The following is a 144,179-nucleotide window of genomic DNA, read 5'->3' as shown; positions in this document are numbered from 1 at the left end:
ATAATACCAAGAAATCACTGAGTAAGAGAAAAATTCAAGGATGAACAGTAGCCAAAACAATTGGGTGGTTTCAAAAAGGGACAGGATATTAATAAAATAAACATGATGTTTAAACAAGGAGGAATTAAAAAAAAACTTTTATTTTTTTAATAAGACAAAACACACACACTCCTTTGTCTCATCTTTTTGTTTGAGAATGTAAATATGTTGAATGCAGAATTTGTCGCCGTTTTCAAATAACTATAGCTTGTAAGACTATAGTTTTTTCAGCTACCATTGCCCCCATCGTGGTTAAAAGTAAGGCTATATGAACATTAAGAACAGTCATTATGATACTAAAATGAAATTCCAACTATGGCTTTGACTAGCTCAGATCCCAAGTATTGCCTTTTCTTACGCCCAATTGTTTTATTTTGTTGTTTCGCTACATATGATTATTCCCAACTTTAAGATTCGTTCTAAAATACAGAGGCCTTCTGAAAATGAAATGGCAGCCTTTTCAGTTTCGCAGACCAGTCAGTGAGGTGGGATATTGATCCATCTTTTCCTGGAACCCCAGTGCGCCAGAAGGTGATACAGTAGAAAGTCCTTGCAAGTCTTCCGGGCCTTCTGTCTAATTTGGCAGAAAAAAACAATGTAGGGCAACAAAAGAATGATCTTATAGCGTAAGAAATCTCCATCCCGCCCTTCTCCTCCTCCTCCCTTGGTTACAAAAAAAAAAGAGGCTTAATTTTTTTTCAGCTCCAGACAATGATTTGATGCTCACTCTTGCATTGAAACAGTTGCTGTCGTAACAGGCAGGAAACAATTTTCTTTTAATTGCTGAAATGATTCGGAAGTGCTTCGTGTGCTGCTTCTGTGCAGCAGATGCTGTGCATTAATTGGCCTGTGCAGAACTGACCCAGGCTTCCTTATAGCAGGCCCAATACTAGGCGCAGAGTTTAAATAGCTTATTTATTATTTTGGGGAAGCTGGCAAACATGGTGTATGTTCTTGTATGTGCTGTATTTCATGGTCTGCTGTTCCAATGTCAGGAGAGTTTCCAGCCCTGGTAATGTATTAGCAGCAGGTCAGCTCTAAATAGCATCCATCAGAAGCCTTCCCCCCCCCCCCCTTAAGCCCCCGGTCCAGATATACCAATGACTGATGAACCTGTCTTTTGTATGAATGTTTAGCACAGTAGAAAGCCATATGCCACTGGCACAGTTTCCTGTTCAGGCTTTCCAGTGGCTAGAGAGTAACAGGGTGGGGTGTGGGGGGGGGAGTCTCTTGCTTTTGCATCCTGTCATTTATAAGCAGTTCGCGTTTTGGAAAACAGCTCCAGATTTTGCGAGCGTGTGCATCTCATTGAAGCTGCAAAACGTAAGATTTGAGGTTACCTAAAGGCAATTTGACTCCCCCCCCATTGTGTTCTTTAGGCAGGATATTAGGGCTTGTCCTTAATAGGAAATCTTGTTTTGTAACTCCCCGTCTGTTCTAAGCAGACCTCACCCCATTAGAAGGTCCTCCCTTGTGTGGGAGGACCACAGCTGTTACCGTAAATCTCATCCAGTAACTGTATAACCCCCCATTTTGTGGTTCTGAAGGATGAAATTGAGAAATGGAATACGGTGCACTCATCCTTTACCTCTCCAATTTTAGACCCGTGCACATCATTTTCATGCTTTTATTCCAAATCAAACTACATTAGTGAGCAACACCACTCTCGGCTCAATGGGTAGCATCAAAGACCCCCTTTTTTACATTGCTGATATTTTATTTTATTTCTTTCCTAAAGGGCGGATGACTTAGTCGTCTCAAAAAATCTGGGCTGCTTCTTCAAGATTTTGTAGCTGATTCAAAAGAGAGAAAAAGATGAAGTATTTTAAAATGGAATTTCCCCAAAGCAAACAAAGCTACCACTTAAATGTTACAAAAGGAAAATAGAAAGCTTGCAGTCTGACTTAAGAGGTTTCCATTTCTTTAAACCTTTGTGAAAGAAGTGGATCTATCTCGTTATGATGGAATATGGGGGCTTTAATAGAAATAAATGGATGAAATCATTAGCACAACAAAGCAAATGATAAGCTTGAAGATAAAAGTCTCTGGGGAAAGAGTTCTCTGAAAATAAATAGGACTTGATAGATTTCCATATCATTTATAACTTCCCTTAATTACACTTGGAAGACTTGCCAGTAAAACTGGAAAATTGGCAGCCTATATCCATTATAGCAATTTTGCCAACCATGGCAAGCAGCTGGCTTTACTGGATTTTATTTCCCATCACTCACAATTAATCATCAGCTGAAACTCTTCAAAACATAGCAATACTGTGTGACATTTGGGGCTCCTTAAAATGCTAAAATCTGCTGAGTAAATGGGCCGAGGTTTCTATCCTTCAAGCTAGCTCCTTTTGGTGCGAGGCAGACCGCTGCTTAATGAATGCCACTTTGATAATCAGAGGCGAATGTGAACCTTGACCTGGTGTCAGAGGAGAGGATGCAGCAAGCTGGGCGAAAGATACGAGAGTCAGATCTCCAAACTTTACACCAATTAGACAGAGTGGAGAAATACATCAGGGCCGATTGGTTTTATCAAAAAGACTTGCAAGGCTTGTGACTGTTTTGTAAGCCTAACATTGAAGATACCCTGTCACAATAATTAAGTCTTGATGACTCACAGAAGTATTAGGGAAGTGGGCTAGGTTCACAAAAATCGGTCTGAGACCTCATTGTACCTCTAAATGTCCATAGAAAAACCATTAGCAATCTTTTGTTATTATTTTTTTATGCGCCAGTTTCGATAAACTATTTATTCAAGAAGCCCTGACATATTTTAATTTTCTTTGCATAAGCTTCAAGGCTGTACAAATCCTCAGTTTAAGCCCACATTTTGGTTTCAGTTGCTATAATGAACAGCTATAATTTAAAAATGGAATTTGAAGAATTGAGGCAAGACACCATTGAATCTGATGTTATACTTCATTTTAGAATGAAATGTTAAATATTATTTTTCACATTTATCTTTAATCCCAGAACTTTTGATTCTGTTTCTTCCAAATGAAAAAATATATTTGAAACATAATTTGCATTTTTTTTTCCTTTTTAGAAATCAGAGAGTTTAAAACTGAAATTGGTATTGGTGAATAAATTTTTTGGGTTGTACTTGATAAATCCCTTTCCCCATTTCAAACCTTCATTAAAACCACTGATATATAAAAACACATTTTAATCACAATTGGAATTAATTAATACAAATTATACCATTCGATATGATTTGTATATATGTGTACTTTTATGCTAGCTCAATCTCTTTGGAAAAGTTACTGGGTTTTAAAAGCTGAACTTAATCCTTAAATGATGAAAGAGGATATTTTAAAGATCTCTTAAGATATTCATTTTCCGGCTTAAATAATACAGGCAGGCAAAAAGATACACACAATTATGCAGTGAAAGAAACTGAACAAAGCCCTAGAGAATGAATGAAGTAGGAAATTGTGAGATATTGGGGACTAATTTTAGGATTTGCTGTTTTGCAACACAGTAGGAAGAAAAGACTATAAAGGATTGACATAAAGAATAATTATTAAATGTGGTTGCTTTAAGTGACACTTTCCACTAAAGCCATTTTAGACAAATTAACTATTATTAGAAGTAAAGCCACAGTGTTTAAATATTGGGTATCTATGGAAATACAGTTTTTTCCTCCCTTAAGGTAAAAAGTTGAATAGGTGAGTTTATCTCCAAAGGCTTCCAACTATTATTTGCTTTTTTTCCAAATACAGATTTCTTTTAAAATTCTTCTTTATTTGAGAACTCCACCACAAAATTAAGAAGAGCTCAGTTTTAAAGGACAACCATGATTTGATACACAAAAATAGGACTGCCTTCAAATATATTGTAAAAGGAACAGATTTGTTCTTATTTTTACCCACAACATAATTCTCTCATGGAATAGAGGGTGTTAATTCAGTAGGAAGATCTGTATTGTCCTGCCCATATATTTATGTAATTCACACAGACCCTTTCAACCTTAAAGAAGAAAAGCATGCCTGTATTTATTTCCAGGGGAGATGGCTTATAGTGTAATATTCTGGCTTGGAAAACACATTGATTGGTCCTATTCAGAGGTCAATTTCACATATAACCAATTTTCTATTGGGATATCATGCTCATGTTGACCATTGTATGTAGCACCAATATGAGGTCAGTATTTACCTCGTAGTAAATAAACAGTTTATAGTTTATAAGCATTTGATAAAAAGTTATATGGTTTTCTAGTCATGTATATAGTGAAATCTGTGTGTGAACATACAGTTCATGTATGATAGTGTAGATGAAAAGATAGATAGCAAGGAAATAGATGGGAGGACCATGACCTGTTGTGTATAAAGCCTTGTAGCTCATGTATTACACTCCAGAGACTCAGCAAACTTCCAGGTGGAATTTATAGGGGGGGGGGGGGTTGTAAGTAAAACAAACAATGGGAAAATCCTAAATATTAACCTGTGCCCATGTTGAACTATTTTAATACAGCATCTTCTCAACTGATAGATAATAGCTAGAGCCTTTTAAGAATGATTTTTCTTGCAAACTTGTTGGGAAGTCACAGAAGTAAAATGACTGAATACCCATGCCATTGTGTAAACAAAGCATCATTCTAGATTAGAAAATGATAGGTTTTTTTTTAAAAAAAACCCTTTACAAAGAGATGAATATTCAATGTGTGTACCATAAATTGATTTTAAGTATGACAGGAATATTATTTGTTAATATATTTCATTTTTTCCCCTTTAGGATGAGAATCTAAAAGAATCAGAACTGTAAATTTTAAACACAATTGAAAAATATAGTATCATAGCAGGACAACTGCAGATTATAAATATTAAATGTGTAAAAGGAAAGAAGGTACAAAAATAGTAAAAAACCTTCTTGAAAAATATAAACAATTTTGAGAAGTTTCTCTAAATTTTCCCTGTTTTAGACTGCTACATGCAGGAGAAACATTAAGCAGTATAAGCCCATACATGCCCATAAGTATAATTTGATATAGTGTAGCTCTGAATTTGATTTTCTGACTTTGTATAATATCTAGAATAATATCAGTATTGATTGCCTTATAGTCAGAGCTTATATTAAAGTTATTTCTTTATAATGTACAATTTTGTAATAGGAATTTTATCTAAGGCTATAGATGGTAGTTCTTCTGTACCATTTGTTTACTGTATATATGCATTAGGTGAAACTGATTATATTTCAATTTCTACTTATTTAAATAAGAATTTGGTCATGATTTGTTTATTAATTTCAATGAATTTTCCTGAAACATTATTAAACACAATAAGCATTAAATATTGGAAGGGAGGCTGTTTTCTTTTATTACCCTAACCCTATTAATTCACCTGGTATTTGAGATCATTTTATGGAAGAACATTAAACCATTGCTGACAGTGTTTTGGAAGCAATGTTACAAAATCTCCAAGACAAACGGGAATGCTCTTTTGCTTTATATTCTCTCTTTCTGTTCCACATCCTCCATCCCCTTCAGAATTTTGTTGGTCCAGAGTGGATGGCCTGGTCCATGCTGTCTTCTTCAGAAGCAGTCGCTTTTGAAGAGAATATTAGAGAAAAATATTCTCATATTTCAGTCATGATATTTAATTGTTCTAAGGCAGGGGTCTCCAACCTTGGCAACTTGTGGACTTCAACTCCCAGACAGCTTTGCTGCCTGCTTTCCTCTACTAGCAGGGTCCAAACAGAATCGCTTTATTAATTTTCTGAAAGAATGAAACAGCTTGATGGCATTTTTTTTTAACATCAGTGCTATCTATTGTTTTTATCAGGTTGCAGAAGGTCAAGAAATTTGCGTGATCGAAGCTATGAAAATGCAGAACAGTTTGGTTGCTTCTAAAACTGGCAAGGTATGTCTTAGTTACACTCCAGCGTCTTATAATACTTGGCAGGTTGAACATAACACTATTTAAAGAAAGCAAAATCTGGCATTACAGGGTCTTATACTCAGACTGTAGTGATATACCAGGACTTGGATTACCAAAATGTTTAATGTCACAATTTAATAGCGAAAGCATCGTTCCTGGAATGTTCCAGCTGGGTGACCTTGGGCCACTCATTCAGTCTCACTGCACGGAGTTGTTGTTGTGGGGAAAACGGGAGTAGGAAACTGAGTTGGAAATGTTCACTGCCTTGAGTTATTTGTAAAAATAATAAAGGTGGGATATAAATAAACAAATAAAATAATAAAAATAAAATAAAAACCACTATGGTTAGACCTTGATTTATGTCCATAACTGAGGCCAAAATTTCTGTCGCCAAGCAAAGCAATCGTTAAGTGAATTTTGCCCCATGTTACGGTCTTTTTCCCGCAGTTGTTAAGTGAACCATGTGGTCATTAAGCAAATCTGGCTTCCTCCATTGACTTTGCTTATCGAAAGATGGCTGGGAAGGTTACAAATGGTGATCACATGATCCCGGGACACTGCAACTTTCATAAATACATCCCAAATGCCCAACTTTGATCAAGTGACCATGGAGATGCTACCACAATCGTTAGCGAGCAAAATGGTCATAAGTCCCTTTTTTTCAGTGCCGTTGCAACTTTGAACTGTCACTAAACAAAGGGTTGGAAGTCGAGGACTCCCTGCATTACATGCGAGATCCCAGATGAGCTTTTCCCAACTTTCATTTTGGACGTGTCCCATTAGGTCTCACTTTTGCATAGCCACCTTTTATGTATTACGCACATGGGCAAATGTGCATTTATAGAACTGGAATAAGGCCATTCCTTGCTTGCTACAACTGGACTAGCATATTTTGTTTGTAGTAGATTTATGCCCTGACTTTTCTTCACAACCTTAAACCATTTGTCTGTTCATTCAGAACATTAAAATGAATGTTTAAGCTTGTAAGAGGGACAACGGTGTAAATTGATCTAATTAATAAATAATATAGCAGCATTATGTAATCTCGGGTACTGCTGTGAGTTTAGAAAAACCACAAACGAAACAAAGAAAAGATGGAAAAGGCCATATGGACTATCCCATATAGCTTCTTGCATCCTGCTTTCTACAAGATGATTGAACTGATCAGAAAAATATATAGTGTTAAAGAACAAACATTCATTTATTGAGGCAGTATTTGAGTAGAAATGGAAACATGCAAAATGTACGTAACTTGTACATTTTGAGATCTTCCAAAAGACACTTTTTTTTAGGTATCAGTAATTTCATCTGTTTACAATCTTGATACGAATTGACTATGTATGAGCTTAGGAACGTGTAGCCCATTTGCAAAGGACTTCGTGCAGGGCAATGCCACGAGTGATGTAACCTCCAAATCTGTTCCTTGAGAAACTGAGGCTGTTGCTTCTTCAAAAATGAAGAAAACCACTTCAAGGGCTTCATACACACATAAATACATCCCCCCCCCCTCCGGACACTTATATACAAAATACACTTTGCCTAGTCAAAGTAATTAGGCAAAGCCACTCCAATCATTGGCAGAGTCTAATTCTCTAGGTATAACTAACTACAATTTAGAAATAAAAATGTGTTTAGAACCCATGTATTTTATTTTTATTTTTTTTGTGCTGCAGGTGAAAGCGGTACACTGCAAAATCGGCGATACTGTTGGGGAAGGAGATGAACTTGTGGAATTGGAATAAATCATTTCTTTCTAAATTTACCACAGTCAGAGTAGCCTATTTTATGGTCAACCAGAAATTAAAATGAATGTTTATGAATGCAAAGGAGTTATGGAAACTCAACTATTGCTACACTTTTTTTTTTAATATTACAAAAAAACAAAAACAAAGTAAAAATGGAGTGAGTTGATTTAGGTGAGCTTTTACAATTTAAATTAACATTTCCCTGAAACTCACACTTCACTACATTATAAATATTTGTACATATGAGATTTGTAATTCTTTTCATTAGATCTATTTACATGAACAAAATTAATAAAATCAAATTTTGGTTTATAAACTATGTGTGATGTTTAAAGCTTTTAAGATAAACTATTTTAAGATGTTTAAACTTTTTAAGTGTATATAATGCGATTGGCAATATTTTCTGACAATTTGTCAGTAAAAGTATATTAAAAATAATTAAGGTTTTCCTACACAATCTGAACTTTTGTGTACTGTGCTTGACTATATGTTGGTGTTATGAGACTAGCTGACAAGACTTCTATCCAACAAAGGACAAAATAGAGCTATTTTGATGCCTTTCAGATGTTACTAGATTCATACACTCAGATGAAGGATACAGATGAAATTTTTGATGGAGTAACTTATCAGAGACCAATTAAGATAGCAGATGTAAGGTACAAAGACTCAAATTGCTGTTAATCAGATTTATTGCTAATGCATATACACAGGAGTCTAGTCAATTAACTAACAATCAGCACTAAATTGGCAGTAGATAAGAATTAAGGGAATTCAAGAGAGGCTGGACTTGGACTGCTTATGGGTATGTAGACTCCAGGTTAATTCCTCTCTTGACTCTGCTCCCAGGCTCTGCTTTTCCTTCCCTTACAGCAGATGAAGAAGCAATGTACTATTGTCCTCCGTTCTCAGTATATACTGCCACATTTTAAGAAAGTCTAGATTTATTTCAAATGGAAGAGACTACCTGTTTCAGGTCCTATAACTCTAGAACAGTGTCATTTTTAAAAATATCAAAATCCATGATTTCTGCAAATTTTGAACAAGTTATCTTATTTGAAACCAGTAGTAATATAAGAATTTTGTCAAATTTTAATTCACCACTATACAATTAACAATTTTAATTCATATTTATTTATTTATTTATTTATTTTTAAATTTGTATATCGCCCTTCTCCCTGAGGACTCAGGGCGGTGAACAGCCAAGTAAAAACATAAACTACAAACATTAAAATACAATTAAAAAATATATATAAATTTGGCCCCATGATTAAAAACAATAACAAACAATTAAAAACATTTTAAAAAGTGTTAGGCCAGCCCGGCTTGCTGGAAAAAGAAGGTTTTAAGGGCCCGGCGGAAGGCACCGAGGTCTTGGATTCTCCTTATCTCTGGTGGCAGCTGATTCCAGAGGGTAGAATTATGATATTATGAAGAAAAGCAGCATGTATGAAAATTATATACAGTATTGCAAGAAGTCAATGGCAAAAAAGAAATAGGTACAATCACTGATATAAAAGCTTATGCACTGATGATAAAAATGCAAGAATACTGATGGTTCAGAACTTTCAACCAAAAATAAGCGATGCAGTTTTTAAATAGCTGAAGAAGATATTAGGAGGCAATTTAGATATACTAAAATCAATAGCTGAGTAGAAATATTCATTAACCAGAAATGGGCTGTAAGGAATGAAAAAATAAGGCACAACAGTATCACTTTTGCCTCCTCTTCCATTCATGTCCTCCCCCCATTTATTCATTTCACAATTTGGGAAGTGATAGGACTATCTGAATATTTGATAGCATTCTAACATAATTTAAATATTTAAATTACCCTGTTTAACCTTAGCAAGACAAATGCTTCATCTCATGAGTTCTGGCATTCGGATCATTCTTTCATCATCTTATTCACTTGGACGTTCACTTAATAACATAAGTTAATTCAATTATATTCTAAAGAGCCAAATTAGGTCTGCATTTAAGCATAAAATAGTAGATTTTCTTCAGCACCTGGGTAGGTGTTCATAGCTAAAAATATTGTTTGATTTTCCACTTCTATTCCCTGCTTTCTCGCAAGACGTACGAAAGATTATGCTTCCCAAAAGAATCGTAGTTATCATAGTAAGGGAGATGCATCCATTCTGGCTGATAGGTAGTAGTGCTATACACATAACATTCCAGGATGTCTTTAATTGCTGATGCTCCTTCAGACGTGCTATTTTTATTTTCCCAGTCGAGTACCTCAACTCTCACTGGAGTACGTTGATACATGTTTGGACATCCTTCAAATTCATCAAGGAATTGCAACATCTGATCATCAACAAAATATATTTCTCCGGTAACACGGTGCCCTTTTCCTGGATTATTCAGCAAATAAGGGATATTATATTTGCCTGCAATCACCAGTGGGTATTTCTCCACTGTAAGTCCTCTGCCCTGGAATTGGGATGTCCCATGGGCCCCATTTATCATGTGTGGGTAGTTTGGCTGGCCTTTCTTTAGTGTCCCGTAGACAAAGACGCGGAGCATTCTTCCAACTGAAGGGACTGAAAGAAAGCAAGAAAGCATTAATTTTTGCATTTTGCATTAGCAGGCTTTTCACATGTCTCTCTTGTCAGCAACAAATACACTTGTTTAAAACAAGACAACAGTATAAACTGCTGTTTCTCACATTTATATTAACATTTGCAAAAATGTATCACTACAGAGAACGTAATGAATAGTTGATTATTGTTATGCATATTAGACAACTTCCTCGTAATAAGTTAGTTTCTTTATAAAGTTTTATTGTTTTTCCAATAAAGTTTTTCCGCAACTGCGCAAAAAAGTGATTCCAGTGCTTTCTGCACCTACAATTTGAGCTAATAAAGACCACTTCTCTTTAAATTTCTAATCTCTATAAATGTTCAGTAAAAGAATATTGACAACTCAGCAAAGATCAAGACAGTTTCAAGAACCTATGTCTGCAGAATCGTAACTTTGCTTTTAAATAATTAAAAAGAACAAAGGAAAAAAAAACAGAAGAAATTAAAAGGAAAAAAGCAAAATAACAAAAACAAATTGGATATAAGGGCTTTTCATACCTTTTTTTAAATAAAGTTCTACTTAACAGTTAAAATAAAGAATGAGCCAGTTTGGTCTAATAGGCACCAGGCTAGAAAGCAGGAGACTGTGAGTTCAATTCCTACCTTAGGCATGAAAGCCAATTAGGTGACTTTGGGCCAGTTAGTCTCTCTCACCCCAATTCACATTAACTCTGAATAACAGAATTAGAAGGGACCTTGGAGGTCTTCTAGTCCAACCACCTGCTCAGGCAGGAGACCCTATCTACCATTTCAGACAAATGATTGTCCAATCTCTTCATTGGCCTGAAGCTTAGTAAGGCATCCATTGTCTTTTTAGAAGTCAAGTGACTTCACAATAGGCACATGAACAGGAGGGTCCATTAAGCAGTGAATAAAAAAACAGAATTTACAAGCTTCCCAGTTGGCATTTAACAAGCAAAACAGTAAAGGTTTACAGGGAATTACAGGTAATGTGTATTTCTTGTGGGGAAAATAGGCGGAGGAAGGAATAGTATGTACGTTTGCCATCTTATTTACAAAAAATAATTTAATTTAATTTAATATTTGAATTTACATACCGCCCTTCTCCCTAAGGACTCGGGGCGGTGAACAGCCAGAAGTAAAAAACATCAAATATAACATTTAAAAATAAATTAAACATTTTGGCCTGACAGTTAAAATCTCCCATTAAAAATCCAAATTAAAATACACAATTGTAGAGATTAGGCCAGCCTGACTTGATGAAATAAAAAGGTTTTGAGGGCCCGACGGAAAGTACGTAAGTCCGGAATCGTCCGTATCTCCGGGGGGAGCTCGTTCCAGAGGGCAGGTGCTCCCACAGAGAAAGCTCTCCCCCCTGGGGGCCACCAGTCGGCATTGTTCATATCTTAAAAAGTAGATTATCTGATTGTAATCTCCAGACATAATTTATGTCTGTGAACAGTTTGCTCAGAGGTTGCAAGTCATATCAGATCTTCAGTCCACTGACCCTTTGAGACCATGAGCTGCTGTGGCGCAGTGGTTAGAGTGCAGTACTGCAGGCTACTTTTACTGACTGCAATTTGCCAGTTCAAATCTCACCAGGCTCAAGATTGACTCAGCCTTCCATCCTTCTGAGGTGGGTAAAATGAGGAGCCAAATTGTTGGGGGCAATATGCTGACTGTGTAAACAGCTTAGAGAGGGTTGTAAAGCACTGTAAAGCAGTATATAAGTCTAAGTGCTATTGCTATTTCTCTTTTCAGTATTGAAGGATGAAGGGGCAGATAGACACATAGCTAGCTGTCTTTCTCTACACCTGAAAATACATGGAATAACAGGGCTCCATATACTTTTCACACACAAGTTTAAGGGATGTAACATCTGGTGGCCTCGAGGTGCATTTTCATCCTTAAGTGAAACAAGTTCTCATATTTCTAATACTTCTAAGCATGGAGAGCACTATCAAGTCGCCAAGAGTCAGAACAACAACAGTTCTAATAAAGAATGCAAAATGTGTTTTGAGTAATGCTGAATCTAGTTCAGCCCCTGAGATTATTTGTCAGTGAATTTAATAAGCCATATTGTTTTTAACAGAGAAGAAAATCCCACTAACAAAAATAAGGGTTGAGTTTCATCTTCTCTGTGTGTATATTATATCCCATGTTTAAAGTAGCTTTTCTAGCACAAAGGGGAAAAAGCCTTTATATTTATTTAAGTCACAAGATCCAGTAACACCCCCTTTTCTCCCCAATGGTTTTATTTAATGAAAGCTCAATATACCTGATGCTTTCAGGATTTTCCTCTGACAAAAACTGCCCAGGAAAGACTAGATCTGTTTTTCTAACACAACAATGTAATCTCTAATTATCAGGTGCAGCGTAGCCTTTCTCAGGCTGGTGTCCTCTAAATATGTTAGACTATAACCCTCCCCATCACCACAGATGGAGGTGATCACTGTAATGACTATATTCAACCATCTGGAAGCTAGTAGGTCAGGAAAAGGTAATGGAGATTCTCTGAAATAGGGGTGCCCAACCTTGGCAACTTTAAGACTTGTGGATTTCAACTTCCAGAATTCCCCAGCCAGCATGGTTAAGTCTGGCTGGCTGGGAATTCTGGAAGTTGAAGTTCACAGGAATTCAAAATTGCCAAGGTTGGACACCCCTGTTCTAAAGGGTGGACAACGCACCTGAACCTGAGCTTAATTATACATAAACTTAATCTTCTTCCAAATCCTTTTTCTTTTTTCTCCATTCGTTAGAACATGTGTTGTGCATTGTAATTGTCTGAATTAAAATTGGCCTTCTAACAGTCCAAAATGCTTGTAAGTGGCAAATGAAACAAATGAACCAAGCAAAATGAACAAATCACCAAACCCACAAAAATATTTCTAGAAAAAAATCTAGCCTGAGTCTCTGGAGTTACATCTTTCCTCCTAATGAAAAACTTAGTTTGTACCTGTGTGCACGTATATGTCGGTTCACGGCATGGGGAAAGTTATGCATATCTTGGGACATTGTTTGTATACTTATGGCAGTTTATGACTATTTACCTGTGAGAGCTTATTTTTTGTATCTATGCATGTTGATAAGACATGGAGTTTACCTTAGTTCTTGATGTACTGGTACTCTTAGGCTAAAACTTAACAATTTTTTGGCCGTGTTTAATGAATTCTTATGCTTTCGAGCTATAATTTCCAGAAATCTTCAGGAAATCATGTGAAAATCCATGCTATGTAAGACTTTAGAATACACTGGTTATTAATGTAGGCCCAAGTTGACAATGACAAAGCCAGAGTAGCAAACAGGATAGAACACCAGACTACGGCAACTTCTCTTCTTTCTCTCATGAAATAGTGTTGTATTCTTTCAGAAAGACAAGAATGTAATGATTGTTGGTCTGGCTCCCTTTTGAAATACAAATATCATTATTTTCCAGATTGTGATTTCAGTTAAGATTGCGATTTGAGTAAGAAATGCAGACCTTCAGGAAGAAGGATTGAAAAAGAGTCAGAGTTAAATGTGCAGTTAATTCCCATTGGGGGACTTGAGCTCACTTTGAATTCTAAATGGAGAATTGTAAAACAAATTGTTCACAATCAAGAGGTCACTTGCCAGAGTTAGTAAGTATAAAAAAAATGAAACGAAAATGTGCATTAAAATCTTCATATCCATCTGCAAAAGATATACTTTATTTACATTATGCAATTTTTTCATTGGGAACATAGATCTATGTTTTAACAAAAGAGAATTATTTTCCTCGCACAAAAAAAGAAGAAAGCTTCTTCATCTTCATGTATCATGGAGAAATGAACCTCTGGTTATTCTCTTACAGCAGGGGTGTCAAACTCAAGGGAGGCGGGCTGGATCCGGCCCATGGGGTGCTTAAATTTGGCCCACGGGGCAGGCCTAGAAATCCCAAAGGACCAGCCCGCAGTGCCTCTGCCAGCCAAAACAGGCCACGGGGGCCCATTTTTATTAGTTGAATAATAAAAATACAATAGTATAAATAGCTTTTCTGCCTGGAAAAGCAATTTACTATCAAACAATGGGATATAAATTTAGAACTAAAAAGGTTAGTGGAGTATGAAGAATAAGTAATAAATCTTTGCCAGTAATATCTGTTAGAAGAGACTGGAAAATGGTTATAGTAAACAACTGTGGAAAGAAAGAAGGGAAATCTTGAGCCTATGTCAAATGCCCCCTGTGACCATGCCCACCCTGGCCACACCCATCATGACCACACCCACACCTGGCCACACACCCGGCCCTCCGAGGTCAAACACAATCCTGATGCGACCCTCAATGAAATCAAACTTGGCACCCCTGTGTTACAGAATTGATTCCATGAGACAAAAAAACTCTCCAAGGCTTTGTTTAAAATATAGGAATATAGATTTCCTTTTAGATCCTGGTTATTGGCAGTCTATTTCACAGAAGTAAATAGCTAGTCAGGAAATTAAAGCTTAAAATAAGACCAATGTTTGTAGCAGAAACCTTTCGGCTGCCTGCTCAGCCTTCACATTCCCTAGTTGTTCTGAATTCCGAGACCAAGCATACAAGATGAATAATCCTGGGTTCTACACGTAACCACAATCTTCAACAGCTTTTACCTTTCCATTCTTGAGATGTTCATAATCAGACCAGTGTCCTGGGATAGCAGAAGCAGGACACCACAAAGTGTGTGATAGCAGCAAGAACAGGGGTAAAGGTAGAACTGTCAACTGGCAACTGTCACTTCTCCTCCACTAGCCTCAGCCACTGTGTGAGGGCTTGGTGGATAAAGGAGAAGCCAACCGTAAGAATTAACTGCCATTTGACTCAGTTGAAAATGGCAGCACTATAAATAGCTTCAGGATCTCTCCATCTGAGCCGCCTGTAAGCGCTGAGTGTAATGCGCTTTAAATCGCCGCTTTAATTCTTAACTGTAAAGTATCCTCCTGTCTCAAGAGTATGTCGGCAAGGCAGGAACTCACAAGCCGCTGCTGTAATAAGGGCTACTCGATTGAGGGTGGTTCTACTGGCGTACCGGATAACCAGCTCCTCGATCGCGACAATCAGCTGTAAGGGGGAAACACCGTTTCCTTAAAGGTGCTAATTCAAACTGTTAAAAGCCACGGCCAGCGTCCCAGCCGGGAAACGCCTGTTCGCGCCTCTGTCAATTAAAGCACAGATCGTAGCCCTCAGCCTACCACTCCTTAAAATTAACAATTTTAACTAAATAGTCGCTAAATTACACAAGACACAAGGCACTCAAGTCTAGTCACCAGCGACTGAGTGAAAAGACTGACCATGCGCAGGAGGAGGAGGCGGAACTAAGCTGTGGAGGAAAATTTGATTGGCACTCAGTCTGGCTAATGGCGAAGAGGAAATCCCAATGAGTGGAGTGTCGGAACAACGAGGAGGAAAACAGGGTATCTGTTACACCATCCCTTTTAACCACTGACATAATTTGTGAAATATGCCAATGGTTAAGAGAAAAGGGATGGAGGTGTGACAGATAACTTATTCCTGCTGCTGTCTCAGTGATGCATCAAAAGAGAGATGAAGTGACCAGGAAATATCTAACTGTAAGAAGCTAGAAGGCTCAGTATGGGTACGTCTTCAGGTTGCTCATGAGTTCTGATGAGTGCCAGGCAGCGTTTTTGGAAATGGTTTGCCCATAGCTGAGATAATGGGATGGGCCAAGGTCACCCAGCTGGCTTTGTGGCTAAATCAGCTCCTGGTTTTTAGTCTGGTGCCTTAATGCTACACCAAGCTAGCTCTCAGAGGGGTTTACGATTGCTGTTTTGTGGTGGGTTTTTTTTTGTGTGTGTGTATGCTGTTTTTCTTGTTAGAGTTTAAAGTGGGAATCATTTAACTCTAATCAGTTAAATTATCATGATTTAAATAACTGGAATTTCACTGTCAAATGCTGGGCAAGCACTGATTTAAGTGACTTCACAGAATATTGGTTTCTCTCATGGATATGATTTCACACCAGAATTCTGATTTGGATTTTATGCCAGACACTGATTTTGTTGCCCTCCACAAATCAAAAAACAAAAATATTAAACTGGAAGTCTACTGTAAATATCTATTTCCGAAATGATACACCAGAATGGGAAATCAAGTGCTGAAACACGTCACATTTTACTTGCACTGTTAGATCGGGGTGTGTGTGTGTGTCAAACTCTGTTTCATTGAGGGCCTCATCAGGGTTGTGTTTGACTTCGGGGGGCTGGGGTGGGCGGGCCAGCTCAATGTCACTCGTGTCAGGGGCGCCTGTGATGTCCTGAGCGCTTTGCCAGCAAATACAGGCTCCCGAGCTCCGTTTTAGCTGCCATGGCCTTCTGCAACCCTCTGCCAGCAAAAACGGAGTTTGGGAGAGCCACATGTGGCCCTCGCAAGCTGTTTTTGCTGGCAGAGGCACCACAGGCCTATCCTTCGCTGTTTCCAGGGCGACCCCCTGGGCCAGATCTAAGTACCCCGTGAGCTGGATCTGGCCCCTGAGTTTGACACCCCTGGTTTAGGTGTTCAGGCAGCATCTTCCAGGTGGCATTTAATTAATGGGGAATTACATTCAAGGAACACCCCGTAGCCTTAAGTGTACATGACTTTGGTTACGTCAGGACCAGCTCTGGTCCCCTTTGGTGGTTTAGCTTTGGTTTGTATGCAGAAAGAGTGACAATCATCTTCTCTTTTCCTTTCAATGGAAAACCAACCAGCTCGTTTTTTCCCACGGTTTTTGCCGCTTCTGTGGTGGTAGAGGAGGGAAGAAGTGTGACAGCTGAAACTTCTGCCTTTTTTCTCTTTTGCATGGAACAGAGCAAGGGATCCTCCTGGTGGTTCCCATCCCAAGCAACTTTCTGCATCCTTCGACTAATCTGCAGGCATTGTTTAAAACAGATTTCTCCCCCAGTCTTTGCTGTACCCTGCAGTCAGGATTCCAGCTATTAGGGGGGAAAATCCAGGTTGCAAAATTACTTGCAATTGAGTCATTTTGTGCAAAAGGATACCATGTTGTTGTTTTTAACCAGATGTATGTACACAAATGTGGATGCTAACTTTTCTATTGCTCCAGGACTTGAAGGTGTTTTTTTTTAATGCTTATTGTTTTAATTGTTTTATAGTTTTAGAACCACCTAGAGTTACTTGGCTGAGAAGGACAGTTATAGAAATTGAATAAACAAAATTGAATAAACAAAATTGAATAAACAAAATTGAATAAACAAGCCACTTCACCTCTATTGAAAGGCTAATTAGCCATCTTATGGCAAGAGGAAATAATAGCTGGTGCTTAATTTTATACAATGACAATAAAAAAATAAACAACTGGGCAGTATAAATAAAACATATAACAGTAGAGATAGATGTACTTCAGTTGGTATTCCAAAGGAAAGTTGGCAACTACAGTATTTAACTAGTTCTGACTAGTCAGAAATTAGGCCTCACAATATCCTTCAGGACCAAAACAACTTATTGAAAAAATCCTGTCATGAAATATTCATACTGCAGTCATTAAAGTTTAATATCCTGGGAAAATGAGTGAAATCTGTATGTCATTTTTAAAAGCAATTTCTTTTAACTATAACTGACAGCCTACCCGATTGCTGGTAAGGCTTATTTGCTATTACCTAAGGAAGGAAAAGTAACAGTGTTAAAAAAAAAAGAAAATGAAGCATACGGCGTACGTTGGGGTGGAGGGGAGAACAAATTAAAATAACTGGAAAACCTTAACTAGGATCATTCATTCAGACCTGTTAGGATGCTTTTGTTTTCAAACCTACTAATTCAGTAATTCCTTGTAAGAGCATTAGAAGCATATTAATAGCAGCTGTTACTAGTCCTGGTGTCAGCAAGCAGAGCATGGTTTTTGTTTGTTTTTTTAAATTAAAACTTCTATTAAAAATTGCAGCCAATTTACTTATACTAGTTCCCCACTAATAGTGTATTTATAATCTCCCTGAACCATCACTGAAGTGATGGAAAGCTTCTTGTTTTGGTGCCAAAGCTAGACTCTAAGAGATGCTATAAGGTACTTAAAAGGGAAATGAGCTCTCACTGAATCCCGCCAGAGACACTGAAGGACAAGCTGTCCACTCATTGTTTGGCTTCTCCTGGATTTGTTTCTTGTTCGGCAAAAATGTAGGAAATGCCCGTATTTAGCAAAATAGCGGTTACTATGATGGAAGGAGCAGCAGATGAATCGCTGCGGTGTTACATTTTCCACATTTGTCTGCCATTATTTGGAATCAAGCGGAGTGAATTAACTTAAATCCAAAGGACTTAAGAGACTGATATAAGTCTACATTTATTCATCCCCAGAAGAAACCTCAGATTTAAACTTGATCTGTCAATCAGGCTAGTGTACTGTATATATTTATTTAATAATGGTGCAAACATAAAAATGATAATTTACAATATAATTCAATAATAATAATAATAATAATAATAATAATAATAATAATAATAATAATATATTATATAATTATAATTATAATTATATATATATAATAAAACAAGCCCTAGCCACAAACTGTATGAAGGCAAAAATTCAACATGTTACCACCAACAGCAAATGCCGCCTCTGCAATGAAAAAGAGGAGACAGTTGACCACCTGATCAGTGGGTGCAGCAAAATTTCACAAACTGACTACCTACAACGCCATGACCGTGTTGCTAAAATCATTCACTGGAAATTGTGCCAGAAGTTTGGATTTGAGTACAGCAAAAACCACTGGGAACATCAGGTTGAGAAAGTTTTAGAGAATGAGAAACTCAAGATCTTGTGGGACTTTAGGATTCAGACTGACAGGCACTTGGTCCACAACACACCTGACATAACAATAGTTGAAAAGAAAAAAGTATGGTTCATTGACATTGCAATACCTGGTGATGCACGAATTGAAGATAAGCAGCAAGAAAAAATCACAAAGTACTGGGACTTACAAATTGAAGTTGAGCGACTGTGGAAAAAGAAATCGTGTGTTGTCCCGATTGTAATTGGAGCCCTTGGAGCAATACCCAAAGGGCTACCCCGCTATTTAGAAATTCTAAATTTGCCGGACTTGAACATTTTGACTCTACAAAAAACCACCTTACTCGGAACAGCTTACATCCTCCGACGATACCTTGACAGTTCCTAGGTCCTTGGTTAGGACTCGAGCTGCTGAGCTATTAACCAGCCTCAAAGGCTGTGAATCTCACTAAAGATTAACCAATAAATAATAATAATAATTTTATTTCTATACCGCCCTTCTCCCAAAGGACTCAGGGCGGTGTACAGCCTATTTAAAAACACAAGACAAAACAACGATTAAAAATTTAAAATGATTAAATAGATTTGGCTCAATTTAAAACCCCAGAAATTTAAAATACCCCAATTTAAAATTATTATGTTGATAGCCCGGCCTGGCGGAACAACAGGGTCTTCAGTGCGCAGCGAAACACCCGGAGGTTGGAGATCTTATGTCTTTCCGGGGGCAGTTCATTCCACAGGGCTGGGGCTCCCACAGAGAAGGCCCTCCCCCTGGGTGTCGCCAGCCGACATAACTTGGCCGATGGCACCCTGAGGAGACCCTCTCTGTGGGAGCGGACTGGCCGGTGGGAGGCTATTGATGGCAGAAGACGGTCTCGAAGGTACTGGGTCCTATGCCATGGAGCGCTTTAAAGGTGGTAACCAACACCTTGAATCGCACCCGGAAGACCACTGGGAGCCAGTGCAGCTCGTGCAGGAGGGGTGTCATGTGGGCACAACGAGTTGCGCCCATAACCACCCGCGCGCCGGAATTTTGGACCAGTTCGAGCCTCCGAGTGCTCTTCAAGGGGAGCCCCATGTAGAGAGCATTACAATAGTCCAACCTGGAGGTAACAAGGGCGTGAGTGACCGTGCGCAGGGCGTCCCGGTCCAGAAAGGGCTGCAACTGGCGAATCAGACGAACCTGATAAAAGGCCCCCCTGGCCATGGCCGTCATATGCTCTTCTAAAGACAAATTCAAGACTTTCTAGCAAGAATACTAGCACAATATTTTGGATTCTAGTTTTTAAAGTTTTGCTTATAACTGCTGAATGAAGAGCAGTATAAGAGTAAAAAGTTATCTCTCAAGATTCTTTGTTCTCTGCCTCTATTTCCCCACTCGGCCAAACCTAACACACCGCACCAAAGTTTTGTTCTCTAGGTAAATCTGGCAAAAGTAAAACAAAACAAAATAAAAGCTTCAATAACCAAGAGCTAGGAATTTGATATGATAAAAGCCATTTTCATAAGATAAAAGCTGAAATGGACATACTTTACACATGATTTTCTGTGATTCAATTTTCTAAAAGAAAATTTAGAAAAAACGTATTACAGGTAGTCCTTGACTTATGACCACAATTGAGCCCAAAATTTCTGTTGCTAAGTGAAACATTTGTTAAGTGAATTTTCTCCCATTTTAAGACTTTTCTTGCCACAGTTGTCAAGTGAATCATTGCAGTTGTTAAGGTAGTAATGGTTGTTAAGTGAATATAGTTTCCTCATTGACTTTGCTTGTAAAAAGGTCGCAAAAGGTGACACTGCAACTGTCGTATATATGAATCAGTTACCAACCATCCAAATTTTGATCACATGACCATGGGGATGCTGCAATGGTGGTGTGAAAAATGGTCGTAAGTCACATTTTTCAGGGCTGTTGTAACTTTGAACAGTCATTAAATGAACTGTCGTAAGATGAGGACTACTTGTATTTATTTTCATTAAAAGCCTCTGACTGAAATTATTAAAATTTTAATTTAATCGTTTACTTTTCTGCCATTTAGAGGAGAGGGAGCACCCCTGGCATGGCGACATAACTATCCGTCTCCTCGCTTTTCCCTTTCTTGAGTAAACTGTAACGGCAACCTGGTTTAGGGGAAGAGAAACAAACCAATTTCTAAAGCTCAAAACCCCAAGATCCAAAGCAAGTTAGGTTAGAATATTCCAGGGATTGGCTGGTTGCTTAAATGGCAGTCTTGGCATGAGTGCTTTATAGCTCATAAAGGACATATGCCCTGCCAACCCCACCACCACATTTCTGGAACTTGGCAATAGCTCGCCTTTATGACCAGTTGTATTGGTCATGTGAGCATGACTGTGATTTGTGATTTTTTTTAAAAAAAAGAAATACCTGTATATGTGTTCTGCAGTTGCAGCCTGACAAAGCAGAAACACCAGCATCTCTGTCCTATTTTTCTTTTTCTTACACCAAGTAATCAAAGGGAAATCATTTAAATTTTAAATTATTAAAACAGTTTCCGTATGAGAGACATAGGAAACCTCCAGATCCTTTGGGCAGAAGATGAAGTATGGATGGCTCTATAAAGATCCTAACGCACCTATTTTTACTTTTATTGCAACACAGCATCCTATTTTTCTTATCTTTTTACTTCAATAACTTTACTTTCTCTGGAAGAAGGAAAAAAAAAAAAAAAACCAACCCTCACTGTTGGCTCAGTGACCAGATATAGTTACATATTAATTCTTTAGAAGTTCCTGAAAACTGTAGGAAGCAGGTGAAAAAACAAAATGCCTTGAACTTTAAACCTGAGCGCAGTCTGTTTGAATAAAGCGAGTTTTAAGGTCACTCTTCACTCAGTGCTAACTTTCAAGAAGGACCCACATGCCAGAAGAGACTCCTGGGACTGCATCCTGTTGGTTCTTTGATGCTTTCATTTTGTAACTCGCTATTTTCTTTAGAGGCAGACCATGGGCTTCCTGCTTGGGCCAGCCGCTGTCCAACCTTACCAAATATCTCAGAAGCGTTTATGGCAAAACACCTTTCTTACATTAGCCAGGGAGGCACCAGTGGAAACCACAGCGCCTTTGAAATCAAAAGGTTAGAGCCTTCTCTCAGCAGTTGTCCGCTCCGAAACTATGAAATCCTGGTTTGTGAAAACAAACAGCATTGCGACCATGGAACAATACCTGTGAGAATGCTTTGTATTTTGCTTCACAGACAGATTAAGTATTCGGTGATTTGAATTTCATTTGAAACAGGACCGCTGTTTACTTGCAGCTGTCTTTTAAAGGTCAAGAAGTCCCCAAAGAAATGAAGGAAGGTATGAAATCATTTTTAAACATACATATCTGAAAGGTACATAAAGCATGCCGCATGTCACAAAATTCTAGACTCAAAACTGCATCCTCTTCCTCTCTAAATTCCCAAATCACTGGTGAGCTGTAGCATTCCCGTGATACGTTTATAGTCTTCCCCGAACCAAAGTACTCCAATACCTGTTTCTAAGAATGGGTGCAAACTCCTGTTTGAAACATGAGTCAGGCATAGCACTGTATACATGGCATTCCTTCCACACTGAAGTTTATTTATTTATTTATTTATTGGTTTGATTTATATGCCGCCCTTTTCCAGAGACTCAGGGCGTCTTACAATGCGTTAGGCAATAGCCTTCATACTTTTGTATATACCTACTTAGTAGGGCTTTCGGGGGGCCCCTAAGCGGTGTTCCTTTTTATATAAAGTCAGCTTATTGCCCCCACAATCCGGGCCCTCATTTTACCTATCTTGAAAGGATGGAAGGTTGAGTCAACTTTGAGCCTGGTGAGATTTGAACTTGCAGTAATTGCAGGCAGCTGGTGTTACTTAACAGTGCTTTAATCTGCTGCGCCACCAAGGCTCTTGCAAGCAGAATGTTCCACTTCAGCACTGGGCTAACATATAGGCATGAAATGAAACCCAGCGAGTAATCTTGACTTAACAGAGAATGTGCTTCACAATACTTCACACATAGTTGTGAAGATTAGTTGGAAATTCTAAGCAGAATTGACTGCTTCACTGTAAAAAATGACTGTGATAAATATAAAATTTATTATTAAATTTATCCAGACTGACGCTAAGCAGCAATCATTAATATTTTATTGAGACCAGTCCAGAGACTCTAGACTGCCCTTTGCCTGCTAATAGATAACCGTAAGATGAAGTAATATAACAGGTACGGTATTTCTTCACAATTATTAATCCAACAACAGAAATGTTTAAACATTAAAAAAAGATAAGATTACCAACTGTTATCTACATGGTAGTTAGTACCCATGTGTGCGTTCTTTTATAGGTGGTGCTGGAAATTAGTAATCTCTGAATTATACTCAAAACCCAAACAAGTGCAGCTCATAGAGTGGTGGTGTCACATAAACATACAATTTATGACTATAATTGAGCCCGGAATTATGGTTTTAAGTTGTGCTGGTCATTAAGGGGCTGACCCGATTTTATGACATTTGTTTGCAGTGGTCGTTAAGCACTCATTATTTGCATTTGGCATTTTTGGCTGGAAATTGAAAATAAGCGCGTTTCCAGCAAAAACCTCCTCCCCTCCCCCATAAATCATAGTCACATGACTACAGTTACCAGAATTTTGAATCTGAGTCATAAGTACCTTTTTTGAGCTCGACATAACTTTGCATGGTTGATAAGAAACCGGTCATAATGTGAGGACTATCTGTATTGCAGCAGGCTTATTACTTAGCCCATGCTTACAAACCAGCTGAAGCTTCTGAGTGAACTTTAAAGAGCAGCTCCACTGCCTAGGACATTAGTGACCATCTGGAGAGCCTTCTGATTCAGGAATGGGTACAACTGGCACATGAGATGAATCACTGCAGAGGCCCTTTCTCCATTGGCCACAGCTGCCATCTGCTTCTCATGCAAAAGCCACGAGTCCAAAATTATTCCTCAATTGTGCACCAGTCTTGAATAGGAAAGTGCAGCTGAATCCAAGGCTAAAGATGGAGACTCCCAGCTGGGATTGAGCCTAGGTCTGTTCCTTCCCATCCAAATCCACACAGCCTCTAGGAACTGGGACAGGACATCAATAATATCACTTGCATGGTCTGAGGCCAAGTTATATAATTGGACATTATAATGATACTCAACCCAACCGATGATCTCATCCAGCAGTTTCATGGCGATGTGGAACAGCAGGAGGAGTATCAAACTCTGCAGCACTCACAAGTAAGGGCTGTAGTCACAATCTCTCTCCTCTTGTCAACATCAACTGAAACCAGCTACAGAGAATATAGGCAACCACTATAGTATGGTGTTCCAAATGCCCAATCCCCATAGCCTGTCTAGAAGAATACCATGATTAATGGTATTGAAAGCCACTGGGAGATCAAGGAGCATGATGGACACACCCACCTCAGCTCCACAAGAGTGATCTGTACAGTCTCTGCAATGAACATGCCTAACTAAAACCATGGTTTGGTCACAAGTCATCAGAAAGCACAATCGGTCCAGTCTCTGTACTAAACGTTGACATGAAACAAGTCCAAATCATCTGCTTCCTTCAAGTTCTCTAGAGCTGAAATCTGACCTCCTCTATAAAAGGAAATGCTGAATGATAATTGTCCAGGACTGTTGGGTCTAGCGCCTCCTTAAGGAGAAGCTCTTTCAAGGCTTAAGGGACTATATCTTCCTTCCTTAAAGAATTTAAGTGGCGTTCCCCTTAAGACATTGTATGAACCTAATTACAGGTCATCTCCTGGGTGGCTTTCACCACTCAGTAGGGACCTGGTTCTAACGAACAGGTGACTGAGCTAACAGACCAGAGAACCCTTCCTCAGGAAACACAGGACTGAACTCACTCCAGACAACTCCATAAGGCCTTGCCCATCAGAGTCCAACTCTGAGTGATTATGAACAACTCTTATCTGCCAAATATGAGAATATTCCTCAGTGGCCCTGCAGCTCATCCTTTCCCAGTAGGACCAGATTGCCTGAAATCAGGGGCTGGATGATGGGCAATTGCATATGCAATTAAGGCTGAGAAATAAGGATGTTTCACTCTATTGTCAGCAAAATGTAACCCTAAATATGGGTTCTTACTCACACTCAATCCGATTTACTGTTCATCCTTCTTCAACAGCATTTCAAGACTCTTCTACATTTTTTTTGTAGCGATTGTCATGCTGATTGATAGAATTCTTATAAATCTTTGTTATACAGCTCTACTATAAATACTTTGAACTGGAGGGAATATTAGGCTACAATTCCTAAAAAAATAAGTTTTGAACTTGACTTGAAAACTTTATTTAACAGTTAGTGAATTAAAATAGAACTCTGTTTTCAGTTAAGGCAAAAAATTAACAATTCAGAACTAACATTTTCAAAACCAAGATTTATTTTAACGTTCTATTTATTTTGAAAAGGACACTTCTCTGCAGGTAAATATTACATTACAATTCAGTAATTCCTTTTCCGTGTTTTATTTTTATCCTCCTTGGTATTAATATCACAAAATGACTGACTGCACTTGTAAAGTTTTATAGAATTTTTAATATATTTATAGCATTATTATAGGGCAAAGTGTACAAAAAATGTATCTTTTCCAAGTCACTCTGATTCTTTTATATGACTTACTATTTCAAACTAAAGGGATTTGGCTGAGCATTTTTCATGAATATATATGGCATTTTGAGCCCTGTAATCCCCCATAGATAAATAATAGATAGGTGCTACGTGATAGCCAACAATTTTCTCTGATTTGCTCAAAACAGGCTAAAAGGAGACTTTATTATTACAATTCTAAACATGCATTCAGTGGTTCATATTCCTAGGAACACCCTGCATTTAAAAAAAGAATCATCAATTTATTCCAGAGTATAATCCTCAAGGGCAAAAAATTCCTTAGTATGGTTTGTCTTTCCAGGAAGCAAGGAAGAGAACAAAAATAGGTATGTTACACTTTACAGACATTTTATATGATAAATGATAGCATAAATATATGTAGCCTAAAGCATGCTTTGTTAGATTCTCTGGTAAACTGAACTCATGCCTGTATAAATTCATTCTGCACTGCAAGTTATTTGGAATAATAGAAAGCACTTCATCTTAGGGTTCATCTAATATACAGCAAAACCAATAATTATTAGGACAAGCCACAAAATATTTCAGACTGAACCACTTCCCTTCCACTTTCACACAGTTGTGAAAAGGAGCTTAGAGCTATTATTCTGTTTTAAGTTAGCAAAACAGGCAACTCCCACTTACGGTAATCATCCCATTTAGTTATTTAATTTGTTTGCTACCCTTCTCTCGATTCTGGACAGCTTAGAAACATTAAAAACCAATAAAACCATGAACAATAAATATTCCTAATAGCAGTAATAAAGTACAGTTAAAAAGATGGGGAGGAAAAAAGCAGAATGCACACGGGAAGGGAAGTGGGGTTGTCTCTTAATCTGTCAACCGCCTCCAGTATAATACTCCCCCATTGGAACAGTGGTTCCACAGTGGTAACAGGGGCCACCCTGATCAGTGGAAAGAAATCAGATTTAAATTAGTTTATCACAGAGTATTCCTCCCGCAAAGAAAATGCTCACGGATCAGCAACAGATGATCTTAATATTTATGTGTACCTTAAATGAATGCAACATACTTTTGTAAAAAACATAATAAAGTCACTAATATAGTGGTCAGCAGAAGACTCATTGCACATCCTAGATGTGGGGAGATACTAGCTATGGTTTAGTAAACCCCAAATGGCTGGGTTAACCGAACCAATATATTATAGGTCACAATAGCTTGTTTCCCAAAACATAGCAAGTAAAACCCCCCACAACCAGGGGTGGGTTCTAAATTTTTTTACTACCGGTTCTGTGGGCGTGGCTTATTTTGTGGATGTGGCTTGGAGGTCATGTGACTAGGTGGGTGTGGCTAGCTGGTCAGAGTCATTTCTGGAAGGTCCTCGCACTTATGACCAGTCCTCGCACTTATGACCCGACTCATTTGTTTGCTTTTAACACTGATCAGCTGTAGGACGGCCCTTTGAAGCCCCGCGGCAAGAGTTTAAACAGTTTTTTTCCCTCTAGTCATCAGCTGGGACTCAGAAGGCAGCAATAGATTGGGGGTGGGACCAAATAAAAGGTAAGAATAACGTGGGGGGTGGGTGGGAGGACCGGTTCGGTGACGTCATATCATCATCGCTACCGGCTCGGCCAAACCGGACCGAACCGGGAGGAACCCACCACTGCCCACAACCATCACAATTATAACATGAACCTCACCATAAACAAAATAGAACCTCAACATCTATTTATGTGTATAAAAAGGGTAAATATATATATTGTTCTGATACTGTCCAGAAAAAGCCCATTTTAAAGACCCTGGAGAAATCCCTTCTCTGTTGCATGGCATATAAAATGATCAGGTTCTCACAGCTGAAATTCGGAATATGGTTTTGAACTGTATTACAAGGGTTAGGGGCTGCCACAAAGAAGAGGGCTAACGTTTTCCAAAGCACCTGAGGGCAGGACAAGAAGCAATGGATGGAAACTAATCAAGGAGAGAAACAACCTGGAATTAAGGAAAATTTTCCTGTCAGAACAATTAACCAGTGGAAGAGCTTGCCTTCCGAAGTTGTAGGTGCTTCATCACTGGAGGCTTTTTAGAAGAGACTGGACAAGTCACCTGTCCGAAATGATATAGCGTCTCCTGTTTGAGCAGGGGGTTGGACTAGAAGACCTCCAAGGTCCCTTCTAACTCTATTCTGATTAGATGATGAGAAATATTAAATTATCTGATTCCAACTCTCAAAGCTATTCAACGGGGTGACTTTTCTGCGGCTGCTTTTTGAAAGTCGCACGTCCAAATCAACCATTACACCTGAGGCCTGATTGCTTCAGCTCAAAGGAGTCCAGCCTCTGGAGGAAGCTATTCCCCCGAAAATACCGATAGAGCCATGAAATGGTTACCCCGGCCCTTGATTGAGGGCAAAGGCTTTTCTGTGCCTGCACACCAGACCGGGTAAACAGTGCAATCCCGGACGGGACGTTTTGGTCAGCACATTCTTACTCTCTTCTCCCACTATAAATAGTTAATCTTTATGACTCCGCTCAAGGGGGAGAAAATTAATTCCCTCCAGCCAAAGAGACCTTGGGCTTTGCTCTACGCCGAGACCGCCCGTCGCCCCTGACAACCATGAAAGCTCCTTCCATATATCTCCATCGAGGGTCTCAAAACCTCAGTCGACCAATACAATCGCTTGCCTCCCTTCACATGACCTCGCGAGGGGCACGCGCCGCTCCGTTTGAAAACCCATTCAACGCCAATGTTCGATATTTCTCTCACTCTAAGCCCTCCCCGCTTCCCAGACTCTCCACGAATTTCACATGACGCCTTGTTGGAAGATATGATTCACTCTTCTCCTAGGAAAAGGAAAAGAAACTCAAAAAATATTAAAAGAGCAGGAAAATTCCCCTAAAAGAAAATAAGCAGAAACGCAGGCAGAAGTTTCCATAACAAAAGAAGGACAAAATTACAGGGGCCTGCAACATCCAAACAGGTATGGGACACAGAAAAAAGCAAACACCCAAAAAGGAAAAGAAATCAAGCCAAAGTAATTAGAATTTTAAACACATGAGAAAAGAAGATATTCACTACAACACAGTAATAGCAAATTGATTAATTATAGGGAACGAACAACTACAAAGGGCTAGGAAAAATAGAGATTGGACTATAAAACAATTACTTCTTTGCCAGATCCAGGACGGAAGAACCCAATAAAAAAAAAGCAGGATTTAAACATCAGAAAACAATCACACACACAAATCAAAGGATTCACATTTCAAATCAAAAGAATTTCAAAAGACTTTAAAGCAGGGGTGGGCAAATGTGGCCCTTTTACAACCTGTGGACTACAACTCCCAGAATTCCTGAGATAGCCAAGCTGTCTCAGGAATTCTGGGAGTTGAAGTCCACAGGTTATAAAAGGACCACATTTGCCCACCCCTGCTTTAAAGGGTCACATAGAAAATCAAAAGATGTTTTAGGATATAAAAAAGGGTTATTCTTACAGTTCAAACAGGCTAGCCTCGGAAGGCTGTGCTTGTATTTGTTTCTTGCCTGCCTTCCTATAAACAATAAACTAATTCTGCTCTCAAGCAGCTGACCTCCAATCATTTCGAAGTTATCTCCCGGCCGGGAGTTTTGAATTCAAGAAGGGAAAGCTCTGCCTTCCAATAATCCTTAAAGGGGAAGGCTTCTTTTTCCTTCCAACAATTAGCCTCCCGGCCAACCCAGCCGCCGGACAGAGCCCAGAGATCAAAACCTAGCCGGCACGGACCTTCTTTGTCCGGGGAAAATATTTATGGACCCTGCCCGGGAGGCATCAGGTAGTAAAGGGAGTCCTTGAGCTTTGCACTCAACAGCTGCTTGAAAGCAGGTGAGTACCACTTTTAAATTTAGAACTCTGGAACTCTGTGGGGAGTGGAAGCGAGAGAGGAAAGGTGTGTGTGTGGGGGGGGGGGGTTTACCTGTGAAAAACAGCTGGATTCCACCTCCTCCGTTGATCTCTAGCCGCCCCCCACCCGGCTGCTAGTTCGAAAGAGCAGTGACCGGCAGGATTGGGAAAGCAAGGGGGAGGTGTCACGGAGTGTGGGACCTTCTGAAGAACGCAAGGAAAAACTGAACGGGCTATGAAGCGAGAAGAGGTTAATAAAAGAAAGGGAAAAAAAAACACAAAACAAATAAAGGGAACTCCAGTGTATCCCAGAGCAAACCCCAGGATTTTTAAGACATTGTGAAGTTAGTTAATTAGATAGCTAGGTAATTGTGAAGTTGTGAAGTTGTAGAAGGGGCCCGTACTCATCTGCGTTGGGGGCAGCAAGTCCTCCCAGATTCCCGTTTTTTAGAGGGGTCTGAAAAACAGTGGCGGAGAATTCACTAACAAGAAGAGGTACGCATACGCCGTAAGGGAACCAGCATCCTCTCCAGGCCTTCTGAACCAAAGTGTGAAACCCCACATCGGAAGGGGAAACATGGGAAGTTGCAGCTCGAGGGTGGTAGATACCCCTTTAGAAAATTTGCTTGAGGCATGGCACGAAAAGCAGGTGCCAGTCCTGGCTGGTATGAAAAAGAGGAAAGCGAAGAAGATATGTAAAAAATGGGCTTTGCTAAGGGATGACACTGGAAGACAAATTTGGCCTGACAGTGGTACTTTTGACTTTAAAATTTTAACAGCGCTTAGACCCCAAATTAAGCCCAGCCAAGTACCCTACTGGTATTGCTGGGCTGAACTAGCCAGAACCAAAGACCTAACTATAGGGAAAGATCAAGCTAAAGCAGAAACCCATTTTCTAGAAGGGAAAACTGAGGCAGAAAAAACTGAGGCAAAAATAATGGCTCCCCTGCTGAGCAAACCAGTATCAGGAAGAGCAAGAGGTGAATACAATTACATTCTGACACATACGCCCTTCTCTGCCTCAGACCTTGTTATTTGGAAAAAAGACACTCCAACATTCAGGGCAGACCCTCAGGCAGTAATCCGAACCCTGAAATCAATAATAGAAAGCCACAATCCATCCTGGGAAGACATGAATGCCAGGTTTTCCTAACTCAGGATGAACTATTACAACTATCTGAGAAGCTAGCACAAATAGCCAACCAACCACCTATTCCAGGACAGGCTGCCGGGACAAGGGTTGCAGGCCAGCACCCTGATTGGGATTACAATGATGCCAATCACTGGAGGGATTATAAAAGGGCAAAAGGCAATCTAACGGATGCCCTAAAAGAAATAGGAAAAAAGCCTCTCAACTGGTCAGAATTTCAAAAGACAATCCAAAGGGAAAAAGAAAATCCTGACCCTTTTGGGTTCGTCTCTCAGAGGCAGCTGTGACATATGCCCACCTAGACCCAAGCTGCCAAAAGGACCAGAGAATTTTAGCCTCAGCCTTTGTGGACCAGGCTAGTAGTGACATCAGGGAACATTTCCACCGTATTGTATCTAACTGGCCTGCCTTGGAAATAGCGGAGTTGTGCAGGGTTTCAATCTTCGTCTATGACCAAAGGGATAAATTAAAAGAGGAAGAAAAAGATAGAAAGAGGAAGATGGAGAGATATGAAGAGCTAAAAGTTTTTGCTGCCATGCATCATAATGCCAGACAAGTTTGACGCAGGACTGCCGGTATCAGGCAGGGGTGCTGGAAATGTAGACAGGAAGGATGGCCCCAAGATGGGTGCCGACATTGTTATAAATGTGGGAAAGCAGGGCATTTTGGCCAATACTGTAAACAGACTTCATTTCGTGGCCAGCCCCAAGATTCACCTAGAGGCCCCATGCCAAGCAATAATTCACATCACCAAGCCAAGCAGAGATATAACCAACATCGCGAGCCGCCTACAGCCCCTTTCCCCCAAAACGATACATAGATCTCGATGGGGGCAGGGAAGGGGAAGGGAGGCACAATTTTCCTGACTAGAACATGAAAATGAATTCACTGAATACACGGCTACCTTCACTGGGCTCGCAATTCCCTTAAGGAATGGCCTTGAAGGGGAAACCATTATTTCCCTGATCATAGGGGGAAAGAAATATGACTGCCTGGTTGACACTGGAGCTACCTCATCATTAATTACAGAGGCCCCATATAAAGACTCATTGATTCCAGGAGCTCGAGACAATATAATGGGAGTTGGAGAAAAAATCATTCCTGTGGAATCCACTCATTAAAAAAAGTAGAATTGGGACCGTTCTGTTTAAAACACTCTTTTACAGTCTGTTCCCAATCCCCACTCTCCCTCTTGGGAAGGGACCTCTTATGCAGAATGGAAGCCACCATAAAGTGTGGAAAGGGGGGGTCTTACGTTTGGGGTCTTACGTTAGACATTCCAGGAAAAGGCGCCCATATGCTGGCCACAAACAACACAGGGCTTCACGTGGATCTAAAGATCTTGCCATCCTCTCTGTGGGGCTGGGATGCAGCAGAGGTGGGACTATTAAAAGGGGCAACCCCAGTCACCATTCAGGTAAAGAAAGGACCGTGTGTTCCCCAATACAAAATTCCAGCTGAGGCAATTCAACCTATAAGGAAACTGATAAAAGGCTTATCTGGAACAGGGAGTCCTTAAGAAATGTACATCTCCCTGCAACACCCCAATCTTTCCAGTTAAAAAGGGAAAGTTAGATAATGAAGGAAACCTCATCTTCAGATTTGTACATTATTTGCGTCTCGTGAACAACCATGTGATGCCACGTGCCCCTATAGTACCAAACTCTGCAACTATAATAACCAAAGTTCCAGCTTCGGCTATGTATTTTACAGTTATAGACTTGTGCTCAGCCTTTTTCAGCATCCCGGTAGACCAGGCATCCCAATATCTTTTTGCTTTTATCCTATTCTCTGGTATGTGTTTTGGGAGCCCTTATGTGTTGCTTCTGTCAATGCATTCCCCCTTGTCTCAGTTGCTTAAGAGCTTGTAGTCCTGCCCCCCCCCAAATCAAGCACCTCAGGAAAGCAGGCAGCTTTCATGATGATCCAAATTGACCAGGAATACCAGGTATATCCGGATACCACTCTAGATGACAGGAATAACGAGTAAAAGCTCACAGAATTTTTTTTTTTTAAAGAGAGATTGTTGGAAGATATGATTCACTCTTCTCCTAGAAAAAGGAAAAGAAACTCAAAAAATATTAAAAGAGCAGGAAAATTCCCCTAAAAGAAAATAAGCAGAAACTCAGGTAGAAGTTTCAGCCCCCACCTTTGTAAATGGGCCATTAAGAAGCTGAAATCACCCTATTTTCCATAACAAAAGAAGGACAAAATTACAGGGGCCTGCAACATCCAAACAGGTATGGGACACAGAAAAAAAGCAAACGCCCCAAAAGGAAAAGAAATCAAGCCAAAGTAATTAGAAATTTTAAACACATGAGAAAAGGAGATATTCACTAAAACACAGTAATAGCAAACTGATTAATTATAGGGAACGAACAACTACAAAGGGCTAGGAAAAACAGAGATTGGACTATAAAACAATTACTTCTTTGCCAGATCCAGGACGGAAGAACCCAATTACAAAAAAGCAGGATTTAAACACCATGAAACAATCACACACACACAAATCAAAGGATTCACATGCCAAATCAAAAGAATTTCAAAAGACTTTAAAGGGTCACCTAGAAAATCAAAAGAGTGCCTTGGGAATTGGGGGGCATAGAAATATGATTAAATTAAATTGATTAATTAAATTTTAGGATATAAAAAAAGGGTTATTCTTACAGTTCAAACAGGCTAGCCTCGGAAAGCTGTGCTTCTATTTGTTTCTTGCCTGCCTTCCTATAAACAATAAACGAATTCTGCTCTCAAGCAGCTGACCTCCAATCATTTCGAAGTTATCTCCCAGCCGGGAGTTTTGAATTCAAGAAGGGAAAGCTCTGCCTTCCAACAACCCTTAAAGGGGAAGGCTTCTTTTTCCTTCCAACAGCCTCTTAGCCAATCACCTTCGAAAACACTGGCACCAATCTCCGGACGGTGAGGGGGGGGGGAGTTCTACGGCAGGCTGGACTCTCCCATCCCTTTAAAAAGCTCACCTGCCAGGTTGAACGGCCCGTCGAGCCCACCTCCACCGACTTGCTAGACTATAAAATTCACGGACCTTTTCACCTCAGTCGTTTCCGGGTTGTGGCCCTTTAAAAGCCGATGATTGGACGGAGCCGCCTGCCGTCACAATAGGGCTGGACTAGAAAGAGACTTTCAGTTATGTGGACCTCTATAACCTTTGCCTTTGCTGGCTGAGGAATTCTGGGAGTTGAAGTCCGCCAGGCTTAAAGTTACCAAGGTTGGAAATCCCTGATGTAGACGATGGGGAGGTTGTTTGCAAGAAGGTGTGACATTTTTCCCCCACCAAATGTTGCAAATGTTTATTCATGTTCCTTTATATATATGTGTGTGACAAACATGTATGTGTGCACATCTCATATATATGATTCTGGGTGACTTACAAACAAAACAAACATAAAAATAACAGAAAAGAACAATACAGGTAGTCCTCGATTTACGACCACAATTGAGCCCAAAATTTCTGTTGTTAAGTGAGACATTTGTTAAGTAGGTTTCCCCCCATTTTATGACTTTTCTTGTCACGGTTAAGTGATTTGTTGCAGTTGATTAGTTAATGACCTGGCTGTTAAGTAAATCTGGCTTCTTCATTGACTTTGCTGGTCAGAAGATTGGAAAAAGGTGATCACGTGAGCTTGGGACCCAGCAACTGTCATAAGTATGAACCAGTTGCCAAGCATCTGAATTTTGACCACGTGATCATGGGGATGCTGCAAAGGTCATAACTATGAAAAACAGTCATAAGTCACGTTTTTCAATGCCGTTGTAACTTTGAATGGTCACTAAACAAACTGTTGTAAATTGAGGACTACCTGTACAACAAATTACGAACAAGAAAAAAAATAGGAAAACATATAAAACAATAAAATACATAAAATTCACAACCAGGAAACCCATTCATCAAAACAACCAGGACTGTACAGCTGCAGCAGGGACTCTGCCACACTCCCAGATCTCCAGCCTGTAGGCAAAACAGCATTTTCAGGACCCTGTGAAAAGCCAGCAAGATCTGGCCTAATGTGATCTTCAAAGGCATGATGTTCTACACTGGTGATGGCAACAGTTTGGTCAGTGTGTGTCAAAAATTTGGAAATGCCTAACTTGACTGCTGGTGTATCATCTCGCTCCACATGAAAGAAAAACTTCCCTATCTCCCTCCATCTAGGTCACGATGAATGGTGGCACTCAATAGCAGTGCCTCATGTTTTCAGCCCTAGGACCAGAGGTGGGTTTCAGCAGGTTCTGACCAGTTCTGGAGAACCGGTAGCGGAAATTTTGAGTAGTTCGGAGAACTGGTAGTAAAAATTCTGACTGGCCCCCACCCCCATCTATTCTCTGCCTCCCAGCTGATCAGGAAATGGGGATTTTGCAGTAACCTTCCCCTGGAGTGGGGTGGGAATGGAGATTTTACAGTATCCTTCCCCCTGCCACGCCCACCAAGCCATGCCCACCAAGCCACACCACACCACGCCCACCAAGCCACACCCACAGAACTGGTAGTAAAAAAATTTTGAAACCCACCACGGCCTAGGGCCACAGCTGCCACTTAAAATGTCCGTCTTCTGACATTTCTCAAACATACACCTTTCTCGTGTGGCCTCTACAGACTCCAAAAATCATATTAGAAGGCACATATGAAGAATAGTTGTGGTGTGTTGGTGAATGCTGGAAATATTGTGGCGTGTCACCTTTGATGTGTGTCATAGGTTCGCCATCATTGTTCTATATGAAGGAGCCTGGTGGCGCAGCAGACTAAAGCACTGTTATTAACTGTTATTAACATCAAGCTGTCTGCAATTACTGTAAATTCAAATCTCACCAGGCTCAAGGTTGACTCAGCCTTCCATCCTTTCTAAGGTAGGTAAAATGAGGTCCCAGATTGTGGGGGCAATAAGCTGACTTTGTATATACAAAAGTATGAAGGCTATTGCTTAACACATTGTAAGCCGCCCTGAGTCTCCGGAGAAGGGCGGCATATAAATCAAAAATATTTTTTTTTAAAAAGGAAGGGTTCTCTTCCCATGTATACATTTTTGTATATGTTCTTAGAAGGTGAAGGAAATACTTACAGTATTTTTGAAAGGGGATCCCTGAATTAGGTATTGGAGGTAGGACTGAATTTGATTGCAGTGTAATTATTGCAACCTTTCCAACGAGAGGGTTGAATTTACACTGTCATGCTAACAGAGCCACTGTTTTACTGATAAGCCCAATTACTTAAATTCACACTGACACATGGTGCTGGCTATAGAAGGTAATGATTTAGGAGAATAAAGGGGAGTTGGGAGGGATTCTTAGGCGTGGCGTGCATTGTGTAGGAGTATAAAATGTGTAGTTTGAAAACTGCTTTTTGCACTCTTTGAACTCAATCCATTTGGGAAGGGTGTAAGAGGCCGCACTTGCAACCGCTTTTTATTTTTCTTCATTTTATCTCCAATAAACCTTTGATTTTGTGAACCAGACTTGTTTATGAATTGTGAGGATTAAAATATTTGGGTCTTATATCTCACACCATGTAGTGCCACCCTTGGCAACAAGAATAAGTGCTTTGCCATCAACTCAATCTGTGGTGTCCCCCTCCCTTCTTTATAGCCAAGTGATTATCTAAGGTGCTGCATCCACGTACCAAGCACATTTGGCCTTCGTTAGCATTTTTTGAATCGCCAAAGGTAAGTGTTGCCCTTTATTTAATTCTTCAATGCTTCTTGTGGTAATTGGAATATGTCTGACCAGTGGTTGGCTTGGATACCCAAAAGTGAGGAACTATGCATTCTTGTTCTCTTTGCAGCCAAAATGGTTAACCAGCCTTACTTATGTGTACTGAATTTAGAAGTATTTTAGAATAACAGAGTTGGAAGGGACCTTGGAGGTCTTCTAGTCCAACCCTCTGCCCAAGCAGGAAACCCTACACCACTTCAGACAAATGGTTATCCAACATCTTCTTAAAAACTTCCAGTGTTGGAGCATTCGCAACTTCTGGAGGCAAGTTGTTCCACTGATTAATTGTTCTAACTGTCAGGAAATTTCTTATTAGTTCTAAGTTGCTTCTCTCTTTGATTAGTTTCTACCCATTGCTTCTTGTCCTGCCCTCAGGTGCTTTGGAGAATAGCTTGACTCCCTCTTCTTTGTGGCAGCCCCTGAGATATTGGAACACTGCTATCATGTCTCCCCTAGTCCTTCTTTTCATTAAACTAGACATACCCAGTTCCTGCAACCGTTCTTCATATTTAACCTTATCTTCAACCGTTCTTCAATTTAAAGCAGGCATTCCCATGATATTAGACACGATTCCTCACCAATGAAAATTATAACTCAAACTGCTAAAGAGCTGGGATGCAAAACTCCATACAAAAACAAAATGGCAGATATACAGAAAGTTACACCCTAGTTCTGGTATCTACAGAAGTGCATGTCTCAGCTGACAGGGCCAGCAAAAATACAGAGGGCTAATTGGGAGGAAACTTTCAAGCTTGTGTGAGGTGCTGGGAGAATACCCTCCATTTTGCCCTGCATCTCTCTTAACTTACATGTGACCTTAGTTAAGCATCTGTAAGAACTTGACAATGGAGCAGACAATGGGCAGAACCCAGATGTCTTTCAGACATTTGCATCACAGAACTAACAGGCACTTGCTAGTTCTGTTTGTTAATTGCAGACCTGGCACTGGTTCAAAAAAAAAAAAAAGCTCTACATTCATACAGTATTTAAGCAGACATAAAATTCTTCAGAAGGGAAAGTCTCTGTATATAAAGAAGCTGTGTAATGCTTGACTGATGCTATTCAGAATGCTGGATGGGCACATGCAGACGCATAGTGCAAGCCAGGTTTTGATCTTTGCAATCCAAGCAAAAATGCTCATGGAGAGCAGTGTCAGGCAACTGAAGCGGTGTGTGTGTGCGCCACATCAGGAGGTCCATAGAAGCTGGGGAGATCCTAGCCCTGACAGCAGCCTCAATTCCATGGTTGATGAAGCTTTTTTGAAAGTGTGTTGGGAGAAGAGGGAAAACTCTTTTTAAAAACTGGAACAGCTGAACACAATTGTAAGCTGTGTCTACAGGTTACCACAAAGAAGAGGGGGGGGGGTCAGCCTATTCTTCAAAGCACCTGAAGGCAGAATAAGAAGCAATGGATGGAAACTAATTAAGGAGGGAACCAACCTAGAACTAAGGAGAGATGTCCTGACAGAATGATTAATGAGTGGAACGACTTGCCTCCAGAAGTTGTGGGTGCTCCAATACAGGAAGTTTTTAAAGAAGACATTGAATAACCATTTGTCTGAAATGGTAGAGGGCAGTGATGGCTAACCTTTTTGCCGTCACGTGCCAAAACTGGGGGGAGCGTGGAGGGTTGCGTGTGCGTGTGCCCACATCCATAATTCAATGTGCCCCACCCTCCTGTGCATGCGCATGTGACCCCCCCACACTCCCCCCTGCTTTTGGCACGTGATGGCACGGTGGGCCTGGTAGGCCTGTTTTTCGCCCTACCCAGGCTCCAGAGGCTTTCTAGGAGCCTGGGGAAGGCAAAAACAGCCTTCCCCATCCCCCTGGAGGCCCTCCAGAGGCCGGAAACAGCCAGTTTCCCGACTTCCGGTGGGACCAGAAGGCCTGAAAATCAGTTAGCCGGTGTGCGCATGTGCGCTGGAGCTGAGCTAGGGCAACACTCGCGTGCCCACCAATATGGCTCACCATCACAGGTATAGGGTTTCCTTCCTGAGCAGGGGGTTGGATTAGAAGACCTCCAAGGTCCCTTCCAACTCAGTTATTCTGTTATACTGTGGGCTGGGAATAAAAGAAATATAAGGACCTGTCATTTAAAAATGTTAGTAGGGCAACTTCATGCTGCAGCTAGAGGGGTGGAAGAATGTGCCTTCTAGCTATCCAACTTGATGGGACTGTACGAGTTCTATGCCCATAGATTTGTTGGATGTCAGAGAGAAAGAAGGGCAAGGGAGGAGATTGCTGTTGCCAAGACAACCAGTGGTTTTCCCTTTATACCTTAGGATGGGTTAAGCAATAAGGTTAATATGCATGAATCCATGTCATTTGTGATGAAAACTGTGTTGCCTCTGTGTGTGTGTGGCACTATTTGTAAATTTATTCCAAATATTTTTTGCTAGCCATTTTTGGGGGAAGTAATTCTGCACCTCCAGGCAAACAAATTGTTGCTGCAAATGCATATTGTTTGACATTTTAATATCAGCTCATTGATGAATGAGATGTAACAGGGCAACCTCATTGCCAGGGACAGTGAGGACAGCTATTGTCTAAGGGTGACAAAGACTGAAGAGAAATATTTTTTTTATGGCTATGCTGGCGAGATCTATTCCCCTTGTGTCACTGCAATTGATACAACTGCTGACGCTTTCACCAGCAACCGTGATCCTTTCATGAATAAATTTAAGAATTGACAATTTAAACTGCATTGGGGCTTCCTAGTTCTTTCAAACACATAACAATGAAAGAGTAATACTCCAGCTGTAGAGAAACTGTGCAGACATAGGAACATTTTCATAAAGTGTCCTGTAGTGCTAACACTGGATATGGAAATAGGAAACTGGCAAACTAGCTTTAAAAAAAGATTCTGCTATCAAATTTATTTGTAGGAATGCCGTGGTCTCACCGAGATGATAGAAAACATGTTGGGAGGCTGGTTTAGCTTTTGATAAATACTAGCCAAGCTCACTGTAGCAGCCATTTTATGAACGGGTTTCTCTCTTATGGTGGCCACGGTATGTCTCTGCCTTCTGTTGACTTAATACATTCACATGACAGCAATCATTGCTTTCACCCTAAAGGGAAAGATGCACTCACAGTGTAGAGAGGCTTTGTTGAACACACTTTGTTAAGTATTTGAATTTCATACAAGTGTATCTGGGAGCTAGGAAAAAATCCTGCCTGAAATCCAGGATGCAGTTGTAATCCATAGTGACACCATTGAGCTGGGAAGCCACTGCTTCTCTAAATAAGGTAGTCCTATTTATTTATTTGTTCGATTTATTTATTTATTTATTTGTTTGTTTGTTCGATTTATATGCCGCCCTTCTCCGGAGACTCAGGGCGGCTTACAATGCATTAAGCAATAGCCTTCATATTTCATATACCTTAGTAGGGCTTTTTGCCCCCCCCCCCAAGCGGTGTTCTATTTTATACAAAGTCAGCTTATTGCCCCCACAAACCTGGTCCCCATTTTACCTACCTCGGAAGGATGGAAGGCTGAGTCAACCTTGAGCCTGGTGAGAATTGAACTCACAGTAATTGCAGGCAGCTGGCAGCTAAGTGCTACTTTAACAGCAGTTTAGTCCACTGCACCACCAAGGCTTTTCTTACAGAAGCCATTTGTTTGCAGAAATAATATTCATAGAAATGTTGAACTTTGTCTAGATATTCTTGATCCAGGAACTGGTCTATTGGTACGAACTAGCACTAGGAAGATTTAGTTCAGCTACGGAAGCTCTCTAGGTGATAGTGTAAAGTCCCCAACTAGTGGGCCATGAGGGGTTTGCAACTGGGCCATGGAAACAGTTGGCAAGTGCGCACGCATGCGCATCCTCACTTTTGCAAGTAGCGGGGGAGTGTGTATGCTCCATTTGTATGGGTGGCAGGCGCACGCACACGCTGCTCAGGCAAACGGAGCTGCAAGCGTGCTTGCCAGCCGCTTAGGTTTAACTTGCTTAAATTAAATTAATTAAATAATTAAATTAAATTAAATTAAATTAAATTAATTAAATTAAATTAGGCTTAACTTGCCAGTTCGCTTAGGCGAATGATCCCTTCCCTCCAGTCCCTCCGCCAGTCCACAAAGCCCGAAACATTGAAATCTGCTCTATAGAAAGTTTGTAAACGTGTACATTGGGAAGCTTGCACACTGTAAAGGAATACAATGTGCATGCTTTGAGTTCCTGGATGAAACTACAGGATACAAGTAGTCCTTGACTTACAACAGTAATGGAGCCTGTCCATTACACTTGTAAGCTGTGACAGTCATAAAGTGGGTGACCCATGTGACCAATTCAATTTTATTACCTTTTCTTGTGGCAGTCACAAGAGCGGTGTGGTGGCCTAGCGGTGAAGCTAATTGCCTCCCGTTTGGAAGGTTGAGAATTCAATCCTAGGTAGTGGCAGATATTTCTCTTTCCCCGGGCACAAAGAAAAAAATATCTCAGCGAACTCCATGTGGCATCAGGAAGGGCATCCGGCCAGTAAACACTCAGCTTCATCCAGTCATCCTGACTTTACCCCGAATTATTTAAGAGATGAGGGTCATAAAAGGGGAGTTCTTGTGGCAAATCATTCAGCAAATCACTGTGGTCTTTAAGCAAAACTGTCAGAACTTCAGAACCATGTGTGGTAAGTACCTTTTGGGGGGGAGGATCTGTCATAACTTTGAATGGTTCGTTAAGTAAGTGATTGTAAGTGAAAAACAACCCGTATACAGCTAGGAATTCATTATCTACACATTTGGGCAGAAGTCTGTTTCACATTGTGGGAGATACTGATTTGAAATTTAAGACTTGCTCAGATGCAAACCTGCAAAATCACATGCGGCACCAATATTGTAATTATTAGCACTGAAGGACTTCCATTAAGACATCCATCAATCCATCCAAGTAAGACACTACTTTTAGAGGCTTCTTGCATTGTATTACTAATTTTTTATTACAGTTTAACAAGTCCTCCCTGAATAAACTTGCAATGTATCATAGACAAACAAACATTGAACGTATCACCAAATTAACCGTAGATAATTCTATGTGTTCTAATACACACAGAAATCCTATGAATTCTCCTATGCAAAATCCATACTTACAAAATTGTTAATATTTACAGCAAACAGCTACAATTCTTACAATCCAATTTAATACAGTCATATCTTGGTACTTGGCTGCTTTAAAACTCATAAAATTTGGTACTCAATATGTTTTGAAGTGAAAATTTTGTCTTGGTGCTTGTTTTTTTCCTGGTAATCAATGCGAAATGACTTGCTAGTGTCGGCTGCCTCATGACTTGCTACTTCTGGCCGAAATAAAGAATCATAGAATAGGTCACGTGGTTTACTCAGTACTTGTTTTTAGTACTCATTGTTCCTCTTGATCAGTTCAAGTTCAGACGCTTGGCAACTGACTCAAATGAATAAGGCATTACTTTGAGTGCCTTACTATACGGAATATAGAAGTCTGAAGGAAGGTTTGAAAGAGGCTTATTAATTGCCTTCTAAATCATCAGGTTGATTTGTTAATTTGCCAATCAAAGCGGCTTGACATATGGACAGTTTTTGTGCAGGAAGATAACTGATTAAATGTTCCTATCCTCCCTATTGCCTTCTCTCCATCAATCATCCCCTTTTAAGATTTTTTTAAACATTTAGTGCATAATATGTACTTCTTTCTACTCTAAATCCCACTGATATTGCCAGGCAATAATTAAAAAACAAGGTGTAAATCTCTCACAAATTTGACACCAGATCAGTGGTGGGTTGCCCCCGGTTCGCACCGGTTCTATAGAACCAGTAGTAAAACCGGTGGGAGGCTCCACCAACCGACCTGAATGTCGGTTGGTGGACATCGCTTCTGCGCTTGCGCAGAAGAGCACGCGTGCATGCTTGCTTCACACGCACAAGCAGCCCCGCTGCAAACCAGTAGTAAAGGAAAGTAGAACCCACCCCTGCACCAGATCACTTACAAAATGTTCTATGCTGCCATGGGCAAAGACATAAACAAGTAGTCTGGCACAATTTCATATCTGTCCCAGAAAAGTTAATAAGCACTCACTAACAAGTATGTCAAAATTAATGTTTTGCACCCGGAAGTAACCACCTCTAAGAAGATAAACTGTATAGAAAAACAGAGCTGTCTCTAGGGGAAAGGCGTATCGGTAGGTCAAGAGGATAGGTGTCACACATGCAACCTCCAACCAAAAAAGACAGGGTTTCAGCCAGGCAGAGACTATCTTGATTTTTTTTTAAAAAAAATCCTTTCTGCTGATGTTTCTGTAGACCAAGTCGGAAAGATTCGGGTTCCTCGTATCTGCTGGAATTTTTACCACACAGCCACAAGACTCTTGGGTGTGTTATCAGAAGCAAATAATGACACATGAATATTCCATTGTGGAACGATGTGCCCAACACCTGTGATAATCATGAACTATTAGTGAATAACCTGGGCAAGTCATCCAAATGCTTTTCTTGCTATACTAGGTTTAGGAAACTTAAGGAGAAAACCTAACCTTTAATCTTAACCCATCATGTAGATCTTATGAGGTGTAATGTATTTTTATAGTGTTTTAAAATGCTATTCAAATAGCTTCAAAATAAATTATTAGTTTTAGTACTTATCATTTTCAAAAGGAAAATAATTTACATCTCATCTAAAAACCCATATGTACACATGCAAACTAACAAGTACATATTAAAAATGTCACTCTGAGTACCCAATATGTTTGTAACCACATGCATTTTACAACTACATTAGAAAGGGAATTAACCGCTGATCCAGCTCCCTGCTGGTTTATTCTTGATCTGAGTTGTATCACATGTAATGCTGGTTAACTGAATCATGGTTTGGATTAACCCAACTGCCTCGTCTCACATAACACATGGAACCAATTTTATCCTATTGTGCTGGTTGAAATTAGATTCTGCAAAGACCTATAATTTCAAACATACCGAATTCAAGATTTTTATGTATGTAAACTTCTACAAGGAACTTCTAAAAGGATTTACAAGAATTCTAAATGATTTGGGACAGTAATTTAACTAATTGGGTGATTTTTTTAAAAAAGAAAAAAAATATTTTTGTTAATATAAACAAAGAGTAAAATATAAAAAAAAATTAAAACCCACAAATTTAAAATAAACTTCACATTATAATGTCTTGATTTTCTAATTCAGAAGACATAATGGAAAACAATGATGCATGATCAGTAATTAGGGTTGTGCAAAATGTCTCAGATTAGAAATAATTTTAAGTTTGGAATTCTCTGCTTTGTGTTTAAAATATTTGTTCTGACTTTGACATGGGCTGTCTGGACCCTATAGGAAAGTATTTCAAATTTGGGCCAGATATTTTGAGCTTCAAATGGGACTTAAAAAATTTCTAACAAAGTTGGAACAGCTTGTGTGAATTCAAAACAACTGCTTCCACCTTGAAGGTAGGAAGGTATTTTGAGGCCATTTCTACTCAAACTGGAAATATTTTGTCCAATTCAATCAGTAATAGCCAGCGTAATATACAATTATTATTGATATGATAAATATAGTACTAGCTTATTTGGTTTCAGTTCAAAAAGCTAATAAAGGGTTCAGTGTGAAATCCAAATTTTTTTACTACCGGTTCTGTGGCCATGGCTTGGTGGGCGTGTCAGGGGAAAGATATTGCAAAATCTCCATTGCCACCCTACTCCAGGAGAAGGATACTGCAAAATCTCCATTCCCACCCCACTCCAGGGGAAGGATACTGCAAAATCCCCATTCCCTCCTCATTCCTGGGGGAAGGATATTGCAAAATATCCATTTCCACCCCACTCTGGGGCCAGCCAGAGGTGGTATTTGCCGGTTCTCCCAACTACTCAAAATTTCCGCTACTGGTTCTCTGAACTACTCAAATTTTCCGCTACCGGTTCTCCAGACCTGGCTGGATTTCACCCCTGAAAGGGTTAGATTTATGTATGCTGAAAGAATGTGAAGAGAAGACATTACAGAGGAGAAAGAGACAGTTAGAAAGAGGAGAAATTAAAAGGAAATAACCATTATATAGAAAAAACAGATAGCTTTCATGACAATTGTTCTATAATGATTCCTATGGTTCTCTTGATTTATTCTTTTAAAGAGCATGATCGTATATCTATATTATCTGTATAAATATTATCGCCAAAGTCAAGTTTATTCATAATCAAGTGATCCTCTAAACGTATAATGGTATGTGGGAAAGACCTCGGAAGAAATGATCAAGAAATGCTGCTTTAGGAATAATCAGATAAGAGACAGCATCGTTCACAGCTGAAAAGTGAGCAGGGAAGATGTTCAGACGATACCTTAATTTTTTGGGTTGTAAAGGAGATGCTGGGAGAATGGTACTTTGAGACTTGCAAGATTCTGTTAATGTAGCTTTATATAAGAGTAGAATTTCTTTCTCATTTTGGAGCGTGGTTATAAAATCTTGAAACGTGCCTCTGGGTTCCCTTAATAAAATAAATTATGCTACTTATGATCAAACAAACTCAATTTTGCCATAAATTATTGCTAGGAGTATTTTAAAATCTAGAAGAGTTTGTAATTGAAGCCTTATTAAAACGATGTAGGTCAGGAAAAACTCACTAGCCAAATGGGTTTTTTGAATATCGTAAACCTTTTACAGCCTCTGACATTGATTTCTATTATTCAATCAGATATTTTTTCTGAGAAGATTGATATCTACATCATTCTTTTAAAAATAAAATAAAATAAAACAATAGACTTTTGAATGCCAAGAGACCCTTAGTACTTGTACATAAATAGATAAACTGAATTGTATATGGGAACATAATTTGAACAAACACAGTTGTCACTTAACATATGCAAGTACTTCAGAAATGATTATATCTGTATCTTGAATCTGTTCATATAAGGTAAAATAAACGAGAGGACCTGAACATATTTAAAGCTGAAAAAACAAAATTACAATATTATAGTACCCTCAAAATTGCATCAAGCTAGATGCATTGCCAAATACAGAGGTTTCTATTCCCAGAGAATTACTCTTATTATTGAATGAGCATGAATCTGATGTAACAACTGTCTGGAGATATACATATCAGCAGGAAGAAAGGCAGCATGGAAAATGAAAAATAAATATGGAACACATTTACTTTGTTCCGGAATCTTAGCTCCCAATTCCTATTACTTTATAATGAAATGAATATGGCAGGTGGACTTTCTAGATATTTAAAATATTCTCTATAACAGTGGCCCCAGAACCTTTCAGGTGCCAAGGACCGTTTCTGTGGAGGGTGTTTTTTCTGCAGATTGGGGTGGGGGGGCATGGTTTCACACGCTACTTGGATTCTGCATGTGCACAGATGAGGCTTTGCTTGCTTGCCCAGCTCGGTTCCTGGTAGGCTGTGGCCCGGTGCCAGTCCACAAACCAGGGATTGAGGAACTATCTAAAAAAAGTCCATGATGGCTAAAACAGTGCAATGCTGAATAGAATCTATTTGTTTGAATTTTTTTACTAAAGTGTGTGGAACCTCTAATACAGAAGTCATGAGGCTTTAAAACTCCTTTTTCCATAGTGGTCCTCTTTTAGAAGAAGCTGAAACTAGGGACTAAGATTCTAGAATACTAGATTCTAGATTTCTTTTCAGCACAGAAAAATACAGACTCCACCAAGAATAAATATGGACAGAGAAGAACAAACTATTTCCCGATCCTTAAGTTACTCAACAAAGTTAGATATAATATTAACAGGTGTCCTTGCAGTATGTTTTTGGCATCTCTATAACTCACCAAAAGGAAATGAAGAAACATCAATAAATTGTATGGATTTAAGCTGTTTGTAGGACCACAAAAAGAGGCACCAATGTATCAAACCCAGAGAAAAAAGCCCCTTTGTCTTCAGTCGTAATGATCGATTCCCAGCTGACGTGTTGAAATAATTTATGCAACCTTCCAGGCACAGACACCCCACACACAATTTTACAACTTCAAAATAGCAAGCCTTCCTTTGTATCCCAATCAAACACTGACTAACTTATTTGATAACAAATACCTGTACCTAGGAGCACTATGAATTCAAAGAATTCTTGCAGTAGACAAATCTCGACCTGCTATATCTCATTTTCAGCAGGTTTATTTACAGCACATGGACAGCAATTAAAACCTGGCCAGATGAAAGCAACTTCAAAGCAAATCATCTCTTCATCAATGTACAAATCAATTTTCCCTGCTCAAAGTGTTGTCCTTATTACAAGGTCATATTGCATACAGGTAGTCTTTGATTTACAATTGTCTGTTTCATGACAGTTCGAAGTTATGACAACCTCAAAAAACCTTTCTTACAACCTGCCCTCCAAGTTAGGACCATCATACAACCTCTGCAGTCATGTGATTGCAATTTAGGCTATGGGCAACAGGTGCGCATTGATGAGTTGCATTATCTTGCAATCATGTGTTAGCAATCTGCAACTTCCCAGCTGGCTTCCCACAAGCCAAATAAATTGGGGGATCCAGGTTTGCTCAATGGCTTTGTAATTTGCTTAATGTCCATGGTAAAATTGTTGTAAACTCGGATCCAATCACGGGATGTCTCGCTTAATAACCGCATCTCTTTCGGGACTAAAATTACAGTCCCAATTGTAGTTGTAAATCAAGGGCTACCTATACCAGGATTGCACTGGGATTCCTATTGAAAGCAAAACAGTTACCATCCACTTCCATTTCTGAAACTGGGGACAGTTCTCCATTCATACGCTTTGCTGAAGGCTATCTCCAACTCTTCATTTTAACGTGGACTCTACCAGTGCAAATGATTGAACATCAGTATAAATATTCATCAGGTTTCATCACTGGTTCAAACCCCCCCCCCAAAAAAAACCCCCAACAACCCCGAAAAGGAGAAGCAAGCCCTTTTAATTCTGTAATTGAAATGTTCTAAACTAGAGCCTTTTTTTCCCCTTTGAAATTCTAATGCTAGAAATTTCAAGAAACTTCCTGCACAGCCCATGTTGTTGTGTTCTGTAGTCTTCTCCCTGGTGATCTGTAGCCACGTTATATGAAATCTGCACTCAAAGCCTGAGAAGAAACCTCCGGCGTCACCCTTTTTTTTGCAGTTGGTCCAGTTTCTTTTTTAAAAGACTGTAGTTTTCCCTGGTCCCAGCTGCTGTGGGGTCAAGCTTCAGAGAGACTTCATAGTGTTTCTTGGCTAGGTCGAAATTTCCCCAGCGATGGTACAGCACAGCTGAAACAGCAAAGAGGATTTTTTTGTTAGCAGCGTTGTTGACGAACAGACAATCTTGCCAATTACTTAGAAAACATTAAAACATTTGGTTGGCTGTCGGCACAGTGGCAGGCTGCTCTGTAGCCAGCTGGAGCAGACATGCTTGGAGCCACGCAGGCCAAGGAATGACAAGAGTAGATTGTGCTACAGCCATAAATGGCTATTTTTATCAGGAGAGCTCACTGTGATTTGCAAGCACAGGGCGAACCAATTTGCCACCGCTGACATGTACCACCTCTGGGTTGCAGCTGGTAGCCTGCCTGGTTGGTCTGGCATACAATGTGATCGGCTTGACACTATTGGAAACCCGCTCTAAGAACTCCAGTATCTCATTGGCAATTCGTTTAGCAAGCAGGCGGACGAGAAATCTAGCTAGCAGAAGAATGCCTGCAAGACACTGAATGTGGAAAAAAAAAATTCAACCAGTGTCTGATTTAAAAAAAAAAAAAAAAAAGTTTGCACCAGGGGAGCTATAAAATGTCTTACCCAAATTGCCATGGTAACTCGCAGCAGTTGGATTGGCTTTAATTGCCTTGTGGAACAAAGCTTCAGATTCCTGAATAATTCAGAAAAAGAGATCAACAGGACAAGCTATTTTTGTAGTGCCTACAATGTCAAGTGCAACCAAACACTCCCAATTACCTCATGCTCTATGGTCTATTAATGTGATTATGTCACCCTATTTTTTTTTCCACATGCATTCACACTTCCACTTCTCTCTAATGGAGATACGGACAATATAATTCACAGGCCGATCCAGCTGTTGGTTGGTAGTTGCTGTCAATTAGACAGTAATTACTTTAGTGTTGGTAAGAACACAAAAACACTTGTGGGCTGCATTAGAAACCAAAGGCTCGTACAAATCACTACTTAAAACCAACACGTACATTCAAACAAATTTAGTCTTAAGAAAATTGATGGTATGAATCTAAGATTATCAGATCTAAGCTGCAAAAGTCTAGACCATCTCTAGGTGCAGAAAACAGGTATCAAATCCTGCCTTTCATGTGGATTTTTGCATTTAGTTACTTCTAACGACATTATAGTATTTGTATTTGAGGTACATTCGCATAGTTCACTTGTAAACTATAGCAAAGTATTTTTATAGGAAAATCTCCTCCCCACCCCACCCAGAGTCTAACCTAAAAGGATTTCTAGATTGGCAAAAGAATGTTCACTATTTCTTTAACAAACTTTTGTTTCATATCTGTTCATAATTCTTCCCAATTTTCCATTTTCACTTGTGGGTGAAAATAACTACCTTAGCTTGAACAATTGAAAACAGTAGGCATTGTCATGATTCATTTTTCAAAATGATTTTTATAAAGCTTACAGATCCTTCATGGATGACATCCTTAAGGCTTTAAAGACTATATTTAAGTCAATTTTGTTTTGTTAAAAGGAAGGGATTATTTAATAGGTAAGTTCAAGAGAACTGTAACCACATGCAACCTACATTGTTTTAAATGTTTTTATCATAAAGTAGGAAGAAAAAACTATTCTGTATTTCAATTTTTGAAACTGATGCTACTTTTATTACAAAAGACTATCTAAAAATTAGTATCAAGTTCAAAAATTTGTTGAGGAACAAAATAGTTTTTTTCTATATTTATGGTTTGAGCTTCTTGCATGTAATAATTAATTGTAATAACCAAGACATATTTGTATCTGGATTTTGGATTTTTCTAGAAGAGACTCATGTATATATCTATCTATCTCCTAAATAATAAAAATTAGTGCTTCACTTTAGTCAGATTGAAAAAAATGAAATTGACCTGGTAACCAGGTAAGGCCATTTGGATAGGATTTAACGGTACATTTTCGCTTAAGATATCTTTTCCCTGTGATTTTTAAAAAAACCTATTTTGCTGTGTTGGCTTCCAACTTAAATTCACTGCCAATCTTTTCACTGAGTCACATTTCTGAGGACATACTTAATCCCCGAATCATTGAGAAATAATATTTGTAGGAGTTATCTATCTACAAATTGTGGTTAGAAAAACACTTTACCTTATATTTCTGTGATTTCCCCAGTACATTTGCCAGCGAAAACATAAGAGAATGATCATTTGGTATTAACTCCAAAGCTTCCCTTCCAACGGTTTCTGCTTGTGCCAAGTTCCCTAGGAACAAATTAAAGGAGAGAATGAGATGGAATGAGGGTGAATAACTATTTTTAATCAAAAGAAGATGCTTAGCTATTTTCCTTAAAGAAAACAATTAAGAACAAATCAAATAATAAAAAATGAATTGCAAGTGAAGAGCATTAAAATTTGTATGGCATTTTTTTCTAGATGTAAAATATAAAATAAATGTTTGGCTACTATGCAGTAGCCAAAATGCATTTAAAACAAGTTCATGATTAGAATGAGAATATAATCAGATTAAAAAATCTTGGTATCAAACACAGAAATAAACTGAAGAACACCAACATGAAATAAAAGGTTTTGTGAGCATCCTGAAGGCTGTTGGAGAAAAAGAACAGAGGGAACCACCAGCAGAATGAAAGATTTTCTAGCTGGTTAGTAAACTAACAGCTACTTAGGATGATTCTTTCTCCTTTTTCATTGAATTTTGTTTGAAGCTAATCAAATTAGGCAGTGGTGAAATGCAAAATTTGTTACTACCGGTTCTGTGGGCGTGGCTTGGTGGTGGTGGGGTAATGTGACTGTGTGGGCGTGACCAACTTTTTTTTTTTTTTTTTTACTTTTAAAAGCATTTTTTCTACAACCTCTTTGGCCTTTACTTTTAAAAGTAAAAAAAAAAAAGCCTCTAATGATCGCGCAGCTCAGCTGGGCATGGGTGGGGTCAGGGATTTTTGCTACTGGTTCTCCGAACCACCCACCGCCATAATGTAATGATAAATTTATTTCTTGTTTAATTCTGAGATTTGCCCCCAACTACTGAATCATTACTTGCAAAAGTATTTTGGAACACAAGACATTGATGGAAAACTGATCTCTAAGGACACACTTCTGGCACATTGGCAAGTTTACCTACAGATTGTGAGAGATGTTTTATAGCAGCTGTAAAATCTTGGGTTGGTGACATTCTAATTCCTATTTTAGAACTAAAGCCCCCAAATCATGTAGCACAAAACAATAGGCTGGAGATCTAAACAAGATGCAGAAAAAAAAATACTCTGGGAAAAAAAGCAGATTGTACCTGTATTGTCAAGCAATATAATCATGTTGTTCCAAGCCAAACTATGTTGTGGTTTCAACACTGTGGCGTTTCTCCAGGCATTCAATGCATCTATGTGGCGATTTAGATCGGCATACTGAAAGTAACACAATTGGCCGTGAGATAACAAGCCAAGGAAAATAACCCTTGCTCAGGTCCCACTGTATGAGAGTCTCTGCACACCAAATAAATCTGCAATGTGAACAGCTATAATTCCAGAAAAGTGTTTTTATAAAGGCCAAATGTGGGAAAAAAAAATTACACTAAGAATTGCACATAATTGTGTATCAGATAGAGGAGTTTGTATATTTTCTGAACGGTTGCCCAATTCTCTACAGAACTTCTGCTTAAAAAGGTCCCCTGTTTGTATGCTTTGGGGCTCTGTTCTTCTTTGGGTTTGACCATTAAGAGGGGCTTCAGAGTACTCTGTTTCCCCAAAATAAGACATACGCTGATAATAAGCCCAATCAGGCTTTTGAGTGCATGGCAAGCACTTATTACAGGGTTCAAAAAAATATAAGACAGGGTCTTATTTTCAGGGAAACACGGTATACAGGATCTCACAGAGCCCCATGTGCAATTTTTTTAAGCAGCTCCCTCTTTCCAGGGTAGTGCCCATATTTTGTGGGTCAGTGCTTCTGCGCCCTCCAAAAGCACGGAGACTGGGAAAATGTCCCAAAGGACCTCCCTCATGTTTAAATCAGAAAGGCTGCATATTCTGATTTAAACATTCAAACAGCCCAACATTCTGTGCTTTTCTTATTTTAGAAGGAAGATTAGTGTTTATTGATTGAAGAAAGTGATTGGCTTTTCCAATTGATATAATCTAGTTGTCTTACATGTTGGAATGCAAAGCAAACAAGCAAGGAAAACAAACAAACAAACAAAACCACAAAGAAAAATCACCAGAATAATAATAAGTGCTTGGCTGGGCAACATTTACCTATTATTTACATTTATCTAGTTACTGTCTGGAATATCAAGGTAGGTTTAAGACTAGGACACAGATGATCTCTCCATATAATTCACAACCTCAAGTATACTTTTTGTAAGCCAAGAAGTTCCCAGGACACTTCTGGAGAGGGTGGAACCCACATTTTCAGGTTTGGGGAGAATTTGAGTTTTGTGTAGCAAGAGAGATCTTGTATTGGCATAACATCCCAAACTGTGGCATTCACAATGCATCACCAATCCCTAGTTGGTGCTGATTTTTGGCATGATGGTACATGTCTTTTATTAAGAAATAAAATTACTTCTCACCCCAATTTGGTGAGGGATAATAGGGGAGGGTTGACCCCTCCCTCCAAAAGACTGCCAAGAACAGCAGTTGGGAGAAAATTAGCAGTTGTTATCTGCTAATTCATTACTAATTTTATTAAAGAGCGTTTATCCCTACTATTGTTCAATTAATACTCTCCTCTAGCCCTTTTCTCCATTTTCCCCTAGACTTTTAGATTGTTCAATTACAGGTAGTCCTTGACTTATGACCACAATTGAATCCAAAATTTCTGTTGTTAAGTGAGACATTTGATAAGTGGGTTTTGCTCCATTTTACAGCTTTCTTGCCATAATCGTTAAATGAATCATTGCAATTGATAAGCTAATAACATAGTTGTTAAGTGAATCTGTCTTCCCTATTATTTTGCTTGTCGAAAGGTTGCAAAAGGTATTCACATGACCGTGGGACGCAGTAACGGTCATAAGTATGAACCAATTGCCAAGCATCTGAATTTTGACCACATGATCATAGGGATGCTACAAAGGTGAATCCCTGGTAAGTTAATAACCTGGTTGTTAAGTGAATCTGGCTTCTCCAATGACTTTGCTTGTCAGAAAGTCACAAAAGCTGATCATGTGTCTCCAGGATACTTCAACCATCATAAATATGAACCACTTGCAAAGCATCTGAATTTTGATCATGTGACCAAGGGGATGCTGCAAAGGTTGTAACTGAAAAATGGTCATAAGTCTACATTTTTCAATGTCATTGTAACTTTGAATGGTTACTAAATGAACTGTTGTAAGTCGAGGACTACCTGTACTTCAGTAATTATATAGGTCAGAGGCCCCCAACCTTTTGGGCACCAGTGACTGGTTCTGTGGAGAGAGGTTTTTCCACGGACTGGAAGGGACGTGGTTTTGCATGCTGCCTGCATTGTGCGGATGGGGCTTCGCTTGTTTGCGTGGCCCAGTTTCTGGCATGCTGCAGACCAGTGCCGGTCCATGGACCAGGGGTTGGGCCCCCCTGATATAGGACACAGTGTGTGGTGCTAATTTTTACCACTTTAATATATAGTTTTACATATTGTATATTCTTGTATATACAGTACAAGAAACATTTAGTTCCTAAACAAGAGTCTTTACTTGAGCATTTCTGGGATACTAGAAGATTCAATGTGAGGTTTGGTTTATATTTGTTCTGATGCAATCCTATATTATAATTCACTTCTATTAAAATTTAGACTGCAACTTCAGTGTGTGAAAAAACCTAAAGAATCTTTCTAAACAAGTTCAAAGTCCAAGAAGGTACTCTCTAATAAGCAAATGATCAACATTCAAAACTCACTGCATCTTACGTATCTAGGACAGTATTTCTCAATCATGGCAACTTTAAGATGTGTGGACTTCAACTTCAAGGTTTTGTTTGCTGGGGAATTCTGGGAGTTGACGACCAGACAACTTAAACTTGCTAAGGTTGAGAAAGGCTGATCTAGGATCATTAGCAGAAAGATAAATAAGTACACTTACTAAGCGTCCTAGATTATAGTAACAATCTGGGTATTTTTTCCTGTGTCTAATTGCAGTCCAGTAGCTTTTCTCTGCTTCTTCATACCTTCTTAAGCTATTCTGCACTATCCCTAAATTCATCCATGCTGCTGCAAAATCAGGCCTAGGCAAAGAGAGTTGTGAACATTTTAGCATATTAAGTACAAGTAGAGCTTTGATGCCCCTTACTTATTTATAAAATTAAAAATGCAATCTGAATTTAAAACTGTAAAGCAATTTAAGTATTTTTTTAAAAAACAAAACAATAATGTAATAACATAATACATTAAGGACAAGGGGGTGGTGGGAAGAATAATTTAAATACAAGAAATAGAGACAATGCACTTAAAGCCAGGCCGAATAGAATTACCCTACAACTAAAGCGAAAGGAAATCCTTGTTCTATGTTCTGAATTAAGCTAAATTCTCTTGGTGGGAATTAAAGAAGGGCATCTGAATACAGAGGTGATATCCTTCAGGTGCCTTCAGTCTAAATCTTCCTTATGCCAAAGAAGCAAACTAGTAGCTAATGGCACTGGTCCCCAAAGTATATGACAAGAATTAATATAGCTCCATTTTGTAGTAGTGGCACTATTTGCACACCCTTCAAGGCCAAATTTACTCTAGAGATAGGCAAAATACTTCATTCCAAACAAGGAATGTTCTGGGAAATTTTGGAATCTTCTCTTATCTCAACCAGACTTTTGGAGTCTAGACCATGTATATACACCATAAACCATTTATAAAAAACATCCTGAAAAAGACATATTTGTGTAATCCAGAGAAGGAATGTTCTAGAATTTCCTCTAATGAAACACTTTACACAAAGCTGCATCACAGAGTATATTTCAGAAGATTAACTAAGAAAAGATCCAGATAATACCACAATTTGTTGGTGACCCACAGCTAGATTTTGGCATTTAAAACATACTGTATTTGAACAGCTAGTGAGAGAAGTTCTTCAGCTTCATGAAGTTCATTTTTTTCTTTCAAGATATTTCCCAAGTTGTTCATAGCATGTACGTATTTAGGATTCAATCTGGGATTGAAAAGACAAAAACAAATACAAGAATTATTCAGTCAAAGGAGCCAGCTCTCCTAATTTTATTTGTCTACACAGCCACAATTCTTCTCTTCCCCTGTCATTTTTATATCAATTGAAGACAGATGTAGGCATGTAATAACACCCTCAAGCATGTATTAAACTGTCCTCACCATCCCACTCAGGACTGGACTACTGAATACCTCCACCCCAAATCAAAACAAAACAAGATAGAGGAAGGAAAAGACTCCAAAATGAGCATCAAATGCAATTGTTTCTATGTACATGCATTGTTGTAGCCTAGCTTTCATCTCATCAATGCTTTATTGTTCGCTAATCACTGTACAGATAGTCCTTGACTTACCACTATTCATTTAGGAGCCTTTAAAGTTGCAAACTAGTCATTGTACTTATGACCCTCTCAGCATCCCCATGGTCACGTGATCAAAATTTAAGAGCTTGACAATCGCATCATTTATGATAGTTGCAGAGTCCCAGAGTCATTTGTAACTTTCCCTACTGGCTTCTGACAAAGTAAATGGGGGAAGCCTGATTCGTTTAACAACTGCAATGATTCACCTAACATCTGAGGTAAAAAAGGTTGTAAAATCAGGCCTGACTGATTTAACAAGCACCTTGCTTAGCGAGAGAAATTCTGGCCCCGATTGTAGTCATAAGTTGAGGACAACCTGTATTAAGAACAATACCAGAAAACATAGCTTCACCATTAATTAAAGTCTGGAAATAAATTTCCTTATTATTTGATTTTTTAAAAAAAGGCAACTAATTTATTTCATGTGTCCATAACTCAATTTTGTAATGGCAAAACAAAAGAGAACAACCAACATTTTCTACGCTGTTTACAATAATTCTGAATCTTTATGTCATTTCCAGCACACAACTGCCCTGCAATCTGCCATCCGTGTGGTAGTACACATTCTAGTAATAAGATGTGTTGCCAACATTCAAATTTGTCTTCAAATTTTACAGATATGTAGTTTTATCCAGTTAATACAATTGATGTTTCATAAAATATTTTTCCTGGACCACATCACCAATATTTTTAAATCACTGGGTTAGTTTCCAAATTCTGTTAAGCCACTTTTATTATTTTTTATTATATATTTATTTTTTTTATTTTTTAAAACTAGTTTATAAATAAACTAGTTTGTTTATTAGCTACCCTGTTTCCCCTAAAATAAGACATCCCCTGATAATAAGCCCAATCGGGCTTTTGAGCGCATGCACTAAAATAAGCCCCCCCTGAAAATAAGTCCTCCCCGAAAATATTTAAACGCATGTGCAGCCGGTACCTGCCATTTCCTCTGGTTTCCTCCACGTGCCCCAAAATAATAAGACCTCCCTGAAAATAAAGCCAAGCACTTATTTTGGGGTTCAAAAAAATATAAGACAGGGTCTTATTTTGGGGGAAACATGGTAGTTTAATAAATGCACTATGAAATCTCAGCCACTGTAACGAGGTATATTGTTTAGCATTAAATCTGTACTAAACTACAATGGTTCATTCAACAACGCATAATTAAAACAAACACGGCTTAGAATGTATTTACTTAATACATCCTCAATATTCTATTATCACAGCTGATGATCTTTCTGGTTCTGGTCAGGTTCTTACCCTGTATCTGCTTTCTGCAAACCAACAATTAAAAAACAGACACACTCCAAATCATCCATACCTTACAGCCTCTCTGTAGTAGCTGATTGCAGCGCTTTGATTGCCATTATCAGCCAAGTTTTTGCCAACATTATAATGGACCTGAAAGTAAAGGTCAGAACCATATCATTCTAGACAGTGATTTCCTTTCAATGAATATGACTTTTGGTTTATAGAAATTTGATCTGGACAATTATAACAATTTAAATAGATGTGTATTTTTTATTCATGTATTTTAACATGATGCTTCGTATAACTATCGAAAAAACAGATGATTATGTAAAAAACAGATGTACCATATTTTTTGGAGTATAAGACGCACCTTTCCCCCCCGAAACGGGGTGAAAATTTAGGTGCATCTTATACATTGAATGTAGCCCCGCCCACCTACTGGCCCCCACCCTTTGGCCTCTGCCTCGCAGCAGTTACCTCCTTGCAAGCAAACCGCAAGAAAAAACAGCTCCTTTCAGCTTCAGCACAGCCTAATTAGCACAAGTTGATTGGATCGGCCTCCCGACTCTCAGCTGATTTGCTCTCAGCTGTTTTGGGCAAGGCTCTGCTGCTTGCTGCAAAGAGGTAAATTGCTAGAGCAGATTTTTTTTTTCTCCTTGTGCTAATCAAGCTATGCTGAAAATGAAAATGAAAGTAAAGCAGGCTGTTTGCTGCAAGGAGGCAAAATTGCTCAGAGGCAGAGGGAGATTTCTTTTTCTTCTTTTCCTCACCAAAAAAGGTAGGTGCGTCTTATACTCAGAAAAATACGGTAATTATCCTTGATAAAACAAGAGGTGGAGGGGGAAAAAAGCGACAGAATACTGAAAGAGCTCTTAGCTTTAAATGTAAAGGCTCTGATCATCATCCATATATCAGGAATACTTAATAGGACTCAGAACTTATCCTCATCACCACCACTTTCAATGGCCATATCCTTATCAAAACATTCATGAACACCGGGTGGACAACTCCAGGAGAAATGCTACAACTGTATGCATCCTAGTTTCCAAGCTAATCAAGATTCTGAAGAATTCTAGCTTATTTGAAAGCCCAAAGATATTTTTCTATCAGATATCCATGCTGCAATTGTTGGAGAATGAAAAAAAATATTCTCAATGTTTAATTGGTTTGATTACGGAACCTGTTCTTTGATAATGGAAACGCTATTCAGAAAGTGACGATTAAGATTGCATTTTAATGACGCATCTAAGCCAAGTAATTCCCAAATGAAAATCAAATTGATGCTGATATTGACAATTGGCTGTGATGTTTATGTCAGATTTAAATTTATTATATTTTCAGTTTGTTTTATAATTGCATTTCTCATGTAGTCAATCTCAAATAAATATTATGATTTCAAAATTAAATCTAAGAATTACAACCTTTGTAATTAAGAAAACAAAATTAGGATTTACATATGCAAGTTCTGTGACTACAATGGATTGCTTTCTGCAACAAAAATGTTAAAAGACTAAGTTCAGCTGTGTGTTAGAATATGATTATACAGTCAATATATTTTCACATTTTGTCATGGTGGGAACTGTACTCCAAATTAAATTGAAAATGGGTTCCCTGCTTCAGGAAATATTAAAACACCAATGCCATTTACTATAAATATTTATTATAATTACTAATATAATCCCGTATCCCTACAGAACACTATTGGTAACATTTATTGTTGGATGTAACAATCTAAGCAGAATACTAGCTCTTTATAGAACTAAAAGACTTTTTTTCTATTTTGATTTACAATATCACGTTTTCTTCATATTGAAGCTTATATTCCAGATTTTCTCTCATTAACCTGCCTTTTGATGGCGAACCTATGGCATGTCTGCCAGAGATGGCACACAGTGCCCTCTCTGATGGCATGCGAGCCGTTGACTCAGTTCAGTTCTGCTGCGCATGCGCGCGTGCCTCCTGCCGGCCAGCTGGTCTTTGGGTCTCTGCCATGTATATTCATGGGCGGGGCGCGTGGGGGGCTGCACACGCGTGCACCGGGGCAGGGCGCATGAAGGGGGCACGCCCATATGTGCAGAGGGTGGGGTGCATGGACAGAGCCTATGCGTGCATTGCATTTTGGGCGTTTGCATGCGCGCACACACTTTGGGTACTCAGTCCAGAAAAGGTTAGCCATCACTGTTCTAGAGGAAGACTTAAGATGGAATAGCAATAGTTCCGCTGCTCACATTTTAGATATAAGTAACTGAAATGAGAATAGGATGAAGATCATGTAACATCTGTGCCCAGTGAATACAATATATTATTAACAGCTTTATTAACAGCATCCAGTTGCTTTTAATAATGCAGAAAATCAGGGATTGGCCCAATTTCTGAAGCACCATTTCTGTACAAATAACACAATTTCTGAATTATCTGCAACCATCTTGTGTTTGTAAGTAAACAAAATATTCAACACCAGTTCACTTCTGACGATACTAGCTTAAGAATTGTTAAGCTTAGAAGTAAAGTAGTATAATTTATTCATGGACCCTTCCTATGAACAGAACATCCAGATCGAAAAGTGTATAAAAGCATTTGAAGTTGTTGGTTTACACCAGGGGTCTGCAACCTTAAGCACTCAAAGAGCCATTTGGACCCATTTCCCACAGAAAACAAAACACCGGGAGCCACAAGACCTGGGTGGGCGTGGCCAACTCAATGTCACTCACTTCCACCAGTCACATGACCCCCTAGCCACGTCTACCCAGCCGGTCATTAGGTCAGAGAACCAGTTGTTAAAAAACACCGGGAACCACAAAACCCTTTTGACATCTCTCTCTCTCCCCTCCCTCCCCCCTCTCTCTCCCCCTCTCTCTGTATCTCTCTCTCTCTCCCCCTCTCTCTGTATCTCTGTCTCTGCCCTGGCTGCTTCTCCATACCCTGTCATCACCCTTAGCTCCTCAGGCCAGGCAAGAAGTGACTGGGAGGGAAGGGTGAGGGTGGGGCCAGCCAGTGGTGGGATCACCCGACAGGGAGCTACAGCAGAGGGCCCAAAGAGCTGCATGTGGCTCCGGAGCTGCAGGTTGCTGACCCCTGGTCTACACAATAAGGGATATGTGTGCCCCAAAGCCACTTGTTCACTGGATTTATTACCCTTAAAAAATGCTATGCAGCTTGTGACTGTGTGCTACACACCACTGCATTACAAAAGATCATGTAATCCTCATCATTTTTTTACCACAGTCAAACATCAACAATATTCAAATTCATTCTAGTGATAGAGAAGCAAAAATAATTTAAGGCCTGAAAGCAAAGCTTTAATTCAGGCAAGACACCCATGGCATTTCAGAAATCAAGACTGTGTTAATTAGTGTGCCTGTATCCAACCAATAAAATTGGGTGTGACACCTTCTCTAAAACATACAATGAAGATGTTCTTGTTTTCCTATTCAAGAAATACGATAACTATTCTTATCAGCTATCACTAACACAGAAACCATATCACTAAATAGAAACTTGAAACATTGCTCACTTGTTATAAAAACCGTTTTAATGTGACCTTTTATAGAATGCATAGGATTTTTCTCCCTAGGATCCTGTTTTCCAATTAGGAAATGAAATAATAAAAATGTATACAGAAAACAATTGAACTAAGACATATCAATAGGAAATGTTCAGATGATATTTTAGTTACTAAAACTGCTGATATAATAGAGAACAATCCTAAAATGATTGGGCAAGAAGATAAATACCAGGAATGATAATTATTTGCTGTAATCGAACAATAGAATTATTATTTTTAGAAAACGCAAATGCTTACTTTGGCATTCAGTGGACAGACAGACAAAGCACTTCTAAAAAGCTGCTCCTCCGATCTCCATTGGTTGCTACGGATGATGCAACGCCACATATTTATCAGTAAGAGGCCCAGCAGAGCAGCAACCAAAAATTTCTTGAGAAAGAAGACACATATTAGGACACATATCTCAGCTTTTAAATCTATTTTCCATTTTTTTTTTTTTTGCCAACCGTTAGGATAATGTTCTTTGTACCTTATTCTTAGCTTGTTTACACAACAGACAAAATCCATATGTAATCAATATGCAGTAACCAATACTGGGAAGATAGGTGACCCTCTCGGCAACAACAAACCCAACTCTAAAAAATAGGTTACTTGCAGGTAGAAAAGGAATGATGAGAAATCCCAATCCCAGGGTAAGGATTCTGAAATGCAGAGGGGAAAAAAATGATTTTACAACACGGAATAAAACTCTTACTACAATATATATATGATGCAAGAAATTCAATTTAGATTTGGAATGAGATATCTAAGAATCCAGCCTTACTTTGCCAGGGAGCTCTGCTATCCCCTGTCCTTCTGTGTGGATTCAGTAACATCATGGATTTTTGATGTCCTTTTTCATTCTTTCCATATGGGTCCACAGGGGGAAGGTAGGGAGCAAGTGATGACAAAACATGCCACAACTAATGTACTACTCTCAAACTTAAGGACATCAGTTCCTAAGAACAAGCTTTGTGTCATTATGCCACTAAACGCATGTTGCCATTTGCCTAAGTTTCCATTCCCCAGAAAAAGTCATCATGGGGAAAAAATCATATAGGCTTCTCAGCACAGTCCTTAACTTCCAATATTAAAGGATTACAAACCATTTAGAAAGAAATGATTCAATCTAATAATTCTAACTATGCAAGGTGAAGATCAAAACTATCATCTTTATTTTGAAGAAATTATTATCTCTGTAGAAGAGCTGTACAGGATGACTGTTATTTAATTATGAGTTTCACAGATTTATTACAAGGTCTTTTTTAATATTCTTTGTTATCATGGACCATGGCTCTCTGTTTTGGTTTTTTTCTCCTATATCAATGCGTAGGCACAACAGATCAAAGGCCTAAATCCATCTATTTCCTTTTAATGTTTTGAGGATATTAAAGACCAGTCTTAGATATCATCCAGGAACATACTGCATATCCAGAACAAAACATTTTGATGGCTGAGAAAAATATCAGTATCAAGGAAAATGTAAACACCCAAGCGTAATATAGTAAAGAAAAAAAATCTAAGGTGTTTAAAAAATCTGCAGAACAGAAAGTGTGCATGTATGTGGAGGGATAGATTGGTGTTAAGATAAATAAACTACATATTTATTCTCTGATCTCCCAGCCTTTTCAACTGTCTATTGAAAAACCTTCTGTAGAAATGTATCTCTCCTAAACAATGTGGGATGGAGTAGTGGAGGTTTGGCATAGGGACAAGGTGACTGGCTTCAAACGGGACACACAGTGTACCATAAATAATCTCAAAAAAAAAAAAAATCGTAGAAGGAAAGTTTTCAATTTCTTCCCAGCAAATTCCCCCACTTCCCTTTCTTTCATTCATTTGCATTATCAGGAAAACTCTTTCCTTGCAAGCTATGGAACCATACAATAATGCACATAATGTGCAATGAACTGTTCAAGAACTGTTAAAATAATTATTGTTTTTTTAAAATTGCAATCTCAAACAAAGTAAGTGTTCACAGAAAATGTCTAATTTGAACCCCATCCCTTTTCGTCAATTAAAGCAATTGCAGACGAGAGAATAATTACTGATTATCTAATCAGCACAGAAGTGTACCTTAATACTTTTACAGAAATCATTTAACAATTCAATTCTGTCAAGCAACTTTCGTTTGTTAAAAATGACATGATGTTTTCCCATTATTTTCCCTGGATCTGCTTACCAACAAAACAGTAATCATCCTGGGGCAAAATTACATTTAAACAGCCAATGTCAGTAGTTCTTTTTTTAGTCTCTTATTTTTTTTGCCAGAGAAACAGTGTTGAAAAACATCACAGATCAATTATACGTTATTCTGAGCATAAATTATTATTTTTTATCTCCTACAGAGTTAAGGAGCTCAAAATGTCCTCTCATGAGGAAGACAAAGCAGTCACTTTCCCCTTCAAGTTTTCCTCCCCATGGCCAGTAGAAATGAAGATTGGCCCATAGGAAAGTACTGCTATAAATATTTATTGGCACTGTATTTGCTAAATGATATTGATTCCACTAATTCCCCAAAGAAGAGTAGTGCTAGATGTCATGCAATAATGTCTTATCAACATGTTGACCCAAATTTACCTTCTTTTCTGGCCATCTTTCGAACCCAAAGCTTGGCATGCTAGCACAATCAGGCACAGCCAAAGAAGCACCAGAGCAATTATTCTCCAGTCACTGACTGATTTAATAAGGGGCACGCAGCCCATTGACCAATCAAAACACAGCCACCAGGGACACAGCAGCAGCCAAGCATTCAGAGAATAGTAGTAATTATAATTTACAGCCTGTCAATGAAAGGGAAAAATATATGTATATATATATATATCAGCTTGTGGGAATATCAAAAACAGGGAAGGGAATCAACATTTCAATAATGAATCTGAATTTCAAGGAAACATCTTCAGCTATTTTAAACCAAATCGAACCAAAGAGACTTCACAGAGACTCAACCAGCTAGTGAAATGTAAGTAACATAATGTTATCACTCAGTGTGAACAGAATCACCTAGCAGGTCAGGATGATTTCACTTCCTTGGAAGGTTAGGAAATAATGCACGTGTGAATCACAGGCCACCATGGAAAGTTTAAAATTCAAGATGGCTGTAGTGACCACACAACTGGAGCCAAGCCTCTTGTGTATATGTTATTAAAAGAAGCACAGCTTCAATCTTGGGGAGGTCACCTCCGTTTTCATTTCTTTGATTCTAACCCTTCCTCCCTGTTGGCCCTGATATGAACTCATACAAACACATCCTTGTCCACCAAGCCTCATTATTGTCTATTTTGATCAGCAACCATTTCCAAGACCTCCGGTAGAAATATTTTCCCCCAAACTATTATCGGCATGGATGGAACTGAACAGGGAACTCAATTTATACAGCACGTTCACTGTGCCGCTGTCTGATCTTATGAACAATCATTGATGTCGGCAAAACCTCATATTTTCCAGCTTACCCTTACAAACGGACTGGTTGCAAATGAAGCTGGGTTATCCACTTCTGTAAATGCTGGAGGCCCTGTGCCCATAATTTGCCAGCGGGCATATAGAACAGTGGCTCCTCCAGATAACAAAAGAGTAATTCTGAAAAGAAGTCCTTTTCTAAACACCACTAGGCTCTATGAAGAAAAGGGAAATAGTAATTATTAAAAAAAAAAAAAGAAATCTAAGTTATTAACTGCTTTTTACTCTTAAAAATAGAAACAGAGCAGGTAAGTATGCACAGACTGGATAAGAATAGGAAAAGTTAATGCTCTCATTAAAAACAGCCATTAAAACAACCAAAACTGTGGGAGAATAGCAATAGCACTTAGATTTATATACTGCTTCACAGTGCTTTACAGCCCTCTGAGCAGTTTACAAATGTCAGCATATTTCCCCCAACAATCTGAGTCCTCATTTTACTGAACTCGGAAGGATGGAAGGCTGAGTCAACTTTGAGCCTGTCAGTATCAAAGATATAATAACAACCATCTGAACATAATATAGCCATCTTGCACGCTCCCCATGGGATCCCCAAGGTTTTTGGACAAACCATGGTTTAAGTGCCTTCCAGAAAGCTAGAGGCATAAATGGTTTGGATCATGGCCCAAATTAAATTCCATAGCTGTATAAGAATAACGAAGTTTGGAAAGCATCTATCATGATATACTTTACCATAAAAGATATTGAAATACAATTTCTCATTGTAGACAGATCCATGTAGGTGTTACTTTAGGTTGTAGGTTGAATTTATGTTGGTGTCATTTGATTTTATTGATCTGTACATTTATGCACTGGCTTGATTGCTGGATAGTATAAAATGTCATTAAAAACAAGCATTCTGTTTTATAGTACTGACCACAATAGGGAAACTTAAGAAATAATTCTATAAATTTCAATGCTTAGCTATTTCACAAGCTTAACAACGAAATAAAAACTTCCACTTTCACTGAAATCAACAGAGAAGACTTTTGGAAGGAAATTGGTGGAAATATTTGTTAGCTTGCTAAAGGTTTTTTAAAAAATTATTTAACATTATCTTCTACATGCGTCAATACATTTATTTCAAATACGTCAATGTGAATGTATACAAACTCTACATAGCATTGCCATTGCTTTAACTGTTCATAATAATAGCATTGCCATTGCTTTAACTGTTCATAGTTTGAAAAAAAGTATATCTTTACACTTTTGATGGATATTAAAAATATTTATAGCTGTCATGTAACAGAATTCAGCAGTAGCCTGGAATGGTATTTAATTTTTTTATTTTAGTTGACAGAGAATATTAATGGTGTTTAGTATTTGACATTAATAGCATTCTATAATATTTTGAATTTGTTAGATGATATGCAATTCTTTATGACATCTGGCAGTTATATGATACTACTATTCACTGTGTTTGATAACTGAGAAAGCAACAAATTAAACAAGGAAGAAAGCCAATGTTACAGTTAACAGTCAGGTTTTAAAAGCTGTGGACAGATGTCACATTAAAGCTTTGATATGATACTTAATTTGGTGCTTTTTAAAAACATTCAGCCATATATAATGTTTAATTTTTTTTTACTGTTTATTAAACTTACCCCCTATTGGTCATACAATATGATTGAAGTGTGAGGTAAAATAAAATATGCAGTGCTGTCAGATCTCTTGGTGAGAATACAAGTCACTTAAGTGAGATGGCAATGTAGAAATTTGATGAAAACAAACAAACAAACCTATTTGATGACTTCCACAGGAGCAATCAGAGTGATTTTTGCAGAGAAATCTCTCCTACGCTGACTTCCTCTACTGTTACTTTCCAGAAGTTTTGGATTTCAATTGAGAACCTTTATATCCAATCTATGTGCACATTTATGGAAAACCATGCTCCTTGCATTATATGCCATACCTAACTGAACAGGTACCTTTAATATCATTACTTGCAGAAACTTCTCAGCTATAATGAAATATCCGAAGAAATCTATTTTGGGCATTGGTGTATGCATTCTATTCCTAATTTTAACATTCTGATTCTAACTATCATTTTATTTGGAGGTAAATTCCACTGAAATAAATGGAAACCATATGCTAACAGCAAGATTAGGATAGGCAAGAGATTTAAGTAACTCAGTTACTTAACAGCATTTTGTAATAGCCTAGTTTTAACCTGATGGCTTTTTGAGAGGGGGGGAAGAAGGGAGGGGAGGAGAGGAGAGAGAGACAGAGAGAGAGAGATTGAGATTTATTACATGCTAACATTTTCTACCAAAATATAAACTACTAACAAAGGAAGCAAATGGCAAGAGATGAGGGTCAACAGAATTCAAGATGGGCTAGACTTAAAATTGCTTATGGGTGCAAAGGGACTTGACACTAATGTCGTGCTTGACCACTCTCTTGGGCTTGGCCTGGTCATCGCTTACAGAAAGGCAGGTGTGTCCAATGTTTTTCTTCCCCATAGCTTCTTGCTGGCAAGGCAATCACTTGTATGCTAGCATACAAGCCACCAAGGCGCGGGAAGCATTGTCCTGACTTCTAACCCTAATGGGCAGTTATGTCCATTATGGTCATAACTCAAGGACTACCTGTATCTCACACAATATCTTATTCAATCTAAAAATGAAGGGGACTTACCTCTACTGACTTATCCTTATGAAGTATCTTCAAAACAACTTCCAAAATATTGAGCCTGTTGATCACGACAGCATCAAACAGAGCATTTAAACCCTAAAAATACAGAAAACCAAGTAAGAAAGAGAGAAATAACGTGTGTGTGTGTGTGTATGAGAAAATATAAAGCTGGGGGTAAAAAGAAAATCTGGACAAAGAATGGAACTTTTGAAATAGACAGTATTTCCTATCTATGAATATTTCACAGTACGCTTATTAAGTATTTTTCTGGTAAACTTTTTTGGTAAACATTCTCCAAAATAATATAAAGTATGTTATATAAATTATTTGTATGCTTGTATGTCTGTGTGCGCAAGATTATCCAAAAATAAAATCAACTTTATTCAGTGGTGTTTAGCATTTGGTAAATATGCAGCCTTATTCTCAGCAGTATAAAGTTGTTCAAAAGAAGTCCAACCCATCTACGTATCTATAATCAGCAATGTCCTGTTGATTTTACAGGGACTTGCTTTTAGATGACACAGAGAGAACTGTAGTCTTAATTATATGAGATGTTGAACATAAAAGAGAAAGTCGTAAATAAAAATCTACAACTTGTGTAGCAAATTGAAACTGATATTGAGGAAGAATCTCTTTTATCCAGTATTAAGGGCTCGCAACATATCTGATAATCCACTTAAACTCTAAACATTCTTAGCTCTGCTAAATAATATGGGAATATTCCCCATTTTTCAGGAAAATCATCTTATACATTTGTTTTGAAGCATTTAACAAATTCCAAACATACTTTTGTTTATAATTTTACTTTGGAAGAAACACCAGTTCCACACAAGTGGACCTGCGCAAGTGTAGTCTATTTCAATCAGTTAGCAAAAGAGTTTCATCCTAGTTTAATCTAAATTTGGATAAACAAATGACAATTTCCCAAATCTGCAGATAATATAAAAGACCTCACTGCTGTCACATAAAAAGCCTTCACTCTCTTCAAAAGTCTATAACTTCATCATTAGTAAATCATTATTTAGCAATGGAGGTCAGGAGGTTAGTTGAGCCCATGAGGTGATGCTGATATACTGTGGATTGGTATTGTGCTCAGTTGCCATTATGTGTTTATTATATTGTTATTTTATATTGTGTGCTTTTTAAACTCTATCTTAGCTGCATAGAGTTGCTATTTTAAATTGATTAAAATATACAATAAATCCATAATTCTTTGACTAGATAATCTGAACTACAGCAAAATGCGAATGCCTTGGATTAACCAGTAAATTGTTGATTCTGAATTTTGGATCAATCTGGAAATTGATCCTGGCATTATTAGAAAATATTAAATAATGGAAGATTAATACACATATACATATATAAAACTGATAGATGAATTCAGTCATTTGTGACTTATAAATCATTATTTATATTACAGCATACTAATATGGATAGTAGAGATACAGGTATAGAGATATATTTCCCAGCAATGCAAGTTTGTTTTATAATTTAATATTCAACATCCTAAGAAAAAACATTTTTTTCTACATATCAAAGCTTTTACTTTTTTGACATGCACTGTTCAAATCTCATAAAATAGGCTTATGTTTTTTTCTCTACTTCAAATCATGTAACCCAAGTACAGATCATAAGATGAATGCACTTTTTTGAATCATATTAATTTGCATTTGAAAATGTCCACAATTTTCCAGAAAACCCAAATCCTTGTCAATATAGCCAAACCATGATTAAATCAAATTATGGTTTAGTGCAGTGTCTGGTCACTCATGACAGCAAGGATAATAATGAATAAGGGGAAGCAGCAATGCATCTTTCAAAAATGTTCAGAGCGAAAGAAAGCCGCTGAAATTGTAAGAAATCCTGAGTAATGTGGAAATACAGAAAATGCCTCTTTGTGTATAACACTCTAGTTACCACTGAATTGAGTTGTCAAGAAATGTTAAAATTACCAATATTGTAACGCCTTGTTCTTTGCACAGCATCGCCATAGTGCCAAGGAGAACACTCAGCAAAACCCAACCGACTGAGAACTGGGATCCTTCTTTATCTATCAATTTTAAAAGAAAAGACAAAAGAGAGAAAAATGACAGTCTATACCAGGGGTGTCAAACTCACGACCCGCGAAGTGGATGTGTCATGCGCTGACCACGCCCAACCCGTTTAACGAAGGGGGAAAAAGTTGCAATACATCACATGACGACAACGTGATGCTGTGAGTTTGACACCCCTGGTCTATACAGATCTTTAACTCAGGTTATTTGTGATTGCAAAATATAACTCAACATATATAGTTGTAATTATTTACTGTTAAAATGGTTTTTTTTCTTTGTATTTTTCAAGTGTTTTAAAAAGCACTTTCAATGTGTTTCTTTTCTTTTCTTTGAGAGTGTATATGCATCTTTATTAAGCCTTTGTTATATTTTTATCTTTCTATGATTTATTTAAAAAAAATAAAAAATAAAAAAATAAAGATGTTTTCTTAGTTTTGTACACTCAATGCACCATTACAGATGTCTAAAGGACATAGTTTTCTCGTCATGAGCTTAATATTCTGGACCCAAGTAGACATCAAGTTGGCTCCTTCTAAAATTTAAAATTTCTTTTAAAAACAGCCACTGTCCCTGACTTGGCTACTTCTGCGGAATGGATTTCTAAATTCTGAACTGCCTTCCTAAGCAAATCCACTTGAACTATCTTCACTTACCCCCATCTTAATAAGTAAGAAAGAAAGAAAGAGAGAATACATTGATCCTAAACCAATATGTTGGACCTCAATAGATGTAAGGTCTAGATAATTCCATTGCTGTAACCAGTGGTGGGTTTCTCCCAGTTCGGCCCGGTTCGGCCGAGCCGGTAGTGGTGACAATATGACATCACCGAACTGGTTCTCTTTGTCTGGGAGCTGGGTCCTCCTGCCCGCCCCCGTGTTATTCCTACCTTTTATTTCTTCTTTCTTAGCCCAGCTGATAGATGAGGCAGAGTGGATTGCCACACCTCAGCTGGGCAGATTCGTAAGGCGCTTGCACGAAGAGACGATCACGCGTGAAGCGTGTGCACGAAGAGAACCGGTAGTAAAGCCGGTTAGAACCCACCACTGGCCCTAACTCTTTTAGCTCGTGCAAAATAGATGTACTTTCAGAGAGCAATTCATGAGAAATACAAGCATTTCTTTTTTCAGATCTTTGCTCCTAGGACCAGCCTGCCTGCTCCACGCTATCACAGAACCCGGATGCCCTTATGGCTAAGACTGAAGACATTTTGCTTTTTAAATCAATCGATATCAGTCATAATCCAATCCAATAACCTGTAATATTTTCATTGCCAGGGTATTCTATAAAAACCAAGATATATGTTGCAGCACTCAAAACAATAAACGTAGCTTTTGCATCTCAATTTTCGAAAAAGTAAAGCAACAAAAAAAAGTGCCAATTATGACTCCAAAGATACACACGTGCCAAGTGTGTTAATCAGTTTAATGAAGCACACATTCTACAACTATGCTGTTTCTCCCACCATGATCTCCTGTCAGAGAATGGAACTCATTTGTGGTTGGCACCTGAACCTAGTTTAAACTGGTACACCATATTGTGGGAAGGCATTCTGCCACCCTCAGCAGATGGTCACAAACTCAATGTATGCCAAAGATTTGCAGCAAGCATTTTGATTCCTGTTCCAAAAGATACAATGCCCACAAGTGCTTCTGTCATTTTATAGAAGAGAATCTAGCTTATATAATTTGATTATATTCATACTGTAAGATTGTGAAATTTATACATTCACTTTAAGTTTCAATGAAGTTGTCCTGAGACAGAGGCCTACAGGTAGTCCTCCACATACGACCATAATTGAACCCACACTTTTTTTGTAGCTAAATGAAACATTTTTTAAGTGAATTTTACCCCATTTTGTGACCTTTTGTGCCTCTATTGTTAAGCGAATCATTGCAGTTGTTAAGTTAGTAACACAGTTATTAAATGAATCTGGTTTCTCCATTGACTTTGCTCTCAGGAAGGTCACAAAAGGTGATCACATGACCCCGGGACATTGCAACCATCATAAATATGAGTCAGTTGCCAAGCATTTGAATTTTGATCCCGTGACTATGGGGTATTGTAAGTGTGAAAAACAGTCCTAGGTCACTTTTTTCATTGCCGTTGTAGCTTTGAACCAGGGGTGAAATGCTCCTGGTTCGGACCGGATCGCCCGATCCGGTAGCGATGGCGGCAGGTGGTTCGGAGAACCGGTAGCAAAAATCCCTGCGGGCCCGCCCTCCCATCATGCCTAGCTGAGCCTCACGATCATCAGAGGCTTTTTTTTTTTACTTTTAAAAGCATTTTTTCTACAACTTCTTCCACCAAAAAAATGCTTTTAAAAGTAAAAAAAAAAGCCTCTGATGATTGTGCGGCTCAGCTGGGATCGTCAGAGGTTTTTCAAAGCATTTTTTTCTGCAACCTCTTCCGCCAAAGGGGTGGTTAAAAAAATGCTTTGAAAAGCCTCTGCCGATCAGGCAACACAGCTGGGATTGTCAGAGCCTTTTCAAAGCATTTTTTAAACCACCTCTTCCGCTGAAGAGGTTGCAGAAAAAAATGCTTTAAAAGTCTCTCTGACGATCCCAGCTGAGTTGCCTGATCGTCAGAGAGACTTTTCAAAGCATTTTTAAAAAAGCCTCTCTGACAATCCCAGCTGAGTTGCCTGATCGTCAGATATTTTTTTAAAAGCTCAGATATTTTTTAAAAAGATCATGTGACTGGGGACCGTTGCAGCATCCCCAGTTACATGATCAAAAAATTCAGATGCTTGGCAACTGGCATGTCTTTATGACAGTTGCAGCATCCCCATTTGCCGAATTCTCATCACGACCCCCCTGATTCACTTAACGATTCCATCGATTTGCTTAATAATCAGAACAAAAAGGTCATAAAATTGGGTGAGACTCATTGAACAATCATCTTTGTTTAACAACAGAAATTCTGGTCTTAAGTGTGATTGTAAGTTGAGGACTACCTGTACTGTATTTGTTGTTTTTTAAAAAGAGTTAGATTTTTTTTAAAATCATTTTTTAAAATCTTTTAAAATCATTTTTTAAAAATCTTCCCGGCTTGACAATAAGGTAACCAGAAAGAGAGCGGGTCACACGAGGACCAATCTGATCTTTATCACTGTAAGGATCATGGTAAAAAAATGTGATCGTTCATGTATCACTTCGATTTTTCATTCCATTTTAATGTCATTTCAGTGGTGAAATTGTCAGCCGTTTGCCACCGGTTCGCTGCCCGCGCATGCGTGGTGCGCACCAAACACATGCTGCATGCGTGTGCCAAATACACGCTGCTCACATGCATGCACAATGCACACCAAATGCACGCTGCATGCATGCACAGTGCACACCAAATGCATACTGCACGTGCATGCACAGTACACACAGTACACACCAAACGCATGCTTCACATGGAAAAAGAAGGCTTAAGAAGGAAGTAGAAGAGCGAGGGGGGGGAACAGCTGTGCTAGAAAGCAGGATTTTCTGCTTTCTAGCGAATATAAATCGTTATATTTCTAGCGAATATAAATAGCGAATATTATATCGATTTATAAATCGATATAAATCGCGTGGCACAGCTGATCGTCGGAAATACCGGTTTGGAGGAACCGGTAGCATTTTTTTACTACCGGTTTGCCCAAACTAGTGCGAACCGGTAGCATTTCACCCCTGTGTCATTTTTATAATAATATGTTGTTTTAAGATGTTACCATTTGGGCCATGTGATAACAACAATGAAAAAAGAATGAAAGAAAACCCTGCAGCTATTTTCTTCATCATTAGCAAGCACTATAGATTGGAAGTTTGGGTAGCCTAGCTCCTCCTGATGAAAGAAAAGAAGTAGCAAACACCTTAGGGCAGGGGTGTCACTCGATTTTGTTGAGAGCCTCATCAGGGTTGTGTTTGACCTTGGAGGCCAGGGTGGGCGTGGCCAGCTTGACGTCACTCATGTCGGGGGCATCTGTGGTGGCCCGAGGGCTCTCCTGGGCCGAGTGCTCTCAGCTGTGATGGCCTCCTGCTGCCTTCTATCAGTGAATATGGAGCTCAGGAGGGCCATGCGCGGGCCCTCCCCAGCTCCATTTTCGCTGGCAGAGGCACTGCGGGCCACTCTTTGCTGTTTCTAGGGCGGCCCTATGGGCGAGATCTAAGCACTCTGTGGGCTGGATTTGGCCCCTGTGCCTTGAGTTTGACCCTGGGGATTCCTGTCTCTCCTAGCATCAAGTCTGAACCCAACATTTATTTTCTAGGCAAGGAGATGAGTCAGAAAACACAGAATAAGGTAAAAGGTAAACATATGTGTTAGTCATTCCCAACTCTAGGGGGCGGTGCTCATCTCCGTTTCAAAGCCAAAGAGCCAGCACTGTCCGAAGACGTCTCTGTGGTCATGTGGCTGGCATGACTAAATGCCAAAGGCGCCCGGGATGCTGTTACCTTCCCACCAAAGGTCATCCCTATTTTTCTACTTGCATTTTTTCCGTGCTTTCGAACTGCTAGGTTGACAGAAGCTGGGACAAGTAACAGGAGCTCACCCCATTATGCGGTACTAGGGATTCGAACCACTGAACTGCCGACCTTTCGATCAAAGCAGCCTAAGACATCTTAACCAAATATTTATACACAATATCATACGTACACCATACAATATATGGGTACATAAAATGCATGCTACTGATGATATATATGGAAGTCCAAAGCAGGGGTGTCCAATCTTGGCAACTTTATGACTTGTGGACTTCAACTCCCAGAATATCCCAACCATCATAGGGAATTAAGTCCACAAGTCTTAAAGTTGCTAAAATTGGACCCCCATCTAAAGGCATGTCCACACAGTATTCCTAGAGTTAATTAGCTTCTTTAAAACAGTATCAGCATGGAGAAGTGGTTGGTTTTGTCTGTTTGGAAACTAAGCGATCTGGTTAACATCTGTTGACATTCCAGGGCTGTATGCTAGACTGGAAATTAAAAAAAGAAAGATCCACAAGAAAGAAATGGTAAAATATTTCCATGAGCCTGCTCAAAAGATGGCAATGTAACAATTACAAGGAGTTTAAATTGACTCAGAGGTGAAAACAAAACAAAATGGAAGCTTTCTCCAAACCAAGGAAATGTTTTAATTACAGAAGTTCTAAAAAATCAGATATAATTTCTATGCATAATAGTGCAAATTTATTTTGGCTCTTTGTTGCCCTATTTCCAAGATTTTTCCAATCTGTCATTGAAAAATTAAGGGTACCACTGATTAAAATACTGTTAACTCATTTGCAGGTGAGTTGGGAATGAAGATTAGATAGACCAGGGGTGTTAAACTCGATTTCATTGAGGGCTGCATCAGGGTTGTGTTTCATCTTGGGGATTGGAGTGGGCGTGACCAGGGTAGGCATGGCCAGCTTGATGTCACTAGTGTTGGGGGTGTCTATGGTGGCCTGAGCGCTCTGCCAGTGAAAACGGAGCTGGGGGGGGGCGGCATTTTCAACCACCCTCTGCCAGCAAAAGCAGAGGTCGAGGGGCCACGCACACCATCCCCCAGGCTTCGTTTTCAACTGCAATGGCTTCCTGCAGCCCTCTGCCAGCAAAAGCGGAGCTCAGGGGGGGCTGCGTGTACCACCCAAGCTCCGTTTTTGCTGGCAGTCGCACCGCAGGCTGGTCCTTCGTTGTTTCCATAGCGACCGCACAAGCCATATTTAAGCATCCCGTGGGCCAGATCTGGACTGCAGGCCTTGAGTTTCACACCCCTGAGATAGACAAAGTGACACTTTGGACATGCTGATTTCTGAAAAGAAACCATTCCCTAGTTTTCAAACTCAGGTATTCTGTTCATGCTTTTCGTCAAATGGCATAGCCTACCCAAAAACATTCAGGAGAAAAGTACTTACTCTCTTTAAACGCCTTGCAGTAGCCAAGAAAAGATAACAGAAAAAATAGGGCACACAAGAGGTCTGCTCTACCAACGATCCCTGCAATCTTAAAATGGAAAGGAAGAAGATTTCAGGGTTAGCAAATGAGCCTCTTACCCACCACTCAGACAGCAACAGTCTTTTAAATTATAAGTACTCCTCGACTTACCACAGTTCATATAGTGACCATTCAAAGTTACAATGGCACTAAAAAAAAGTGACTTTTGACCATTTTTCACACTTACGACCTTCGTAGCATCCCCATGGTCACCTGATCAAAATTCAGATGCTTGGCAACTAGTTCATACTTATGACCATTGCTGTGTCCCAAGGTACATGATCCCTTTTTGCAACCTTCTGACAAGCAAAGTCAATAGGGAAACCAGATTCGCTTAACAACTGGGTTACTAACTTATCAACCACAGTGATTCACTTAACAATTGTGGCAAGAAAGGTCATAAAATGAGGCAAAACTTACTTAAGAAATGTCTCACTTAACAACATAAATTTTAGGCTCCATTGTGGTCGTACGCCGAGGACTACCTGCAGTTTTTGAACACCAAACTCAGATTCACAGAATAAAAGGGCTAGAAGATATCTTAGAGACCATGTAGCCCAACTTCCTACCTTTGCAGAAATTTGCTCTTAGAATAAGTGAGATAATAAGATTGTTTACTCTAACTGAGGTGATATCCAAATATGTATTCTTCAGCTCCCAAAAGTTCTCTTCCAGCTTGGGAGGGGGTGGGGATCAAAGTTCTGGAAGGCTACTCAAGGACATCAGAATGTCTTTGAGTAGTAAATGGGTTTCCAATGGGTGGCAAAATAACCATAGCAACTTACCACAATTTTTCGTAGGACATTTTTTTTCCTAGAAAACCTATCCCACATCCCCTTTAAAACTACTTTCTAGTGCCCATGGCAATATCAACAAATAACAGCATGAAATAACTTAGAGCCATTTAAGCAATCACATGGCATGGACAACTGAATTGTGTAGCCTGACTATAGTCAGCCATCAGACAATATTCTGAGAAGAGAAGCCATGATGTTTTCCCTTCAAAATACACCAGGGAGGAAATCATGAGCTCAGAGATGGGGTAACTTTCAGGTTCACTGGAAGATTGGAACTTCTTTATGAGTCACAACCTACCCTTCCTTGGTCATTTCCTATATTTTTGAGAAACAGCCTGGAAGACATGAGGGAGCATTCAGGAGACCTCAATATCTGTGAATATTTCCCCCTCCTCATGTATATCTTTGTAAAATCATCAAATAACCAATCCAATTCCAAGGAAAAATGGAATCTTGCAAAAATCAAAAAAACATAGGTCTACCACCCAAACTATGTAGCATGCTACTAACATGTATGGGCCTCACATGTAGCCTCAAGCAGTAGTGGGTTTCAATTTTGGTCACTACCAGTTTGCTCGCGTGCACGCATGCGTTCATGACGCTTCTGTGAATGTGCAGAGACGTCTGGGCAGGTGGGCGGAGCCTCCCGCCGCCGCCACTACCGATTCGCCAGATCCAGGGCGAACTGGTAGCAACCCACCACTGGCCTCAAGAACAAATGCACCCTCTTAGTTATCTCTCTCTGATTTTACTCTTGCAGTAACTCTCCTTGACCTCCCACACTGACTGAGGGATCATGTGTTAACCGCTGAATCTTTATCCAATCTGCACACCCAAGAATTGCAGATTTCAGAATCACAGCGCTTTCTTAAATAAGAGAGCCACACTCTACCAACTCCTTTGAGCGGAACCAATTTCAGTTGTTGTAGTTGTTATTAAAAAAAAATCAAAAACAAACCATTTCATGGCAAGACATTGCTCCACATTTGAATGTGGAAGTCACAGATAAGACTAGATCATATGTAAAATGTTGAAATTTATTATTACTTCAAGATAGATTCAAACGTAAAGCCCCAAAGCATCTGTTAACTGGCTGATAGGATAAGCAGAGATAGACAAAATAGCGTCTTGACACATCAATATAACCAGACACCTGTGGCTCCCTACCTTACCTCAGTTTTATGGAAACACCTATCTTCATTGGCATGTTCCAAATGTGAAATCAGCCCCAAATATTGCTTAGTATAAACAACTGTCACCATCCAAAGACGACTCAACTAACAACTGAATCATGGCATCAGATTAAGTCTCTGTTCAGAAATGCATGGATGGCTTCATATGAGGATAACAGTGTATCCCAGTGTTAAAATCTGAATACCATAGTGCTTTTCCTCAGAGAACCCTTTAAAGAAACAGATCACAAGAGTCTGCTTCTGTCTAAGATAGATCATATGAACTGCTCTTGAGAAATTTGTTTCAAGAAAGACATTGGATATATCTAATGCAGCACATTTTGTGGGTGTTTCGGTAGGATATTGACTACCAAGGATTAATAAAAACTAGGGATTCTGCCATACAAGTACTTACACTTTCTCCTAGCAAAATGCTATCATCGATCTCCCCAATTATGGATACACCATGCGGTCTTTATGCCAATCAAGATACACTTTAAAAATAAATAAGTATATAAATTATCGGCATCTTTTGAAACCAAAATCTCTCTGAGGGATTAGTAATATACCAGAGATGTCAATGCAAAGGACAGACAAGCAAAGAGAAGTTGCAACATAAAATCAGGTATGTTGTATACCAGGGGTCCTCAAATTTTTTAAACAGGGGGCCAATTCACGGTCCCTCAAACTGTTTGGGGGCTGGACCAGCTGGGTGGGCGTGGCTAGGTGGTCATGTGACTTGATGGGCGTGGGCAATTTAGCAGTCCAAACAATACACACAAATTAAACTTTAATTTGTTATGCTCCTGAGGGTGGAAAACAGGTTAGCCTTGGGGTGTGTATGAGGGACTTCTGTTTGTGTGTGTGTGTATGTGTGTCTGTGTGTCTTTCTCTTTCTGGAGGCCGGGGAGGCAAAGAACTGGCCCGTTTTTAGTCTCCAGAGGCCTCCGCACGTTCCATTTTTGGCCTCCCTGGCCTCCAGAAGGCGGGTGGGGGCCGGTGCGTAGGTGGGGCGATGTAGGCGGGGCAATCTTGTGATCCTGTGTGGGCCGGATTAATGGCTTTGGCGGGCCATTAGTTTGAGGACCCCTGTTGTATACAGACACACAAACAGAGGAGTGCATACAAGACAGGTAACTGGCAGGAATACAAAAGATTAGATGACGGAACCCTAACGTTTCTGAGCACTTCTTAACACCCGAGTCATTAGGTACTTACACATTCAGTGTGCACAGGATGTACAGCAAACAGCAAAGCCGCTAGGAAGGAGGATTTGGGGACAAAGTTGAGCCTTCTTCCTTTATTGGTGTAGTGCAGCCCACCCAATAATATTGAGAAGACATCAACAATTAAGACAGAAATAATACAATGGAGTATTATATTGATGATATGAAAGCCCAATGGGTGGAAGCCTCCAGCTAAAAGGTAATTAATCCTATACAAGGGAAGACAAAAAGAAAACAGTGAAGTTAAAACAGGAACAAATGAAATTAGAATATGTTAAAATAATCCAAACGTGTGCTTTATGTATATGCACAGAGATGGCAGTGCCTGTGTAACTTAGTACAGAGGAGACATTGAAGGGAAGTGACAAACAGGGATGCAAAAGGCAGGCAACTTAACACTTGGCGTAGCAACTAGCACTCCTGTATCTGAAGCATCAGCAATAGGAAATAGGTTCTTCTCAACCTAGAAATAGAAGATCCTTTTTAGAGTTTTTGGTCCTTTCTTCTTTTTCAAGTGTTTTCTCCTTTTCTTTTGGTCTTCCCCAACCAGTGATTCAACCTGAGTTCCAGGACAGTTTCTGAACCTCTGTTAGTACCAGGGCAACATTAAATTAGTAGCAATCAAGAAGAATGATTTTAAAGCCAACTGAATATGTAAATGGTACACCATGTGTCCTGCATGCCACAAAGCTCCCAGGTTTAATCCTTGGCAACTCCGAGTAGGACTGGAAATCTTGCACCCATCCAATATATAGCAATATGGCACATCAAGTGGAAATGCCACTTTATTTATTTGCTTATGTTTATAAATAAATAAATAGCTTTTCCTTGTTAGATGCTTACATTGGGATTTATCCCACTAACACCAATCCATGGGCTTGTGAAGGAAGGTTGGAGATTACTCACTTCTTCCTTAAGAGGTTCTGAGTATGTGGATGTGAGAGCAAGTGTACTATAGTGGACCATATATTTCAATGAGAACCATAACACAATGGCAGCCTTCCAGCCAAGAGAACAAGGCAAGCACCAATGAAACTACATGTTGTCTTAAAATGTTGCTAATATGTTTGTGGAAGCAAACACAGTATATGTTCAGGGTTCTTAGTGATCTAGAAATGAGGCCCACATTTTACTTATGAGATGTTTCCAACTGTCTGTAACAGGAGAAGTTATTCTATACGAAGATGTCCATGGTTGAAGAACCCAAAATAATTGTCACATATTATCATCCACCAACAGATTATGCATCCAGATGGGAAAATCAATCTATATTTACAATACTAAATGACACTTTATTTCACTAAATAGACAGCATCTCAATGAATTTTATCCCCATTAATGACCCCATCCCCCAAAAGAAAGCAATCTTAAGGTAGCCTAAAATGTCTCACCTGAAAGTGAATACGGTAAGCGGTCGGTAAGATTTGTGGCTTGTATTGCTACTGAGTTTATTCCCCCAAAAGTCATGATGCCACAGATCACCAAGTGGGGTATCAGCCCTTAGATCCTGAAAGAAACGAGGCCCAAATTTAGGTGATCATCATGGCTCAGAATCTGAGCTCTAAAGCTCTAAATCAAAAGAACTGCTCAGCTGAGATTGTGCCTAGATTGTGTATTTAGAATTTAAATACAAATTAATTTAAAGAACCCTTTAGAATGCTCAGTTACTACTTTTGGTTTGGAACAACAAACTTTGGAACTTGTTTAATGACAAAAAAAGATTCTGCCAAGTGAGCAATTGCATTCTTTTTTTTTTTTATTGCAAAAGTTTTACAATTACATTTTCACCCCTTTTCCCCCCCCCCAAACTTCCCAACCTCCCTAACCCTCCCTAACCCTCCCCTCCCCCCCAGACTTCCCTATAATATACTCATACTCATAAAGAACCCTGATATAACACTTATATATAAACTTGAACCCCTCCCTCCCCTATATAATTTTTCTCTTTATCTCATTACCTTAAAAAATTTCTAGTGCATTATTTTCAAATAAAAGCTATTTGATACTTTCTAGTTTGATATTTGTTTTGAACATATTCTATCCACCTTTTCCATTCCCACTCATAAGTCTCTTGTGAACAGTCTTTTAAATATGCTGAAATCTTCGCCATCTCTGCAAAACTGGCCATCTTCAAAGTCCATTCCTCAATAGTGGGCAAAGCTTCATTCTTCCAATATTTACCTATCAACAATCTTGCTGCTGTTATCATATACAATATCAATTTTGTTTCACCCAGTGTAAAACCCTTAACTATACCCAATAAAAACAGTTGTGGAGAAAATTGAATTTTTTTCTTCAAAACATTCTGCATGACCCACCAAATTTTTATCCAAAAAGCCTTAACTTTCCTACAGCAATTGCATTCTTATTTCAATGCCTGTGAAACTTTTGGATAAGGTGAGGTAAAACACATTAGTATGTAATTTACAGGAAAATAAATAACGTGAAATAACTTTGACAATTTCACAACACCAGGCAAGGAAGGCAAGAGCATTCCAGCTGTGTCCATGCAGTAGGGCTCAGGTCCGATGAAAACTCTTTTCAGCAAGACAGCAGATTGACTGATTATGAGCCATCAAATTGTTTTTGACTTCTAGAGACCAATCAATCAGAATAGAGCTGGAAGGTCTTCTAATCCAAGCAGGAGACCTTATATCATTTCAGACAGTGGCTGTTCAGTGTTTTCTTTAAATAACAACAACAACAACTTTATTGTCGTTGTATGGGTATACACAGTATACCCATACAACAAAATTCACTTAACACCCAAAGACCAGGTCCAACATACATGACAATCCCCAAACATCCCCTACACTACAAATTCCCCACCCCTAAACCACCCAAACATCCACACAACAGACCAAGTAATGCTGTCCAACAGCTCACTGATGGTGGCCCTTTAGTTCATTGTTGAGTGCAAATATAGCTCTGGGATAAAAACTATTCAGAAAACGTGTGGTCCGAGTTTTAATTGTTCTGTATCTTCTGCCAGAAGGCAACAGTCCAAAAAGATTGTAAGCAGGATGGGAAGAGTCTCTGAGAATGTTATGCAACTTCCTCAAACAGCGAGATTCAAAGATGTCGTCCAGGGCTGGTAGCTGGAGCCAGATGATATTCTGGGCAGTTTTAACGATTCTCTGTAGAGCTTTTTTATCCACTGCAGAGCTTCTCCCATACCATGAAAGAATGCTGTATGTCAGGACACTCTCAATGGTGCTGTTATAGTAGACAGAAGTAGATGCTGAGATAGATTTATCTTCCTGAGCATTCTCAGCCTCTTCTGTGCCTTCTTCACAAGCATGTTAACATTCATAGTCCATGAGAGGTCCTCCGAGATATAAAGGCCCAGAAATTTAAAACTACCAACCCTCTCCACCTCCTCACCATTTATGTACAATGGTAACTGAACATCTCTCTTCCTCCTGAAGTCAATTATAAGTTCTTTAGCTTTTTTGGTATTAAGTGTAAGATTATATTCCTTACACCACAATGTCAGCCTTTGTACTTCCTTGCTATAAGCAGACTCATTGTTACTACAGTGAGGAACCAGACCATCCAAGCTCCCATCTATTACTAGGGTGATATGAAACCAGCAAGAAAGAACAGTACTAAGCAGCTGAGATGACATGTGAGAAAGGTAGGGATTCCATTATGGCCAACATATTGTCTTTTTGACACGCCCACATCCCGCCCTACAACAGATACCCTACAGCAAGAAGGCCAAGAACTATGTTAGATTTAATTTAATAATAATTTGAATTAAATTATTAAATAAAATCTTTGTGACTATTCCCTATGTATTTAATTATTTTCTTCTTTTGCACTATTAAAAATGATAATTACCTGGCAACCTTTGGAGGCACTCTGAAAGTGTGTCCAACGTATGCCTGTAATATCTACAGTATAATTAGCAACTGGGAGAAGGATGAAATAAATCAATTTGTTAGAATCCACGTCCTATATTTTAAAGCCTTAAAAAGTCTTCATAATTGTACAGCTCGGTCCTAGGCATGTTTAATCAGAAGCGAGTCATAATTTAATCAGTGCATTTTGTTGAGAGATAAAGCACACAGAACTGTAATTTCTAGGATTTCTCCCCCAGATTAAATACTTCAGAGATAGCAGGAACATATTAATATATTTGTTCTGCACTAATAGAAACTTTAGCAAAAAAACAGCAGGCAGTCTCATTACATCCATAACGCAGAATGCAAACAATAAGAAATTATTCATGCATGCTGCCCAAAGTATTACAACGCTCAGGAATAATTTATTCTACAGCTTATATCCATGGGCTTTTTTTCTTTATCTTTAGTAAATACAAAAATAAGGCAAAGCAAACCAAAAGCTCAGAAAACAGTCTGAAATGAAATTCTGGCATTAGTGCAGTTTGCACTGAACCTCTTGTTGCTTTAAATAGAGGAAGGATTTTATTTGGACAAATAAGACAATGACAATCTCTGTAAAACTGCCTGACTCGGGTTTTTTTTTTTTTTTTACAAAAAAAACCATGTAAGTGGAGGTCAATTAGCAAACACGGTCTAATCCACTATCATTAGATTTCATTTTTAGTTAATGAGTGCCTATATCAGGGCACATTCAATCTTTCTGGGAGTTGATTTGACAGGAAGCCAACCAACAGTCTTATAATGCTTTGGAGACTAAAAATACCCATTGGCATATCCACATTCACGATCCAAAGCTCACTTCAACAGATGGATTCTTTACAGTGTTTCTCAACCTTGGCAACTTTAAAGATGTGTGGACTTTAACTCCCAGAATTCCCCAGCCAACTATGTTTCTTTCCAGTATGTGTGTCAGATCTTGTTGTGACCTAGGCTTTCTGAGTCATTAAAACACACGAGTAGTCCCAAAAACCTCTTTTATTGCAACAGCTGTGAATTACGTTCATTCACAGCTGAGTCCCAATTACTTGCAAAAAGTCCTTCGGGGGAAGTCCTTCGGGATAATCACCAACCTTCATCTCCCTTGACACTCTGCCAAAGACCTACTTGGCAAAGCCACACAGATTCCAGAATCAAACAGAGATGCCGACTGGGAACAGAATTAACAACGTTGCTTTCCTGCGAAGTGCCCACGTGCCTTTGCTCTTCTTTTAAGCCTTATGGGAGGGGCCAATCATCTCCAGGCCTTACTCCCCGAGTCGTCCCTTTTGTTTTAACTGTTCATGCTTTCTGGCAGCTCTGCGCATGCGCGCACTAGGAACAGGCTCCTTCTGTTCCTCTGCCTCTCTGCTGTCCGACTCTGGAGACTCTGGAGTCCGCGCATCACTTCCAGATGGCTCTGGCCCCATCTCTGCCTCCGACTCAGAGCCCTCGTCCGGGCCTTCCCCAGACTCGAGGACTGGCCTATGTTCCTCCCCAGGCTCCTCACTGTCCGACTCCGCTGCCAGCTCCACAGGCTGCTGGCAGACCACAACAGATCTGCCATCAAACTGCTTCAGCCCTGCTTCGCTTCGATGGCAGCCTGCCATAAAATGTGTGGAGGGGGAATGGGAAGATTGGGAGGGGGGAATGGCAGGAACCAGAGCAGTAGTGGGTTTCAAATTTTTTTACTACTGGTTCTGTGGGTGTGGCATGGCATGGTGGGCGTGGCTTGGTGGACGTGGCAGGGGAAGGATACTGTAAAATCTTCATTTCCACCCCACTCCAGGGGAAGGATATTGTAAAATCTCCATTTCCTCCCAATCAGCTGGGACTTGGGAGGCAGAGAATAGATGGGGGTGGGGCCAGTCAGAATTTTTACTACCGGTTCTCCAAACTACTCAAAATTTCCACTACTGGTTCTCCAGAACTGGTCAGAACCTGCTGAAACCCACTTCTGAACCAGAGACGCCATTCAGAGACAACTGTTGAACGATCCAAGGCACAGGCTGATAGGTAGAGGTTAGTATACAGCACAGAACTTCAAACATGTGCCATGCACTTAAACAGAGACTATGTTCTTGAAACATTTGTTAAATCTTGAGTATAATCTAGGGCCGTGATGGCGAACCTATGGCATGCGTGCCACAGGTGGCACGTGGAGCTGTATCTGTGGGCACATATCTGAACGCGCCGGCCAACTAATTTTAGGGTCTTCCGGGTCCACCAGAAGTCAGGAAATTGGCCGTTTTCGCCCTCCCCAGGCTCCAAGAAAGCCTCTGGAGCCTGGGGAGGGCGAAAAAAATGGGCCTACTGGGCCCAACGGTAACCTTTTTGCCATTGCATGCCAAAAACGGGGGGAGTACAGGAGGGTTGCATTTGCATGCACGGGGGAGCACTGACTTATGGGTGTGGGCATGCATGCGCGTGACCCCCCGTGCTCCCTCCGCTTTTGGCACGCAACAGCAGAAAGGTTAGCCATCACTCATCTAGGGAGACAATAATGAAACCTGCACATGTAATGAAGAGCAACTGATTTTTTAGGTTCCTTTCTCTTGCAACCCTTGCTCCATGCATATACTTTTAAGTATTTTGAAGATAAGGTTGAACAGGCTAAAATCAAATTCTTAATAAATAAAACCATTTGACATCAACCAACAATTTCAGAATATTTATAACAGAATTCCATTTTCAGTTGTTCCCCTCTGTCTAGCATGTACGATGCCACAACCCAAACCTCATATTATAGGGCTTAGATTGGTTGCTGGAATTTCTCAAACAACCTACAAAGATGTCACTTTGTCAAGGCATGTAAGAATAGGCCTGTGCCAATAAAAATGACATTAATCTTGTAGCTGATTTACTGCTGCAAAGCTTTCTCCAACCTAACAATCAAGGACTTGATGTCAAAGGGTCAGGTCTTATGGATTTCCTGTCAGGAGTTTTATGCATTGAGTTCGGAAGAAGATTATGCCTCCTAATTGACCACAGAGTTATATATCTGATCTGACAATGACGTCTTATACCGCATCTATCATTACAGACCAGCATGGCTCTCATTGCCTAGCAGTGGCCCTTAAAACTTTTACTAAAGTTTTTGTGCAGCTCTGTTACATGAGGCTTCTGATGCCAGGTAATTGTGTGGAGCCAAGTCTGCTGAAATAACTATTCCTAATGCCTATCATGTTCTGCAGGATATTCTTGTTTTTAAAAATTATCATTCCTGAACTCTAAATATTTGATGCCAGTTCTTAATTTGCAATCTTGAATGTGATGAAATGTTGGCCCTTCCAGAGTATTAATGGTAGGAAGGAGGACCAATGGTAGAAGATGTCCTCTTCTGTCTTCATACATAGATACCCCCAAGCAGAGTAATACTACTTCTAGGTAATATACTACTGTAATTACCGTATTTTTCAGAGTATAAGACACACCTACCTTTTTGGGTGAGGAAAAGAAGAAAAAGAAATTTGCCTCTGCTTCTGCCTCCCAGCAATTTTACCTCAGTGCCGCAAACAGCAAACAGCCTGCTTTACTTTCATTTTCGTTTTCAGCATAGCTTGAATAGTACAAGCGGAAAAAAAATCTACTCCAGCAATTTACCTCTTTGCAGCAAGCAGCAGAGCCCTGTGCAAAACAGCTGAGAGCAAATCAGCTGAGAGTCGGGAGGCCGATCCAATCAACTTGTGCTAATTAGGCTGTGCTGAAGCTGAAAGGAGCTGTTTCTTTTTGCTGTTTGTTTGCAAGGAGGTAACTGCTGTGAGGCAGAGGCCAAAGGGTGGGGCCCAGTGGGTAGGCGGGGCTACATTCGGTGTATAAGATGCACCTAAATTTTCACCCCCTTTTAGGGGGGGAAAAGGTGCATTTTATACTCCAAAAAATACGGTAATACTCGAGCATTCTTTGTTGCTGGAGCATCAGAAAAATTATTTATCGGTGGAAAGCTAAGTTGTACTCCAATTCATTTTACAACGGCAGGTGGTGGAATGCTACACTGATTATGGCCCTTTCTTTGGAAATAAAAAACTTCTACTTTTTACACCTTTATACTACATTCTTCTTATAAATAATAGCAAAAAAAATAATCAAAGTTTCTTTGGAAATAAAAAACTTCTACTTTTTACACCTTTATACTACATTCTTCTTATAAATAATAGCAAAAAAATAATCAAAGTTTCTTTGGAAATAAAAAACTTCTACCTTTTACACCTTTATACTACATTCTTCTTATAAATAATAGCAAAAAAAATAAAGTAGTTTTGTCTAATAAATGCTGGGCAAATTCCTCCACTAGTTGAGTACTAGCAATGCTCTAGACATCTCTTCTCCTGTCAATTCCTTTGTAAACCAGAGGGAGTAGTGGGATCTCCAAGAAGAGAGGGGTCGCATGGGCATTATCTGATCCAAGGCCTCAGCTGCCCCCTTATTCCAAGTGACAACCAAGGTTTCAGATGGATCATATAGCAGGCCAACAGGAAAAACACTCAGCTCCCTCTAAAACAGGAGTCTGCAACCTTGGCAACTTTAAGACTTGTGGACTTCAACTCCCAGAATTCCTCAGCCAGCAAAGCTCTAAATGTCATCCAGGTTCATCAGTTTCAGGAACAAACCAATCTAATGGGTTCTGCCTCCCTGCAGTGGATGGTGGCACCAGAGAATCCCATGGAAATCAGGCGGTGATCCAACTGTAACAAGGAAGACACCAAGAGTTTGCCCATTTCACATCACATAGCCACTGTGTCAGGGTTCCGACGGATGCCCTAATTAAATCATGAGTCTCGAGCCAAGCTTCAAAAGAAATCCAGTTATTTATTAGGAGCTTCATGTCCGCATGTTCCCAAGTGAAGCCAGCTCTGACCCTAGGTAATTTACACTGCAATTATGAATCTGTTTCCCCCCTCCCCCCCAGGGTGTGTCATCAATCACATTTGCCAACGGACCAATTTCAAGGGTTGTAGAGGTCACTCCCCTCGGCTGCTGTAGGTTACCCTGGAATGCAGCCTTGAGAGACATAAGCGTGGAATGTGCATCTGTCTTTGGCTGCTGTGCCATTTCACCGGTTTCCCATCTCCCCCGGCCTATGGCAACTCAAGAGCAGGTCAGGGATGATTTGCGAGTTGACATACTGCTCTGACAGGAACACCTGATCCAAGTATGACCACTGTTCCATGTCAGGCTCTGAATGACCCAGGATAGGCCCATGGTAACCATGCTGGGCATGAACTCCAGAGCCAGCTCAGACTTTACTACAGAAGGCAGATTGAAGTCCTCCAGAACCATAAGTCTGGGGAACTCAACTACCAGCCCAGAAATGGAGTCAAGGAGTTCAAGTAGGGAGATTACTGTGCAGAAGGGAGGCTGGTACAACAGCTACACTCCAAACTGATCCCTGAGATCCCACCTTGGTGCAACACTATGAAGGAATTACTGGATGATAATCACCACATCCACACCCCTGTCTCAGCTGATGCCACATGCCAAACCTCACTTGGCATATTTCTGAAAGGGCTAACACTTCCACTCCTGGACCTAGTCAGGTCTCAGTAATAATACATGCCAGGTCTGCCCTCTCATCAATGATTAAATCGCTGATGAAGGAGACCTTATTACAGACCGACCTGGCACTCAGTAGAAGTGGGCAGGGCCATTAAAGGTCTACAGATGGATTAGAGTTCAAGGAATGGTTCCACATTCTCTGAGAGTGGCTTACTCCCTATCTTCCACCATTCCTTCCCATGCATCACCACCAGGATCTCTAAAACTAAGTCCACCAAGATGAAGGACTGGGAACCTCCCATTTTCCTCACTAGACATCCTTGGGAGAGAAACTGGGCACTCAAAGGTACTATAGCTTCACCAGGAATCAGTACCATCAAGGTACCCAGTCCCGACCACACACTCACACATATTACCACATATTCATACAGATCAACACTCCTAGAAGGCTACCCAGAAGGTAGGCAAGGTGACCTCTGTGGGGAAAGGGGGCCCACAGTATCCTGCACCTTACTATAGCCCTTACCTGCCCATCTACCTCTCAAATCCCTGAGCCACAATGGCCAACAAGGCTGGCAATTTATAGGCTAGCGAGCCTTGGTAGTACAGTGGTCTAAAGCACCCTGTTATTAACATCAGCTGCCTGCAATTACTGCAGGTTCGAATCTTACCAGGCTCAAGGTTGACTCAGCCTTCCATCCTTTCTAAGGTAGGTAAAATGAGGACCCAGATTGTGGGGGCAATAAGCTGACTTTGTATAAATATACAAAAGTATGAAGGCTATTGCTTAGCGCATTGTAAGCCGCCCTGAGTCTCCGGAGAAGGGCGGCATATAAATCAAATTAAAAAAAAAAAAGAAAAAGCACAAATGTACAGGAAGAGACCAAGCAATGGGGAAGGATTCCAGTAGTACAGCCTCAATGGAAGCCCCAGCAGTAGCAAAAAAAGTGTCCAATAGCAGCACCCACCAAAAACTACTCCCCGAAAAGCATCTAGCAGCAGTCTGCTCCTCTGAAAATATGAAACAGCCTCTTTTCTTGAAAACAGACCAGGAGCTGGAGCCCAATTTTTTTTAAAAAAATGCTGCCAGGTCCAGAAGGCAACACCAAACACAGTTTGCAAAATGTGCCTGCAAAAACACTGCATAACACCATAAACTGGGCAGTGTAGTAAAGGAGTAAGCATGGCCATTCTCCAGAATGCTCTACTCCTGTCTAATCCAGCCTGCTTCCAACCTCCATTCTGAACAGTCCTCTCCCACCAAGAAAGTGCTTTAACCAAACAATCAATGCACAAGCATCTACAAACACTCATGAGGACAGCCCAATAGCTCCCTCTCTTTCCGCCATCTTAACTGAAACCTGGTTATGTCTGGGTCCTGACTATGAAGTCTAACCCATCTTAATATTATTTTTAATAGGTCGCAATTCTGATGTGCCAAAATACCCCACTACTTTCATCTGCAATAACAACTGGCTACCAGTTCAGCCACATGTGGCTTCAGCTTTCCTGGAATTTGTGGCGCCTTGCTTCCTTGTGACGTGAGGTGATAGAAATGCTTAGAGTGACAATGGAAATTGGCATACGGGTAACTGTGGAGCAGGAGATCCGACAGCCACATCACCTTGGCATTCAATCTCGGCTGACAATTTTTATATCGCATCAGAACACTTAGAACATATGCTTTAGAAGCAGTTGTGTGAATCTGACTTAACAAAAAACAAACAAGTCACAGGAGGCCAAGAATCCTGGGAACGCATTCGTCTAAAACTGTGCTCTTATTATAGGGAGTCTATCATGGAAAAAAAAAAATCCTGTTTTCCTTTCAGCTTGACTTAGCACACATTCATTAGACAAATTATGTGCATATGATTCTGTTGGATCAGAATCTCCACACTTGATTTTCAACAGCAGTCTTTGCGTTGCAGGCTGTAACATTTGGCAAAAGACGCATTGTTCTAATTAACACATGTTCCGAGAGAGGCACTCTGCCTCAAATGCTTTATTTGATCAAATGTTTGCCTTTCTACACGCTCCAAAGATAAATCATTGCTCCATGTTTTAAAACAAGACAAAACAGAGAGATGTTTATATGAGCTAGAAAGCCTCTGGAAGACTGTTTGAACTCCATGAAATTCAGTGACAGCTGGCATCACAATGCAGAGATTGCCCTGCGGGGATAAATATTGGCTGCTGTCGAAGATAAAGAACAAGGGCTAATTTGCTGGTGGAGAAATCAAGATGGCTGAGACAACTTTCAGCGTCCAAGTAGGCAAGGTGCTGTTTCTGGGCTCCTCAAGGAAAGGAAGCTACACAGGTGGTCCTAATCACAAGCAAATACAATGAAAAAGCCAGTAGGAAGTTGGAAGTGCAGTCATGTGAGGTCCTCACTCAATGACCTGTGCAGTCCTTGATTAAAAATGGCAACTGGGACTTCTGGAACTGCTGTCCCTAAATAGCATGGCCATGTGGTTTTTTTTTCTTTTTAATTTACAACCATGCCCATGAACAATAGTGTTTCCAGTCCCAATTAATGGAGTTAATCAAATATCTTTATTACAGACGTTGACCAGGCATTAAAGAAGGCCTATCTGTATCTACAAGGGACGCGGTGGCTCAGTGGCTAAGATGCTGAGCTTGTCGATCGAAAGGTCGGCAGTTCAGCGGTTTAAATCCCTAGTGCTGCGTATTGGGGTGAGCTCCCGTTACTTGTCCCAGCTTCTGCCAACCTAGCAGTTCGAAAGCACGTAAAAAATGCAAGTAGAAAAATAGGAACCACCTTTTGTGGGAAGGTAACAGCGTTTGGTGTTTAGTCAGGCCGGCCACATGACCACGAAGACGTCATCGGACAGCGCTGGCTCTTCGGCTTTGAAACGGAGATGAGCACCACCCCCTAAAGTCGGGAACGACTAGCACGTATGTGCAAGGGGAACCTTTACCTTTTTATCTGTATCTACATGTACCTCATCAAACTGAACAGGATTTTTTCTTAATCTCCTAAACCTCGAAGTGATTTAGGAAGGATATATTGGCTAAATGAAATCAGTGGCAGTTCCAAATTTTAGGGGGATTGGTAGTCAGAGAAGGAAGTCAGAGGTGGACAGATTTCATTCAGCCAGTATTTTCAGAATACTTGGATGGTTGAATTAAATAATCCCTTCAAAAATATTTAAACGGATTGTTACTGTAATGAGAGGCAGCCTAGGCTCCCTCCTTCCCCCCCCATATGTGTGTGTACGTGTGTGCATGCAAAGATGGCCACTGTGACTTTAAAACTGAAGCTCTAATGAATATAGAAAGGAGACAAGATTTTGATCAGGGATGATTCTACTTACCTTTACTACTGATTCACAACGGGATCACATGCGCAGATTACTTCTGATGACGTCAGGGTCAGTGGGCAGAGCCTCCCGTTGATTTTACTACCGGTTCTATAGAACCGGTCCAAACCGGGGGCAACCCACCACTGGTTTTGATCATGTGGCCATGACCACTATCTCGACTTTTGACTCCTCCCCCAAAGATGACCCTGGTAGCAGCTGTAAAGCAGGGAGCCCCAGGAACTGACAGTGGATAACTTGCAAAAACATGGACCTCAGAATGTGCCCACTCTAAAATTAATTTCTGGAATAAATTATTTAAACCACTTCTTTTCTCCTTCTTTATAAAAATGCATACTTGTATTTTTTCCTCTCTTAGCTACTTCAGGGGCTTGAAAACGCAGAAAATTAACAGATTATATTTTTAATTTATTTCTAGCTTTCAAAAGTTGTGACGGAAGATTAAGCAAAGTTTCTGAAATCATGTTCCAATCTCAAATTTAGGACTACTTCACATAGTACAAGTCGTCCTTATGACTTGAAGTTATGATGGAATCCCCACCCCCCCCCAAAAAAGTGCTAATGATTCAGTTTCGAAGTTATGACAGCTGCCCTCCCCCAGCCCCAGTCGTGTGACTGAATTTTGAGTGCATTGCCCCTCAGTCACATGATAGTGATTTACATTTTTGCCAGAAAATGTAATTTCCAACAAAATCCGGCCACTGCAAACAATGGTTCACTTAACAATTACAACATTCACTTTACAACTGGTGTTCGCTTAATGGCCATCGCAAAAATGTTTTGGTTGATTACATGATGACCTATTTTACAACTGTCAACACTTATGACCACAATTGCCAGGTTCCATTATGGCTATAAATCGAGGATTACTTACATACTAAAAATATACCATTATGGAATAATCAGAGATACAAAGACAGTATAGGTACTCCTCGACTTACAACAGTTCATTTAGTGACTGTTCAAAGTTATAATGGCACTGAAAAAAGTGACTTATGAACGTTTTTCACAATTACGACCATTGCAGCATCCCTACTGTCATATGATCAAAAGTCAGATGTTTGGCATCTGGTTCATATTTATGATGGCTGCAGTGTCCTGGGGTCATGTGATCAGTTTCTGTAATCTTCTGACAAGCAAAGTCAATGGGGAAGCCAGATTCGCTTAACAACCGTGTTACTAACTTCACAAATGCAATGATTCACTTAACAACTGTGGCAAGAAAAGTTGTAAAATGGGGCAAACTCACTTAACAAATGTTTCACTTTAGCAATATTAATTTTTGGCTCAATTGTGATCGTAACTCGAGGACTACCTGTACCACTCCTGGTCTTCTTATGCATGTATCATCCTTATGTCAAACACATCTTTCCATCATTTGTAAAAAGATTGTCGACCTACAAATTAGGTTTCAGGTGAATGATTTAATTGCTCCAAATGTATACAACAGGAAAATACAAAAAGAAATATAATGTACGTAAAACCTATTACAAAAGCTGAATCTGAATGTGTTTAACAAAGTATATTTGCACCACAGATCCTTCTTTTGCATCCCAACATCTGAACGCAGAAATGACCCTATTTTGCAGCAGCTGTGATGCTGAAAATATACCACAAATATAGTTATTTGCCACATTTGTCTTCCTAAATGACAGAACAACTTCAAGTACTATTTTAAGACTGCTGATGCAATAGAAAAACATAGTTTTAACTTCTTTAAGGCATTTTCTTTTGTATTTTTACAAAGGTATACTCTTAATGAGTTACATTATATTCAAGTGTGCTTTTTAATTAATCGGAGATGTATTCTAAATCTGTTTAAAAGATTTTCATCTGATTAAAGTAACCAATAATCGGAAGCACAAGTAAAACTGTATTCCTTTTTAATTCTATTTACAACAATACATCACTAACCTTATTGTTGATTATAGCTTCAGAGTCATCAAAGACAAAATCTCCATCATAGCTGTTCAGAAAGCAGATAATGGAAAAAAGTCCCACAATGGTTTTGGCCCAATATGGTGGAAGGGTCAGGAGTGGTATATCATGGTCCAGGTTAACTTCTCCCTGCGCCATTCTGCACACTTCTGGTTAAGAATTTGGAGTACCAACATTATGCTGGTTGTGAATCTAAAAGACATACAACATAAATGCATAAAGAAACAACTCAGCCCTGTGTTACAACTACTCTCTTCTATCAGTGGCAACTCAACTTTGCCCAATTTTTTTTTACATGTATTTACTAACATGTAAAAATATTTCGTAGTCCACTTGTTAACACACATGCATCATTTATGACATATTGGTAGTTGGAGGAGAGGGAGCTATAGGAGGAGAAAACAAAATGAAAACTCCTTTCCATTATTATAAAAACTCTTTTTCAGCTGTATATAAATGTGTAGTTTAAATATCTTTGATACTCACAAAAGTTGTAATAAGCAACAGCCTGAATAAGTTATTGTAAGCATTCTGTTTTTAAACGACTACTTGACAAGTGTCTGCAACCAATACTTTAAGATTTTGGAACTCAAACCCTATTTTCTATGAACCTAAATTATTATTTTTTTTTTAGAAAATGTAGATGATTGCCTATCTTAAATACAGGTAGTCTTTGACTTACAACCACAACTGAGCCCAAAGTTTTTGTTGCTAAGTGAAACATTTGTTAAGTGAACTTTGCCCCAATTTTATGACCTTTTGTGCTAGTTGTTAAGTAAATCACTGCAGATGTTAAGTTCGTAACATGGTTGTTAAATGAATCTGGCTTCCCCACTGACAAGGTTGCAAAAGGTGATCACATGAACCCGAGACACTGCAGCTGTCATAAATATGAGTCAGTTGCCAAGCGTCTGAATTTTGATCACATGACTATGGGAATGCTGAAGTGGTTGTAAGTGCGAAAAACAGTCATAAGCCACTTTTTTTCAGTGCCACTTAACTCTATATGGTCACTAAATTAACTTTTGTATGCTGAGGACTACCTGTAATACAACTGTGTGGCTAGGAGTGAAAATATATACTGTATTTTTTGGAGTATAAGATGCACCTTTTTCCTCCCCTAAAAGGGAGTGAAAATTTAGGTGCGTCTCATCCACCGAATGTAGCCCCGCCCACCCACTGGCCCCCACCCTTTGGCCTCTGCCCCGCAGCAGTTACCTCCTTGCAAGGAAACAGCAAGAAAAACCAGCTCCTTTCAGCTTCAGCACAGCCTAATTAGCACAAGTTGATTGGATCAGCCTCCCGACTCTCAGCTGATTTGCTCTCAGCTGTTTTGGGCAGGGCTCTGCTGCTTGCTGCAAAGTGGTAAATTGCTGGAGCAGATTTTTTTTTTCTCCTTGTGCTAATCAAGCTATGCTGAAAACAAAAATGAAAGTAAAGCAGGCTGTTTGCTGCAACGAGGCACAATTGCTCAGAGGCAGAGGCAGAGGGAGATTTCTTTTTCTTCTTTTCCTCACCAAAAATGGTAGGTGTGTCTTATACTCCGAAAAATACGGTAGTTGCATGTCATCAATGTAGTGGTATTTCACCCTGTGCTGACTGATAACCTCACCCAGAAGTTTCATGTAGATGTTAAATAGAAATGAGAAATGAGTAGACGCTGGACACAAGAAGTCCCAAAAGTGATTGCTTCTTGCATGAGAAGCGAAACGTCTTCAAAGAAAAACCAGAAAGTCCAGTTGTCTCTTGAAAAAGCACCTTTGACCTGGTGACCTGGATGACTGAGAATCTTCATCCACATAAGAAGGTCTATGGCTGGGGCTCTTCTCCCCTATCAATATTGAAAGAGAAGAACCGCTACAATGGGCATCACTACACTCAACTCCTGTTGCCAGTCCAGAAGAATATTATAGTTGATGGTATCACAGACTGCTGAGATTTAGGAAGGCAAGAATGGATGTAGGCCCCTCCTTGAGCCCTGCAAAAGTAACCCACATACATGAACAATGCATTATAAGCATTATAATTATAAGTATTATAAGCAAGCCCGAAATCTTATTGAAAAAGGTCCATGCATGATCTTTCTAAGATCCTACAAGAACAGAAATCCTGTGGCCCTTCAGATATTGCTAAACTATTTTACTCTCGTGATTAAATATATTGACCGAAGAGTACAATCAACATCTGAAGAACTATAAATTCCTTACCCACTATAGAGAGTAAAAAGGATGGCCTTGATGGAGACAAGGGAGATCCATTACCAAAGCAACAAGGAAGGAAATATTGTTTAAGTCCAGACAATGAGAGAGGCATATAAAGACAACACTTTCCTAAGTTGTTTTTCCTCCATTAACAGCTTATGTATTTCTTTATGTAAGCAGCATTGTCATCATTTTAAATATGTTATTATGCCAAGATACAAGCAGATTTTATGCTAACTTAGAAGTAGAATGTTAAGTTATTTTTACGATATTGAATAAAGTTAGGCTACAGTTGTTCACGACTTAACTAGGAGTAAATTCCTTTGAACTGTTACTTCTAAAAGTCTTTTGAGATAGCTGAATTTAATTCATTTACTAGAATTTTTTTCATGGAGAATAACATGGTTAAAAACAAGCAGGTTTTTTAAAACCTCTAGCACCTATGCTCTTGAGACTAATTTGCATCTCTTTTCAATTTTTATCCTGTTTATATCTAGTTTCCTTTTCTCCCTCCAAGCAAAGTTTTAAGCAAATCTGTCATCCAACGAACAACATATGCTTCTTTTCTTGTCTGTATTCTCATCTTTCCTCCCAAACTCTAACTGAATTAGCTAACAGTGACTTCATTCACAGAATGATGGAAAATAAAATTTCTGCTTTCGTAGGAGGACTAGTATAGATGGAAAGAACTTGACAATACAGAAGCATCAAGTATGACAGTACTACTGACCAGTTATTAGTGTGGACAACAAAGAGAGCAGCAAATTCTGCTAACTCACATTTTCGGTGTGGCTTTGAGGAACCCTGAAGATCTCCTTCAAGCTAGGCCCCAAATGATGCAAATTCATGAATGGCTGGAAATTTGGAAGCTTTGGTCTTCATCTGGGTATTTCAAAATTAAATCTTCCTTACTGTTCCTTTTCACCACTAGCAGAGAATTCTTAATTTCCAATAGAACAGATTATATGTAGTTGAGGATTGAATTGTCAAGTCCTTGGTGCATTCTGAGCTTGGTTGTTTCATTATCCAACAAGGTAACAACTAAATGACCACGGGAGAATGAAGAATTGGCAAGTAGACTGACTCTTTGCTAATTCCTGTCTGGAGGAGGAGAGGACGTGAGATTCCCCACAAGTGCTCCAGACAGTTGGTCCTCACAAGGAATGCAAGACAACAGTCTCCAGCGGGTTTAGAAGGGTCTAGAACAGGGATCCCCAACCTGTAGGCCAGAGCCCACTAAAGGGCTGTGGACTCCTGGCCACTGGGCTGCGTGAGTGGCTGGCTACTGCGTGCATGCACACCAGTGGTGGGTTCTAAATTTTTTTAGTATTGGTTCTGTGCGTGTGGCTAGGTGGGGGGACATGACTGAGTGGGCGTGGCCAACTTGACATCACTCACACTCAGTCACATGACCCCCCCACCAAGCCACACCCACCGAAACGGTGGTGAAAATTTTTGGGACTTTTTGACACTTTTTTTTTTGACACTCTGGCCCCATATCCAGGTCGGGACGTGGTGGGGTGGTGGTGGTCGTCTCAGCTTTCCCTCCATTGCCCTTCCTGGCCGAAAAACGCCCCTTCTTGCCTCTGATGAGCCTTCCCCATGGTTGCAGCTGGAGCACTCCACTCCTGCCGGCTGGGTCCTGTCCGCAAGATGAGCGTGCAGGAGAAAGACTTTCCTCTGGACCTCAGGGGCGGCTTCACTGAGGACACGCCACCAGCCACCAGCTGGGAAGGGCAACGGAGGGAAAGCACGAAGCAGCTTCCTTTTCGTCGGCTGACCGAATAACGTTTTAGCATTGTTGTTGCCGAGCTAGCCCACATGAGCGTGGAGCCAGCAGGGGGTGAGCCAGGCAGGCCAGGGGTGATGGCAACAGCAGAATCCAGCACTCAGGGAGGGCAAGGTTAGTATGCTCCAAGTGGCGCTCTGCGCGGCCTCTGCCAGCTCAGGGCAGCGGACTCAGCTGCAGCCTAGAGGAACTGAGGAACTGCAGGGAGCCTCCCACGTGTTGCACCCCCCTCCCAGCCTTTGCCCACGCCTCCACTCCATTTTCGGGCACCCAGCTTACTGGGCTGCCCCCGTCCCTGTTGTGGCTCCAAAGGCGGCAGCTTTGGGAGACACTGGAGGCATGGAGGCACGGATGAAGGCTGGGAGGGGGTTGCAACACATGGGAGGCTCCCCGCAATTCCTCAGCTTGTCTGGACTGCAGCTGAGCCCGCTGCCCTGAGCAGGCACCCCTCCCAGCCAGATCTTTCCGGATTTGACTTGGAGGAAAGCGCAGCTCATGGCTACTACATTTCGCTATGCTGCACTAGCGAAGGGGAAGAAACAGCCAGTGAAGAGCACACAGAGCTGCTCCAGTCCATGTGTTCTCCAGGTCAGCGGCTGCTTCTCTCATTCGTTGCTCTTTATGGGAAAGCGTTTGGCACAGCATAGCATAATTTAGCAGCCATGAGCCATGCTTTCCTCTAAGTGCTGTGGGCAGCAGAGGGAAACAGGTTTCGGATGAGACTTGGAGGAAAGCGCAGCTCATGGCTGCCACATTTCGCTCCAACAATGAGTTTGGCGGAGATCTAAGGAAATGTCTTCCAGCTCTTCACGATCAAAAGAAGCAACAGCGGAGGCGACGGGCATGTGTGTCCCTCCGCAAGGACTTGGAGGCAGACACCGCCCCTCTGAGATAAAGAGGCGGCAGCGAAGCCCTGGCTGTCACCTGGGAGAGGAACGTGGAGGGACACACATGCTCCTGTCGCCTCTGCTGCTGCTTCTTTTGCTGTCGACTTCTCGCAAGTTGATTGTGAAGAGTGGAAGACGTTTTCTTAGATCGTTGACACTCCAACAATGAGTTTGGCGGAGATCTAAGGAAACGTCTTTCAACTCTTCACGATCAACTTTAAGAGTGGTGAGAAGCTGTTAGCAAAAGAAGTGGCAACGGAGGTGACAGGGGCATTTGTGTGTGTGTGTCCCTTAGCAGTCCTCTCCTGGGTGACAGCCAGGGCTTCGCCGCTGCCTCTTTTCCTCAGAGGGGGGTGTCTGCCTCCCTTCACATGCTGTGCACATGTGCAGCAGCCCTGGGACATCCATTGCTCTCCTGCAGCACCGCTGCTGCCCCCGCCCCTTTTAGCTCCAGCGCAGTGCTCCATCTCCCCACCCACCCACTGGCCAGGCTGGAAGGCAGGCAAGCATGGTAGGGCCACGGGGAAGGGAGCTAGCTAGCCGGGCAGCCCCGACATGCTTGCCTGCCTTCCTGGCAGTCCCCATGGCCAGGCCCACTTGCCTGCCTTCCTCCCCACCACCACCTCTTTGTTCGGCTGCTTACCTTCCACAACGACTGGTCCAGAATCGGTAAGGCAAGCTGACCTGAGTTTTCTATGGCCCCAAGCCAGCTGCTGCTGGAAAGCGGCTGGCCAGGAAGCCTCCAAAAAGGCTTCTTTGCCAGCCGCTTTCTCCTCAGGCCGCCAAAAAGTACTGGTGGGAAAAGCTGCTGCCATCATCGCCATGTTCTATGTGCATGCCCATCCCATTGGATTTATAAGCAATGGGATGTGCATGCGCGAAGAACATGGCGGTGACAAACATGGCAGCCAGGGCAAGTGGGCAGTGACCGGGGGACCAGTTTGGGGGCGTGGCCAGCCAGCCATTACTACCGGTTCTGCAAGCAGTGACAGATTTTTACTACTGGTTCTCCTGAACCGGTGCAAACCGGGAGCAACCCATCACTGGTGGATACCATTTGCGCTAGTGTCACTGCGAGCACCACACAGGTGCTACCACTATCACGAGCATTGCGCTTGCGGCCCCATTCACATGGGTGCATGCACGAGTAAAGGCACCTGTTCCCACTCTGGGCCACCAATCCAGAAAGGTTGGGGAACTCTAGGCTAGAATAATTAGCCACGGGCACATGGCTGGGTCTACTTCATCATGGGGCCTCTGCAGCAGCTGATCCACCACTGGTGTTCATCCTTGGCTGACTCTCCACCCGTGCTCCTCCCTGCACCCTCGTCCTGGGCAGTTTGTCAAAGGAAACTTGTCCCCAACCAATTCACAGTGCAGGACAATCCTGACCTGTGATGCAATTATTCTCCTGGTCAATATGTTTTCTTTGATTTTATTAGGACAATGTTTCTTTTTTTTTTAATGTTTCTGATGAATTTCAATATCAAACAGGTCCTCCACTTCCGCCTTCTCTTTTCTCCCCTCTCCCATTTCCCTCCTTCCCAAACAAGGTCATCTCTTTTTTAAAAACAAAGACTAGTAGTTCCTCATACAATTTCTAACTATGTTATAAATCTTTTCTCTATAATAAAAAGTGTTTAAAGGGTTCGTTACAGCTTTATTATTTTCAAGTGTTCAGATCATACATCATCTTGATAATTCTGGGATTGCAATTTGGGATTGCATTGGCTTTGTATACTTCTTTTTCTAATTACTTTCATAAATAGCTTCTCAACTGTTTTCCAGCTATTAGAAACCTTCAGATTGACAAGCCTGAAAACACTGCTTGAGTTTCTTTCAAACCTTAGTGAACAAAGTTTTAAATACAAATTTAAGGATTTTTATTTTTTTATAAAAAAATACAAATGAGTGATACAACTTTGATTTTAGAAAGATACAAATGAACTAAGGGCCCAGATGGATTTGAAATAAGATTTTGGAATTAATTATAAGAACCCCTCCTGTGGGAAAGTGCCTTTGCTTTGAATTCTTTAAAAAAAAAGATACGATGGGGCAGTAGAGAGAACTAGAAGGAACTAAAGATTATAATTAAAGGAGAATACTTAAATTTGACTTACTACTATAGAATGGGCCATAATATTTGAATATTAAAAAAAACCTGAAGGATAGACTGTGTTCAAAAGATGTTATGGAAGAAGAACAAGTTTTACTGGATAAATCTGAGACTGATCTGAAAGTGGGAAGCGGATTTAAAAATGACAGCTTATAAAAATGACATGGAAAATATGCTAAGCTACAAGAGAAATCACTTTAAGTCTTAATAGACATCATTAGACAAGAGATACACAAACAACAAACCAAGAAAGAGACCTGGGTAATTTTCTGAAAAGGAACAAATAAAAATAAATCAAGTTCTAGGATATTATTTGAAGGGATTAAAGATCAAGACAGTTAAAAGTAACTAGGAATATAAAGTTGGTTTATTTGATCAATAGATATATTGTTATTTCTGGCAAACCTTAATGGACTTTTACTGATCAGGACTGAAATGACGAGGTTTCAAGGATTTGTTTATAGATAAGAGATGGGATATGGAAAGAAGAGATAATTTGCTTCATTTTAAGAGAAGATGGTAGGTTACTAAATTGTTTATATTTATAAGAGAGAAGTCATTTTATATTTTTTTTCTTTACTATATCATTTTTTAGTTTGTATTAATTTTTTATTCTTTAAATGTAATTTTTTAATAAAATTACAATTAAAAAAGAGAACTATTAAAAAAGTGAATATGCCTTATCTCATTAATATGTTGCTTGCTTTTCAAAACAAGTCTATATTTAGATGAAAATGGTACAAGAGGGGTTTGAAATGAATGCTGGCTGCAAAATATATTTTAAAATTGTCTTCCTTTATGTATCTCTCTTACTCTTAGACCTATCATCTTGAGGAAACAAGAAAAAACATCTTCCATTAAAGTTAATACCCACAACCTCTTTGTTTACTGAACCTAGATAACCTTTTCAAAACTTAAAATACTGGAACACAGATCTCAAGGGGTTTCCAATTTCACTTTATGGATCACGTTCTGTGGCCCTATATTATTGGAAAAAATTTTTCAAGCAAAACATTGCAATTCCTCTGCTAAATAAAAAGCTTTCTTAATTATTTTTTTTAACTTGGGAGAGCAAAAAAGGAAAAGAAAAAAAGAAAGAAAGAAAAGACCAGATGATACCAGACCTCCCAAGCATAGCCCTTTCTGAGAATCGGTAATAAATTGATTTGTAGTGGACATTAATTTGTTGAGTCTACAATCCAGCCACGGTTACTATAGCAATATCCCCTATATTGACTTCTATAAAAATACATGAAGTGGCATACTCCGGCTAATTATCTTCTTGTTTTTATGCTATCATTGCCATTTCTTTCTGTTTTAAAGCCAATCTTCCAGACAAAAACAATTTAGTAGGGTGAAAAGTAAATAAGAGATTAATAACAATTTTCAGTAAAGCTATAGTGGAGGTTCCCAAAGAGAAGAATGCCACTTTTTCTAGGCAAAGTGTATCCTTTGGAACTAAGTTCTGAAATTCTCCAGAATGAATCCCTCCCTCCATCTCACACTTACACACACTGTACATTTATTCAAATGAGATGTGTTAATATGCACAAGGATGTGTGTGTGTGTGTGTGTGTGTGTGTGTGTGTGTGTTTTGCATTCAGAACATACACAAAAACATCCTATATACTTGTAGTCTCCCTAACAGAAAGACTGGGGAATTCTATGCCACCTATGTGTGCCTATTTAAAAATATGTTCCATGCAATTCAATGGGATTACATGCAAGCAAGCATACATACACAGTGACCATTCTGACGTTGATCAGGAGCTGTCTGCAAAGCACCGGCATACACGAAACTTTCTGATGTGTGACCGAAAACTCATTGCAAAAAAATTATTTTAAGGTTGGAATATGTCCCATGCATACCCCCCAAGATGGAAAGATGGAGGATTCGTTCTACACATTTTGCCAGCAGGAAATTTCCATTGTGGCCGGTTACTGAATCCATTCCTAAAATGGAATGCCGCCTTGAGTCTTCAGAGAAAGGCGGCATACAAGTTGAACAAATAAATAAATAAAATAAATAAATGGACTGACCAGCAAGCCTTAATGCGGGTTGTCCCAAAGATTCTGTTTTCTTTCAAGAGGCAACTGGACTTTCTGGTTTTTCTTTGAAGACATTTCACTTCCTATCCAAGAAGCTTCTTCAGCTCTGAGTTGATGATGGGGGAATGGAATCCAGTCAGAGCTGAAGAAGCTTCTTGAATGAGAAGCGAAACATCTTCAAAGAAAAAAACCAGAAAGTCCAGTTGCCTCTTGGGGAAAAAAAGCACCTTTGGGGGACACTTAAAACCGGTTGTCTATGGAGATTCTCAGTCATCCAGGTCACAGTTGTCCCAAAAGTGCTTTTTCAAGTTGCCTCAACAACTCTGCTAAAGGCGGCAAACGACCAGCTGTTTGCAAGGAATATAAACCCTTCCATTCTCCACCATCCAGTCAGAGCCGAAGAAGCTTCTGGGATGGGAAGCGAAACGTCTTCCAAGAAAAACAACAACAATAAAGTCCAGTTGCCTCTTGAGGGGTTTGGGAAGCACCTTTGGGATTTAACGCGGGCTCTTTTGTTCCAGCGAACTACCCCGCGTCCTTTAAACCACGGCTTAAAGTCCCGACTTCGCTCCTTGCAAAGCCCCGCCACGGAAGGTCGCCTGGATGCAGGTCACCCATTGCCGTCCGGCAGCTAAAAAAAGGCCGAGGGGACTCAGCCCACCAGGCACCCTCGGATGTGAGCGCAGCGAAGTTTGGGGAGATGGGGGGGGGGCTTTCTTCCCGGAACGTGGAAGGGACGCGTTTCCCCGAGTCCACCCGGGCAGAGAAGCAGGTTCCCGGGAAAGATCGCAGCAGAGATCGCGGACGGCAGCAGCGCGTCCGGGGCAGGCAAAGAGGAGCGGTGGCGCCTGGAAAAAGTGGTGTGGAAGGGCCGGACTCCTCCCTGCCCGCCACGAGAGATTTTCCACCCACCCACTCCTCTCCCCGCTTTTGCGGCGTGGCTCCTTTTGTCCTGAGCGGTGCTCTGGCGGAGGGAGCCGCGGAAGAGCCTCCCCGCCGCATGCAGCTTCCTTTAACGCGGGGATCCTGGATCCGCCAGCCCTCTGCTCGTCCCGCCAGAACCCCGCCTCGCCCCCAGACGGGCTTTACCTGCAGCTGGAAAAGGAGCCCGAGCGGCATCGCCCACCCGCGCGGGGAACTCTGCCCTCTCTCCGCAGACGGAGCTGGGGATGGGCGGGCCGGGCACCGGTCGACCGAAGAAGGAGGAGCCACTCCGGCCTCTTCGCTCCCGGAAGGCAGGAGCCTGGCGGATTGGCTCGCCCCCCTTCCCCGCCCTTCCAAAGGACCGGCCCCGGCTCATTGACGGGCGGAGTGACGTCTGCGGGGCGGAGAAGTAGGGCGGGGAAGAGGCCGGGCGAGTGTGTGTATGTGGGGAGGGGAAGGGTCGAGACTCGAGTCGCGTGGATTTTTTTTGGGTGGAGGGTGGGTTCTGCAACCGCGTGATCGTGGAGGATTTAGCTAGGAATTGGAAATGCAGCGCGATCCTAAATGGATGCGGGTCCCCCGTGAGCTGAGTGGAATTATTCTTCTGTAGAAAAACCTGCTAGGTTCCTTCGGAATAATCCCAGGCAGGCCTTGGGGCCACAGACTTACTTAGCTACCACTTTAGGTAGTCCTCGTCTTAGGGCCACAATGGAGCCCCAGATTTATGTTGCTAAGTGAGAAATTTAAGGGAGCTTTGCCCCCGTTTTACGGCCTTCCTTGCCGCAGTTGTTAAAGGAATCGCTGCAGTTGTTAAGTGAGTAACACTGTTGTTAAGTGAATCTGGTTTCCCCGGTTGACATGGCTTTTTCAGAAGGTTGCAAAACGGGATCACGGGACACCCCCCCCCACACACACACACACACCCCACACTGCCACTGTCATTGTTATGAGTCAGTTGCCAAGCGTCTGAATTTTGATCCACATGACTATGGGAATGCTGAAGTGGTTATAAGTGTGAAAAACGGTCATAAGTCACTTTTTCCAGTGCCGTTGTAACTTCAAACAGCCACTAAATGAACTGTGGTAAATCAAGGACTACCTGTAATCCATCTTTTACCTTGATTTTTCTTCTGGCAACAATCACACGCTGCTCTCAAGACAGGTAGAAAGAGTTTTTTCCAAATGAGAGGAGTTATTGCTGTTGTTATTGTTATTATTACTGTATTATGCAATTGCCCTACCACAGGGACAGAAATTTATGAGGGCTCTAAACGGTGAGGTCTTCCTCCTATATTGTACTGTATTTCTGTATTTCTTTTAGAATTTCTGAATTTCTTTTAGAAATATCCAAGGCTGCCCAATCTACAAGGAGAGTAACTGTTTATATGTCAGGGCTAATTTAGACTCTAGGCTTCCAAGGTGGTGATGGGGAAATGGACCCTACTTTGTGAAGAAAACAAAATACATGAAATTGAGCAGTTTTCAACTCTGTAAATGCTGAAAAGTGTCATGTTTTTAAAATGAAATGGAATGGTCTAAAAAGCACCAACAAATTGCTTTGACTGCAGTTGGCTGTCCAGTCTGTGCTTAAACATCTTCAGAAATGAAGGCTAATAAATTTGGAAGCACCTCCTGGTCATCTTTACTTAAACTGCTTTTAGTCCTGTTTTCCAGAATAGCAGTATTAGATGGCCACCGTTCTACCTTGCCTTAAACCTTTTTTTTTTCAGCTGCTAAAAATGCATGAGTTTAACTTTTATAGTTTTACCCCAGGCATTGCTTATGTTCTACGTATCTTATTTATTAGATTTTTATCCTATATCATTTTTATAAGTAACTCAAAGGGGCAAACATCCATAATACTCTTTCTTCGTCTTATTTTCCCCAGGATAACCCTGTGAGGTGGGTTGGACGGGGGGGGGGGAGAGTGACTGGCCCAAGGTAACCCAGACAGCTTTCATGCTTAGTCAGGACTAGAATTCACAGCCTCCTGGTTTCTAAGCCAGCACCTTAACCACTACACCAAATTGGCTCATGTGTGCCCTTTGATTGAGGCAGAATTTGATAATCACCGGTTACATTTGGTTCATCATGATTTGATAATCATGATGAACCAAATGTAAAGAAAACAACAACCCTGCTGTTTTAGAACTCAAATCTTTCTAGTCTAGAATTCAAAGTAGCCTCAGAGAAACTGTACTTCTCAGAAAACTGCAAAGAAGTCAAGGAAACTGGACCTTTTACCTCAGTTGCGCCTGGTATTCTATGACACCACAGGAATAAATCTGCCCAAACTGATTTATTTCCAAATCAAACACCATTTTAAAAAAAGACTGCTTGCTTTAATAAAATCACTCATAAATTTTTTATTTACTAATAAATATTATGTATTATTTAGATAACAAGCACACACATTCAGAATACGTCCTGATTGTTCAAAGCCAATTTTGCCTGCTTGCTTTTAGTTGAGATTCCCTACTTAATAGGCCAAGACAAAGATAAACACACCATAAAATCAAAGAATCCTCTGCCCATCCATTTATGCAAGCCGAAAAAATAAAATACCTTAAAAGTTATAAAACCTATTTAAATATATATGAGAAGGCTAAAAAAATAAAATCCTGTTTGAGCCTCTTCAGTTTAATACGAATGATAAAACTATAGAATTATTATAGAATTACCTTAAGCCGCGGTGACGCAGTGGTTAGAGTGCAGTACTTCAGGCTACTTCTGATGATTGCTGGCTGTCTGCAAGTTTGGCAGTTCAAATCTCACCAGGCTCAAGATTAACTCAGCCTTCCATCCTTCCAAAGTAGGTAAAATAACGACCCAAGTTGTTGGGGGGCAATATGCTGACTCTGTAAACCGCTTAGAGAGGGCTGGAAAGCACTGGAAAGCGGTATATAAGTCTAAGTGCTATTGCTATTATGAAGTTTTTCAATGTCTTTTTATAATGATTTTTTAAATATATTGTGAGCCGCCCTGAGTCTTCAGAGAGGGGCGGCATATAAATTAAATTAAATTAATTTAATTTAATTTAATTTAATTTAATTTAATTTAATTTAATTTAATTTAATTTAATTTTAATTTAATTTAATTTAATTTAATTTAATTTAATTTAATTTAATTTAATTTAATTTAATTTAATTTAATTTAATTTAATTTAATTTAATTTAATTTATTAAGTTGGATGGGAACATATGCAAGAAAACCAATTAAATCATCCTTGGGAGGTGCCGTCTAGCTTGTTCCTAAAACTCTTAAGACTTGGAAGATCCACAGTCTCCAAAGGCAGCATATTCCACTCTGGTGTACTTTAACAATCCAAAAGCATTTCATTATACAGGTAGTCCTTGACTTACAACAGTTCATTTAGTGACCATTCAAAGTTACAACGGCGCTGAAAAAAATGACTTATGAACATTTTTCACAGTTTTACAACCTTTCCAGCAGCCCCATGACCATGTGATCAAAATTCAGATGCTTGGCAAGTGGTTCATACTTACGACCGTTGCTGTGTCCCAAGGTCATGTGATTCCCCTCTTGCGACCTTTTGACAAATAAAACCAATGGGGAAGCCAGATTCACTTAACAACCATGTTACTAACTTATCCACTGCACTGTGATTCAGCTAACAACTGTGGCAAGAAAGGTCATAAAATGGGGGTAAGGCTCACTTAACAAATGTTTAACTTAACAACAGTCATTTGGGGCTCAATTATGGTTGTAAATTGAGAACTACCAGTATTGGAATGAAATCTAGATAACCGCAACTTGACCATTATTTCTGGTCCTAGTTTCCATAGCAATGAAAGTAGCTTCTGCTCAGGTCCCTATGGCATCCTTTTATTGTACATGCTTGATCACTTTTCCAAATTTGTCTTGTAGCTGGAAATGAATAGAATTTTAATCCCAGTTATTTTAGCCTTAATGTGGCTTTTCTTCCTTTCTCAACTTGGAGTGATCTAGAATCGATTACATTCACATCACACAAAACAAGTAGGGCAATGACAGTCTTGCTGTAGTGAAAGTTGTATTTTCCAGACTATTTTGAGTGGAATATTTGAGTGACCAAAGCTACGCTAAAGTCTTCACAGAATATCTGATAAAAATGAATGTACTATCAGGAATTATGCTTTTATTCCAGCCTATACCTATGCTGAAACTATACCTATACTGACAGATAGAGAAATGACTGGACTGATGGGTAGACAAATGGGCAGTTGGATGGACAGATGGGCAGATAGACGGATGGATGGACACATGGACAATGGAAAGATGTACAGATAGATTGATAGACAGATGGATGAGTTGATGGACTGACAGACGGGTCAACAGATGGACAGCCAGTCAGGCAGACCACTGGACAGATGGATGGCTGGGGAGAGAGATGAACTGATGGACAGACCAAGGGACAGACTGACATAGAGACAGATGGTTAAACAAATGGACAGGCGGATGGATGGATAGACAAGAACATGAATAGATGGATAGACAAATGGAGCAATAGATGGACTGATGGATGGTCCCATTTTTTTCCTAATATATTGATTTTCTAAATAAGACCAAAACAGATATGGATTCTAGGCATGGAGCTGTGTCAAGGTATCTTTACACAGAGAGAATAGTTTTCATGAAAGAGTAAGGCATTTACTGACTGAAGCAATGGAGAGACATTTGCATATTCTTAGGATTGGTTCATTAATTACTAAGCATTAATGATCAGATTATCTCTATCACAACCTATTTTCAACATCATCTTGCAGTTAGAAGTTATGGGAATTTTTTGAATTTACAGCTCTACATTGACAAGGCCTCTACGTATAAGGGGTTCAACTTATTTTCCAAAACACCAGAAGGCAGGACAAGAAACAATGAATGGAAACTAATAAAGGACAGAAGCAAATCTACTAAGGAGAAATTTCCTGGCAGAACAATTAATCACTGGAACAATTTACCTCCAGAAGTTGTGAATGCTCCAGCACTGGAAGTTTTTAAGAAGAGATTGGACAACCATTTGTCTGAAATGGTATAGGGCTTCCTGCCTGAGCAGGGGTTGAACTAGAAGACCTCCAAGGACCCATTAAACTCTGTTATTCTGTTATAAAAATTTAAAAGCTTGTAGAGGGGGTATGGACAGAAAAGAAAACCTGTGACTGGTCCGTAAAGTAATTCTACCTAATCCAGTAGTTTCATAAGAAAGAAACAGATGTGATTTATCTACTGCTTGTATTACATTAGGATAATTAAGGGAATAATTTCGATTATGCTATGTTTACTTTAAAAAAAGACTAGATCTAGGAGTAGAAAAAAGGCATTCTGAATTGTCCAGATGCTTAAGGAGCCTGAGACTCTGCATTCAGAGTGAAAGCACATTTGCAAACTTGAAAAAGCCTGTCACATGGTTAGATATTCCCTAAAATGTTCTTTTTTCTTTTATTTCCTGCCCAGGAGGTAGAAACTGCTAAAATACTGTACATAGCAGATGCCACACAGCATGTTAAAACAGAACTGAAATGTGTGTTGCAATAATGGTAAGTGGTAATATTCTGTCTTGTGCAAGGATATTGCATGAAAACATATCAAAAGGCTGGCTGTGATGCCCCGTGTTTTTCTCTGTAAGAATTCTGTACAGTTCTTGGTACCATTTGTATTATATCCCATGAATATTCTCTATTTATTCGTCTTATACACTGTCATATAGAGGTGGCTATTTCATTCCCAGTTTTAGTGAGCAGGTAATAATATCATTTTTCTGATATATTATCATTCTGAGTTCTAGTGAGATAACACTTCTTTTGGATTTTTGAACAGATAGTCCTTGCTTAATGATGGGTTGCTTAGCAATGCTTTAAAGTTCCAGTGGACCTGAAAAAGGGTACTTATGACCTGAATTCAAAGTTCTGATACCTGGGGGCCCTTGTGGTCAGATGATTGCATTTTGGGGACTCAGCAACTGCCTGCATTTTTGGCTATTTAAACAGACTAACAGAATAACAGAGTTGCAAGGGACCCCTGCTTAAGCAGGAGATCCTGTACCATTTCAGACAAATAGTTGTCCAACCTCTTCTTAAAAACTTCAAGGGTTGGAGCACCCATAACTTCTGGAGGCAAGTCATTCCATTGATTAATTGTTCTAACTGTCAGGAAATTTCTCTTTAGGTCTAGGTTGATTTTGTCTTTGATTAGATGCCATCCATTGCTTCTTGTCCTGCCTTCAGGTGTTTTGGAAAATAGATTGAACACCCCCCCTCTCTTCTTTGTGGCAACCTCCAAAATATTGGAACACTGCTATCATATCACCCCAGTCCTTCTTTTCGTTAAACTAGTCATACCCAATTCCTGCAACCATTCTACACATGTTTTCGCCTTCAGTCTCCTAATCATCTTTGTGGTTTCTGCACTATTTCTAGAGTCTCAACATCTTTTTTGTATCGTGGGGACCAAAACTGATGCAATATTTGGTCTTACAAAGTTTGGTCTTACTAAGGCATTATAAAGTGATATTAACACTTAGTGTGGTTTTGATTCTATCCCTCTGTTAATGCAGCCTAGGACTGCCTTGGCTTTTTTGGCAGCTGCAGCACACTGTGGGCTCATATTTAAGTGATTGTCCACTAGCACTCCAATATCCCTTTTGCAGTTACTACTGTTGAGAAAGATATCACCTATTCTATACCTGTGCATTTCATTTTTCTTGCTAAATATAGAACTTTACTTTTCTCACCACTGAATTTCATCTTGTTAAATAGGGCCCACTGTTCATGTCTGTCAATATACTTCTGTATCTTGAGCCTATCTTTTGGAGTATTATCTATTCCTCTAGGCTATTAGCAGGCTACTTGTGTGCAAATTTGATGAATTTGCCTTTTATCCTCTCATCTAAATCAATGATCTTGATTCAGGCTAGAAATGAAAGAATGCCCACCTTCCAGCGATGACTTCCAGTACAGAAGTTCATTAACACTCCTGGTACCATAGTCCAGTTTGCATATTCAGATCCCTAATAATCATATAATGTTCTTGTGAGAAGGACAATTCCAAATTAATTTAAATTAGTCTGCAGAGCCTGGATAGCTCTGCAGACTAAAAGCACTGTAATTTAACACCAGCTGTCTGCAATTAAAGTAAGTTCGAATCTTGCCAGGCTCAAGGTTGACTCAGCCTTCCATCCTTTCTAAGGTAGGTAAATTGAGGACCCAGTTTGTGGGGGCAATAAGCTGACTTTGTATAAAATATACAAAAGTATGAAGGCTATTGCTTAGCGCACTGTAAGCCGCCCTGAGTCTCCGGAGAAGGGCAGCATATAAATCAAATTTTAAAAAAAATGCAGCAAAAGGGATTTCTCCCTCTTGTATCTGCTGTCACATCAGATACATGTTCTTAGTTGTGTAGTATAAGTGACTAATTATGCTATGGCCAAAGATTTCTAATTTATTTTGCAACCCCTTCTCCATTTTCATACTTCAGATTGATAAGAATCTTTCCTGCACTTATTATTTAAAATATATATTCACTGCAACCAGTTTTAATTTTCATATCAATTGCTAAAAATAATATTCAAGGGCAGTGGTGTTCTTGCATCTTGACATTCCTCTTTTATCTGCTTCATTCTTTTAATGATTAAACAGAATAATAAAATCATGTATTCATTAAGTAGGGAAGGAGAAAGTTAGTGGAGATGTCTCCTTTCCCATAATTTCCTTCTCATTTTTCATGTTCCAAATTGTCCTACAGCGCCACATGAATATTAATATCAGTTATACAGTATAGCTACTGTCATATCTCAAGAATCCTAATATATGTAAGTGTCTTGCAGACTTGGAAGCTTTCCCAAAAAGGGGCAAGGGTTGTGTGGAGGTTAAGCCAGCCTCATTTTTCATTTGATTTTTGCTACACTGACTGAATCTCCCTTTCTTTTTCCTGGCTTGCCCTGGCATCTGATCCTCATGCTGGTGCAATGAACTGAAGTTTTCGGAGATGGCAATGAGACAACTCTGGTATTATCACATTGAAGTTTGGCTACCTGCTGTGCTGGCCTTATACAATGGATGTTTATGGAGGAACGACCAAATGAATAAAATAATATACTGTGAGTTTGTTGCAATTATCAATCCAGAAAGCATACACAGATAACTGATTCAGCAGGATTCATTAACTTCTCTTTATATACAGTATAACACATGAATAAATGTACAATACCAATAGTGGTTCTTCCAACGTGGTAGAGAGGAGAGATCAGTTTTCAGTTCAGAGCAGACTAGACTAGTTTCATTTTAGAGCTGAACACAGAGCTTAGCCACGTCCTTGCTTAAATTTCTGTTTCCAAAAACAGCCCTCATTGGCTGATCCAGTTGCTATGCCTATTCATTGGCTGACCTTGTTACCATGTCTCTGCCAGTTCATGAATATTCTGACATATACAGTATGTATTGTGAATATGTGTCATCAGCACCAAAGAATTTAAAAAACAAACAAACAATGGCTTGTCTGCTTCCCTTCCTTGAGTGACATACAACAAAATGAAAATGTGAAAGATTCACATACACACACCGCTAAAACTCTCATTGTGTTTACTTGTCAGTCCATTTGTACGTTCAAGTTAGCCCAAACAGTGCATTATAGTCCAACAGTTTTTGACTCAAGATACCTAAAATCAACTAACATAAAAATGCATTAATAAAATGTGATCCTCATTACTCTCGTCAAATTGAAATTTCCCTGAAGTTCAAACTGCTTTTGTTCACAAAGTTGTGGTGTGCGGCAGCATCCCTGCAATGACGTGATCATTATTCCTGACATTCCTGCCAGCTTCCCCACAAGCAAAATCAATGGGGAAAGTGGCAGGAAGTCAAAAGCCACTCCTACTTCCATTGCGTTTTCACCCACCCATGATCTGTTGTCTATTTAAGGGGGGATTATTAAGATATTGGTATAAGTATAATATTATTAAGATAATATTGTTATTGAATTTTGTTTGCCAATACAATTATTTTTCTATTTGTGATCATGGTATGGTCCACATCGGGGTAAAAAAATATGATCAGCCTAAAACTTAATGTTCATTCTGGTCACATCACAATGCACTTTGTTTGTCATGAAGGGTTCACAGGGATGTCATGTACAGTATATACTGTATAAATTATCTTCTTACTTTATAGGTGATACGTGTTTTACTTAATCTCAGGTCCTGTACCAGAAGTCTGGGAATTTGAGAGTTCTAGGACAGAGCTAGGAACAACTTAGCACTGTACTCTTCTGGACAGAGAGCTCTGACATTATTCCTGGAATCTGTTAGAGCCACTTTCCCAGTTTAGGAGTCATAGTTCCAAGTGTTGGAGCCATTTTGGCTTTTACTTTCCACATCCTCTCTAGTTTCTTCTTCAGGCCCTGGTACTTCTCCAGGTTCTGACAGGTTCTGACAGGTTCTGAAGAACTGGTAGCGGAAATTTTGAATAGTTCGGAGAACCGGTAGCGGAAATTTTGAGTAGTTCGGAGAATCGGCAAATACCACCTCTGGCTGGCCCCAGAGTGGGGTGGGAATGGAGATTTTGCAATATCCTTCCCCTGGAGTGGGGTGGGAATGGAGATTTTGCAGTATCCTTCCCTTGCCACGCCCACCAAGCCACGCCCACAGAACTGGTAAAAAAAATTGAATTTCACCACTGGTGCCAGGTGGGATTTGAATACTGGTCTCCCATGTCAAAGGCTCTGACTGTTATTTTGTCCAACCATCCTGGTTATAAATTAGAGATAGAGATGGAAATGGAAATGGAGGTGGTGATAGACAGATATGCACTGTTTGCAGATCTCTCTCTCTCTCTATTTTTTTTTTAGAATAGAATAGAATTCTTTATTGGCCAAGTGTGATTGGACACATAAGGAATTTGTCTTTGGTGCATATATTCTCAGTGTACATAAAGAAAAAATAAAATATATTCTTCAAGAATTGTAAAATACAACACTTAGTGATAGTCATAGGATACTAATAAGCAATCAAATCATACTAGGAAACAATAAAACAATATAAATTGTAAGGATACAAGCAACATGGTTACAGCCATAAGTGGGAAGAGATAAGGATGAGAAGAATAATAGTAATACAGTCTTAGTAAATAATTTGACAGTATTTTTGACACTTTAATTTTACAAGATTTTGTTAAGATGAGTGGGAACTATTCTACAAAAGAACATTTTGGAGAAACATGTTGAATTTTCAGCAGCATCTTCAGATGACTTAATATTTGATGATCCTCAACTAATTCAGAGAAATTCTGAAGAGAAACATACATACTAGGTTTTGTAAATTATATTTCATATACAGTACAATGTTAGCTCACATTACTTTACTAGCATAGGTATCTTAGTGTCCAGAATAAAATTCCTCATTTGTTTAAGAACATGCTCTCTCCCTCTCCCCCCACTCTCTCCCTCCCTCCCTCCCTCTCTCCTCCCCCCTCCCTCCCTCCCTCTCTCCCTCCTTCTCTCTCCTCTCACTTTCCAGCAGGCTTTCTCTGCTACCTGCTAAGAACTACTTAGAGACATGCTGACTTTTACCCCGGAGGTAGAACTTAGCCAAGAACAGTAGTGGAATCCTGTAGTATTCGTGTTCCTGCTGAATTGAATCTACCTTCCTGGTAGAAGAGGGGAAAATAATATTTAATAAGCATATTCTTATTAAAAATAATAGAAAACCAGGCAGGAATCATGTCAGGCTTTCAGAATAGCTGTTGCTGCGCAATATGGTGGAATAAATCTCGCAAAGTACCAGAGATGAAAGTTTTGAATTTCAAGAAGTCTGAATTGCATCATAAAATCTCCTGGAATTCCTTGCAGGGTTACTGGTTTGAGACATATAATTCCATGCATACTTGTTCCCATTATCATGCACATTCATGTGGCTGGTTTCCAGCTTACAAGTCATACATACACCCAGGGGTAGGTTCTACTTACCTTTACTACCGGTTCGCAATGGGATCGCGCGCCTGTGCCTTGCTTCCGTGTATGCGCAGAAACTTCTGCGCATGCGCAGATCACTTATGATGATGTCAGGGTCAGTGGGTGGAGCCTCCCACCAGTTTTAGTACCAGTCCTATAGAACCTGTCCAAACCGGGGGCAACCCCCCACTGATGCACCCTAACCCTCTTTTACTGGCATCTCTCAAAGTCTTTTCCTTTGATGTACTGATGTACATCAGTACTGATGTACTGAATTGATTAATTCAGTACATCATTCATTACTGCTAATCTGTGGCCTCGTTCTCATCATTTGGAGATGAGAAAAACAATAACTGCTAAAACAAGGTACAGTACAGTGTGCCTGTACCTGGATTGAAGAACAAGCAAAACACCGGACGAAGCAATTATAAAAAAGATTTTGGACTGTGCGGAAGCAGATAAATTGACTAAAAAATTAAAAGATAAAGATCAAACACAAACATGTTTATCCTGGGAAAAATTATATATTTGGCTAGCGAAGAGAAAACCGCAACCCAATTGAAAAGAGGAAAGGTATTTAATGAGAAATCTATATTATACCAATAAAGTGAGGTCGGATAGACCTAACTGATGTATAAAGAGATATAAGTTGTTCTGTCTCCCTTGGAACATAATGTACTTGCAGATATGTTTATTATTTGTTATGTTGTCTTGTATGTTATTTATATGGTGTGTTGTTATTTTTTGTGTTTTTTTTAATGAAAAATGTAAATAAAGTTTATTTTTTTTTTAAAAAAAAGAACAAGCAAAACACCTGCAGGAAAAAAAAATACCAACTCCAGCTACATATGATATCACTACTACCATTTCACTTCACTTCACTACCATTCAAGACTTCATCTCAGTCTTTGCTGCCATCCACAATTTGTAGCTGTAACAGGCATCTCACCTCTTTCTTCACCTTCTAATATCTGCTCTATATTTCTCTTCTATTGTAGATAAGCCCAGAAAATAAAAAATGTGCAACAATTTGTCACCAACGTTATCTAGAGATCACTGAACACACCAAATAAGAGAACAGGGTCAGTTCTATTATTAGTTAAAATTCTACAGGTTCTGGGACGCAGTCGTAAAATAGGCTAGGGGAATTCCGGGAATTGAAGTCCACACATTTGCTAAGGTTGAGGAAAACCAGTTTAGAGGACGCTATCCCATAGCAGCAGTGAGGAAGGAATGCCTTCCAGTCTTCTTGTTTGCAAGAAACAGAAAATGGTGCCATCTTGTTTTACATCCGAAACAGCAAAATGTTTTGCAATGACTCAGGCGCAGAAGTTATTAAATGCTCCTTTTGTAGTTCTGGCATCTCAGTAAACAAGTATTTCACATCGATTCCTGCCAGAAGGTAAAGGAGACTCTCTCAAATAGGCTTTGTAGCAGTTGGTTACAATGCCATCTTTGTTTCCTTAACTTCATTGATTTATAAGTGACATCTGGTAAATTTGTACTCAGTTGAATCACGTATGTATATAGAAACATGCTTTGTATAATTCACTACAAATTCCTCAAAGAAACAAAGCTTCAAACGAACTCCCCCCTACCCCATAAGCCCCTTCACTAAATGACTGCCTATTGGCTGGAAGAATTATACTGAGCAGATGCTATGCAAAGTAGCAAGGGACACCCTGCTATGCACATAATATCAGTTTTGGCTCTCTAAGTTGATCTAAATTTAAAATTGCTTTAAGTGGTTTGATTTCTATAGGCTGTAACAAGAACCTCTTTATTGGCAGACCCCATAGAAAAATTGAAAATAGAAATAGAAAAATTGGCTCCTGCTTTTCTCCATTATGATTTTGGTACCACCATTACTTTAGATTCGCCAGGGTATATGAGAGTAACCAAGATGGACATTTCCCTCTGTAATTTTACATGCTGATCAAAAAGCAAGCTAACACCAATCATTGTCCCTAATGTTTAGTTGCTTCCTTGTGATGAAAATCTCCAGGCATGAAAGTACCTTATTTTCAAAGTGCTTACTAGATAAATGTCTTCTGCTTGGCCAGTTGGTAATACTAAGAATTTATTTTCTCCCACTCATTGTTGATATCCTGCCAATATTATCATATTAGCCTTCTAGCAAACTGGAAAAAGGAGCAGACCCCCACCATTTCATAGAAAGGAAGCCCTGATTCTCATAATAGAGAAGGCTGTCCTCCAGCCAACTGGCATAGGTGAGGCTCATTAAATGCTCTTGGAAAACAAGAAAGGGAAATGTATTATTTCTCATCCTTGCTTGCTGAAATGGAGGACAGTGAGTGTGTAATTCTCTCTCTCTCTTCCCCCCTCCCTCCTTTTGGAAAACCTTTGGATGACTTCTGAAATGGCCAGATTGTGGTGATCTGGGAAAATGGTACATTTTGCTCAATCTCTCTTTCCATGAAGCATTCTGAGTTGTGCAGTGCTCATTTCAATGGTTGTTTCAACAATGCTTACAAAATGATGACTTGCCGCCATAACTCGTGTGGTAGTTCTACTCAAAGATCCATAACCATGGTCAGCATTGTTGAGGGTAAACTGCCCTCTGCAGAGTAGAGCGACGGACCAGACAGCGTTGCAACACAGATACTCTCAGACTCTGAACGTTATTAGAAAAATAAATAGGATTTACTTGTTGTAAAACAAACAAACCTGGCTTCTCATAAACAAAGATAACACTTTCAATACAAACAAAGTTTGCTTACAGTTCTAGTTCCGTAACACCTTCACAGTATCTTTAGCAGTAATATCACGAGCAGGAATGAGCAGGAGTGAATGAACTTCCTGCCTTCCTTTTATTTCTGTTTTAACCACTTAATCAATTAGTCATCTTGTAGCAGTTAAAGTAACAGTACATATTATCTACCCAACCATAGGATAGGGATCCAACAAGCATGATAAACGTAACAATGTAGTTCAGCTTTAACACTTCGGGGTATTTAACCATCACACCAGAATGAAGAAGTGAGCTGACTTTTAGAGAAGGGGTTGTAGTTTGCAAGCCTACATTTAATGGGTCAAATAGAAAATTTGTCACTTGTTTTGTCGCTTATTAAATTAAATTTCATTTATTGAATCTATAAGACTGTCTGACCATATTACAATCCCAATTAGGAACTTCTAATTAAAAGGCTTGCTAAGCAGAACCTGGCTCCTTGTAGTATTTTGATTAATGGAAGTCACCCAAGATGGTTGGCATTTTTAAGTAATGTTATCCAACATGATTTGAGTGGGCATCTGCTTGTCTAATGCAGTTTTCTTGCTCCTTTATCTCTCTGCTGCATTTTCTGAGATGGGGAGTATTTTGATATGAATGAAGGCTCAACAAAAAGGAAATAAGGGGATAACAAGGGATGCGGTGGGTCAGTGGCTAAGATGCTGAACTTGTTGATCGAAAGGTCGGCAGTTCAGCGGTTCGAATCCCTAATGCCGCATAACGGGGTGAGCTCCCGTTACTTGTCCCAGCTTCTGCCAACCTAGCAGTTTGAAAGCACGTAAAAAAATGCAAGTAGAAAAACAGGAACCACCTTTTGTGGGAAGGTAACAGCGTTCTATGCACCTTTGGCATTTAGTCATACCGGCCACATGACCACGGAGACATCTTTGGACAGCGCTGGCTCTTCGGCTTTGAAACGGAGATGAGCACTGCTCCCTAGAGTTGGGTATGACTAGCACATATGTGTGAGGAGAATCTTTACCTTTACCTTTTTAAGGGGATAACAGAATAACAGAGTTGGAAGGGACCTTGTAGGTCATCTAATCTAACCCCCCATTGAAGCAGGAGACCCTACACCATTTCTGACAGATGGCAGTCCAGTCTCTTCTTGAAAGCTTCCAGTGATGAAGCAATCCCAACAGAGAAGTTCTGAAAGTACACTAGATGTGTGTATGGGGTGGGGACATGCAGTACATTGATACTGTGTTATATCATTGACTGTATATGAAATTTTTAAGTTGTATGCAAACCATTTCTGGGGAAAACACTAAGAAATGCAAGGCTTTCTAAGAGGTACAATGAAAGTCTTCCCTAAAAAGGTAAAAGTTTCCACTTTTCAGATGTGCCTGAATCTAGGGGTAGCAGTGGTACTCATATCAATTTCTTAGCTGAGGGAGCCAGCATTATCTGAAGACAACTTCTGTGGTCATGTGGCCAGCATGATTATACACAGAGGTGCAAAATCTCCTTATAAAATCTATTCTCCCATCTATTCTCTGCCTCCTGAGTCCCAGCTGATCGGGAAGAAATGGGGATTTTGCAGTAATCTTCCCCTGGATTGGGGAGAGAATGGAGATTTTAGAGTAGCCACTGGTATACATACCTTGAAACAAATTAATTGCAATCTTTTCCCCCCAAGAACGTCTGTGGGGCCTAGCTAGGCCAAATACATTAATCTCAACATTAATATGTATGTATGTATGTATGTATGTATGTATGTATGTATACACACACACACACACACACACACACACACACATATATATATATATAATATATATATATGTTTTCTGAGGTTTTCGCTGGTATTTGTATGTAGAAGCACGAAGCCAAGAACACCAGCCTGAAGATGACGAATGAGACTTCGTCGAAACGTTGCCAAGAAACCTCCAATTTTACGCGGGAGAAAACCCGAATAACCAAAGACCTACACACACACACACACACACACACACACACACACACACACACATATAATTGTTTAGACTTCAATACCGCTTCATAATGCTTTACAGCCCTCTCTAAGTGGTTTACAAAGTTAGCATATAGCATATTGCATATTAGCATATTGCAGTAGCATTAGCATGTTGCCCCCAACAATCTGGGTCCTCATTTTACTCACCTCGGAAGGATGGAAGGCTGAGTCAACCTTGAGCCGGTGAGATTTGATCTGCTGAACTGCTGAACTAGCAGTCAGCTGAAGTAGCTGCAGTACTGCACTCTAACCACTGCGCCACTTCGGCTCTTTGTATGCCTGTATGAATGTGTGTGTGTGTGTATAGCATGTGTATATGTTATATATGTGTTATATGTTATATGTATGTGTGTTATACACACACACACACACACACACACACACACACACACACACACACTTTTTTTTGACAGCAGGTAACAGAATTTCATTTTTAATGTGTGCCAGTGTCCTCACAGTAAAAAATGACAATAAAGGTTATCTTATCTAATTTCCCATTTAATACTTTAATTAGACCTTTTTAAACAGATAGGACAAAGAGTCTGGTAGGTATCAGGGCAAATATTTGCGCTCATCATGTGACCTGTTCCCAACTTAAAGCCAAACTAGATGATCGATAATCATTCTCAACTGGATCAAATATTGGATGACCTGATTTTAATAGCAGAAAGGACAGTCTGCCATGATGGCACAGTAGTTAGAATGCAGTATTGCAGGCTGACTCTGCTCACTACTAGGAGTTCAATCCTGACCGGTTCAAGGTTGACTCAGCCTTCCATCCTTCCAAGGTCGGTAAAACAATGATCATTGGGGACAATATGCTGACTCTGTAAATCGCTTACAGAGTGCTGTGAATCACAATTAAGTGGGAATCTAAATCTATCTATCTATCAAGATAGTTGGGGACAATATGCTGACTCTGTAAATCGCTTACAGAGTGCTGTGAATCACAATTAAGTGGGAATCTAAATCTAAATGCTATTGCTATTGCTATTCATCTGGGGATTGTTGAAAACCTCCAGTCCTGTTTCTCCTCTCATCAATTCCTGTTTTCAAGCATCTTTTTGAGCACATTTATGCTGGTTGCACATATGGGAAGAAAATGTCCTGAAATACCAAAATATAGATGGATATTGTTCCAGGAAGGGACAATTCCTTCCCTCTACCCTCCTCTGATCCACACAATCTTTACTATTTAAAAAATGACCCACAATCTGTTTCCTGTATGGCTGGGATAAAGTTATACTTGGACACAATGAACTGCCTCTGATAGCTCTCAATCTTGAAGGATTCTGTCTCTGATTCTAATGCATTACAGTGTCCCTGACATTAGATTGCACTATGAACATCTCACAGCTCATCTTTTAAAAACAAAAACAAAACAAAAACATAAAAGGCTATTTTTTAGTACCAAAAACCCTCTGGCAGCAGTTTCCAATATCTAAAATATGACACCTGTATATTTCAACAGCCATACAGCTGAAAAATTAATAACAAGAGTAGGCTCAAAACATCTAGTCTGGTAAAAATTCTAAAGTCCAGTAAAATAAATGCAATTATTGTGCATCTAAGTTCCAAAAATCCAATAACAAAGAAATCAGTGTATGAAAGACGAATCTTTAGAGGCATTTAAAAGGTTTCCCTGATTGATATAGCATTTCACAATTGTATACTATTCTCCTCTTCATTTCTACTAATCTAGCTCTTACTATAGGGAGGTTTGGAAGCATTGTAGGTTTTATGTATGGAGCCAGATTTTTTCAGTAACAGCAGAAGACTTTGATGTTCAGTAATAATGCAAATCCCAGGAGGTATTAAATAAATTGTTCATCTTTCCTTCCTTATATTTTGCACATTTTGAAGTTTCCAAACTGTCTCTTAAAAGGCAACCAGTGTAGAAAGCGTTATATTATTCAGCACTTATATCATTATTTGCATGGAATTCTGATGGAGAGTTCACTTTCTACATCAAGGTCATAAGGGAAGCTATTTAAGCTTGTAAAAACATTGATGGCCATCAACACTACTTGAGCTTCTCCACTCAGATTTCAGTTCAGGAGAATTCCCAAAATAACCATGTGGCTCTCAATCCGATCTGATAAATGGGATTTGCCGTAATTCAGGGGTGGGTTCTAAATTTTTTTACTACAGGTTCTGTGGGCATGGCTTATTTTATGGGCGTGGTTTGATGGTCATGTGACAATTCTTTAGGATTTAGCAGAGATACTGGTCTACCAGGCTTTTAACTGCTTGCAGAGCTGTACCAGTCTACCCATTTGTTCTTGGAGCATTCTAGTCTACTCATTTGTTTTTGGAGGCACCGGTCTACTCATTTGTTTTTGGAGGCACCGTCTACACCACACTGCCTTTTAATATTGATCAGCTGTAGGGCGGCCCTTTGAAGCCCCACGGCAAGAATTTAAACAGTTTTTTTCCTTCTAGCCAATCAGCTGGGACTCGGGAGGCAGCGAATAGATTGGGGTCGGGGCCAAATAAAAGGTTAGAATAACATGGGGGGGGGGCAGGAGGGCCCAGCTCCGGAACAAAGAGAACTGGTTCGGTGATGTCATATCGTCACCACTACCGGCTCGGCCTAACCGGGCCAAACTGGGAGGAACCCACCACTGCCGTAGTTGTATATGTTTTTTTTATTGTGAACTGCCATATTTGAATGGCTTGGTCAACACAGAGGACCAAACTACTGTATACTCAGGGGGTGGAATCCGATGATCTGAATGGCCCTAGTAAATGTTGAGTCTATTACTTTAAGGTAGGGTGGTGGCTTATATAGTTACTCCTCGACTTACAACAATTCATTTAGTGACCGTTCGAAGTTACAGTGGCACTGAAAAAAGTGACTTATGACCATTTTTCACAGTTATGACCATTGCAACATCCCTATGGTCACGTGATTTATATTCAGTTACTTGACAACTGACATTTGTGATGGTTGCATTATCCTGGGGTCAGTGGTGAAATCTGAACCAGTTTGCTGGCTGCGCATGCGCAGTGCGCACCATGCACCAAATGCAAGGTGCACGCGTGCAGTGCACGCCAAAAGGAGGGATGCTGTAAGTAGAACAGTGTGTGTGGGGTGGAGGTGATCGGCTGTGGCGTGCAATTCTTTTTTTAACTTTTAAAAGCATTGCTTTTAAAAGTAAAAAAAAAAAGCCTCTGACGATCCCGCTGCTCAGCTGTGATCGTCAGAGGCTTTTTTTTTTTAACCTTTTAACGATCCCAGCTGAGTTGCCGGATCGTCAGAGTCTTTTAAAAGGATTTTTTTTACAACCTCTTCGGCCAAAAAAATGCTTTTAAAAGTAAAAAAAAAAGTATCTGATGATCGTGCGGTTCAGCTGGGCGTGGGCGGGGGGGAGCAGGGATTTTTGCTACCGGTTCTCCGAACCACCCGCTGCCATCGCTACCGGATCGGGTGATTCAGTCCGAACCCGGAGCATTTCACCCCTGATATGATCCCCTTTTGCGATCTTCTGACAAGCAAAGTCAATGGGGAAATCAGATCATTTAACAACGGTGTTACTAATTTAACAACTGCAGTGATTCAGTTAACAAATGGGGCAAGAAAAGCCGTGAAATGAGACAAAACAAAATTCTCACTTAGCAACATAAATTTTGGGCTCAATTGTGGTCGTAAGTCGAGGACTATCTGTATATGTGTGTGAGAGAGAAACTAAGAGAGAAAGTACATTTAAGTATAAAGAGGACTTTATTTCTTTGATGAAATTGAAAACCTCTTTATCCTCCACAATCTCCAGTGAAATTTGAAGTTTACAAATGTGTCTCATGCACGTATCATATAACACTGATCTAAAACGGACTTTGAACACCAGAGGACACACAATGCAAATTAATTCAAAAGATGCTAACTCCAGCGTTTTAGAGAGGTTGCTGGTTGCCAGAAGTGAATATTTCAAATTTACTATAAATGGGTAATTTAAGTTCATTGCCTTAATAATTTAACAACAAAGCTGAATAAACTGTTTTTGGCAATTTCAAACACCTGCCAGGGCCTTTTAATCATTTGCTTCTTCACATATCACTACATTGCTGCCAGGGAAAAATGATTTATTGAAAGCAACGGCAGCCTATCTTAATTCTTCAGCATCTCATATTTATCTGATGATCTGCATAGTTTGGTGCTTAGTGCTACTCAAATTATTAATTCTTTTCAAAATAAAGCATTTGCTCTTTTACTCTTCCTGCTCATCTTCTAGTTGCAAACCGAAGTGAAATGTATATAAGTGACCTGCATATTACAACTCAAGGGCTGAAATCATCTCCCAATTTGCATCATTTTATGAAGCAAGTGAGAGGGATATTTATTTGTGGATTATAATTTCCCAGCGTAGAAGATTTATTGCTTGTGACCTTTTCTTATGCTATTTTGATTCATATTTACTGGAACTGTTATGTAAGGACTGGTGCTAGATGAAGGCCTATGTTGGTTTTGAGAGTTTAGTTTGCTTTACTTTACTGTCATTGCACCTCGTACAATGAAATTAAATGCCAACTTCAGTGTACATTATAACTATAAAAATAAAACACACACACACATCCTTCACATTCTAGACAACTGAATTGAAAACCCGATATTGCATTAATATTGCACTATACAGTAGAATCAAGGGTGAAATGCTCCCAGTTTGGACTGGATCACCTGATCCAGGAGTGATGGCGGCGGGTGCTTCGGAGAACCAGTAGCAAAAATCCCTGTGCCCCCCCACCCCATGCCCAGCTGAGCTGCGAGATCATCAGAAGCTATTTTTTTAACTTTTAAAAGCATTTTTTCTACAACCTCTTAGGCCGAAAAAATGCTTTTAAAAATAAAAAAAAAAGGCTCTGATGATCGCATGGCTCAGCTGGGATTGTCAGAGGCTTCTAAAAGCATTTTTTCTGCAACCTCTTTGTCTAAAGAGGTTGTAGAAAAAAAATGCCTTTAAAAGCCTCTGACAATCCCAGCTGAGTTGCCTGATCGTCAGAGGCTTCTAAAAGCATTTTTTTCTGCAATCTCTTCGGCCGAAGAGGTTGTAGAAAAAATGCTTTTAAAAGTTAAAAAAAAAAAAAAGTTGGCCATGCCCAACCAGTCACATTACTCCACACACACACCAAGCCACGCCCACAGAACCGGTAGTAACAAATTTTAGATTTCCCCCCTGAGTAGAATTTAATATAGTTACTGCTCTGGGACTCACTGGAGAAGAGCCAAATGCTGGGAAAGATTGAGGGCAAAAGAAGATGGGGACGACAGAGAATGAGGTGGATGGATGGAGTCACTGAAGCAGTAAGCGTGAGCTTAAATGGACTCCAGAGGATGGTAGAGGACAGGAAGGCCTGGAGGAACGTTGTCCATGGGGTTGCAATGGGTCGGACATGACTTCGCAACTAACAACAACAACAACCATACTGCCCTGGGATAGAAGCTGTTTTTCAGCCTATTTGTCCTTTTTTTTATTATCCTGTACAGTCTGCCAGATGGTAATAGTTTAAAAAAAGGGTGCCCAGGATGAGATGGATCTTTAAGAAGGGGCATTTATTAAAGCTTGGATATAAAAGGATGCCAGTCTTCAAAGTATCAATGAACACTGTCAGTTGAAGGATAATCCATACTCCAGTAAAGATGCAGTGGGCATTTATTTAAAGCTAGGCTAGATGGGGAAATTAAAAAAAATATATATTAGTGGATGAAAGCAAAGACACAACCACTTCATCCCCAGAATTTATCTATATATTTGTTTAACATTTTGGACTTCCCACTATCTCTTTGTTTTTAATATACAATTTGAAATTGTATTCGTGGCTAAGTCACAGTCTCTGACCATTTTTTAAAGTAAGCCGTAATGGCCATAATGCATCTTATTGAGCCAAACAAGTCTACTTTAATGCAACATGAGCCCAGTTTCAGAAGTGACAGGCTGAGTATATACAGGTAATCTTCGAGTTATGACCACAATTGAGCTCCAAATTTATGTCGTTAAGCAAAACATTTGTTACGTGAGTTTACCCCATTTTACAACTTTTCTTGCCATAGTCAAGTGAATCATTGCATTTGTTAAGTTAGTAACATGGTTGTTTAAGTGAATTTGGATTCCCCATTGACTTTGCTTGTCAGAAGGTCGCAAAAGCTGATCATATGATCCTGGGACACTGCAGCCATCATAAATATGATCTACTTGCCAAGCATCTGAATTTTGATCATGTAACCATGGGGATGATGCAACGATTGTAAGTCACATTTTTCAGTGCTGTTGTAACATTGAATGGTCACTAAATGAACTGTTGTAAGTCAAGAACTATCAGTATACTGCCTAGGGAAATGTTGAAGGAAAAATAAGACTAGACATATCTTCTTTTCATAAGATATGTCTAGTCTTATGAAAAGAAGGGCTAGGAGTGACATAATATCAGTGTTCTGATATCTCAGGGGCTGCCACAAAGAAAAAGGAGTCAAGCTATTCTCCAAAGCAGCTGAAGGTAGAACAAGAAGCAATGGGTGGAAAATAATCAAGGAGAGAAGCAACTTAGAACTAAGGAGAAATTTCCTGACAGTGAGAACAATTAATCAGTGGAACAACTTGCCTCCAGAAGCTGTAAATGCTCCAACACTGGAAGTTTTTAAGAAGATGTTGGATAAAAATTTGTCTGAAGTGGTGTAGGGTTTCCTGCCTAAGCAGGGGGTTGGACTAGAAGACCTCCAAGGTCCCTTCCAACTTTGTTATTCTATTCTATTGCAAATATTCATTGCCTGATACCACCTCAGGAGTCTTAGCTGTATAAAAATGTGTGTGTGTCTGGGGGGGGAGGAGATATTTCTACCCATCAATTTGAATGAATTGAAATTAATATTATTACACTTCATAAAGTTTCTAATTCAATGGCTCCTTAACTATTCTGAAATTTTAAAACTGTGGTGTCATTACTTTATCAATTGTTGCTTTATATTTTTTGTTCTGCCTTTAATTATAAGCCTATAAGCATATAATTACTGCTTGCTACTACTACTCTTTCATAGAAGTTATTATTGGCACTAAGGCTACCAGTGCTTTAACACTTGGGAAGATGTATTTTTAAACATCATATTTAACTAATAGTTGGGATTTTTTCTTGATTTTTGAATCAATTTTCCTTTGGGTAGTTTGAAAATATCCTTAAAACTTGTTAGTATAAATATTAACATACCAAACTTGGCCATTATCCCAAATTCCTCACTGTTAATTGGGTGAAAAATTGGACTTCTTTTGAGAGGGAAGGATGCCTAATGCTTATGCATCTACTTGAATTTCCATATGAATAAATTCTAAGGCATGTGAAATGTATACTTCAAAAAGCTGCAGATCATAAGACTGCTAGAAACCCAATACATGACTTCCTTCTTATCAACCCACATCCCCTGATTTACCCTGAGGTTATAAATGTGTCTGAAAATGTGTTATATGCGATAATGGTGAATATCTGTAGCTTGGGTGTTGGATGAGGATATAAGGTTCATTCTCTGACCTTTTGGGTTAGTTTCTGAATGTTTCGTTACCAGGCTACGTAACAGCTTCAGCAGAATTTAGAGGATGCCAGTGTCAGTATTCTTCTGCTTAAAAGGGCTTCTGTTATGGCCTGTCAGCCGCCGACCCCTCCAGCAGCTGAATCAGATGAGGAGGAGGTGTGGGAGTCAGGTTCAGAATCAAGGCAACCTGAGTGTTCCAAGGGGGAAGATGGAATGGTGTTGTCAAAGAGAGAGACAGAGACGGAGCCTGGGCCGGCTGTCAGCCCTCAAATGGAGAGTCAACAGCCCCCCGGTCTGGACGTGGCTGATGAGGAAGAGGAGGAACAGCTGGGTCCAGTGCCTGATGCATGGATGCGCAGAAGGCAGAGGAGAGGAGAGCAGTGGAAATCTGTGGATTGATCCTTGGGAAGGAAGAGCCACCACTGCTAGCGAAACCCCACCGTAGCTCTGGGAATAAAAGGCAGGGGGCAGAGATGAATAGATGTAACAGACAACTATTCATCTCCCCTGCCGGACAGACTTGTTAGCCTGAGGTGAAATAGAAACTTTTTGCCGGGGCTGCTGGCGCTTCTAATAAAGGAATCATTGCTTCAACTATAGAGGGTTTGTCGTGTTTGGGGAACTGGGTCAGAATAGTTTCATGTGGTCAGTAGGCCTTGTGATGGTGAGGACACATCAGGTGAGGGTCACAGCAGGTCAAGTTCTTATGATAGATCTTGGGGTGGATCTTGTGATGGGTCAAGTGTGAGTTGGATCAAGTGAGAGTCTTGTGATGGGTCAGGTGTGGGTCTTGTGATCGGGAGGTCACATTAGGAAAGGGTCATTGGGAGGTGAAGAGCTAGTTGGAGGTAGTTGCGTGGGTTGGTTGAGAATTGGTACTGTCTCTGGTTGGCTGTGCAATTAATTTGAATTCTGAGGGGTTCATAGGCTAGGTATAGGTCAATGTGTCTGTTGATGAATTTGCTTGTGGAGTACCAGGCTTTGATAAACTCGTGAGTGTGGCAGGTGGTGGCGTAACCAATGATTCCTGTATTCCTCCAATCAAATTGTTGTTGTTCAGTGTCAGTGTGGGTAGAGATTAGAGATTTGGGATTGTGGCGTTTGACTGCCAGCTGGTGTTCATAAATTCTGGTTTTCAATTGACGTGATGTTTGTCCAACGTAGACTTGGTTGCAATTGTTACAGTTGATTTTGTATATCACATTGTTTCTTTCATCCTTCTGTACAGGGGTGGGTTCTACTTACCTTTACTACCGGTTCGCAACGGGGCCACGCGTGCTCTCTTCTGTGCAAGTGCAGAAGCGTTTTGATGACATCAGGGTCAGTAGGTGGAGCCTCCCGCCGGTTTTACTACCGGTTCTATAGAACTGGTGCAAACCGGGGGCAATCACCACTGCTTCTGTACCTTGTGTATACCACTGATGAGTTCCTCCCGGTTCCGCCCGGTTCCGCCGAGCTGGTAGCGGTGATGATATGACGTCACTGAACCGGTTCTGCCCCACCCCACCCACCCCCTGCATTATTCTTAGCTTTTATTTGGCCCCACCCCCAATCTATTGCTGCCTCCTAAGTCCCAGCTGATGGGCTATAAGGAAAAACTGTTTAAACTCTTGTCCCGGGGCTTCAAAGGGCCGCCCTACAGCTGATCACTGGTAAAAGGCAGTTTGGTGGTAGACCGGTGCCTCCAAAAACAAATGAGTAAACTGGTGCCTGCAAAAATAAATGGGTAGACCAGTGCCTGCAAAAATACATGAGTAGACCAGTGCCTGCAAAAATAAATGGGTAGACCGGTACAGCTCTGCAAGCAGTTAAAAGTCTGGTAGACCAGTACCTCTGCTAAATCCTAAAGAATTGTCACATGGCCATCAAGCCACGCCCACAAAATAACCCACGCCCACAGAACCGGTAGTAAAAAAATTTAGAACCCACCCCTAGTGTATACGCAGATTGTACAATTGCAGTCTGATTAGTCATGATTTCAAAGATGCTATTATGTTTTCTTGATTCTGATATATCTATCCTTTAATTAAACTTTAATCCATTAAACTCAATGGTGTTTACTTTTGAGTAGATACATACAGGATTGCATTATAAGAAAAGGATTTCCTCACAAGGACATCCTTGGTGACCTGATGGAAATGATGCAAATCATAGCATTTATGCCATTTCATCAATGATGTCATGACACTTGAGCTGTCACCTTCCTGATGCCTGTTTCAGAAATTAATCCAAAGTTTTTATTAATGGTATAGTTAGATTTGAGACTTTCTGGACAAGATGGATTATGAAGAAATAGGGAATAATTTCAATGATAACAAGACAGATTTATTTTCCTCAGAAAGTCCTGCACTTAGCAGCATTGCTGGTTATTATAGAATAAATGAGTAATCCTTGATTTAAGAATAAACTATATGCAAATTTCTTTCCTTTCATCTGTGAATTGTTGGGAAATATGCATTTGAATATGCATATTTTAGTAATATCTGAAGGGCAGAGACATATTTTTCATTTACTTCAAATAAGTTGCCAAGCAGCTCAGTGTCACAAAAATTGACTTTCCTTTATAGTTATGACCTTTACTGAGGCATATGCTAAATTTTGCATGCAGCGTGTAAACTTTTTCCAGATCTGGGTATGTAGATTATTTCATTTCTCCTATTTTTAAATTTTGTGATAGCCAATGGCCAAACATTAGAAAGTATATTAAATTACATATTAAAGCAATGATACCCCACTGTTCCTCCTGAATGTTTCCAAGAACAGCATGAAGATTATTAAAATAAGATGCTCCCTGCTCTTGGCTTTACAAACTAAAATGCAGGAAGAAACGGTGACGCAGAGGGAAAAGGAAAATAAAAGAGGGCCAGGTTGTTGGGGATTTTTTGGCATTTTTATAAGGGGTGCCTTGCCAGAAATGGACTGTTCATAGTGGAATAGATGAATTGCCAGAAAGTTCTGCCTAACCTCAAGATCAGTTACTTATTGTCAGGGTTGAGAGGCAGGGGTGGGCTTCAAAAATTTTAGCAAAATTTTAACTCTGCCTGGTTTCTGGGTGGGTGTGGCCATGGTGGGCATGGCCTAGTCGGCCTCCTGCACCACAGCGGGGTGGGCATTTTTGCCCTCCCTGGCCTCCTGAGGCTTTCCTCGAGTCTCCAGGAGGGTGAAAACGGCATCCCCAGGCTCCGGAGGCCCTTCCTGAATTTCCGGTAGGCCCGGTTTTTGCCCTCCCCGAGCCTCCGTGCACCCTGCACTTACCTACATCCAAAACTGGCTGTGTGGAGACTCTTGGGAGGGGCAGGGCGGGATGGGCGGGATGGGGCCAGTCAGGAGTGGGATTTGGGGGTTCTCCGAACTGCACAGAATCTTAGCTAGAGGTTCTCCCAAACCCCTGCAAACTCCCAGTAGCTCACCCCTGTTGAGAGGCAACTTGACCAAATAAGTAGGGGAATGAAACAAAGATGAAGTGGTGTCATTCCTCTGGGCACTTGTTTCATTACAATATAAACGAGAAGCAATATTTCTGCAACGCCAGAGGAGTAAGACCACAAAATATTATGACGTAAAATCCAAACTCACTTTTGACCTCCCTGGTAGGGCAGATCTTAATATATTATTATTGATCATCGCACAGTCAGCCAGATGTTCAGACTGGGTTTGGCATTTTTGTCTACCTATTGAGTCCTTACCAAGGACCTGGGCTAGGCAGGAGTGGATGTTTGATGACACCAGTGATATCATTGCAGGATGGAAGCTGTTCCAAGTAAAGCCGCCTTCTGCAATTGACTGATGTCGAATTTGTCAATGCCAATGGTGTTCAAGTGGTGCTCCAGTTGTTTTGAGATTGCACCCAAGGTGCCTATTACTGTTGGTACTTCCCTTTCTTGCCTTTGTCATTCTATTTCTATGATTATTATCTCCTTTATTCATTAAACATGAAACTCAGTAAACTGATCATTTAAAAATGTGTCACAAATACCATTGACTGGTGCTAATGGTTGATACAGGTTGCTGCCAGTGTCCTAGATATCAACCAAGTATCTTAAAATATATGATGATCTGAGTAGCGCAGTTTTTTGCAGTTCCACTGGTGTTATTGCAGGAAGTTGCAATTTCTTGATTTGTTTTGTAAAATTCTTGGACATGGTACCAAGTACCCTGATGACAATGAGTATCACTGTTATATGTTTCATCCATAGCTGTGTAGTTTCGATGGCCAGGTCGCGATATTTTGTGATTTTTTCCAGTTCTTTTTCTTTGACTCTGGCATCTCCTGGTACAGCGATATTAATAAACTGTACGCTTTGGCCCTCAACAACCATGATATCTGGCATGTTCCAAATGATGATCCGTTTGTATTTGAAAGTCCCACAAGATCTTCACCGTCTCATATTATTATTGTTGTTGTTGTTATCATTATTATTATCATTATTATTTTAGAGCCAGAAAATACAATATTAAGGCAGAGCAGGCAGGAAAAAGCTTTTCAACCCTACAATCATTCCACTACATTAGGGTTTTTTCAAACTTTATTTCACAGAAGCCTGGGATTCACTCAAACACAGCTAATTTTCTTATCCTTAGGTCTCTGCCTTTTGATCAGGAATTCTGGTATATTAAGGTCTTTAGGTTTACTATGAAGTCCTCCTGTATTTTCTGCCCTCAAAGTTGCAAGATGTGGGGGTATGTAAATAGGTTGGGATTTCCTGGCTTCACACCTGGTCCAGGACTAGAATGTTTCGGAAATCATTTCAATGTCTGATAAATTTTTGAGCAAAAGTCTGGTGACATCTTAAAATTAGGGCATAAATTTTGGGATCTGTGGGCCTCCAAGGAAACAGACTCCTCCTCATGATAATAAATTAGACAGACCCTGAAGTGCTGATGTATGTTTTGCAATTTTTTTTTAAAATGTTGCTAGCTGCTTTGAGCATTTGTCTAAGCAGAAGGGCAGGGGGTGGGGGTGGGTGGAAGATGAATAAATAAAAATAAAAAAGACTTTGGGGGAGGGATTCTTTTTTTTTTTTTTTTTGCAACATGGTTCCCCTTCTGGAAATGGGAGAAAATAGATGCGTTCAATTCACAGAGGACCCCAGACAAACAAAATCCTCGAATCAATAATATTAGCACTGCTTTTTCTAATGAAGAAAATGTGGAGAAGGTCATGGTTCTCTCTGAGCAATGCTATTAAAGCTGGAAGCAAAGTGAAGCTGAGGGCTGGGTAACACTCTCTTTTTCTTAACTGCAGAGTAGCACGTAACTAGCTATGGCAAATCTAGACAGCATACTAAAAAGCAGACATCACCCTGCCAACAAAAGTGCGTATAATCAAAGGCTATGGTTTTCCCAGTTGCAATGTATGGCTGGGAAAGTTGGACCATAAGAAAGGCTGAGCGCCAAAGAATTGAGGCCTTTGAATTATGGTGCTGGACCTGCGAGTCTCTTGGACTGCAAGGTGATCAAACCGGTCAGTCCTAGAGGAGATCAACCCTGACTGCTCTTTAGAAGGCCAGATTCTGAAGATGATACTCAAATACTTTGGCCACCTAATGAGAAGGAAGGACTCACTGGAGAAGGGCCTAATGCTGGGAAAGATGGAGGGCAAAAGAAGAAGGGGACGACAGAGAATGAGGTGGCTGGATGGAGTCACTGAAGCAGTAGGCGTGAGCTTAAATGGACTTCAGAGGATGGTAGAGGACAGGAAGGCCTGGAGGAATGTTGTCCATGGGGTCGCGATGGGTCAGACACGACTTTGCAACTAACAACAACAATAAGCACAAAACCTGGATGTAAATCTGGAATCCTGTCTCAGTGTGGGAATATTTTCAATTCAATTTAATTAGCCTGGTCAGAAAAGTGGAGTGAGCCAGTGCATGACCTGCTAGATGACGCCTTTCTAACCCCCAAAGCAGGGGTGCTATTCAACAGGTTCTGGAGAACCGGTAGCAGAAATTTTGAGTAGTTCGGAGAACCGGCAAATACATACCACCTCTGGCTGGTCCCAGAGTGGGGTGGGAATGGAGATTTTGCAGTACCCTTCTCCTGCCACGCCCACAAAGTCACGCCCGCCAAGCCACACCATGCCCACCAAACCACGCCCACAGAACCAGTAGTAAAAAAAAAATTGAATTTCACCACTGCCCCAATAAGAAATAGGTGGGATTTGGCTTCCTCTTGAAAGCTACAGGAATTGATTATGCCAGGAAAGGCTAGCTTGACTTATTGGCAACAACAGTGGGTTTTAGCTGTGAGTTATAAATCTTCAGATTTTTCCTGTGGGCCTCACTGCCTAGCTCTAGTGGCATCCAGGTGGGTGATTCTTTAGCCATTAAAGCAGTTGTAATATCTGGATGGGGAATCCCTTGTGACATGGTAAAGATTTCACATTTTCTCTGGCACAACTTCTACATTTCTGCTACAGGCAATCCTTCACTTACAGTATTTGCAGGATTAGGCAGTATTTGGCAAACTACCTGAAAATCCAAGATAAACTAGATTTACGTGGGTAGTACCAGTGGAGATTGGAGTTTTATCTTGTGAAGTAGCCTGGGGTCATTTTGAATTTGTGTGTAAAATAGCTTTGTTGGATCCTTATCCCTCACAATTGTTAAGGCTTCCCACAAGGTGGTAGGAGGTTGAATCCAAATCTTAATCAGTGCTTCTCTATATGAGGAGGTCACTTCTTTTGTTACCACTAACCATAGTATCTTTCTGGAAGGTCTTCAGGGAATTGGAGTAGGGCCCCCCTATTTTGTGGGATTCTTCTCCTTGAAAGATCAATTTCAATTTTAGTGGTAGTGGTAGAGGAGGAATCTATCAGAGATATCTACTTTTGTTGGTCCTTCTTCTTCACAATGTAAAAAGGGGTGGGGCTTCACATTTTTTGACTCACCTAGTGGATCCCCTGACACAACCACATGTTTTTGGTTCTCTTCTTCAACCATATTGTTTCCCTTGGTCAGATCAAGGAATCCTCCCCTCCAGTCCCCCTGCCAATATACATCCACATCTCTGTATGAAAAAATAATGGTGCAGATTTGGAAATATCATTGATAGGGACTGTGAGTTCCAATTTCAATGGAGAAGAGAGACTGTCTTTCTCCCCAATACCTATTGACCTTAATCTCAACCTTTTGGCTATATTTAAGTCAACCTGTCCTGCTGTGATAACATTACAGGAATCCTCAGCCAACAGAATCCTGGCATGCTCAACATGCACACCAATTTTGGCACAAAAACAACTACATGCAATTTTTTTTCATCCAGCCAGCATCCTTTTTTTAAAATCAGGGTAAAATTATATACACTTTTGGAAATGCATAAATACTCCTCCCAATGTTGTCCTTGTGGCTACTTGTTAGTTGTGATTGAATGTTAACCATGGCACAGATTTACCTATTGCGATTTTTTTTCCTGCTCTTCACAGCCAGGCAGGAAACAAAATCTGGAAGAGCATGGATTTTGTTTTGGTTTTTCCTCAGCATCTCCAAGGAATAAGCTAAGTTCAAAGAATAAACTACACACAGACACACACACACACACACACACACATTTCCTCCCTTCCTCTTTCACATTCATCTCTGCCCTCAGACCTTCTCTTTCTTCTGGAGACCACCCACTTCCTTTTATTGCTCTCATTCAGCAATAACTTAAACGGATTTTTCTCTTTCCTCTCCCTCCCTCAACCATCTCGGACAACAGAGCTCAGGCAGATGGCTTGAGGCAGCAAAAGTTCAAGTTCCTCCTTTTCCTTCAGGACTATATGATAAAGGAAAGAAAAATTGGAGGTGGATCTTTACTGTTTCCTACTTGTATGTGTGCATACCCAAAAATCAGTCCCCACAAAAATGCAGAATGATTTGTATCAGTAAAACTGGGGACCAGCATTACAACTATGTGCTCACTCCTTGCTGAAATATTCACATGATCACGAGTTGAATTTGCTTTCAACTCAATGTCCATTCCTTCATTACCAGTATATATAATTTCTATAGTGATCTTTTGTGGCAAAAACAACAGTATTCTTCATTTTAAAAAAATATTATTTTGAGGAGACGGCCTGAATTTGTTACTGTCACAAGCTGATATAGGTAATGTTCATGAGCAATTTATTAATCAGACAGCAAGTCAAACTCTAGAACTCTATTGTTCTACAAGATCATTTGATATTTTTATTTTATGTGTGTATTGCTACTTTTGATTCTCCATTACAGATTTTAAACTATTGTACTCATTTTGAAAACAAGAAATTTTGTCACCACAAATGAGGGAGAGAATGCTGAGCTTACATACATTAAAATATTTCAGACTATTTCTGAAAGTCTCAATGAACAATGGGTTTTTTAAATGTCACAATTAATAAAGATTTTGATGAGGATTTTGTAATCTTATGTATAACTTAGATATACAAAATAATCCTGACTTCCCCACCCCTTCCCTCTGCTTTAACCGAATTTAAGCCTTACTACAGTTTAACTGCTACATACCTCTGATGAAATGAATAAAACTCCTGAAAGTTTGTGACTTTTAATAAACTGTTACTCTGTAAAAGGTGCTGTTATATTCCTTCTGATTTTAAGATAAATGAAGGAACTGAAGAAAAATTATGCTTCCTTTTACTACCGCTATACATTACCTTGATAAGAGCACAGTTGCAATACTGGGTCCAGTTCTGGTCACGATACAAAAAAGATGTTGAGGCACTGGAAAGACTGCAGAGAAGAACAACAAAGATGATGAAGGGGCTGGAGGCTAAAACTTAGGATGAGTGAATGGTTCCAGGAACGGAGTATGTTTAGTCTAATGAAGAGAAGCACTAGATAGAAGTGCTGTAGAATAGAACTTCTATCATGTCGCTCTAGATAGAAGCACTAGAGTGACATGATAGAAGCGTTCCAATATTTGAGAGACTATTACAGAGAAGAAGGAGTCAACCTATTCTCTAAAGCAAGACAAGAAGTAACTGATGGAAATTTTTTATAAAGAGATCCAACCTAGAATTATGGAGAAATTTTCTAACAATCAATCAGTGGAATGGCTTACCTCTAGAAGTTGTAGGTGCTTTCATCACTGGAGGTTGTTAAGAAGGGACTGGATAGCCATTTGTCTGGAATGGTATAGAGCCGTGATGGTGAACCTATGGCACATGTACCACAGGTGGCACGCGGAGCCATACATGTGGACACGTGACTGTTGCCCTAGTGCATGCGTGCGCTGGCCAGCTGATTTTCAGCTGGCCTCACCCACGCCGCCCCCCCTCTCCAAGAAGTCTCCACACGGCCCATTTTGGATGCCAGGTAAGTACGGGGCTCACATGGAAGCTCTGGGAGGGTGTTTTCGGCTTCCAGAGGGCCTCTGGGGGAGTGGGGTAGGCCATTTTTGCCCTCCCCAGGCTCCAGGAAACTTGGAGCCCAGGGAGGGCGAAAAATGGGCCTGCCGGGCCCACCAGAAGTCAGGAAATGGGCCCTTTCCAGGTTCTGGAGGCTTCAGGGGGACCTGCTAGGCCCAAAACATGGCACGTGGGGGGGGGGGGCGTGCATGCATGCACAGGGGGCAGGGTGTATTGAATTATGGGTGTGGGCACGTGTACATGCGACCTACCCTGCATTCCTCCCACTTTTGGCATGTGACGGCAAAAAGGTTAGCCATCACTGGTATAGGGTCTCCTGCTTGAGCAGCTGGCTGGACTAGAAGACGTCCAAATCCCTTCTAACCCTGGTATTCTATGTTTTAGGTTGTTTTCACAGTCCTGATAGCTACTTGTAGTCTTCAAAATAGTTTGTGTGGCTAGTGGATAGAGTTGCTTTCCTCAGCCAGGACCCTGCAACTAGAGAAGTGTTTCTCAGCTTCAGCAGTTTTAAGAAGTGTGGACTTCAACTCCCAGAATTCCCCAGCCAGCATGGGAGTTGAAGTTCCCACTTCTTAAAGGTTGAGAACCACTGAATAAGAATGAGCAAACAGGAAGGCAAATAGAAACATGGGAGTTTTGGTAGGGAAAGGTGTGTGTGTATGTGCATACATATTGACCTCCGATAGCCAAAATAAAGATGACAAAGCCAAGGCTCAAAACTATGAAAAAATAAAACATGACTAGATTTTTATTTTCAGGCTGAACAGTTCCTAAAGAAGTAGAAAACCAAACATCATTAATGGAAAGGTGAAAAAGTAGCAGGGGAGAAGGTGTTTTCTCCTTTAGTGCACAGTGTGTCAAAAGTATCACTCTACTTTTTGGCAATTAGTCATGGGTTTATGCTCAGCATAATGAGCTCCTGGGTCTCGGGATCAAATCCTTTCTGTTTGTGGGTGGACAGACAACATTAGAGCAGCAGAGAAATGTGTAGATGAGATCTTCTGAGATGAGATAGTTTTGTTGTGGGATTATAGATCTCTTGCTGTCAGGGAAAATTGGGGTCTTGACTAGAGTTCTTCAACTGAGATTAGGGTGTGTGTACTCTTTTAAGAGGAACCTCGGTCTCTTGCGGGAATAAACCCAATCCTCTACTGTAAGGTTACTCTTTTTGAGGTAAGGGGGACATCTGATTATGGTTCATTCAATCATTAGAAACTGAGCAACTGGTTTACAATGGCTGTGTAGCTCACAGGAAAACTTTCTCACCTGGCATAAATGTTGTGGATATCATATACTTTGTAGATAAGTGGACCAGTATAGTACTCAGAAAGAGCCTGGTGTAATGCCTCTATTCAGATCTATAATATAGTGAGGGTGGAATAGCTGGAGTTCTGGACACTGATCAGCGGACTACATTTGAAAAAGGGTCTAAGATACCTGGGAAACATGGAGCAGTGGGCAACCAAAATATTCAGAGAACTCAAACACCTTTTGAAAAAATAACTAGAATGAGACTGATTGGAAGGAAACTTAGAACAGAATCTTAAATAGTGCTTTTTCACACACTACAAATCTGGGGAGTTCATTATTATAAGATACAAGTAAAGTCGTTAACTTACATGGCTTTAAAATAAGATTCAGTAAATTATTGGAAGGGGGTGCTATCAAGAACTACTACTCTTGGAATTCAATGTTACCTCCACGTTGGGAACAGTAGGCTTCCAAATATCAATTGCCAGGGAAAAATAAAGACAGATATGATCTTTTGTTCTGCTTGGAAACATCCCAGATGCATCTGGTTAGTTATTGACCAAAAATGCTGGAACTAAGCAGGGCGTTAGTACAATATGGAATAGTGACTCCATTCCTTTTATTATCTCAGTGAATGGACTGATAACACATAAAGCCTTTCCCCATGAACTTCATTACTCCATTTAAAGATACCTGGGGAAGAAAAGTAACTTGTTTATCTGAAGTCCCAAGCAGCTTTTGTAAGTCACATATATCTTATTATAATAGTTTAATAGTGTGACATAGCTGCATTCTATTAGCTTCTTTTATATTCTTGAATGAACTGTAGTGGCGCAGTGGTTAGAATGCAGTATTGCAAGCTAATTCTGCTGGCTGCCAGCAGTTCGAGTCTCACCAGCTCAAGGTTGACTCAGCCTTCCATCCTTCCCACGTTGGTAAAATGAGGACCCAGATTGTTGAGGGCTATATGCTGATTCTGTAAACTGCTTAGAGAGGACTGTAAAGCACTGTAAAGCGGTATGTAAGTCTAAGTGCTATTGCTATATAGAAAATTATGTTACAGATACAAGGACAGAAAATTCAGTATTTCTTCCCCCCCTCCCCTCAGTTTTTCTATTTGTGTTCCTCCATCACCTCGTTATTTCTGCCAGCAGCTGCAAGCTTTCAGGATACATTCCAAGGCATATCATCTGTAAACAGAATTTCTAATTCCTTGGAGCCAAATCAAAGAACTGAACTGCCTTAGTGTTCTTGAGAAATGGCTGGCAGACTTTGTCTTGAGCAAAGTTTGTAAACATATATTATCAGTGGAGTGTACTGGCAGGTTGTTATTTGGGGGCTAATTCTGAAGTTTAACTTCTGTGAACAATATTGTCTGCAAAGTGATTTACAAGCTCCTGCTGCTGTGGATTTATGAAGAAAATGAAAAACCCATTAGGCGGTATTAGAAATAGCATGCAAACTTTGTGTTCCAGCTTGTGCACCCAGGTTAGTGCACAAATGAAATGAATATGCGAGTAACTTTTTATCTGAAAAGGTCAGGTTTAGTAATTGCTGCAAGTCTCCCATTATTTGAATTGCTCTGGAGAACATGTCAGGTGAATGGCTCTAGCGGCACCCTTTCTATTTCACAGATAAATGTACTGTTGACTGTTTTCCTTCTGGCCTACAAATCCCTCATTGCTTCTTGTAATTCCAGACTAGGTTTTTACTTGCACCTTGTGGTACTACTCATGATGCCACAACCTAGACATTGTTCAGGCAGAATAATAAAGAACCATCTGTTCCTACTCCTTCAGAAAAAAAAGTAGGAATTGTGCTCCATTTTTAAACATGTATATAATTTCTGGAGAATGGGAGTTGGAACAAACCAGTGATAGAACGGACAATGCCAATAATAGTCGTGTTTTCCAGCAAGATCTCCACCATATCCCATCTCATAGATGGCTAGGGAAGTGTCAACCCTGCTACGTGGAGAAGATAGCAGATAGGTTGCCATTTTAATGAGAAAAACCATCAGAAAAAAATAAACGCTTCCATTTCACACTTCGCTACGACAGCTACCCTTCACTCAAAAGTATAGCTTCCTGAACCAGCTCATCATTTAAAATGTCAAGTCTTCATTATAATCATTTCCACAAATAATCATTGCTTATTTATGAATAAGAGACCTTTCCACGAGTGTGTAAAAACCAGCTGGGCACTCTCGTTCCTGCCTCTCTCTTTCTTCGTATTCTGTAATCCATCACATTTTATTCAGTCTGTTTTCCTCTCCTGCCATATAAATCAGCTGGATGACTGGTTTTATATTCTCAGCCTGAGTGTGGGAACAAGTTGCTGAATGCTGATAGTTCTATGCTGCTAACAAACTGTTAGAAGGAAACGTTGAAGCACTGTGGTCTTAAAGAGAGTTTTGACTATGTTAGATCAGGCGCAGGAACAGAAGACGTGACCAGCTCGATACATGTAACAACTTTATTTACATAGTAACAAGTAAAAGAAGACTGCTGGCGCGCTGCCGGAGCTCTCCTTATATTCGCTCCCGGCAGACGCACCGCCCCTAGACAGGGATTCAAATCTCCCGCCCGATGGCTGGCAGCCAATCAGGGCGGATGCCCTTATATGGACATAACACTCCTCCCCCCTTAGTCTGAACTGTCAATCTCGTTTACAAAAGTCACGTAGTCGCGCAGGTACGTAGGACGCCTCGGCACCCTAGCTGACCTGCGCAGTCTCACTTGTTCTCCGTCTCCGACCTGGATGGACGGGGCTCTGTCGTCTCCGGGCTCCCTCTCCGGAACCGGGCTTGGTTCGGCTGTCGAGTGAGCGGGGTCACCCCCAGCGCCTCCGGCCGGACCGCAGACCTTGGGTGGCTGGTTCTGGTGGTCTTCTTCCTGGCCTGTGGATCTGTTTCCTCGTCTCGGTGGCTCGGTTCCGACCCGGGAAGAGCGTCTGAGTCTCGGTAAGTCCATCGTTTGCTCCTCCCTGGTCTCCCGGGCGCTGCGGTTCGGTTGCGGTTCGGCCTGGTGCCGGGTGGGTGGTGGTTCTGTTTGGTGCCCTCTGGACCGGCCCGCCGGCTGCGGGAGGTGCTGGCCCGTGTTGCGTTGTCCGACCTCGCAGGGGTGGTGTTGGTCTGCTAGGTCGGGCTGGCGTTGGTCTACCCTGTCTGGTCGGTGGTTGTCGACCTGGTCGGGCTGTTGTTGCGGCACTACCTCTGCGGGGCGGCGGAGGTCTCCCTTGCCGGGGTGGTGCAGGCCTACCTGGCCGGGTTGTTGTCGGCTTTCCCTTCCCCCTAGTCCCTGGTCTACCGTTGGGTGGTGCCTGGGGTCATCCGGGTCGGGGTGTTGTTTCCTGGCTGCCTCTTGTGATGGGCGGGGGTCCCTCTCGCCGGGGAGTCGAGTGCCACCCTTGCCCATAGGTTTGGGGGTGCCCGTCTTGGATGGGTCCCGGTCTACTCGCCTGGAACTGCAGTCTCCCTTGCTGGGCTGGCATGGGCTGCTGTAACTGGTGGGGTGCGCTGCTCCTCCTCTGGGCAGGTCCCGGTCTACCTGCGGGCTGGGTTGGTGGTCCTTGGCCTTGCCGTGCCCGGTGCCCACCTGGCTGGGTTGGTGGTGCCATCCCCCGTGCGGTTGGCCCCGGTCTACCTCGCTGGGCTGCCGGTGTGACAGCATTTGGTAGTGGGCTGGGCCAACCTTGTCGGGGTGGTGCTGCTCTGCCTCGCAGGGGTGTGGTAGGCCTACCTCGTCAGGGTGTTGTAGGCCTACCTCGTCGGGGTGTTGTAGGCCTACCTGGTCTGGGTGTGGTAGGCCTACCTCGCCGGGGTGTTGGAGGCCTACCTCGTCGGGGTGTTGTAGGCCTCCCTCGTCAGGCTGGTTTTCATGTGCCCCCCCCCACCTTTTTCGGAGTTGGTCGATGTGGCGTCTCGTGAACTGTCCATCTTCCAACTCAACGATGTAGGATTTGGGCCCGGTTGTGCTGGCAATTTTCCCCTTCAGCCACTTAGGAGAGCCGCTGAAATTCAGCGCGAAGATTGAATCTCCTTTGCTGAAGGCGCGAAGCGGGCGGCTGGCGGTTGCGGTCACTTCCGGGCTGTATTGGGGGTGCAGCCGGTCCAAGGGTGACCTCAACCTTCTGCCCATCAACAGTTCGGCCGGGCTCTTGTGGGTGGTGGCGTGTGGCGTGATGTGCTGTGTGAGGAGGAAGTTGTCTATGCGCTCTTGCCAGTCCCCCGGGCCCATCTTGGTGAGGGCCTCTTTGGTCAGCCGGACCATGCGTTCGGCTTGTCCGTTTCCGGCCGGCCTGTAAGGGGCGGACAGGGCGTGGCGGATGCCCAGTCCTGCCAGGAAGGACTCCATGGCCAGGGATGTGAGCTGGGGGCCGTTGTCTGAGACCAGCACATCCGGTAGGCCGTGTGTGGCAAACAGGCGGCGCAGGGCTCGGATGGTTGCTTCAGTTGTGGTAGATGCCATCGGCACCACCTCGAGCCATTTGGAGAAGGCATCTACCACGATGAGGAGGTGTCGCCCTTGCATCGGACCCGCGAAGTCAATGTGGATCCTCGACCAGGGGTTGCTGGGGGTCTCCCACTTCGCGACTTCGGATTGCGGCGGCGCTGGGCGAACTTCTTGGCACGGGTCACATCTGGAGACCCATTGTTCAATGTCTTTGTCCATGGAGGGCCACCAGACATAACTCCGTGCCAGGGCCTTCATGCGGACGATGCCCGGGTGCCCCTTGTGTAAGGTTTCTAGCGTCCGCCGTTGCAGGGTGCCTGGAATCAGCACCCTGTCTCCCCATAGCAGGCAGCCTTTGATGGTGGACAGCTCCTCCTGTTTCCTTGCGAACGGGCTGAACCTTTCCTCTGGCTTTTCCGCTGGCCACCCTCTGAGGATCCAGGACTTCACTTGGCGGAGTGTGGGGTCCTTTTGGGTGTGGACGGCCACATCTGCGGATGACACCGGGCAGCTGGCGTCGTCATCAATGTGAAGTAGGTGGAGCGTGGGGGCTGGGTCCTCGACCGGCTTCCTCGACGGGCATCTGCTGAGGGCGTCAGCGTTCCCTATGGCTGTGCCTGGCTGGTGCACGAGCCTATAGGAGTAGCCAGCTAGGAAGATGGCCCATCTCGTCATTCTTGGGGACATGAAGGTCGGGGTTGGTTGGTCGCCTGCGAGGAGTCCCAGGAGAGGCTTGTGGTCTGTGACTATGGTGAAGCGTCTTCCGTAGAGGTATTCGTGGAAGCGCTTCACTCCAGCCACGATGGCCAGGGCTTCTTTGTCCAGCTGGCTATAGTTCCGTTCTGCGCCGGACATAGTCTTTGAAAAGTACGCGATTGGGGCTTCCGAGCCATTGGGCAGTTCGTGGCTGAGGACTGCCCCCACCCCGTAAGGCGACGCGTCGCAGGTCAGTCTGATGGGGAGCGTCTCGCTGTACTGGATGAGGACGCTTTTGGACGTCAATAGTCCTTTGATGGCCCGGAATGCCGCTTCCTCTTCCTGGCCCCACTTCCAGGAAGCCGATTTCCCCAGCAGGCGGTGGAGTGGCTCAGCAACTGTGGCTTTCTGTTTTAAGAAAATGGCGTAGAAGTTGAGCAACCCAAGGAAAGCCTGAAGCTCCGTTTTGTTTTTTGGGCTTGGAGCTTCATGGATTGCTTCCACTTTTGATTTGGTGGGGTGTATGCCTGTGCTATCAATGAGGAAGCCCAGGAACTCGACTTCCTGTACTCCTATGATGCACTTGTCCCGCCTGACCCTCAAACCCTTGTCCTTGAACCGCTGCAGGACAAGCCTGAGCCTTTCAAGGAGTTGGGGTCTCGAGTCACCGGAGATGAGCACATCATCGAAGTAAGGCACCACCCCTGGAACGCCTTGGAGAAGGCGTTCCATCATGGATTGGAATATGCCAGGGGCAGCGCTGACTCCAAATTGGAGGCGGTTACATTTAAATGCCCCTCTGTGCGTGACAATTGTCTGAGCCTCCGCCGTTTTGTCATCCACTGGCAGTTGCTGGTAAGCCTGGGCCAGGTCCAGTTTCGCGAAAATTGATCCAGATCCCAGGGAATGCAGCAGGTGTTGCACCACTGGGACTGGGTATGCGCTCTGTGCCAACGCCTTGTTGATGGTACAACGGTAGTCAGCACAGATGCGCACAGACCCATCATGCTTCAGTGGGGTCACAATGGGGGTCTCCCATGAGGCATGATCGATCGGTTCCAGTACGCCCTGGGCGATCAGCTTATCCAGCTGTTCATCTACTTTCGGCCGCAGGGCAAATGGAACTCGGCGGGGCTTGAGCCTGATTGGGGTGATTCCCTTGTCCAGATTAAAGGAGATTGGCCTCCCCACAAATTTCCCCAGCTTACCATCGAAGACTTCTTTGAACTCTTCGATGATGGAGTCGAGTTCGTCCCTGCGGATCTCGTGGATGCCCTGAAGTGAAAGTCCTAGAGGCTTGAACCACTCCACGCCCAGCAGGTTCGGTCGGCTGTGCTGCACGATGGTGATGGGCAGCTTTCCATCGAAGTCGTTGTACTTCACATGGATGGTTGCTCTGCCTAGGATGTCGATGGGGTTTCCATTAAAGTCCACAAGTTTGTCTTTCGGGGCTTTCAGCTGGGTCCTTTTGTATGCCGGTTTCAGCTGTTGTAGGTGCTGCCAGTCCATGATGGAGAAGGCGGATCCGGAGTCTACCTCCATCTTGCACGGAGACCCCTCTGCTAGCAGCGTCACGTGGAACTTGGTGGTCCCCTCGTCGCTTGTGTGAGCAATGGTGGTGGTCTGGTGCACCGTTCTGTTTCGGGGATATTCCTCCTCCCCGCGCCGGGACTGGTTTGAGGACCGTTTGGATGTCCTCTGGTTATCTTTGCGATTTTCCCGGAATCGCGGTCTGGGCGGCTCTGGGGCTGGGTCTGTGGCTCTGCAGGCCTCGGCGATGTGGCCCCTCTTCAGGCATCGGCGGCAGGTCGCGTCCCTCCATCTGCAGGTCGCTCTGGGGTGGTCGCCTCTGCAGCTGCCGCATCGCTCTCCGCGGTCGCCATGCGGTGGGGTTTCCCGCCTGGGAGGGCGGGACACCTTGTGGACGGCCATTTCCTCATCAGACTCGGATTGAGTGGTTGCCTCGTCTGATGAGGTTGGGCCCGACTTGTGGATCTTATGGATCCCTCTTGCTTTTACCATTGCAGCGGCTGCTTGTTCGGACGTTTCCGCCGCTGTTGCCTCGTCGAGGACGTCTTTAAGCGGAATCTTCTTCCTGCTGAGGAATTTCTTCTGCAGCCCCACATCTCGCATTCCAAACACAATGCGGTCCCGGATGGCATTGTCCACATTGTCGAACTCACAGTTGGCAGCGAGTTGGCGGAGCGCTGCCACGAATTCTTTGATTGATTCACCTTCCCGCTGGTTTCTTTGCTGGAAGGTGAACCTGTTTGCGATGGGGGTGCCTGTAGGTGCATAGTGCTCCTGTAAGACGTCCTGCAGGTCATTCCAGGACATCTCCTCGATGTCCCTAGGTGCCACGAGGTCCATCGCCATCTCTAAGACGTCCGATCCGCAATGAGCCAGGAAGAGGGCTCTTTTCCTCTCATCATCGAGGTTCTGGTATCCATTGCCTCGCAGGAACTGCCGGAATCGGACCATGTATGACCTCCACTTCTCCCGGGATGGGTCGAACGGGTTCAGCGCGGTCATCGGGGCTTGCGGGGTAGCCATTCTGGAAGTCGCTGTGGTGGAGTGACTTCAGCTCTTGGGCGATCGTGCCGTGAGTCTTTCTCAGGTTCTCTTCTCTAGTCCTTCGTCGCCAGTGTTAGATCAGGCGCAGGAACAGAAGACGTGACCAGCTCGATACATGTAACAACTTTATTTACATAGTAACAAGTAAAAGAAGACTGCTGGCGCGCTGCCGGAGCTCTCCTTATATTCGCTCCCGGCAGACGCACCGCCCCTAGACAGGGATTCAAATCTCCCGCCCGATGGCTGGCAGCCAATCAGGGCGGATGCCCTTATATGGACATAACAGACTATTATTTAGAAGACAGCTGGTTTCCAATAAGAGAATGCCAAAGAACAGTTATGTCTGACAAAGCTCTAGTTTGTTCAATCATTGTTTATTGAATAAGCATGATTGGCTGAGTTTGCAAGCTATATTAAGCTAAATTCAAACAAATCACATTCTTGATGTTACCTTTGGTAATCTTGCTTCCTACAGGGGTGCAAACTTTAAGTTCCAGAGTGCTTAGCAATGGTTAGGCTGGCTGGGGAATTCAGGGAATGAAAATCATTGCTGGGAACATCCAGGGAAGACTTCGCATGTTGTGTGAAGCTTACCTTCTTGATCTTCACTGCCTTCTCTCTTGGGTTATGTTCTGCCATCCAAACCAGCCTTTTCTCAAAATAGGGGCAGGCAGGGAAATGCCTATGATCTTAGTGCAAAAATGACCCATTTATTGTTTGCCAAGCTTTGTCCTCATAATAGAGCCTCAATCGTATATTGGCAGATTGAAGCCAATTCATGGGGTGTTGGCATGAAAGTAATATTTTCCCTGAGACGTTGGAAGATGCATCCAGACAATACATGGTGTATGGAAGAGGCAGCTGAACTGCATGTAGCTGAAAGTGCAATTGAAATGACTCTTCCATTCAGCAGCTGTAGCCTATGTAGCATGGAATTCACTTCCCAGGTCACTTTTAGCAATGGATCCCTGCTTCTCAGTTTCTCCCCTTGTATAATTCTTTTAAAAATAATTTCACTTCATCACAGAATGTATGTTGTTACAGGTATGGATCCCACATATACTTTAATGTTTCTCTCCCTATTTAGTGGTGGGT

The 144,179-nt window shown here is 40.7% G+C and overlaps 3 protein-coding genes across 5 annotated transcripts in view; 1 reads left to right on the top strand and 2 right to left on the bottom strand.

The window, feature by feature from the left end:
* The window catches only part of PCCA (propionyl-CoA carboxylase subunit alpha), a 223,124-nt gene extending 215,248 nt beyond the window's left edge, over positions 1 to 7,876 (top strand). The window contains exons 23-24 of one of the 2 annotated variants that reach the window (XM_070942919.1): positions 5,822 to 5,899; positions 7,591 to 7,876. In XM_070942919.1, the coding sequence (XP_070799020.1) occupies positions 5,822 to 5,899; positions 7,591 to 7,659 (147 nt within the window). In that variant the 3' untranslated portion in view covers positions 7,660 to 7,876. The remainder of the gene's footprint in view (positions 1 to 5,821; positions 5,900 to 7,590) is intronic. The other variant, XM_070942920.1, reaches the window with a different exon arrangement.
* Positions 7,877 to 8,860: 984 nt separating this feature from the next.
* On the bottom strand, positions 8,861 to 33,586 carry GGACT (gamma-glutamylamine cyclotransferase). 2 transcript variants are annotated; one of them, XM_070942921.1, is made up of 2 exons: positions 33,525 to 33,586; positions 8,861 to 10,205 (listed from the first exon to the last, which is right to left on the bottom strand). In XM_070942921.1, the coding sequence occupies exon 2, from the start codon at positions 10,186 to 10,188 to the stop codon at positions 9,715 to 9,717; it is 474 nt and encodes a 157-aa protein (XP_070799022.1). In that variant the 5' UTR covers positions 10,189 to 10,205; positions 33,525 to 33,586; the 3' UTR covers positions 8,861 to 9,714. The 2 variants fall into 2 exon arrangements, with proteins under 2 accessions (XP_070799022.1, XP_070799023.1); XM_070942922.1 differs by lacking the exon at positions 33,525 to 33,586 and adding an exon at positions 33,214 to 33,256.
* A 13,568-nt stretch (positions 33,587 to 47,154) lies between these two features.
* TMTC4 (transmembrane O-mannosyltransferase targeting cadherins 4) lies at positions 47,155 to 101,805 on the bottom strand. Its single transcript, XM_070943143.1, has 18 exons — positions 101,751 to 101,805; positions 91,596 to 91,811; positions 78,352 to 78,467; positions 76,953 to 77,169; positions 73,687 to 73,774; positions 67,725 to 67,822; positions 65,776 to 65,868; positions 63,132 to 63,293; positions 62,260 to 62,462; positions 60,170 to 60,341; positions 59,938 to 60,069; positions 56,206 to 56,285; positions 54,398 to 54,505; positions 53,450 to 53,591; positions 50,684 to 50,798; positions 49,529 to 49,641; positions 48,005 to 48,074; positions 47,155 to 47,479 (listed from the first exon to the last, which is right to left on the bottom strand). Exons 2-18 carry the CDS (start codon positions 91,755 to 91,757, stop codon positions 47,334 to 47,336), a joined length of 2,217 nt encoding a protein of 738 aa, XP_070799244.1. The 5' UTR covers positions 91,758 to 91,811; positions 101,751 to 101,805; the 3' UTR covers positions 47,155 to 47,333.
* Between the last annotated feature and the right edge of the window lie 42,374 nt (positions 101,806 to 144,179).

Source organism: Pituophis catenifer, unplaced genomic scaffold (assembly GCF_029215685.1).
Source record: "Pituophis catenifer annectens isolate HBS135680 unplaced genomic scaffold, rPitCat1.0.hap2 SCAF_4, whole genome shotgun sequence".
NCBI classification, from domain to species: domain Eukaryota; kingdom Metazoa; phylum Chordata; class Lepidosauria; order Squamata; family Colubridae; genus Pituophis; species Pituophis catenifer.
The sequence above is the reverse complement of the archived record's forward strand: the minus strand, read 5'-3'. Positions and strand labels throughout refer to the sequence as shown.

Bases quoted from the DNA above. Each gene is read 5' to 3' on its own strand.
- GGACT (XM_070942921.1), bottom strand. From the start codon at position 10,188: ATGCTCCGCGTCTTTGTCTACGGGACACTAAAGAAAGGCCAGCCAAAC.
- TMTC4 (XM_070943143.1), bottom strand. From the start codon at position 91,757: ATGGCGCAGGGAGAAGTTAACCTGGACCATGATATACCACTCCTGACC. The intron at 60,342-62,259 runs GTAAATTTGGGT...TCTGCATTTCAG, and splicing joins AAAGATGGCCAGAAAAGAAG to AATCCTTACCCTGGGATTGG. The intron at 54,506-56,205 runs GTATGGATGATT...TTTCAATCCCAG, and splicing joins TACTACAGAGAGGCTGTAAG to ATTGAATCCTAAATACGTAC.